Source organism: Saccopteryx bilineata, chromosome 4 (assembly GCF_036850765.1).
Source record: "Saccopteryx bilineata isolate mSacBil1 chromosome 4, mSacBil1_pri_phased_curated, whole genome shotgun sequence".
In the NCBI taxonomy this organism is placed as follows: domain Eukaryota; kingdom Metazoa; phylum Chordata; class Mammalia; order Chiroptera; family Emballonuridae; genus Saccopteryx; species Saccopteryx bilineata.
This window is the reverse complement of record NC_089493.1, coordinates 67,590,780-67,712,675: the sequence shown is the minus strand read 5'-3', so window position 1 is coordinate 67,712,675 and position 121,896 is coordinate 67,590,780. Positions and strand designations below refer to the sequence as shown.

The 121,896-nt window shown below is 43.0% G+C and overlaps 1 protein-coding gene, 1 non-coding gene and 1 pseudogene across 2 annotated transcripts; all 3 read right to left on the bottom strand.

Annotated features, from left to right (window-relative positions):
• Positions 1-444: 444 nt before the first annotated feature.
• Positions 445-49,014, bottom strand: ONECUT1 (one cut homeobox 1). The gene is made up of 2 exons (XM_066276270.1): positions 47,621-49,014; positions 445-7,971 (listed from the first exon to the last, which is right to left on the bottom strand). The coding sequence occupies exons 1-2, from the start codon at positions 48,723-48,725 to the stop codon at positions 7,679-7,681; spliced, it is 1,398 nt and encodes a 465-aa protein (XP_066132367.1). The 5' UTR covers positions 48,726-49,014; the 3' UTR covers positions 445-7,678.
• On the bottom strand, positions 25,480-25,555 carry TRNAD-GUC (transfer RNA aspartic acid (anticodon GUC)). The gene has a single exon. It is a non-coding gene; the product is annotated as a tRNA-Asp (tRNA).
• LOC136336877 (U4 spliceosomal RNA) lies at positions 31,492-31,573 on the bottom strand (annotated as a pseudogene).
• Positions 49,015-121,896: the final 72,882 nt, after the last annotated feature.

Here is a 121,896-nt window from a genome sequence, read left to right as displayed (position 1 = left end):
TTAATATAAATGGCTAACATCTACAAACAGAACTTCCCACTTCCATTCAGAAACATCCTCCTGTTCCATTAGAGAACACCTTTTTTTCCCCCGAGTTCACTCTTTAAGAGTGGCCCTGGCTTTCATTCTTAAGCACATGGTTCTCTTAGCTCCACCTTTCCTCCAGAGGAAATCCATGAGCTACTGGCTGAGGTTTACAAAGAGAATGAAAACAAAAGAAGGCAAGAATTGTCTACATTTAAAGTGCTGGAAAATCCAACATTTTATTTACTACATTTTGGTGACTACATAAATGCTGAAACATTTTAACACTGAAAAGCATGATGGCATCATCACTTGCTTTTTTTTTCTTTTTTTTCTTTTTTTTTGCTTAGCAAACACAGCAGATGATATTGCACGGCATAAAGTGAAAACAGTAGCGAAGCTTAAAAAATAGAAAAAAGAAACCTTAATGTGGTACAGGAAATACTCATAAACAAACCAGAGTAATGCCTAATGCATTACACTTTTTGTTGCTACACACAAAAATACAGAAGAAGCGTTGGACAGAGAGAGACACAAAATATTAGCAAACAACCATAACTGCATACAATATCATTTCGTCTGAAATGTAGATGCAACGTAGAAACTACCACTGCTTTCTAACTGACAAAGAAAATGACAGCAACATTTGTCTTTTATCAAAAATCTTCTAAGCCCCTCATGGTTAGGTTTTTTAATTCATTAATTATTTAATTATGTATTTACCTTTTCTTCCTCCCCCCTCCCCCCCCCACTACTAAGGAAGAACTCCCTCTGCTCTTGGAAGATTTTCTACTCTACTGATCTTTTTTTTTTTTTCTTTTTTTTTTCTTTAGTTTTTACCTGATGATTGTCTTAGGCACCCTCCTTACATAATAAATCATCAAACTAACTTGAACAGGGAAACTGAGTCACGCTCAAACAATAGCTAAGGTCAAGGTATATTAAAAATAACAGAAGTGGAAGGGGACAGTCTAGGTGAGTGACAGGTGGGCTGACTTCAGAAGGGACAAGAAACACAGGGCGATATGAAGACGACTACCAAAACAAGTGGAAGACAATGTTTTAATGTTTATTTTGTTAAAAATACTTGTCACTTGGTTCGGACGGCATATCTAAAACGAGGCCACAATGATTATGCAATTAATGCAGAACATACCACAAAAAAAATCAAGACTATCACAGAGACAGGAAATGTGACCTTGTGAATACAACTGTGCTCAGCATTTCACTGCTGAAGGTCAAAGTCTTCTCCCTCCACCATTTTCCTGGGCTTTCTGTAACTCACTGCACAGTGTTTGCATTAACAACAAATAATTAGTCAATGCTTACCAACAGAGCACTGAACAATCCTGCAACTCAGTGCAGATTTATTGCCCAATTAAAACAAGTATAAAAATGCTTCTAAGAAAATGTAACATTTGACCCAAAGTCTAAGCCCTCCTTTCCCTTCCCCACCCAAACACTCCTGCAAAATAAAATAATGTAAGTTTCTTGTAGTGAGAGGAAAACTATTTACATTTATGGATTTGTGCCATGTAGTTGAAGCAACTTATTTCAGCAACATAAAGCAAAGTAGCGGGCACTGGATCTTCTGAGGATGCCACCAATCGACTGAGAATTATGTGTGTGCTGATCTAAATTAAAGCAGAGCTAAGAATCTGAGCAGCCTTGATGGAGGGGGTGGGAGGCAGGGACCATCTCTAGTGTGTGGAAAGCGAAACTAGTGGCAAGATGAAGTGAGAAGAAACAAATGCAAACAGGCTTGGGGTACATTCACCAGGGGACTCTCACATTTGAGGATAATTCTTCTAATTTTGGTGGGTAGGAGAATGAGAGGAATGGGGGGAATGGAAATTGTGAAGAGCAGATTCCAAGAAACAGATGTGGGGTTGGAAGATGTAACTGTGAAACATTTTCCTTAAACTTAACTGGTAATTGGGGCCAAGCAGTGATGTTTTCCTTTTCCCATGGGTTGGCCAGATGGGCAGGGGCCCAGTCAGCTGCCTTATGGCCTTGACTTTCTCTGTGAGGATATGAAGCCATTATATTCTCCTTTCAGCACTGCCAAAGGAACTGTGTCTTCATGTCCTGCTCCCTGCCTTGAAGCAATTCAGAAACTTGGTGAAACATAAGAGGATTTCCAAATTCAAGTTAGCTTGTCTCTTTGAGTTTTTATACTCTTTACTTCTTATACCCGTGCGAATGGCTTAAAAACAAAACAAAACAAAAAAACTAGCCAAGTATCTTTACAAATTTCGGTGCTTTGGAACATTAAACGAGTCTTAAATTCTTTGGAATTTCAGGTCTAACCTGCAAAATAATCTTTTCTTTAAAAAAATCAATAAGTTAAAGGAAGAACACAAATAAAGCCTTTCTTCTTTCTAAGTGACCAAAAAAAACCCAAAAAACCCAACAACAACAAACTACCTTGAAACACTCATTTTGGCATGTACAAGTTTTCTGAGGGGGAACCTGGCAGTGTTCACAACACACATGGAAGTGCCTGCTAAGAAAAAGCTAAAGATACACACCCTGCAGTTAAGAGAAGCTCTTGCCTTCAGCTCATCTTAGCATCAAGAACTAAAAGATTGTAACATAAAGCTTTGGCCATTTGGATTCTACTATATACATTTTAGGAACTACACAGTCATAAATTAAAGCCGTGATTAAATAAGCTCATATAAAACATAATTAAATTAAAAAAAATCACAGCACATTATAGAGAAAATAGGAACCAGTTTCACAAAAAAGAGATTTTATATATATATATATATGTATATATGTATACTTTTTACCCTGTGGAAACAAATTTACTACGAAACACAAAAACTTCATAAGTAACCATCAGAAGGAGAAGCATTTCTTATTCCACTCTTGCATTTGTACACAACTCTTAACCGAAGTGGGGAACATTTCCGGAAATTAAGTCTTCCTTGAGCAACAGAGCAGTTCTGTCAAGAAAATAAACCCCAAACCGAAGAGGGGAGGGGCGGACATCCCAAACATACAAACTACAAAATAAATAAGAATTATAAAGTTTCTTTTAAAAGTAACCTTAACAATTATCAAACTAGTAAGTTCTGCCTTATCACATAGACTCTCTATACAACATAACCCTAAAACTTTATTACTATGAGGTATTTGGAGGAATTGGTAAAAGTGATGCACGGCCTGCCTGGGGAAGGGACTCGGTGAAGTGGGGGGACCTCAAAGGGGAACAAGGAGAAGGAGCTTTGGTTTATCAGCAAGAAATTGGGAGGAAAAAAGTCATCCTTTGGTATCAAAGAAAGTTTCATTGCATGGTTGCACGGAAAAAGCACCACGGTGAATAATTATTCCTTTTTTTTTTTTATTTTTTCATTAGTGGCCTTTCTAAGAGGCTGAGGTATTCAAAGAGTATAAGGTGAGAGAGGTCAACAGCGGTTTAACACTTTGGTTCAAGCAAGGCACTCATCCTAGGAGTTTACAAAGTTTGCAACATGTTTGCCTAGAGATTTACAAGTAGAACTAGCAGTAATAAGAGTAGTATTTCCTAATGTTGTTGTTGTCGTCGTATCATTATTATTAAGAATGAAGACAAGTTTACACACTGAGTGAAGAGTGAGGAGGGCGGAGGAGGTGGGAGAAGGGACGGGGTGGAGTTCCCTCTGCAGACTGAGGCCGTGCATGAAAATATCTTTGGTATTCTTTGGTATCATATCAATGTGATTAAAATCACCAATGGAAATTGAGTGAGGTAGCGTCTTTGGTTCACACTATAAATAGTAGATCTTTACATTTTTTTTTTTTTTTACATGTGAAAGTAGCTATTTCTTACCTTCTGCTTCTTTGTCCTTCCTATTTAGGAAATAGTTACCAAATGCACTGTAAAGCTAACCACACCACAAGAATAATCCAGAGGCCCATTGCATCTCAAAACGGCCTCCGGTGTTTTGAATGCACCCTAAACAACTAGATAGGAAAGGGAGAAGTGCTTTCTCTTTGTTTGCTAGATGCATAGTTTTCATCCTTTATGTACAAAGAAGGGAGGACCTTTTTTTTTTTTTTTTTTTTTTATTTAGGGAAAATGCCTTTATAGCTCCTGTGAAAATGTCCTAGGACTCTTTGGTATAGCAAAGTTTGCATTCAACCTGCAAAGATGGGTCATTCACCTGTGGTAGGCAATGGGACAGGCATGAGTTTAAACGTAGCATGGTGCTTTTGCTTTTTTTTTTTCCTGGAAAATTAACAATGCTTTTTGGGGGGATGGGGGGTAGAGTGAGTGACATGTTCAGTTAGGACTTCTGAATTTCCCCGCACATTTTCTTTGATTTTTGGGGTCTCTTCCAGCTGCATCCAGGGATGGGAACACTCAGTTCCTGACATCCAGAATTCTTTCACCTGAACATTTACTGGAGCCTGGGCTTCTGGGCTGTCCAGACTGTCCACTCTTTCCCTCGGCTCCCTTTCAGGGAAGCTTCTGCTTGTGAGAGGACATAAATGATTTATTGCCAAAAACCAGTCTAACTTCCATTCTACCAAAACAAAAACAGAAAAAACACAAACCAAAACATGTTATTTGAAGTGCGGTTTTGGAATAAACAAATAAATAAAAGAGTGAGCTATCTTTTTAGGTGAATTTTGTTCAAAGACTGAGAAAAGATGGGTGGAAAGTGGCATGTGGCCTGCTCGGTTGTGGTAGGTTTAGAACCTGAGCCATAAATGAATGCTATATGAAACAGGAACAGAAGCATTTTCTCTCTATGTGACAAGTCAGAAGCAAAACAGAATCAGTCATACATGATGGAATAAGTGTATTGCTTGTGAGAAGCTGAGTTTGTCTGTTATGATTTCTAAGAAGCAGAGGTTGTGAAGATGCTTAAACAGTCAAGTAAAAAAATTGTTTTTCAGGCTCGGATTTGTGCATCTGTTTATGAGAAAATATATCTCTAGGCCCTGAAATTGCATGTGGGTGCACATTCAATGCTGGTATAAAAATTATCTTTGGTGTTAGCAAATAGAATCACTGGTTATTTTTCAAAAAACCATTGTGGTGAGAATATTAAAAATGTAGCAATATTCTTTGAGACTATGTCTACACAGTACCAAAATAATTGGTTGAAGACTTAAACTGTAGTTAGATTAATTTGACAGGGTAATGTAGTAAAAACAAAGCAAAAAACATGGTTGCCTAATTCAACTTTTGTTTTCCTTGGGGTATTGAATTTGGTAAGATTGGTTGTAGACACAGCTTGAATTTCCCTGCATTTAAAATTCTCATGTTTTTAAATAAATAAGGCTTTCCTCACTCCTAAATTACAAACACATTATATAGCTGTACTCATGGACACCTCTATTTCTGAAGAGAGAGAAAAAGGTAATCAGTTTTTTTCCTTTTAGTTTATGTCATTGACAACATTAAATTTCAAGCAAATCTTGGAGGGTGGCCATTTAAACGGTCTCTTTTAATAGCTGAATTGTAATTGTGCCATTTTTAGAAGGAAAAATTTAAGCTGGAATTTGGGGTGAGATAAAGAAAATAGTGTGTCAAGGCGAATGTGCTGTCTCATTACAGGGGGACTCTGTGTTGGCTTCCTTTCCTCATTCTACAGCAGACGGGAAGGAGACACAGATGGCTGAGTGGTTTTGTTTCATCTTTCCAGGTGCCTGCCTTTTCTAGATCGAGACAAGATGTTGAGATTTTATTCTGAGGAGTTAGGTCTTATTTTAATACAGTTTAATTTTTTTTTTTTTAGCATTAATGAATCTCAATAAACAACTTATTGTTGAGATAACATTTAACTTTATATTTCTAGTTAGATGTGCTAATTAACTAAGAATACCCAGTTCTTTACCTAATAGTACAAAAGACATTCCTTTATATAAGTGACACCTCAATGGAATTTAGAGAGAATTTGGGGGGAAAGCAAGTGATTCACTTGGGTACTGTTAGTACAACTGTATTATTATTATTATTATTATTATTATTATTTGCCTTGATCTCTATAGCCCTGGTTTACTGACTTGGGAAAATAGAAATTTAAATTTTTACTTTTGGAGATTCAGGTCTAGTTTTTCTCTGTCCCTGTTAGAGTGGTATCTATGTTATAAAACTTCCAGTTTAAAGTAGTAGCAAGAAAGAATGTAGTACACTTCGGAGGCTATGCTTAATGAAATAAATAGCTTAAGACCCACAGAACCCAAAGTCTTATCTGCCACTAGGATTTGGGTGTTGTCTATGTTCCACCATTTCTTGGTTGTACCTGCTATTTCTATTGATGTCCAAGTCATAAAATGGGATTAGCAACACAATCAGTTTGATTATTAGACTAATTACAAATATTGGATAGTTTATTTTAATTCTACTGTTGGTCTGCTCTCTTTGTGTCTTTGTAAAGTATTTTAAAAAGGTATTTGGTGTCAAACGCATAGAGCAAATTTGTCAAATTAACCTACGTATGGAGTCCTTTTTTTCATGATCTTTTTACTAAAAAGCATTACTTTGAACAAATTTTCTAATTTAGTTACCCGTTCTGTTAAAGTTAGTTTTCTAGTTTACAAGTGGGATCCTACTTTGTAAGAATCCCAGGTTTTTTCAGCTATAAACCGATTCTGGAATCATGTTTATATGTTCACTTCAGTGACGTTTATGGATCCCGAAAGGCAGGGTGCCGTCTGGATGTGTATGTACACTGTGTTGGCCTCTCTGTTGTGGTATTAATTGCTTCCCTGAAGCTACATTCTTTCTTGACAGTTCTGAAAATGAATATTTCAAATGTTTCAAGAGTCATAAATAATAGTCATGATTCTACGTGGCATGTGTGTTACAGCTAGATCAGTTCATACGTATAACTTTACATAGTATCTTGTGTAAAAATAGCTTTGGTTATTAAAATCATTGCAATAAAATACCTGCACTATAATATTGTGTTCTTTGGTACCTAGGTGATTTTTTTTTTTAATGAATGGACTCTTGTTTCATTTCTTAAAAAATAGCTGAACATTTCTTAACAAACAAAGAGAATGCACTAGTTTAGGTGTCATTCAAATTTTCTTTGCTGGGTTTGAATCTGCATTTAGGTTGTGGGCCTGGCAGGTTCAAACAATAGGCTAGACGAGCGAAATCACACTCTTAATCCAATGAACTCAGACAACCCCACACTGTTGGTTGCACTCCTACAGTACAATCCTTCCTGAAGACCAGCCCTGCCTAAGTCCCTAACCATTGGTGGTGTGTGTGTGTGTGTGTGTGTGTGTGTGTCCATGCACGCACCCACACAGTACTGAGACACCATACACCTTCATGGCGCGGTGGAACAGATAAGAAAGTCTGATCTTAAAAGATGTCCACTCAATGGCTCAAAATCACTTATGCTCCAAACCACAGAGCAGCCAAGCACAGCGAGAATGATCCTGGATTGAAGGTGTGAGGTCCAGTGGTGTTTTCCCGCTTGTAAGTTTTCTTGCCAAGTTGTTGTCCCGTTGAAGTGTGTGTCTCCGAACAAAGTCAGAATGCAGGTGAGCTAAGTCTTTGGTTTCTTTGGACTATAAATAACACTTTTTTTTTTCTTCAAATATTTCTAAGTATAAACCTGCTATCCTGAGGTCCTGGTCTTTTAAAAATTATTTTTTATTTAAAGCTTTTCCACCGAGGTTTTAGTTCGTGGTTATTCCTTCATGCTTTGGTACAAGTGCTTGATGAAGAAGATGAGTTGCCTGAAGTGGAGCTGCCTTCGTCCTGCCATTTGTCCAGGCTCCTCCTCCTCGCATTCATGAAGAAGTTGCTGACGGTGCTCAGCTCCAGCCCCAGCTGCTGGGAAATGGTGATTTGTAATTCTTTGGATGGACGCTTATTTTCCTTGAATATTGCATGTAGAGTTCGACGCTGGACATCTGTGAAGACCAGCCTGGGCTTTTTGGGTGTGTTGCCTCTATCCTTCCCATGTTCTTGCTCTTTCCTTTTGCACGCTGCAAGGAAACACAGAGGCTGTTAGAACAAGTTGCCCGGGAGGACACAGAGGGGCAAGGCAGAGCCAATAAAGCGTGTTAGCCATTCCTCTTGTCCGCTTTCTGTCTGCTGACCTCTGACTATGGCACCATGGCAGGCTAGGAGGGAAGTGTGACAAGATGATGGGGGATCAGGAAGAGGGGGAGTTCAGTGAGTCCTGACTTTGAGGCTCCGACAGTACCTCCATTTTGTCTGTGGTAAATCAATTAGCTCCATCTGGCCCTACAAGTCCTCGTCTGCAGAATATAGGGTTTGGGCTAAACAAACTTATTCTTAGAATTTTTAAAATCACCATCTGCAAATGGATGTAGGAATACCTACCTGGCTGGGTTGTGGTAACGGCATAGGAAATAGTACATATAAAAGTTCATGTTAAAAAAAAAAAAGTTCACGTTAACTGACATGCTTTACACACGCAAAGTCTGGTCAGCTGGAAGTGGTGGCCACTCTCAAAGGGTTATACGGTCGAGAATGCTAGAAGCCTAATTGAGAGTCTGAAAATAAAAAGAAATTGCACTGGGTTCCCTTCTGACCTTTGTTTTCTGGTGTATGTAAGAAAACTGTAGGCAGTGATCTCTCACGCCCATCCAACAGCCTTCCACTGATTCGCTGGTGGAACCAGGACTTGTGGAGAGGTGATGGCTGCTTCCTCACCATGGGGACCAAACCTGTCATGTTATGAATATTCACCTTTGGGGTCTCTCTGAGCCTCCATTTTGCTCTTCATGAAAGACAAGCTCTAGGAGTTCCCTTCTGCCCTCACCCCATCTCCCACTGAGGAGCTCCCTTCCCTGCTCATGTTTCTGGGTCCCCATATCGTGAGGCTGCCTCTTGGCTGTGAGAGCTGTTTTGGAACACCATCCCAATGTGGCCCTCGGCTCCTGGGGTTTGGTGCTGGATCAGGGTCTTTCCTCATCTCAGATATCACACTCCTCTTTCTAGCCTCACACGGCTCCCTGGCTTCCACCTGCCAAAGGGGCTTTATGGGATATATTGCTAACAACACCCTTGCCCTGCTCCCCATTTCCACCATCACTCATTCCCTATAGCCATCCCCGAAAAACAGTACAATCCAAGTGAAAACAGTGCTCTGGTTATGCTGCAGCCATTTTCAGACCAGGCTCCTGTGCCCAGACTCTAATCCGGTTGCTGCCTCTCATCCTCCCGCCAAGACCATTCTGGAGCAGCCACTGTGCTCTGTGCATCTCTCTGGTTGTACTCTGACATGAGCTCCAACCACAGGGAGAGGCAGGTAGAGCATCTTCCTGGTGGAAATAGGGACTGTTACCGGTTCATATCCCCTCAGACCTCCAGCGGGCTGCTTGGCCTGTTGCTATCTCTTCCTCCAGCTCCTGGCTCTCCAGAGTCTGGGTTCTCAATTCCATAGACAATGGTTCACTAGCTCCCGCAAGATGCAGCCTCTGTGCTCTCCCCAGGGAGCCCTGCTCCTCTGCCCGCCCCTACTCTTCATTCCTGAGTGGTCCAGATCCTGGATTTCTGAGTCCCCCTAAGGCCTTACGTGTCCATTAGCACAAATTAGCTCAGCAATCAGATCAGCTGAAAAGCTAATGGGTGAAGGCTGAAGAAGCCTCTAGTCTTTGGAGTCCAATCTAGGGGTATCCAATTTTTTAAATAAACTATATGCTACTTAGTAAAAAATGATTTGAGTATATACTCCCTAATACTATTTATAAATTATACTCATGTGTTAACTGTACTACACTATTATGAACATTATAAAGCATACACAAAATATAGAACATTTTTAAAGCGGTAAAATAAAAATAAAGACATAGAAATTCTCTTCTACAGATGAATCAGCCTGCCCAGGCCTTAGAGTGCATTCACCCCCTGAAGGAACCACTGATCCAGTCACAGAAAACACAGGGTAGGAATTTCAGAATGAACATGAGGGGAGACCTCAGTCACAAAAGACAGATGTTTGGGCAAGTCAGGTACATGGTACCTTTCATAACACATCCCGTAGGTTGCTAGCTACAACATGATGGGGCAGCCTCAACATAATGGGAAGTATTTATTAATCTGCACCATATTAAGCACTATATACCAAACCAGCTGAATTTTCCCAAATAGAGTTCCTTCCTCCAGGGATCTACAGCTCTCACTGGACAACTAGATTAAGTCCCTGAAAATGATAGCTGACTAGACCAAAAACTCTAGTTAGAGTCAGCCCATGTAGACGTAGCTTTATACAATCTGATGCACAAGGCTGATTCATTCATTCACACTCAAAAATGAATATAACACAGATTTTGCTCTTAAGGAGGTCAGCCTTGTGGTCACGTAAAAAAATAACTGCAAGAAAAAGAGGATGCCTGACCAGGCGGTGGCGCAGTGGATAGAGCATTGGACTGGGATGCGGAGGACCCAGGTTCGAGACCCCGAGGTCGCCAGCTTGAGCGCGGGCTCATCTGGTTTGAGCAAAGCTCACCAGCTTGGACCCAAGGTCGCTGGCTCGAGCAAGGGGTTACTTGGTCTGCTGAAGGCCCGTGGTCAAGGCACATATGAGAAAGCAATCAATAAACAACTAAGGTGTCACAATGAAAAACTGATGATTGATGCTTCTCATCTCTCTCCGTTCCTGTCTGTCTATCCCTATCTATCCCTCTCTCTGACTCTCTCTCTGTCCCTGTAAAAAAAAGAAAAAGAAAAAGAGGACACAGCATATTACCTCTGTTTGAGGATATTAAGGAAGGCATTGCAGAGGAGGGCGTGCTTATACTGGGCCCTACAGGGTGAATAGGAGTTGGCTAGTGAAAGAAGTGGGACAAATTCTTACTCAGCAGGGGGAGCAGCATTTGTGAAGGATTGATAAGTATTAGTAGATTGGTATTAGTGGGGCAAGAGTGCACCCAGGAGGAGAGTTGTGGGAGACAAGTTTTCCCAGGTAGACAGAGATCAGAACTGAATTATCTTTAGACAAGGAGGAGTTATTGAAAGGTTATGAGTACAGGTGTAGTGTGATTAAATTTGGGTTTAGACAAACCCTTCTGGTGGTGTTATGGGGGGTGTATTAGAAAGCAGCAATATTAGAGATAAGGATGCTCTGGTAATCCACCCCGACCCCCCACAGGACTAAGGCACTCATTCTTCCACCTGGCTGGTGGCTCTCTGCTGAGGTCCATTCTGGGAATTGCCCTTGGCCAAAGGTTATGCCACCCTGGGGTGTGGTGGGGGACTGCCCATATCCAGCTTGTGTGTGTGTGGGTGAAGATGGGTTGGTATGGATGGTGGAGGTTGAAAACAGTGAGAATGTGTTGGTTTAAGATCCCCCAACCACAGCCCTTGCATCAAGTTGGGACAGCTCTGGAGGGTCATCCAGTTACAGAACACCCCGTAGGACAGATTGAGGCTATTCTTACAACTACATTGAAGTTCAACATCTCCCTCTGCTTGGTTTTACCTCCTCCACCCCACCCTGCACAGTGGTTATTCCCCATAGCTTTCTCTTATACCCTTTCTGAATGCAAGTTGCAGAAACCCAGAGTCTTTTCCCCAGAAAACCTAACTTAAGAGGAAACCATTAGAAAACCAATGTAGTGAGGACCACAAATTAGACAATGTCAGTTAAGGATGGACTATAGGGAGCAAATTCAAGAGCTTCTTGGAAGGCAGAAAGAATCAAGAGGAGTTACTGACAGCTTCGCTGGGAGGATGGTGTTCAGAACATCTCCCAGGTTTTTGTTTGGACAGTAGTAATGGGGCGATTAGAAAATACAGATAAAGAAATGAATTTTATGAGGGCAGTAATCACTTCTATGTGAGACAAACTGCATTTGAAGTAGTTGTTGGATGTTCTGTTAAAGATCCCCAATAGTGGCCTGACCTGTGGTGGTGCAGTGGATAAAGCGTCAACCTGGAAATGCTGAGGTCACCGGTTCGAAACCCTGGGTTTGCCTGGTCAAGGCACATATGGGAGTTGATGCTTCCTGCTCCTCCCCCTGTTCTCTCTCTCTCTCTCTCCCTCTCTCTCTCTCCACTCTCTCTCTAATAAAAATGAAAAAAAAAAAGATCCCCAATAGTTAGTTGACCGGCAAACAGCAGGATATATGGGGTCTACCCCTCAGGGGAGAGATCTGGGCTAGAAATAGAAACTGGGAAGTCGTTAGGACTCTAGATGGTAAATTACACAGAACACATGTTGTTGGAAAAGTACATAACTGAGCGTTGGGTGAAGACTCAACATATTTATCATTCAAAAGGTAGAGTGGCCTGACCTGTGGTGGCACAGTGGGTAAAGCGTCGACCTGGAAATACTGAGGTTGCCGGTTCAAAACCCTGGGCTTGCCTGGTCAAGGCACATATGGGAGTTGATGCTTCCAGCTCCTCCCCCCTTCTCCCTCTCTGTCTCTCTCTCTCCCTCTCTCTCTCCTCTCTAAAAATGAATAAATTAAAAAAAAAAAAGGTAGAGTGAAGGGAAATCACAAAGATAACCATTTGCCACCTAATCAGAACGTATGTTTGAATGACTTCCGTCTTGTCCTCAGCCTCTGGCAGGACTGAATGGGCTAAAGCTACTGTTGAGCCAGCATTTCTCAAATGGCACCAGAGGAATAAACACATCTTAGACAGGGGTTTCTTGAAAAGATGGTTTGTAGGTCAAGTACATTTATAAAATCCTACTACTGTATATATAGCCTCCTTCACAAAATTCATAATATGTGTTTGCACATGTAATTCTGTTTCGCAAATTTTCTCAACCCCAGAATCCTTTTTGTTGTGACTATCTATGTCTCATACAATTCTGGTGTTGGGGAAACGCAGTTTGGAAGTTCAGAGCCCCAGCTCTCAAGCACTGCACACAATGTCAGAACTTGGGAAGTAAGATTCCCCTAGAGGAGAGAGCAGGGCTGACTTGTTCTGTATTCCAGGGCCTCCTGGCATAATGCCTGACTCTGAGGGGAGTTCAGTACCCATCTGGACACTGCAGGGAGTGTCTGTGACTAAATGCGTGTGGTATATCTAGAAAGAACTCTATGCAGAAGCTGGAGTTGCTGAATAAGAAAGCAGAGATAGCTTGACCTGTGGTGGCGCAGTGGATAAAGCGTCGACCTGGAAATGCTGAGGTCGCCGGTTCAAGGCCCTGGGCTTGCTCGGTCAAGGCACATATGGGAGTTGATGCTTCCAGCTCCTCCCCCCTTCTCTCTCTCTGTCTCTCTCTCCTCTCTCTCCTTCTCTCTCTCCTCTCTAAAAATGAATAAATAAATTTAAAAAAATTAAAAAAAAAGAAAAAAAAGAAAGCAGAGATATTGGTAGAATAGCGAGTGGACTAAAGTCTGTTGAGAGTCCTTGGGTGACCTCAACAAGGAGGCTAGGAGGAGCTACCCTTAGAAATAAAATCATACTTTCAGAAGCTTGTACAGAACTATAGTCATTAGGACCGTTAAGAGAATATGAATGAAAGCAATGATTTGGAATCTCCATGGAATTCATTTCAGGGCACAGATCACCTGTTAGGTGGGAAGCCACCAACTGGGGTCATGAGAGTCCACAGTGTGCAAGGCAGAGAAAGAGAGAGAGAGAGTAAGGAAGTGCAAATGAAGCATGACAAGATGTACTGCTGCTTAGGGAACAGCAATGTGTGTATTTTAGGTGAAAGTTTAGGTGTTTTATTTTTGGGACAGAGAAAGAGAGAGACAGAGAGAGGGACAGATAGGGATAGACAGACAGGAAGGGAGAGAGATAAGAAGCATCAGTTCTTTGTTGTGGCACCTTAGTTGTTCATTGATTGCTTTCTCACATGTGCCTTGACCGGGGGGCTACAGCAGAGTGAGTGTCCCCTTGCTCAAGCCAGCGACCTTTGGGCTCAAGCTTGTGACCTTGGGGTTTCGAACCTGGGTCCTCTGTGCTCCGGTCTGATGCTCTATCCATTGCACCACCACCTGGTCAGGTTGAAAGTTATACTTTTTGTGTAAGAATACAGTTTCCATGAAAAATAGACAAGTATTTATCATAGAAGTGGATTTATGGGAAGAGGATTTCTCTTATTTGTTAAAAGTGATATTGGAGATGACCCCTCATGAGTCACCTTCTTTTTTTTTTTTGTATTTTTCTGAAGCTGGAAACGGGGAGAGACAGTCAGACAGACTCCCGCATGCGCCCGACCGGGATCCACCCAGCACGCCCACCAGGGGCGATGCTCTGCCCACCAGGGGGCGATGCTCTGCTCCTCCGGGGCGTCGCTCTGCCGCAACCAGAGCCACTCTAGCGCCTGGGGCAGAGGCCAAGGAGCCATCCCCAGCGCCCGGGCCATCTTTGCTCCAATGGAGCCTTGGCTGCGGGAGGGGAAGAGAGAGACAGAGAGGAAGGAGGGGGGGGTGGAGAAGCAAATGGGTGCTTCTCTTGTGTGCCCTGGCCGGGAATCGAACCCGGGTCCCCCGCACGCCAGGCCGACGCTCTACCACTGAGCCAACCGGCCAGGGCCGAGTCACCTTCTTGAAGGTGGGCAAGGAAATATATTTTCAAGTTGCAGTGGAAAAGTGTAACGTGGGTTTTCTCAGACAGGTGACCGTGACCTTTATAGGTGACATCACCCACGGAGAGTCCTATGTGGGAGGCAGAAGTAGGCATGGAAGGTGGTAAAAGGCAGAGCATGGCTTTGGGCACTACAGAACAAAAAATTATAGAGAAGTTTTTTAAAAGGCAGCACATAAGGATGTGGGACAAGGACAGAAGCTTTCATTTTCAGGCATACTTGGGCCTGTGCTTTATCCATAGTTGGCAAGACAGAGCCAAGGATATATTTTTTTTCCAGAGACAGAGAGAGAGTCAGAGACAGGGATAGAAAGGGACAGACAGACAGGAATGGAGAGATGAGAACATCAATCATTAGTTTTTCGTTGTGCATTGAGACACCTTAGTTGTTCATTGATTACTTTCTCATATGTGCCTTAACCGCAGGCCTTCAGGAGACCGAGTAACCCCCTGCTCGAGCCAGCGACCTTGGGTCCAAGCTGGTGGGCTTTGCTCAAGCCAGATGAGCCTGCGCTCAAGCTGGCGACCTCAGGGTCTCGAACCTGGGTCCTCGCTCTATCCACTGTGCCACCATCTGGTCAGGCAAGCCAAGGATATTTTAAGATATATTAATTCTGCAGGATGTTGAAAGATATTTTATGAACAATGAGTTTAGGAGGTTAGTTCATTTAGGAAAGGCTGAGTTAACTGATGATTAAACAAGCTTCTTTCACGCAGGACTTCCCAGAGCCTTCAATATGCTAACAGGCACTGATACTTTCTAGTGTATGGAGTCTCCCAAACTTATTTGATTAAGAAACTATTTAGAGAATTTCTCTCAAGAATGGCATTACTTAGAACAGTGTTTCTCAACACGCGGTTGGCAGACCCATGATCATCTGTGAACTGTTAGCGACCTGAAGCAAGACCAGTACAGAGAACTGAGAATGAGCAATTAGAAATGTTTGTGGCAGTTTGATGTTACTGCAACATTCAAGTATGTGATTTGTTGTTCTAGTAATACATTTTTTATGGTAGTATCAAGAGTATTGGTCCAGGACAGATGGACGTGAGAAACAAACAACTAGCCAACTAGCCCTTCACTACATAGAGCTTAAGAAGCCTTTATAAAACATAGAGTAAAACAAAATCCAAGAATCAGCTATCAGCCAAGTGTTCGTGTAACCAACTTACTGTGTATCCATTTTCCTGATTTAATGACATGAAAGACTTTACAACATCTATACTGCTGATTGAGGTGTAGAAAAGTCTGCCAAGAACTTGTCTGGCAATATGTGGGCACAGACATATTGGCCTGGAAGACATTTATAAAGCTAGATAGATTTACAACACAGATTCTCAGGGGAACCTGGACTGAGAGGACACAGACTCAAGTTCCTGTTCTTTTTTTTTTTCTACAGAGACAGAGAGAGAGTCAGAGAGAGGGATAGACAGGGACAGACAGACAGGAACGCAGAGAGATGAGAAGCATCAATCATTAGTTTTTTGTTGTGCATTGCAACACCTTAGTTGTTCATTGATTGCTTTCTCATATGTGCCTTGACCGCGGGCCTTCAGCAGACCAAGTAACCCCTTGCTCGAGCCAGCGACCTTGGGCTTAAGCTGGTGAGCTTTTGCTTAAGCCAGATGAGCCCGCACTCAAGCTGGCGACCTCAGGGTCTCGAACCTGGGTCCTCTGCATCCCAGTCTGACGCTCTATCCACTGCGCCACCTCCAGTCAGGCAAGTCCCCGTTCTTTAAGCATGCATACATGTGTGATATTGGACTCATACTTCATCTTCTTTGAGCCTTAATCAGCTGCAAAACAGAGGACAACAGCCTTTTTTCCTCACAGGATTGTAACAAGCATTAAATAAGATAATATATGTTGAAGTAATCATTAAAACCCTTAAGGAGTATTCTAGTTGTTTGCAAATTAGTTTTCTGATGCTTTCTTCCTTCTTTAGTCAAGGTGCAAGTATAAATATGGAATTGACACAGCAGTTGGAATCTGCTTTGTCTCTAGCTTGTGGTATGAACTTGGACACATCACTAATTTCTTTCTCTGCTTCCTTTATTTTATTTATTTTATTTTTTTGTATTTTTCTGAAGCTGGAACAGGGAGAGACAGTCAGACAGACTCCCGCATGCGCCCGACCGGGATCCACCCGGCACGCCCACCAGGGGCGATGCTCTGCCCACCAGGGGGCGATGCTCTGCCCCTCCAGGGCATTGCTCTGCCAAGACCAGAGCCACTCTAGCGCCTGGGGCAGAGGCCAAGGAGCCATCCCCAGCTCCCGGGCCATCTTTGCTCCAATGGAGCCTCTGCTGAGGGAGGGTAAGAGAGAGACAGAGAGGAAGGAGAGGGGGTGGAGAAGCAAATGGGCGCTTCTCCTATGTGCCCTGGCCGGGAATCGAACCCGGGTCCCCCGCACGCCAGGTCAACGCTTTACCGCTGAGCTAACCGGCCAGGGCCTCTCTGCTTCCTTTAAATGAGCAGGCTATGTTCCAAGGCCCCTGTGGGTGCGAAAGCCCTGTGAGCCAATGAACTCATGGCTGCAGAATCTCTTGGTTTCCAAAGTCTCTTTAAAAACTTCCAAGAGAAAAAACAAACAAACAAATAAACAAAAACTTCCAAGAGAACTGCATCTGTCTTTCAGAATATATACTCACAATGTGTACTATGCCATTGCATCCTGTGAGTTTTAATGGATATGGCCGAGGGCAGCTGTTGCCTGAGCAGTGAACTCCTGGACATCTTCATCCTTATGGCTTCTCAAAAAAGAGCAGGTATTGGCTCTGCAGGAACATCAGCCAGTCCTGCTAATAATGCAGATGCACGTGCATCTGAATGAAGGTGATAAAACAAACTCATGTTCCTCACAGGTACTTTCACTTTCTGAATTTATGAGCTTTATAGAAGAAAACAGATACAACCCCCACTCCCACAGACCCTGCACACAGTTCAGCATTTGCCTTCCTAGGACTCTGAGCTATTCAATAATAGTTAATTTGCATGTTTATTGAGTTTCTACATTTTTATTAAAACTGTAGGACAATTTATTTAACTTACTTCCTGACAGACGTTCTTAGTCTGTTTGTCCCAGAGTTGGCTGCTCCACATAGGGTAGAATCATGGATTAGAGGTAGGCTGACTTCTTAGGGGCAGTGCAGCTGTGTGCGTTGCAGTGTGTACTCATTAAAAGTGCACTGAAGGGTTCGACCAGGGGAGGCACAGTGGATAGAGTGTTGAGCTGCGACCCTGAGGACCCAGGTTCGAAATTCCTAGGTCTCCAGTTTGAGCCCAGGCTCATCCAGCTTGAGCTCAGGGTCACCGGCTTGAGTGTGGGATTATCAACATTTGAAGCCCAAAGTCGCTGGCCTGAGCAAGTGGTCAATGGCCTGGCTCCTGTCAAGTATGAAAAGCAATCAATGAACAACTAAAGTGACTCAACTATGAATTGATGCTTCTCATCTCTCTCCCTTCCTCTCTATTTCTCTCTCTCTCTTTCTTGGAAAAGAAAAGTACACTAGAGTCCAGGTATAGTCAGAGTGTTCTCCATATTCCTGGTCTATGAATTGTCAGAAATTTTGGGTTCTGATGCGGGCTCGGTCATTAATTAGCTGAATGATTAGATTAAATCCCTTAACCAAACTAAGTCCAGGTTCTTTAATTATATAATGAAGGGACTGGGCTAAATAACTTACAGTCCTTCTGGGTACAGCTCTATAACTAGATGTGTGTCAATGCTTTCCACTCTAGGGGAAGCAGCTGGCAGGACAGACCCCATCCAGGACTGTTGGTTTCTGCATTGTAAACAGGCACCTGGAGAAGTGTGAGGGTTGAACTATTAATTCTAGAATTGGCTGGCTCACCCTTCCAGCCCATGGCCCCAATATCATGTCCAATGATGCTGGCTTTCTCCTGGCAGGCCGAGATGGGGTGGGATTGAGGAGAGAAGGCCTTGGAGGCAGAGCACCTTCAGATCGGGTAGGAAGGAGAAGAGGATCTCTTTGTTTAGTAAACAGTATTGACAGAAAATGGACTTCATACGTTGAATTATTCTTAGACAATTTGTAAAGGTCCTTTATTTTTCATTTTATTTATTTATTTATTTATTTATTTTAACAGAGACAGAGAGAGAGTCAGGATAGATAGGGACAGACAGACAGAAACGAAGAGAGACGAGAAGAATCAATCATTAGTTTTTCCTTGCGACACCTTAGTTGTTCATTGATTGCTTTCTCATATGTGCTTTGACCATGGGGCTACAGCAGACTGAGTAACCCCTTGCTCAAGCCAGCGACCTTGGGCTCAAGCTGGTGAGCTTTTGCTCAAACCAGATGAGCCTGCGCTCAAGCTGGTGACCTTTGGTCTCGAACCTGGGTCCTCTGCATCCCAGTCCGATGCTCTGTCCACTGTGCCACTGCCTGGTCAGGCTGTAAAGGTCCTTTAGAAAACTCAAGCTTATGTTAGTTACACGAAGGAGTAATAAGAAAAGTAGGTTTTTTTTTGGGGTGGACCCACACACAGATAAGTGACAATCAGTGGTTGGCACACTTCCAAGAAGCTGTGGTATATCTGACAGAGTAAGATGGAAATGGAGCCAAATGAATGGAATGTCCATTGAGCCCCCAAAAACCCTCTCTTGACAGCTGAAACTGCTTTTCAAAGTATACTCTACGGGACAATATATATGAAGGAGCAAGCATGCAAATAAGACAGATTTCAGTAAGACAGAGAGGGGTCGGGAGAAATGGAAAGGGAGAACTATGGAAGTGAACGTGGCAGGTCTGCCCCTGAGTCCACTTTACAGGCCACTGTGAGAGCAACGAGCCAGCGGGTGGGCCATGGCAGCTTCAGGATCACAGCCCGGACTCCAGAGCCATAGTGCTATCTGAGCTGCCTGGAGTTAATTTGTTGTACTGTGCCTAATATTTTTTTAAATTTTATTTATTTTTATTTTTTTAAAGACTTTATTTATTTATTTTAGAGAGGAGAGAAGGAGGAGGAGGAGAGAGAGAGAGTGAGAGAGGGAGAGAGAGAGAAGAGGGGAGGAACAGGAAGCATCAACTCCCATATGTGCCTTGACCAGGTAATCCCAGGGTTTTGAACCAGTGACCTCAGCATTCCAGGTCGATGCTTTATCCACTGCGCCACCACAGGTCAGGCAGTGCCTAATTTTTAAAGTAGTGGCTCCTAATATACTGCTCACAAAAATTAGAGGATATTTCAAAATGAATATGAAGAGATAAAGAAAAGAAGCATTGATTTTTTTTATTAAACAAGAACATCAGAAAAGCAAACAAGTCAAAGAAAGTTGTTTAATTATGCAAATGAGATGCAAAACCAACTTTTATTTCATTGATGAAAATGCACTATACAAAAGACTGTAAGTACTGGAGTATCTGTATGTTCCCTGACCCCCTAATTTTTGTGAGCATTAGTATTTGGAACAAGGTAGTTATTAAGTGGCAAATTTAGAGGGCACAGCACAATGTATAATTTGGACAGCTACTCCAGGGAGTTCTAATGGATACGGCCAAGGGCAGCCACTGCTTGGGGGAGTCAACTCCTGCAGGGAATGTGATGGCAGCAGAGGAAGATGAAGCCAACACAGTCTGAGGGAAACAGACAGATTTGTTGTGTCTGTGAGTTTGTGGGGCAGCCAGAGCATCTACAGAAACTCTTCTGGGCATGCATGCAAAAGGCCTAACAAAAACCCCAAAGAGCAGACATTTCCAGCCAGGAATGAACACAGTTAACCTCCTCCCACCAACCCCTGGCCGAATCTTGCTTTACAGTGCTTAAAACACCGCTGATAAAACTTCTCCTGTGAACCCCACAAACTCAGGGGAGTAGAAAGGTTATTTCTTTTTCTGTAAGTGAAGAGACAGTATCAGAGAGGGCAGGTGACCTGCCTATGGGCACACGGCTGGTTAGTGGGGGACCTCCGAGTCCACTGTGCCCGGGAGGCAGGCATCAGCATGCTGGACACATCACAAAATCTTTGCCCAGGATGGGGAACGGGAAGGAGCAGCTGGCAAAGGGGAGCCCAGGGAACCCGCAGCCATGGCGCGCGGAGTGGGAGCAGTTGGCCAGCAGGGTAGCAGGCTGCGTGTCAGCCAGACCTGCCTCTCTGTGGCCGAAAGAACTGCAGTTGGCCCAGCCAGGAAAGTGGGCTGCACAGAGGTTGAGGTGGAAGGCGTTCTAGCAGCATAGGGGACAGCACACTCATGCTGGTCTGGAGAGGGACAGGGGTAAATCCAGTTTCAGTAGGACAGCAGAGGAACACGAGACAGCTGTCTCCAAATGAATGCTTGCTTTGAGAGGAAGCTGAAGGAAACTGCCCCTTAAAAAAGAAAAGATGGGGAGCTGTGGGTTAGCCAGGACGTGTCTGCTCCATCAGATCCAGGTTGGAAAAGTCACCCAAACCTCTCACCACTCCACTTATTTGCTCTTTTAACAGAGCTGTCTGGTACAGAGACCTACCTTCCCAAGCATCTGCTGCCTAAAGTCAGCATATAAAATAATTCCATCAACCTCTCTTCCCTAGGTAAAGCTCTGTAGCTGGAGCCCAGGAGTGGGAACTACATTGGACATTGTGATCAAAGGAGGGCAGAGGCTGCCTGGGCCCGGAGTGCTGGAACAGGATCACCTGAAACTGACGGTGGCTTCCCCTGGGCCAAGTCCACACGTGCTGTGTGTGACCTCACAGAGCCGCACAGCAACGATGGGAGGTCCGAACCATTATTATCCCTATTTTACAAATGGGCAGTTTTAGGCTTAGAGATTGAAGGACTGGTCCAAGGTTATCTTGACAGTAAATGGTAGAGTTGGGATTAGAGCCAGTGTGGGGCCCAGCAACAGTACTGGAGACCAGGTGTGGCCTGGGTTTTCCTCATGGAACAGGGGTGTGTGGGGGAATCAGAGAATCATACACTTAACTTCACCCATGGGTTCTGCAACTTTGAGTGAATGAAAGGACTTACAATGAAACCAATTTTATCATAGTCTATTTGATATAAATAGGAGTTCAGTTCTAGGCAACTCATCAACATTATAACAAAACTATGTTATTGGAGGGCCTGCTGTACTGGCTTTCACTCTACGTAAATCCGCAAACAGCCATTTTAATGTGATTCTAGGCTATCTTAGTTCTTCTCCCACAAACTTCGTCTTCTTTCTTTTGTCCTGTGTTTCCTCCGGCACATACTGAATCTGAGACAGAAAGGTGGGCTGGGATTCCTCAATGAATGCGTGCATTTTCATACTCCTCTGAGACTTGCCTGTCGGCCTGCTGGCCCTCCATGCGCACGTGCATACACTTCCCTCAGCAGCACGGGACCAAGCTTTTTGATACTCACAGGAAGGGACACCCACCACCTGGCCCTTCCTTCCAGGAAGCTCTTTCCCTGCACTGTAGCTTCAAAGGAACCAGTGGGAAGAGAAGCTGCTGTCTTGCACCTGCTTGTCTGTTCAGTAACAAAAGATCATATAATTCTTTCCTGAAAGGTGGCTCAGAAATTCTGAACTTAAATTCCTAAATTTCTGCTGATGCCTGATCATTAGATTTTTTTTTTTAATTTTTATTTATTTATTTCAGAGACAGAGCGAGAGTCAGAGAGAGGGATAGACAGGGACAGAAAGAGATGAGAAGCATCAATCATCAGTTTTTCGTTGCAACACCTTAGTTGTTCATTGATTGCTTTCTTATATGTGCCTTGACAGTGGGCCTTCAGCAGACTGAGTAACCCCTTGCTCGAGCCAGCAACCTTGGGGTTAAGCTGGTGAGCTTTTTGCTCACACCAGATGAGCCCGCGCTCAAGCTGGCGGCCTCAGGGTCTCGAACCTGGGTCCTTCTGCATCCCAATCAGACGCTCTATCCACTGTGCCACCGCCCGGTCAGGCTGATCATTGGATTTTTTTTAATTTATTTTTATTTATTTATTTATTTTTTTGGTGAGAGGAGGGTAGACAGTGAGGCAGACTCCTGCACGTGCCCCGACTGGGATCCACTTGGCAACCCGGTCTTGGGCCGATGCTCTTGTACCGAGTTATTTTTTTAGCACTTGAGGCTGATGAGCTCTAACGGAGCTGTCCTCGGTGCCTGGGGCTATGGTAAACCAATCGAGCCACTGGCTGCAGGAGGGGAAGAGGGAAAGAAGGGGGAGAGAAGCAAAGGTTTCTTCTTCTGTGTGCCCTGGCTGGAAATTGAACCTAGGACATCCATATGCCAGGCCGACGCTCTATTCACTGAGCCAATGGCCAGGGCTGGATCATTTGAATTTTATTATATCAGTATCCCTCACCTTGAAGAGTCCCTCAACAGTTTGGACCCCAATAATTGGAAATATGTGCTATTGATGCCCTACTTATGATGTTGATTCTACAAGGCAGAATGAATGGCACGGCTGATGTATTACAGTAGATACTTATGCATTTTATCTCATACAAACCTAATGTGAATTGTAAGTCTTAGTTTCATGATCCCATTCCTTTAATTAATAGCTGTAAATAATACCTTATAATATTCACAGCAATTGAAAGTTATGAAATAAAATGCCTTCAAAAATAACCTAAAATTTTGACTTTGCACTAAGTCATCAGACATTGCACTAATAATTTCAAATTAGTTGTTTGCATTTCTGGAATGTTGTCTGTAGAATGCAATTGTAAGTGCTACTCTCCCAGTGACATGTATTAGACAATTAGTTTTACAAGGGTCTCAAGAGAAAAGCTCTTTGTGGGTGGTGGTCTACTATGATTTCAAGGATCTTGACATTGACCTCAACCATGTTTCCTATCTCATTTCCCACTACTGCCCCCACCACCACCCACAGTGAGCCACACTGCCCAGAAGTCAGTCATTAATACGTAAGAACTTTCACCCCCACTCCTTTGTTCAAGCAAGTTGTTCCCTTCACCAAGATGTCCTTCCTTCCATTTATTTTCCATATAAAATTTCCCTTTGTAATCAAGACCCAGCTCAAGCATTTCATTTTCTGCTAAGCCTTCTCTATCTCCTCTTCCGTCCAGGGAGAACTGCTATCTCCTGTGCTCATAGAGTCCCCTGGATAATTATCTACTTACCCATCTCTCTCACTAGATCATGGGATCCTTAGGAGTAGATCATGGCTTATTTCTTTGGCATCCTTGTTACATAAATAAACTGGATGTGGCCCCATGGAAAATGAAGACACCCAAGACACAAGTCTTTATCTTTTGAAAATGTATACATAGATACACTTCCATGAGATTGCCTTAATCATTTATTAGATAATTATTTTGAAGCTCTTTAATGGCACTGTGGGAGATATTTCATTTATTTTCTTTTTTAAAAAATTAAATTTATTGGAGTGACATTTGTTAGTAAAATTACATAGGGTTTTTTTGTGGTTTTTTTTTTTTTTTTGACAGTGACAGAGAGAGGAACAGACAGATTTGAAGGCAGAGAGATGAGGAGCATCAATTCTTTGTTGTGGCACCTTAGTTTCTCAGTGATTGCTTTCTCATATGTGCCTTGACTGGGGGGCTACAGCAAACCGAGTGACCCCTTGCTCAAGCCAGCAACCTTGGGTTCAAGCTGGTGGGCCTTGCTCAAACCAGATGAGCCTGTGCTCAAACTGGCGACCTTGGGGTTTCGAACCTGGGTCCTCAGCGTCCCAGTCTGATGCTCTGTCTACTGCGCTACCACCTGGTCAGGCTAAAATTACATAGGTTTTAATGGGATTGTGGTGGTGAGGATAGTCCTGAAATGTCATTGACAAGTGAGTGAAAGGGGGTTGAGCCCTGGTAAAGGAAGCTGATATTGCCATCACTCCTGTGATGGATTTAGAAGGTGTTCCGGCCAGGGAGGGAGGGGGCTGGTGAAACAGAGCTGGAAGAGCAGAAGGCTTGGAAGGGCTGAGTTTGGGTAGGGCTATATAAATGAGCCCCTCCCAGGTGAGGTGCCCAGGTGGGGGGTCACTGGGTACTAAAAAGCAAAGGGATGCTATTTGTGTCTGTTCTTGCTAACTCTAGGTGGTGACTCGAGTCGATAAAGACAGAGTTGATAAAGATGCAATTTATGAATAATGTCAGTAAATACCTACACAGAGTCTGTGTGGTGGAAACCATACAATTAATGAGATGATCCTAGTCTTGTAGAAACTGAAATTCAAGGGGTGAAGGATATAAATTAAAAAATGTCTTATATGCCTGACCAGGTAGTGGTGTGGTGGCCCAGTGGATAGAGTGTTGGACTGGGACATGGAGGACCCAGGTTTGAAACCCCAAGGTTGCCGGCTTGAGTGAGGGCTCATCTGTCTTGATCATGGGCTCAACAGCTTGAGCGCTGGGTGGCTAGCTTAAGCATAGAATAATAGACATGACCCCATGGTTGCTGGCTTGAGCCCAAGGTTGCTGGCTGGAGCAAAGGGTCACTAGTTCTGCTGTAGTCCCTCCCCCAAAAGCACATATAAGAAAGCAATCAATGAACAACTAAGGTGCCACAATGAAGAATTGAGGCTTCTCATTTTTCTCCCTTCCTGTATCCCTATCTATCCCTCTCTCTGACTCTCTCTGTGTCTCTGTAAAAAAAAAAAGCGCCTTTTAAATAAGGTGAAATGACATCCCATTTTGTTCCTTTTTCTTCTAGTAACTGCTGTGTCACTGGAATTTTTTTTTTTTTTTTTTTGTATTTTTCTGAAGCTAGAAACTGGGAGAGACAGTCAGACAGACTCCCGCATGCGCCCGGCCGGGATCCACCTGGCACTCCCACCAGGGGGCGACGCTCTGCCCACAAGGGGGCGATGCTCTGCCCCTCTGGGGCATTGCTCTGCCGCGACCAGAGCCACTCTAGCGCCTGGGGCAGAGGCCAAGGAGCCATCCCCAGCGCCCGGGCCATCTTTGCTCCAATGGAGCCTCGGCTGCGGGAGGGGAAGAGAGAGACAGAGAGGAAGGAGAAGGGGAGAGGTGGCACACAGGAGAGCAAATGGGCGCTTTTCCTGTGTGCCCTGGCCAGGAATCGAACCCAGGACTTCCACACGACAGGCCGATGCTCTACCACTGAGCCAACCGGCCAGGGCCATCACTGGAATTTTTGAGTTGGTGTCCTGGATCCATGGGTGAGGGTGTCATTGCTTCCACCTGGGCTTCATGGCTGGCTTGAATTCTGCATTGGGAGAGGCTGGAAGGACGGACACTTAAAGTTCTCAGCTATAAAGTACTTGGCTATAAAGTGAAATCACCTGAGATTTGTGAAAGCTTCCCAAGTGATTGTAACACATATCCAAGACTGGGAACCACTATTCTCAATCAGTCCTTCTCTGACTGGAATCATGTGGACATCTTGTTACAATGAAGATTCTGATCCAGCAGGGCCGGGCAGCTGAGATGCTAAATGTCTAACGAGCTGCCAGGTAATGCCCAGCTGCTGGTCCAGGACCACACTCTGAGTAACCAGGGTACAGAGTGTTCCAAACACACAGAATCTCCTCCTATCACTACTGATTTTGATCCTCTGAGAGTGGGATTCACAAACAGATATTTTTTTTTCTGACAGAGAAAAAGAAAAGAGAAAGTCAGAGAGAGGGACAGATAAGGACAGACAGGCAGGAAGGGAGAGAGATGGGAAGCATCAATTCTTTGCTACGGCACCTTAGTTGTTCATTGATTGCATTCTCATATGTACTTTGGGGGCTACAGCAGAGTGAGTGACCCTTCGCTGAAGCTAGCAACCTTGGGTTCAAGCCAGCAATCATGGGGTCGTGTCTATGATCCCACACTCAAGCCAGTGACCCCATGCTTAAGGTGGTGAGCCTGCGCTCAAGCCAGCAACCTTGGGGTTTCGAACCTGGGTCCTCCGCATCCCAGTCCGACGCTCTATTCACTGTGCCACTGCCTGGTCAGGCCAAACAGACATTTTTTTTTTTTTTTTTTTTTTTTTACAGAGGCAGAGATAGACAGGGACAGACAGACAGGAACAGAGAGAGATGAGAAGCATCAATCATCAGTTTCTCGTTGCGCATTGCGACTTCTTAGTTGTTCATTGATTGCTTTCTCACATGTGCCTTGACCGTGGGCCTTCAGCAGACCGAGTAACCCCTTGCTGGAGCCAGCGACCTTGGGTCCAAGCTGGCGAGCTCTTTGCTCAAGCCAGATGAGCCCGCGCACGACCTCGGAGTCTCGAACCTGGGTACTTCCGCATCCCAGTCCGACGCTCTATCCACTGCGCCACCGCCTGGTCAGGCCCAAACAGACATTTTAATCAAGCTTCTCACCCAGCTAATTTGGATGAGTGATAAAGTTGGAGAATCACTTGCTCCTAGGTTAATACTTCAAAATTTACCAAGAGAAAAAGAATCATGCCCCGCATTTGTCAAAAATACAGATAGATTCAATCAGAATCTTAGGAGTGGCAAGGGAATCTGTACAAGAGAACCAGGTAGACCCACTGATTTAAGGCCTAGGAAAGGCTGCCTGGTGGGATCTTTTGGTGGAATTTGGGAAGGTCCAGGTACCTCTCCCCCTTCTTTCCACAATGAAATGGTCACTGTAAAATGCATCTCTTGTGATTGTCACAGACAGTCTGCAGAGGGAAAGTGGGCATGTGGGTGGCAGGCAGGGGTAGGCCTGGAGGTGGAAGTGTCCATAGTGCCCAATGTTGAAGCAGGGGATTTTGTTCTGTGATTCTGAGGAGAGAGGAAGTTGGGCGAGAACAGAGGGAAAGAATCAGATGAATGGCGGTAAACTTTTCAACACTAACAGAGCTTCCCCCATCCTGAGTTCACCTCGTTTGTCTACAGGGAGGTGCGGGAGCTGCGAAAAGGAACAGCACCCCCTGACATCAGTAAGGCCATTTCCAGACCCCTCCCCTCCCCTTTCCTCCTCGCTGGCACCAGGAGGAGAAACAAAAAAGAGAGGATTTGTTTACCTTTAAATCAACACCTTCCTACCCCTGCTGTGACAATAGGACCCCTGTTAGTCTGCACTGGACCTGTATTGTGGCTGCTACATTTCAAATATGTTAAAAGTATTATTTTATGACATTTAATAACACAGGGCACATGGGCACACACATATGCCCATATCATAAACCCATGCTGCTTATTTCAGACTGGGCTTCTCCAGCATCAGCATACATTAGAATCACTTCAAGGGCGTTTCAAACACAGAGTCCCAGGTTCTCTCCAGAGTTTCTGAATCAGTAGGACTTCTAACAAGGTCCCTAGTGATGCCTGGAGGTATTTGTATGGGAAGAACTGCAGATGAATCTTACCTCAAAATATTTTAGCAGGTTTGTTTATTTTATGGGTATGGGTGAAGCCATTTTGAAAGTATTTTAGATGTATTATTGGACTGAGTAAAAGAGTAATTTCATGTTGAGAGAGAGAGAGAGAGAGAGAGGTTATTGGGTACCAGGTGCTCACTATAGAGGAAGAGATACAAAAATACAGAATGGGGAAGGCAAGAAAAATCCTATGGGGATGTATCACAATGGAATGTGGAGATACTGGTGTGAACTTATGTTTTAAAACAATATGTACATAAGCATATTTATGTGCACATGTGCATTATGGATGTATGAATGTGTGTATGTACATTAGTATGTGTGTAAATATATATGCTTATTTTTCCTGGATTTGTCTGGAAGGGCCAAAAACAAAGTCATACTACTAGCCGTGAGCACAGCTAGTAATCCTAGTCTTTTTGTGTGTGTGTGTGACAGAGACAGAGAAAGGCAGAGAGAGGGACAGACAGGAATGGATAGACAGAAAGGGAGAGAGATGAGAAGCATCAATTCTTTATTGCAGCATCTTGGTTGTTCATTGATTGCTTTCTCATATGTGCCTTGAGGGGGGCGGGGGACTATAGTAGAGCGAGTGACCCCTTGTTAAAGCCAGCAACCTTGGGCTCAAGTCAGCGACTTTGGGTTCAAGCCAGTGACCATTGGGCTCAAGTCAGTGACTTTGGGGTTTTGAACCTGGGTCCTCTGCTTCCCAGTCTGACATTACATTCACTGCCCCACCACCTGGTCAGATGCCCTGGTCTTCCTGGGCATCTGTTCCTTACTCAAATAAGCCAGGCTCCACAAAGAAGGGGCAGATTCTAGGGCTGAGGCAACAGATGAGCTTGAAATATCTTGTTACTATTCAAGAAAGTAAAAAAAAAAAAAAAAAAGAAAGAAAGAAAGAAAGAAAGAAAGAAAGAAAGAAAGAAAGAAAGAAAAAACACAGGAGCTGGATTAAAGGGATTCTCACTGGCCAAATATAGGACAACTTGAGCACTGAAATAGTGAAGTATAATAATGAATTTTAAACCATTGGAAAAGGAATGCATGAGTCTACACCAATAATGGATAAGTAAACAAGAGGGAAGGGGACTCTTGCTCACAGTAGAAAGAGGAGAGCTGACTGTTAAATATGGCAGGAGTGCTGGAGATGGAAAATCATTTTAAACCATTATGATAAAGATTAGATCAGGCAAGAATCAATAGATACTAAATCTACGGGGAATTTTGAGGAGGAGGAGAAGGAAGATATTTGCATGGTTTTAAAGTATATCCTTGCAGATTGTTTATTATTAGTAAGGGAGAAAAAAAGTCCTAGTGATTATACAATGGAGAAATTAAACAGCACCATGACTGGATGATCAAAATGAACTTCCCAGTTTAGCGAGGGCCAGACAGACTGCATGGGCCTCCAAATGAGACCCCCTGAGAAGGACATACCTCACCATGCAGCTTTCTTGGCAAGAAAGCATCACCTCAATCTAAGCATAAGGAAATGTCAGATAAACACAAAATGAGAAGTATGTTTCTTAACAAATGGGAACTGTATTCTGTAAACAAGTCAATGTCATAAAATGGAAATGGAAATGTTTCAGATTAAAGAAAAAGTAGATAAATGACATCCTAATATTTGGCTGAATGGAGAACAATGTGATGAACAGCTTTACTGGGTCTACTGACACAAGTGAACTTTGACTATATAAAGAATATCCCTACTCTTGGGAATACACTCAAATACTTAGGTATACAAGGCCAAGATGTATGTAATTTACCCCCCGCTGCTGCATAAAAGAATTCTGTATGAGAAAGAGAGAGAGAGAGAGAGAGAGAGAGAGAGAGAATGTGAACAAGCAAATGATAAAGCAAGTAAGGCAAAATGTTAATAATTGGTCATGTTAACAATTGTATAAAGAGTATATTAATGTTCTTTTACTACTTTATTTTTAAAATTTATTTATTAATTTTAGAGAGAAAGGAAAAGAGAGAGACAGAAACATCAATCTGTACCTGTATGTGCCCTGACCAGGGATTGAACTCACAACCATTGGGCATTGGGATGAAACTCTAACACAGCTTTTGGGGCAGAACTATACCATTTTATTTTAGTTTAGTATCATTAAAAACTCTGAAATAATTTCCAGATAAAAATTATTTAAAATCATAATTTTGAATAATATTTAATGACTGACATCAAGATATGTTCAAGAACCCTGGCCGGTTGGGTCAGTGGTAGAGCATTGGCCTGGCGTGTGGAAGTCCCGGGTTCAATTCCTGGCCAGGGCACACAGGAGAAGTGCCCCCCTGCTTCTCCACCCCCCCTCTCCTTTTTCACTATCTCTCTCTTCCCCTCCTGCAGCCAAGGTTCCACTGGAGCAAAGTTGGCCCGGGCGCTGAGGATGGCTCCATGGCCTCTGCCTCAGGAGCTAGAATGGCTCCAGTTGCAATGGAGCAATGACCCAGATGGGCAGAGCATCACCCCCTAGTGGGCATGCCAGGTGGATCCTGGTTGGGCGCATGTGGGAGTCTGTCTGTTTGCTGCACCCTTCTCACTTCAGAGAGAGAGAAAAAAAAAAAAGATATGTTCGATTGTAAATTCTCTATGAGCTCAATTTTGTGAAAATATATTTTATTTATGTACTTTTAAAAAGCTGGAAGGAAACAAACCAACATATAAAGAGGTGTGATCTTTCAGTTATGAAATTATAGATGATTTGATTTTGTTGTATTATTTATAATGTTTCCTATCTTTCAAAGTTCTACATTGAGAATGTATTACTCCCATAATTAGAAAAAAATTATTTTTGAAAGAGAAAGACAATATTTTGTAGTTTTATGCATAATGTTGTTGACTGCTGTCATTCATTAGTAAGAGCAAAACCAAAACCAAACAAAAAACCGTGAAATCACTGAAATGTCCAGTGATGAGGAATTTGTTGGAGAGGTAGTATAAATTCTGATACTTCTAAAATATTATGAAGTCATAAAAATTTGTGTTTACCCAGTGAATTATGGGCCAACCTAAGGGTCCAAAAAATAAGAAATTGATTAAAATACAGCATATCTATAAAACAGAAAATTTGTACTTTTCTGACATGGAATGAGTGCTCCAGCAGCAAAGGGACGGCTTTTACCTTCTTCTCAGCTGCCCTGCAAACTGGGAAGCTCTGTCCCTACACAGCTGTCGAATGAATGGATGCTACTTGGGAGGTCTTTGGGAGGGGGCAGAATGGTGCAATTACCAGGAATTTTTATTGTCTCCATTAATCTTTTATGTATTTTCAAATATTCTACCATAAATTTAATAACGTGGGATTTTTAATTTAAAATGTTACAAAATAGTATGTATATATCAGCTCATCCAAGAAAGATTGGAATGATATTCACAACAAAAGGAGGTGGGTTATCTCTTTGTGAGGGTGTTATGAGTGATTGTCTTCTTTTTTTTTTCTTGATTAGTATATTATACTTTTACAAGAATAAGTTCTTTTTTAAAAAAGCATTGGAGTTAAGTAAAATTTAAAAATAAGATACAAGCTGTTGGACATAGTAAAAAAAATTTAGTAGGGTTATGTCATGACAAAAGAAGGATCCAACTTATATATACATAATACAATAACTTATTAGAAAAAAAGCCTTCACTCTTGTGTTGAAGGCTGTAAAGTGATATAGTTAGTAGTTGTGTTTGAGTGTTGCATTACTTTAAAATAGGAAGGCTGGGTGGTAGATAGAATATAGTTTTGTGTTTTTTTTTAATTAGCAATAACCGCGCCTCGGATAAATCTCATTGGCTACGATACTGCCACTGTGCAAAGCTAGAATATAGTTTTATAAGCTTAAGTTTTGGATCATTCCGTATATTGAGTTGTTTTTCATAAAAGAGCTGGATTAAAGGGACAGCTATTGAAGTACTTGAGGCATTTTGAACATTCCCAGAAGGGTGGTCACCCTGTGCTGATCCTTTAATGTCATCGCTCAGATAAATTGCACAGGGCAGCACACTGTCGGGCATGTAAATGTAAATGTAGGAGGCAATTGTCAGTCAGAAGAGCAGAATTTTGCAAGAGGAAGCAAGAGACATTCACTATATTCCCTAGAGAGTTATTGTTCGGGACATGGAGGGGACCCTTGATTATTTTAAACTATGGACACACACACACACACACACACACACGCACGCACACGCACACGCACGCGCGTCCACGCTCACAAACTTGAAAAGCCATAAGCCAGCACTGAAGAATACACAAGAAAATGGTAACAGGGATTGTTTCAAGGGAAGAAGGACCAGGTGACTAGAGAATAGGTTTGATGCCCTCGTTTCTCCTCAAATTGCATAAATCTTTTGCCTTAGAGGAAAACTTTGTTTTCTTTGGAGGAAAACTTTGTTTTCTCTGTATACCCTTTTAATGCCATTTAAAAAATTAAAAAAAAATAATGTGCCCACTGTATGTACTCAAACATAAATATTTATTAATTAAAAACAATTTTAAAAAAATTTGGGACTCATGAGCAACCATGAAAACAACTAGAATAAAGCAAAATTTTCTTTCATATCAGAATATGCTTATGGTTAATTCTCATCTCAAAAGTTATTTGAAAGTGACTAAAACCAAGACTTGCCAACACTCGTCTGTCCCTCCACAGGTCTGTGCTTCTATCTCCTCTCCTATTGTCTTCGCTTATCAACAGGAGGCTCCTGAGCAAAAGTTACAGAGATTTACTTGTCTCTCTACTAGCTCTCGGACTGCACTAACCATTACCCTGGCTCTTGTGTGCCCAATCGCAGGCCGTTGGCTAGAATCAGAGGGCCCATCACTGTCCACCAACACTGGGAAGCGAAAACCAGACCTGAAGCACTGAACCCACAATCTTTACCTCATTAGCATCACAGTAACATCACGTTGCCCCTGTTAAGTGACATGTTCCGGTGAGGCATAGATAATTTACCTGATTTTATATATCAAATCTGTGCAGTGGTGACAGATTGAGAGGGTGAACTGTTCTGAAATGTTATAACTTTCCATTTCCATTTCCATTTCCACAGCTGTGATACAGGTAAAGGGGTGCCTAACCACCCAGCTTCACTTTTGTTTTCACTCTCCACAATGTTTCTTGGATTCTATTTCAGAGTTGTCTCTCAAATTTTGCCCACCCATTTTCTCCACCTCTGCTGGCAGTAACATATAGTCAGATCCTCATAACCTGTTGTCCGATCCCCCCCCCCCCCCCCAGCTAGTCCTCTGCTCTTGCCTCTTCTATCACCTCCCACTCAAGCTTGCTTTCAAAAGCACAAATCCCACATCTCCACGGGACAGACAACTTCCTTTAGCTCCTACTGTCATCGGCCTCAATCCCTGGACCACACAGACACACTGGGTTCTTCACAGTCTCTTTTCAGTCCTCTTTCCACTTCCTTTCCTGCTCCCACAGAACTTTGTTCCTCCCGGGATTGTAGCACTTTATCAGAGACATTGTAAGGATTTATTTACCTGCACATAGTCTCCTTGTGATCTCCTCCAGGACCTGACACATCATTCCTCTTTAAAGCTCCAGCACTTAGCCCACAGCTGGACACACAGCAGGCACTCAGTCATTGTTTTAGTGAGTGAAGGAAAACAGGCCTTTTGGATAATGTGATAGGACCCTCCATGGTGCGTCTCTGACTTGAATGTGCACATGCATCTCTTGGGGAGCTTGTCAAAATGCAGATTCAGTGGGTCTGGGGTGAAATCTGAGAGTCTGCATTTCTCTGCAAGTTCCCAGAAAAGGCCCATGCTGTTGGCCTAGGAACCACACTTTAAGGAGAAAGGGCCGAAAGAACAGTAATAATTCTTTAGATGGAGAAGAGTATAAAAACAATTATTCCTACAGAAGTTTTGATCTCAAAAAAGAGACAAAGAAGTGATATAATGATATATAACATTATATGTTATGCAACAACAATATTATACAGGGGTTGGCAAAAGTAGGCTTACAGTAGTTCATACAGAAAATAATACAATTAATTAATAATACAAGAATAAACTGTACAGTTGTGAGTATGCAAAACAGTTTATTCTTGTACTACTAATTATTGTATTATTTTTCATGCAAACAACTTTATTTTAATTTTATTTATTTATTTTTTTCTGAGGTTGGAAACGGAGAGGCAGTCAGACAGACTCCCGCATGCGCTCGACCGGGATCCACCCGGCATGCCCACCAGGGGGTGATGCTCTGCCCATCTGGGCCGTTGCTTTGCCGCAATCAGAGCCATTCTGGCGCCTGAGGAAGAAGCCGCAGAGCCATCCTCAGCGCCCGGGCAAACTTTGCTCCAATGGAGCCTCGGCTGCAGGAGGGGAAGAGAGAGACAGAGAGGAAGGAGAGGGGGAGGGGTGGAGAAGCAGATGGGCGCCTCTCCTGTGTGCCCTGGCCAGTAATTGAACCCGGAATTCCTGCACGCCAGGCTGACGATCTACCACTGAGCCAACCGGCAAGGGCCATGCAAACAACTTTAAGCCTACTTTTGCCCCATCCTGTATTTAAGCTATGGAACTATAGGTTATTTTAGAAAAAGGGTAAAATAAATGATAAAAGGACAAAAATAAAAGTCACTTGCTCTTAAATTCTCAATGTCAATATTCTAATTCTCAACTTGGAGTTATATTAGAATCACGAGGGAGGCTTTTTACCCGACATATATTCTTCCTGACTTCTCTTCCACCAACCTGATTTGCTTCCCTAGGGAGATACGAAGCCCGCTGCCCACCTCTTCTCACCACTGAAAGCCACAGCCTTGGAGGAGGAGGCTTCTGCTACCGTTGGGAAGGTAATGTGCCACTTATCTGTGCTAGGGAAGAAATGGGCCTCCAGACCTGTGATAAGTCAGACCCAAGAAGGCTTCTGCAAAGGGATTCCAGCCAGGGCTGCCACACATGCTGTTGTTCCCTCTCCTGGGAGCCTCTTCCTCCACTTCTGACCCAGGTCTTACTCATCTTCCAGAGCTTCAAAAATGTCACTTCATCACACCCTGAACCTTTCCTTGGCACAGATAAACAAATAACCAGGAAGAAGGATATGAGTAGTTACTTCTTTTTCTTCCCCACTCGATTGAGTTCCTAGGGCCCAGCCTGCTGTGCACGCACGCCATCCCAGGACCAAGCACAGCACTGCTAGAGCAGCTGCTCAGACCAGTAAAGAATGTCCCCCCGCTTTCCATATCTAATGCCATTTTCTCTTTCACTTTTGTCCAGACTTGACCGCATATAATTCCTAAGATGGTTGACAGCATAGGCTAGGAACTGCGTGACAATACAAACATTGTGGGGTTTGTCTGGTACAAATTGTATGCATTGGGGAACCAGACAAAAACAATCTTTCTCCTCCCCAATGTTTTTTTTTTTTTTAATTTTATTCATTTTTAGAGAGGAGAGAGAGACAGGGAGAGAGAGGAGAGAGAGACAGAGAGAGAGAAGGGGGGAGGAGCTGGAAGCATCAAGTCCCATATGTGCCTTGACCAGGCAAGCCCAGGGTTTCGAACCAGCGACCTCAGCATTTCCAGGTTGACACTTTATCCACTGCGCCACCACAGGTCAGGCTCCTTCCCAATGTTAAAATGAAATAACACTTACTGCCTACAAAACGATATGTATTTAAGATAGAAAGCATAGTAACAAAATAACTATCTGTTAAGGGAGCACCCAGCAAAAGAACCAGAACATCAGCAGCCCGCTGAATCCACAAAGGTGTTCTCTCCTCTGATCAGCTGGCTTTCCCCTACCGGATGTAACCTCTCTCCTGGATCTGTATTCATTATTCATTTGTTTTTCAAAAAAATACTTACATATTTGCCAACAATAAGTTACTTAGCATTGCTTGCTTTTGAGTTTGTAAGAATGGTATTGGTCTGGTATGATTTTCTACACACACAGCATTGTTCCTAAGACTCAATGATGCTATTGTGAATAGCTGTGGCCCATGCATTTTCATCACAGTATACTGCTGCTTTATATGAATACATCACGATTTATTTATGCCTTCCTTGTCAGTGGACATTTGGGCTTTTTAAAAATTTATTTTTTTTATTCATTTTAGAGAGGAGAGAGAAGAGGGCGAGGAGCAGGAAGCATCAACTCCCATATGTGCCTTGACCAGGCAAGCCCAGGGTTTTGAATCAGTGACCTCAGTATTCCAGATTGACGCTTTATCCACTGTGCCACCACAGGCTAGGCCATTTGGGCTGTTTGCTACAAACAGTTTTGTATAGCTCTCCAGGGACATCTGTAAAACTTTTTTTTTAGCCTGACCAGGTGGTGGCACAGTGGATAAAGAGTCAGACTGGGATGTGGAGGACCCAGGTTTGAGACCCCGAGGTCACCAGCTTGAGCACGGGCTCATCTGGTTTGAGCAAGGCTCACCAGCTTAAGCCCAAGGTCACTGGCTCGAGCAAGGGGTCACTCAGTTTGCTGTAGCTCCCTGGTCAAGGCACATATGAAAGATCAGTCAATGAACAACTAAGGAACCGCAACAAAGAATTGATGTTTCTCATCTTCCTCCCTTCCTGTCTGTCTGTCCCTATCTGTCCCTCTCTCTGACTCTCTCTCTGTCTCTGCCACACACACACACACACACACACAAAAAATCCCAAAACCAACTTTTTTTTTTTTTTAATTTTTCTGAAGCTGGAAACAGGGAGAGACAGTCAGACAGACTCCCGCATGCGCCCGACCGGGATCCACCCGGCACGCCCACCAGGGGCGAAGCTCTGACCACCAGGGGGCGATGCTCTGCCCATCCTGGGTGTCGCCATGTTGCGACCAGAGCCACTCTAGCACCTGAGGCAGAGGCCACAGAGCCATCCCCAGCGCCCGGGCCATCCTTGCTCCAATGGAGCCTTGGCTGCGGGAGGGGAAGAGAGAGACAGAGAGGAAAGCGCGGCGGAGGGGTGGAGAAGCAAATGGGCGCTTCTCCTGTGTGCCCTGGCCGGGAATTGAACCCAGGTCCCCCGCACGCCAGGCCGACGCTCTACTGCTGAGACAACCAGCCAGGGCCAAAACCAACTTTTTTTAAGATTACCTATTTATTTTAGAGAGAGAGAAAGGGTGAGAGAGAGAGCAGGACAGACATATCAATCTGTTCCTGTATGTGCCCTGCTGGGGAATCAAACCCACAACCTTTGCATGTTGGTGGGATGATGCTCTAACCAACCGAACTATCCCACTAGAGCTGAATGTCTTTAAATTTATATTGAGTATATATTAAAGAGTTAGAGTTGCCAAATAGTTGCTCGTTCAGGTTTATAAGATAATACCAAATTATCGTTTGAAGCAACAGTGCTGATTTACATTCCCACCAGCAGTGTTTGACTTACTGAGGATCCATAGCCTTGCCCACAGCGTGTAGTATTAGGATACAGGAATCGCAGCCTCCAACTGCAGCATATTTGTGCTGGAAGGCAGCACTCCTGATGGAACAGACTGTTTCCTCCTGACCATCTGACAGGAAAGCCTGGCTTTGGGACCCTGTCTGAGAGAAGGGCCCTGGGCTGTACTCCTTATTGAATCCTGACTTTAGGACAGAGCACTAAATTGAGGTAACAGACTTTGCTGTGGATACACAGTCATCATAGAAGGCAGTCGATTATAGAATGTGGGACCAAGACGCAGCCTAAGGCCAAATTCTACATTTAAGGAGTCTGAGGCCCAGAAGGGGTCAATGATTTGACAAATTCTCAGAGTTAATTAGCGCAAGAATCTGCCTCGGGGGCTCTTGATTCTTACTCCAGGGTTTTAAATTTTTTGTTTGTTTTAGTAATTCAAGGTGGCATAATATGATCTATTAAATTAATAATGATTCTGTAGCCTGACTAGGCGGTGGCGCAGAGTGTTGGACTGGGATGCAGAGGAACCACGTTTGAAACCCCGAGGTCACTAGCTTGAGTGCAGGGTCATCTGGCTTGAGCACGGGCTTACCAGCTTGAGTGTGGGATCATAGACATGACCCCATAGTTGTTCGCTTAAGCCTAAAGGTCGCTGGTGTGAAGCCCAAGGTCGCTGGTTTGAGTCCAAGGTTGCTGGCTTGACCAAGGGGTCACTCACTCTGCTGTATTGTCCCCCTATCAAAGCACATAGGAGAAAGCAGTCAACAAACAACTAAGATGCCGCAACGAAGAAATGATGCTTCTCATCTTTCTCCCTTCCTATTTGTCTGTCCCTATCTATCCCTTTCTCTGTCAAAAAAAAAAAAAAAAAAAAAAAAGATTCTGTAAATATTTAAATAAATGCCTATTTATTTATTTATTTATTTATGACAGAGACAGTGAGTGAGACAGAGAGACCCAGGTCTGGATGCCAATTTATTTTTAAAAGGTGATTGTTTGACTTAAGTGACTGATAAATTTGATAACTAGCTTCTTTGCTTATGAAGTAAACAGAGTAATATTGAATTTCAATGAGATTAGTAGGGGAAAGATACAATCTCCACAATTATGGTTTTCAACATGCAAATTTAACAGTATTAAAAGACATTCATCTCCTGGGGAAAACAATCCCCAATTTTCTGTGTGACCATTTTTGTCCTAGGATCATTTCCCCACCCCCACTCCCAGGCAAATGCTAGGCACTACCTTAAGAAGCCATTTTGTAAGTAAAGGCAAACTTCTAATTCATTAAGTTTCAAGTCATTTTACTTTTATGAGCAGCTATTGCAAGAGACTAAGAACTATGTGCACATATCGGTAACCTGATGGCTTATAATCTCACATGGCTTTACATGTGAATGTAGAAAAACAATGAAAAGAGACCTATGTGCCCCTGAGGCACTGACCGCTCTTCAGGAGTCTGCCTAATAATTAAACAGGGGATGATCCTATGTGGAGGAATCTGCCTCTATGCATCAAAGGCAGTACAAGTGGAACTAGGGAGGAGGAGGAGGACTGCTTAATAGCAAGGGTGTTTGTGTGAAGGAATGAAGGAATGTGGCCCTAAAGCCTGCAGAGTAGCTGCCACCCCACCCCCAGACACACCTCCTCTGACCATCTCTATCCAAGAATTGATTTACCATTTAAAAATATCTTTTGGCCCTGGCCGGTTGGCTCAGTGATGGAGCGTCGACCTGGCGTGCAGAAGTCCCAGGTTCGATTCCTGGCCAGGGCACACAGGAGAAGCGCCCATCTGCTTCTCCACCCCTCCCCCTCTCCTTCCTCTCTGTCTCTCTCTTCCCCTCCCGCAGCCAAGGCTTCATTGGAGCAAAGATGGCCCGGGCGCTGGGGATGGCTTCTTGGCCTCTGCCCCAGGCGATAGAGTGGCTCTGGTCGCGACAGAGCGATGCCCCGGAGGGGCAGAGCATCGCCCCCTGGTGGGCAGAGCGTCACCCCCTGGTGGGCATGCCGGGTGGATCCCGGTCGGGCGCATGCAGGAGTCTGTCTGTCTCTCCCGGTTTCTAGCTTCAGAAAAATACAAAAAAAAAAAAAAAAAAAAAAAGAAAAAAAAGAAAAAAAGAAATAAAAATATCTTTTGCTTTAACAATGTCTGTACACTGGTACTACAAGATTTCTGTGGTCCTATCCCTCTTTTAACTTCAGGATAAAATTCAGGAGCTGTTTACTGCTGTGGGTGGGAAAGAACACCAAGTAACTTTGCTGGGAATGTTGAGCAAACGGTACTGAGGTGCTCCTGGTTCAGGTTTTCCTCCTAGCAGTCATTTTAATCAGCACTTCCCCTGTTTAATGAGCTTGTAGTGCCATTACATAATCACCCAGTTCACTGGATTAATGATGAAAAGAGGAACTGATTTTTCCAGTTGCATTATTTGAAGTAAATGTTAACTTTCTTTCTGAGTCCTTAGTTAACCACATTAGTGTGACAAATATGTCTTTGTCTGGCATAAGTAATTAGAATTTAATCACTTTAACTACATCTTAATTACTCCAAATGAATTGAAAGGACATTTAATAGCAAAGATTAAATTGCCTTAATGAACGATTTTTGTGACTCCATCAATACTTGAATCACGTTAGCTACTCCTCTTACGCACTTCACCTGCAGTGAGCACGGGGCCACTAGGTGGCGCACTTCGCTCGTTTATTTATTTAATTTTCCCCATTGATCTGATTTAGAAGACAACAGGAAAGAAAGCAAAAAGCACATAGTTTATTGTGTTCCTTTGATAATTTCTCTTTGGGACCATGAAATCATCACCAGATTCGAAAACGAAAGCAGTGATTTCAGAAACTGTCGATTCTGAGTACCTTTTGGCATATGCAAAGGAAGATGAGAAACACATGGTTAACTGGAAACATACAGTGTTTGATGGAAATTGTAAGTTGCCCCCTGGATGATTGCCAACATATATACAACGTTTTAGTCAATTTGTTATTTTTTTAGTGCAGAGCCCTAAAATATAAATTAATAGGCAAGCTTTGAAATAGCGAGGCAAGTGCTGATATGAAGCCAAGAAATGTAATTGCTGTGCAAGTGCAGATCAGAAGAGGAACGCCTGAAAGTAGGGGAGGTTTAGGCCTTTGGGCCCTCCTCTAGGCATGGGTCCCCATAGAGCAGTCCTACCCACAGAACACATCTAATGAGATGGGTCTTGCCCATCAGTAATTGTTTAAGTGAACAAATGGATAGGGAGACTAGGGTTCCACATCTAGTTCTGTTACTGCCTTACATTTCCTCCGGCCACTTCTTCAAAAGACAGCAATAAAGTCTCTTGTATAAGTCTTGGGTAAAAAGGAAGTAAGTTTCCATAAATAACTCTTTTTGAGAGTCCCAGAGAGAAGACACACACTCTCTAATTTCAAGACCTTTGTTATGTAGAGACTGTCTAGATTTGGTGTTTGTGACAGAGAATAAGTTACTTTCACATTTGGGGTCCACTGATCTGGCAGGCTTGTACTAGTAATAGAGGCACAGGGAGGGGGTAAAATATTTTGGGCTGTGAACTGGGAAAGCTGAATATCAGTGATTTCCAGCTGTGACATCACAGGTACATTATTTAACCTCATGGTGCAGAGAAACAGGGGACATATACTAATTACCACATAAATTAGTGGGTCCCAAACTTGGCTGCACATTAAAATCACCTCAAGTTCTTAAAAATCCCAATGCCCAGGTCATGCCCTATACCAATTATAGCAGGATATCTAGAGTTGTTGCCAGGAATCATTTTTTAAAAAAAATAAGATCCCTAAGTGATTTCAACATGTAGCACAATTTGGGAGTCACTGGCATGGACAATGAATATTAAATGAGAACGTCTGTGTGCCTAGCATGTACCTGATTAATAGAAAGTGAAAAGCAGACATAAGCTCCTTCCTTATCAATTGCCATAAAAACCGAAGGGTTATACTTCAGGATCTGGTTCTGTTCAGCTGTTGTCTTATTAAATTGTCTCACATAAATAAGAAAAAAATTTCTGGAAGCTAATTTGTTCCAACTTTATGATAATATAAAGGAATGTAATGTGATGACTTTATAGCAAGACCCTGTGATAAAACATAAATCCATGTTTGTATCAAAATAATCAGATTGTCTTGTGATTGGTCTAGTCATCTAACCCAATCCTGTCATTTCAGAAGGAAATAAAGCTTCATTATTAACATGTGTTAAAATAAAAATCTGTACAAATCTATTGATAGAAGACAAAAATTTATGATTAGGCACTAAATTCACTCACATTACAAATAATTTTTTTTCTGAACTCTCTGAGGCTGACATCAGTGGAAACAGTATAGCTTTATCCTTCCAAATCTGCTTATCTATCTTATTTGAATAGATACATAAGGCTGATGAATACTTGTTGAATGCTTTTATCTGAAATTATAAGAAATCTACCCTCTAACTACCATGACTTCAATAAGACCCCCCTTCTGTTGTTACCCTAGGGGACCATTCAATTTATCAAGAGTGTGAAAATTCTGCTTTTTTTTTTTTTTTTTTAAACAGGGACTGAGGTGAAACTAGTAATTTCTCATCCAACCCAATATAGCTCCTTGGATAATTTAAACATTAAGTTGGTGTTTATTCCAATATGTGGAGTTTACAAAGAGCACTGAGAACTGTTACTTGAAGGGCAAGGCTTCTAATTATGGATTCTGGGAAGTAAGAGACCAGAAACCTCCTTGTTAATTATCCATCTTCATCAGATTTCAGGATTTTCTTTCTTACAAGGAAATCAACAATAAATTTTACCGATATACTCTGTAAGAAGTGTTTCTTTTGAGAATCTTGGGTAGCAGCATCTGTTTGATTAGCTGAATTTGCCACAAATGTGTAAATGATGACATCAAAACAGCCCATGTAACAACCTCCTTAAAGACCTCGTAGATTAGAGATGACTATAGATTTTCCCCAGCATGGATCAAAGGGATTGAATTGAACGTTTTAGCTTAATGATCCAACCCCTGTCACACCCATAGGGACTCGAATTCCGATTTTATAAGCAGGTGTATACATGCGCTCAGATGCATACAGAAAGCTGCCAGAGAGGGATGAAAAGATCAACCACCTAATCGACGAGAATAGGTTTGATGTCTTCGATTACTTGACTGTGGCGGTGTGTATTCCTGGCGGCCTCTTAAGATTTCTCACAAACTTCTGAATATTAGCGGTTAGTTTTCGTTTTCTCACTACAACTCTTCAGAGACATCACAGCCAGATTCTAGGGGCGAAGAGAAACTGGACCAGGCAGCCTGCCCGCGTGGGCCCTGTCCAGGGTCCTGACGCTACACCAGGGCTCCAAGGCGGTGGGCCACCGAACGCCCTTTCACCCACACCACAGGGAGGAAACAAAGACCTCCAAGCTCAATGCATCAGGGCAGCTTTCTAACTCCCGTCACTTAGCTGGAATGGGCAACAAAAAAATAAAGGGAGCGCTAATTCGCCCTGCCGTTCCTACACCCTTCAGCCCCAACCTCCTACTTCTACTCTGACCCTGCTTTTCACAAATAAAAACACGCCAGCAAAAATATAAATTCAGATAAGAAATCTAAACACGTGGCTTGTTTGGATAAGTCAGAGTTGAGGTGTACTTTGGGGGGGATGGCAATTTTGTCACGTCACTGCGGTAATACTAAGGCATTGTTGGGAACCAAGTTAGATCCACTAGGTACGGTTTTCTTCCTCCTCCACACTCTTTCTAAAATTAGTTATCATTTTGAAATCCCTAGAACAATTCCGAAGCAGGTTGAACCAACGCAGCTTGCTGGGCGCCAGGCCCGCAGGGGGCGCGCGCAGCTATCGCAGCAAAGCGGGTCCCTCTGCCAGGGAGAAGATGAGCCCAAACGCAGGGCCGAAGTCCAGCTCCCCGCCGCCCATTAACGGTGCTAACGGCTCGAAGCTTGAAGATAAAGTCGTGTCTTGGACTTTTAGTCACTCAGCTGCTACAACACAACCTGCTACTGGATAGCACAGCCCGTCCCAATTGTCAGGCAAAACAGCGAGGTCTCGGGTGACCACAGCAACCTTGGGCCGGGTTGCTCGCTCCGGCCCACTCCGATCACCCTCCTGGCGCTTCCAAAGTGCTGGGGCCTGCACCGCTGGCGGGACAGCCAGTTGCCCTTTGAACAGGCAGTGGTGTTTATCTCCAGAGACCGGCCTCGATGTGCTGACTCCAGAGTCACCACACAATAACCGTTAGCCCTCCTCGAGCCCAGAAGCAGGTTTCCCCAACCCCAAACGACGTGCACACTTCTTCCTAACCCCGCGCGCCCCTGTTTCTCCTCATGGAGGCGGTGCTCCCTAGTGGGGATGGCAAGAGGACACTTTTGTCTCATACTCTGGAGGGGTCAGTCATGGGCTGCAAGAAAGGCCCAAGCAGAACCTCCTGGTAATTGTCCCCAAAGGCTAGGCCTTTTGGTTTCCTGCCGAGCTGGTGTGAGTGGGGTACCTAGCCAACTCCCTGGGCGCACGGCCACCATTTGGCCTGGTGGTAGGGGTATCTTTGATCACTAGGTCTCCGCCTTGACAACTGGCCGGTTCCCCAGCTATGCTGGGAGGAGGCACTTTTCGCGGGACTCGAGGCTGCAGCGGCGGTGGGCCGCGCCCTGCCTGCCCTTTGTTCGAGCTCAGCAGGCAGGGAGCAGCTGCACTGCGAGCACAGCTCGAGGCCCACCGCGCCGCCGAGACACGGGACGCGGGGGCGCGAGGGAACCAATCCGCTTGGCACCCTCTCTTCCTACTCTACCCGCCCAGGCACTCCTCCAGTTCCGCCGCCCCACACGCCCAGTCCTGGCTTTCCTCCCGGCCCGGGAGGCTTCGAGGACTGGGGAAGAGGGGTTCCCAGAGCCGGCCTCGCACTCCTGCTCGGCTCCCGTGGCCCAGGGAAGGGACTGGGCAGTTGAAATGTCACCCGCCGGGATAAATATTAACAAAAAGCAAATTAACTTGCGTGGGGGCCTGTTATCAATCAACCAGGCCACAAGGCCACTTATGGCAAACACAGTCCAGGTTGGCCGGGGCGAGACTTTCTCATGGCCACCTCATGGCCTGATTCCCCCCTGCCACCCCCACCCCACCCCCTCCTCTACCCGCCCCCGCCCCTCCCTGGCTCAGGCCCTTCTCTCAGTCGCGCTGGAGCAAATCCCGGACGGGAAGGGGACGCAGTCCGGGTGCGGAGACACGGCGGGTTCCATACCGCTGTTGGGAGGTTTCCTGGCCTCCGGGTACTACAGGGTCCGAGTGGCCCAGCACGCACCCGCGCCCAAACTCCGGGACGGCGGGCTTCGCTCCCCAGGTCCTCGGCGCTGCGCCAGCTGGTGGGTGAGCGCCAGAGCCTCTTCCTGGGCTGGCAGTTCCGCTAGTGTGGTCTACGCCTTCTGGAATCTTTAATTGGAAACTAATCTCCTCGCGTCTTAATAGGCGCCCACGTCAGGGGCGGGGCACCCACCCACCCGCGCGGCCCAGCCCGCCCGCCCCACCTGGGACGCGAGGCCGCGCGCGAGTCTGGCTGTGCTGCACTTAATGGGGCAGCAGCAAGTACTGCATTGAGGAAACATATTGATTTTTAAAAGGTAGTTAATTTAGTGAGAATTTCCTCCTGTCTCCCATCTTCCACCAGCAGATGTAATTTCGAAACGAGAAGGCGCCCCCTCCTCCCCCAAACGTGCTGTCACGTGTGGAGGGCTTGACTCTCGGCAGTGAGTTCGCGGAACCTGGGCTATAGGAAGGGGCGTGGAGAAGCTGCTTTCCCGCTACCGCTGGGCCGGACCACGGCGGGCCCGGCCTCACGTGGGGCAGGGACTAAGTTGACTACTTTTCGAATGCAGCAGCGAGCAAAGCAGCAAGGAGCGTCTTGGTTTCTGGAAGGCGGCGGCCGGGAGGAGGTGGCAGTATTTCAGATACAGCCACCATGTCCTGCAATTCGTTTTAAGTCTCCTGCGACGCCCAGGAGGAATCACCGAGAGGGCCGATTTATTTATTTATTTTTCTAAATGACAATGTTAACACAATGGCTCGTTGTTCTTCGGTGACTTGAAAACAGGTCACGGCTTTTGCAGCGTAATGGTATTGTCCCGAGTTCGCTCCGCACGTGCCCTCATCCCTGCCCTCCCCACCCCTCTAATTAAACTAACGAAAGACAAATAAAAGAGAGGACGCTCCATCCGGGTCTTAGGATACGGAGTCCGGAGTCCCTCTGAGATTAGGTCCTGGTCATTAGGGGCCAGACGTGTGTCCTACAGTCTCCGATTCTCCCCCCGCCCCCTTAGAAAGGCCGCAGGCCCGGCCGAGGATAGAGTGCGGGGCTGTTAGGTGCCAGGCAGGCGCCCATTCAATAGCCTCCCGGTCCCGCGAGCCTCCGCCAGCACCCGCCCGCGCCTCCCTGGTGCGGGTCCGGGTCGCAGCGCTCCAGCTGCCCCCCAACAGCACCGTGTCTCCCGGGCATGGAGGTCAGAAGGCGTCCACGCAGGACTCGGGGTCGTCTCTGAGCGGAACCTGTCAGTCTGTCCTTCCAGGGGACAACAGAAGGCACTGACGGAGGAAGGATCATTAAAGTCCTGAGCAAGTGCTCTCACCGGGTGGCGGGAAGGGGACCAGCTTCCTCCCATCGCCACCTGCCCCACCCCCTGCACCCCGCGTGCCCGTGACCGCACCGCCCAGGTAGAAGGTCCTGAGAGGGGCTCGAGTCCGGCGTGGGCGTGTGGAAAGGCGTCGATCACTCTGGGAGCAGAGGCGGAGCAGGCAGGGGGAGGGGTAGCCGTTCCTCCCCCCGCTCCCGCCGAACTGCAGCGACCCCAGGGTCCCGGGCGGCCTGTGGGGGCGACACAGTGGCTGCGCACAAGGCTACGGGGTGGAATCGCCGAAGCCCAGAGGGCACTTGGTTAACTTCTCCCTTCCTACCCCCTACCCGCGGCTTCTCTGCGTGGGGTCTGCGTGGAGAGGACGAGCGGGGCCGAGCTGAAACACTCTGGGAGGAGCTGAGGCTCAGCCAGCGCGGCGCTCGGCGGGGAGGCCGCGAGCACTCAGCCCCGAGGGTTCCTTCGGGTCTGTCCGGGCTCGAGGCGCAGGCTCGCGGGCACGCCGGCACCGGCCTCCCTCGAGCTCCCCATTGGCCCGCCCCAGGTGGGGGAGGAGGGGCTGGTCTTTCGCTTTGATTTTAGTCAGTGAGACCGCTCAGTGCCCCAGCTCGGAGAGGATTGACTGTCTCTCGTTCTCCAGGGACGAATTAATGGAGAACGATCAGTTAATTAACAAACCCGCTTACCGGGTTTTACCTTTCTCTTCGCCGGGACTCAGGCCCGGGCGCCGGGCTGAGATGGGTGGGTGGGTGGTGGGAGGAGTGGATCCGCGGGTCAATCGGCTCAGTGCGGGTCTCAACAAATCAAGTGTGCCCCCGGTTACCCCCGGCTCTGCCTCCCCTGTATCCTCCGCCCTCGGAGGTCGGGGAAGCCGTACGAAACCCCCCGTGCCGTTCAGGCTGGGTTCAGCTGTCCCCTCGGCCAGTCGGCGGGCCAGACCTTTGTCCGCACCTGGACGACAGAGGCTGACGGGGATAAACGCGGAGCCTGCACAGCGCCGCCGAGACCTCGCTGCCAGACTCCGAAACGCCCGGGCTAAGGGCCCGGGAGACCTCTGCTCGAAGACTTGGGGCTATTTCCACATTCCCACCCTCCCCTGTATTTGGGATTCAGACAAAAAATCATGCAGAGGCATAAAATGAAATTGCAAAGTCCTGAGCAAGTCGGCAGCGAAGGCTGTGCCTGGACTCAGATGTGAGCCCCGTAGTTGCTCGGTCGCCCGCACCCGGACCTCCGCGCAGTCTGTCTCCTTTCCACAGCCGGTGGCAAGCGCAACGTGCGAGCTAACCATTACACAGCGTCCGCGCGGACCCACCGCCCCCGGGCCTCAGAACCTTTTGCAGGAACTCTGACTGCGCTCCCCAACCCTGTCCTGCCCCGCGCCAGGAGTTAGTGAGGGAGCGGGTCACCACCGCGAGTTCAGCCCAACACTGGCCAGCAGCTCGGCCCAGCGCCCGAGTGTGTGCCGGGAGCGTAGTTCCACCCTGGCAGTATCTCCCTCTGCCTAAACCCAAGTACCCAACCGAGAAGCGACTCAGACGGTGTCCGGGCAGGAATGGGACTGTTTCTCCGCAGTGCGAGCTTTCCGCGCGGTCTCCCAGCACAAATGCGTTCCCACGGCCACAGGAGTCGCACCACTCAGCTCCCGGAGCCTTCCACAGCCCAACACCAAGTCCTGGGGGAGGCAGTCTGCTGCCCGGAGCCACGTGCTGGCTCTTCCAAGCCCAAGGACCCCCTTCTCGGGGTTGGGGGGGGAAGGGTGACGGGGTAAAGCGGCATCAGTTCTCTTTACTTCCCTCCCTCCTTCGGTCCCTAGGCTTTCTCATCCCTTCTATCCCCGCGCGCCCAACTCCTTGGTCCGCTCACCTGCTAAGCGGAGCGCAGACATGCGCTGAAACTCTGGCTCCTGCAGCCACTTCCACATCCTCCGGAAGGTCTCCCGGCCGGACTTGAGTTTGCTCCAAGGTTTGGGGTTGCGCAGCAGGTCCGAGAGGGTTCCTTGAGAGCGGCAGAGCACCCTCTGCGCGAAGATGGCCTGTGGGATGCTGTAGCGCTTGAGCTCGGTGGTGATGCGCTGCGCCACCTCTTTGGTATTGATCTCTTCCATCTGCCCTGAATTACTTCCATTGCTGACCTGCGCACCGGTCACGGAAGGGTTGGGCTCCCGGGCTGTGCCCAGGAGCTGCCCGTGGCCCTGGGCGTTCAGGTGGGCGTGCGGGTGGTGCGGAGGAAGGCCGTTGATGGGCACTATGCCGGCTGAGGTGGGCGTGAGGTGCTGCTCCCCGTGGCGGCCGAGCATGGCTGGGTGGTGAGCTTCGAAGCCGTTGGGGGTGAGCATCTTGTCTGTGGGCATGGCGGCCCCCGGGTGGGCATAATGGGGGAGCCCTTGCTGGGAATTGTGGATACCGCCCAGACCGGAACCGGAGAGGGGAGAAAGGCTCTGGCCCATGCCAGCCACGTCCTTGTGGTACGGGGTGTAGAGGTTATTCATAGAGGCCAGCCCGCGCTCATCCCGCATGAGTGTGAAGCTGCCACTCACGTTGCCTGCCAGGCGCTGGTGGTGGTGCGGGTGGTGGTGGTGATGGTGGTGGTGGTGATGGTGGGGAAACTTGTCCGAGACGGTGGAGATGGGCGGCAGCGGCTGCAGAGGGGTTAAGGTGGTGTAGGTGGTGGGCATGCTCATACCTGGGGGAGTCTCGCAGGCCATGGTCATCGTGGGGTGCAGGGGGCCGGTCAGGCTGTGCTCGGGGCCCCGGTGGTGGTGGTGGTAATCACTGCCGCCGCCGCCGCCGTCCAGCAGGGAAGCCATGCCCATGGAGCGTGGGTGCGCAGGGGGCAGGTGGCTGCCGCGGTGCGCCACCGAGCTTCGAGCGTGGGGGCTGCCGCCCAGCAGGTCTGCAGGGGCAGGCACCGGCTCATGGCTCACCCCGTGCAGCTCTCCGATCGCCTCCATGGTCAGCTGCGCATTCATTGTGATCCGGGCGAGCGGGCGGCGGACACAACATCGATGAGGCCGGACAGAGGCTGCGAAGGGCGCACGGAGTCCAGTCTTCACCTCGGCTGCCGGCGACTGTTGCCTTCCTTCCTTCTTCTCACTGTTTGGTTCTTGTCTCCCTCTGTGTGTCTCGCCTTCCCTCTTGCCCCCACCTTCCCCTCTGCGTCCTCGGCTTTTTAAAAAATATTAATTTCCAAAAAGGATCCGCACCGTTGGGTGAGCGCAGTGTCCCCAGCCCCCTCGTCCCCGGCCCCCTCTCGCCCCTCTCCTTCTTAGGATCGTGAGGTTCCCGGCTCCCCTGACGCAGCCCGCGCGCCTTCTGCGGCTGCTGCCTGCCCGCGCCGCTGGCTGGCTCGAGCCATGGCTCGGTTACTGTTGCAGACTCTGTGGCCGCGGTTCCGCCGCCGCCGCCGCCGCCGCCGCCACCGCCGCCGCCCGCACTCACGCCCGCCGGGCGCAGCGCGCAGGCGCGCAGCTCGGCCCCGCCCACCCGGCTGGCGCGCGCGGCCGGTGACGTCCCCGTACAAATGCAGGAGGGGGTCCCGCGCCTCGCCAGCGGCGCCGCGAGGCTGGGTTGGCGGCGGGCGCGTAGGAAGGCCTAGCGCACAGAGCGCCTTGGGGCAGCCCCAGGAGACTGGCGCCCCTCTCGGCTCCCTGGCTCGGGTGGACTCTCCGCCCGGTCCCGGGCTGCACTTGCCAGGCTTCGTTTTGGGTCGTGCGCTCCGCTCGAAGAGCCGTCGCCCCCTCTCCGGTTGCTGCCTCCCGGCGCAGGTGGCCCGGGATGCTGAGACGGTGACATCTCTTTCCACCCTGGCCCACTAAGCTTTATTTCCCGGAGGGCTTCTGGGAGTGCTCCTTCTCCTCATCCTCAGGGAACAAATATCTTAAAGGCCTTGGTCAGCTTGGTGACTTGACCCAGGAATCTCGGACCTCCCTGAAGTCCTCTGCCCACCCCTCCCACCTTTTCCAGCCCGGGCCATACCTCGCTGTCTCCTGCCGGCTGGGTCCTTCTCTTGCACGGCGGACACTTCAGGCGGCCCGTCTGCTTCACCAATGACTGTGTGTGTGTTGGGGGCGGGGAGTGCCCTGATGGGTTCCCATGTTAACTTCTGGGTGCTGGTGGGGCCCCCGAGGCTCGCGCCGGTCCTGTGGTTTCTCCGTGACCCTCCAGGTAAAACACCCAAAAGCCACTGCTTTCGTGAAAGACTGACACCCGCAGGGTGGACGGGGCTGGCCGGTCTCCGCTTGGCCTGTAGGGATGCCCTCTTCCCGGCGTCCCCGCGAGAAGCCTCCAGATTTGAAAATCAATTCAGCTTCGGGTGTAATTGTCTGCTTCTCATAATTACGCTCCAATCCGGAGTTGAACCTGGTCCTTGGGCCTGGTGGGGACGCGTGGGCAGGCCCCCAGTGTGGGATGTACACCAGCCACCACATGCCTGTGGCTTTCTTTCATTTACAAAAGAAAGAAAGAAAGAAAAAAAAACTATAACAAAAGGCAGAGCCGTGTCCGCTTAGGTGCTTTCTTCTCTCAGAGAAAGGACAGATGTGCCCATTGTCAGACCCTTGGCAGTTGGGACCCGGTTAGCGCCAAGCCTCAGCCTCGGGCAAACGGTGGTCACAATGGGGGATTGCCTCTCAGAGCCTGGATATCTAGGCCCGGATGTGGAACAAAGCGTGTGTGGCCTGTACTGGTCCAAACTCAAACTGTACATTCTTTTGCTGCAACACCTGGTTGGAGCCCACCAGTGGTGTCTCTGCTGAAAATGCTTCAGACCCTAGGAGAGACCAGGGCTGGGATGGTGGCAGCAGTGGTGACTGGGTCCCCCTAAGCAAAAGCTTAGGCAGGCCAACCCTTTGGGGAAACTTCCCACCAGCTAAGGCATAAGCAGGCCCAACTCTTTGCCCAGGTTTCTGCTATCATCAGGGCAACATTATGATCTAGGTAGGTCAGGACTGGTGGGTATAGTCAAGATGACTTCCTTGAAAGTGGTCATGTCCTGGGATTGGTTAATCTGGCTGGTTTTATCACCAGAGACATTCGAATCTTGTCCAAGCAATGCCTTTGGAGGCCCTGGAAATGGGAATCCATCTTAATGGACTTAGCAACTACTTGCACAGCAAATATTTAAGAATTTAAGTCTCCTAGAGAGGAAAAGATCTTTGGGGAAAATACACTTACAAAAAGGAACTGAGAAAGCAAAATCATTCTATTTAAACTTTTACCTACATTTATTTATTCACACACACAAGCATAAAGTGTATTTTCTGCCTAGAGGATCATAATATGTTGGTGGAAAATGGCATTCTTGTTTCCTTGTTTCTGTTCCTTTTTGTTACAGCACAGAGCATATATGGCTCTCATGTAAGATCAAACAATGGGTTAAAGTAGCAGACAACCTTTGAGCTAAACTGTTATCCTCCACACCCTTATATTGTAATAGGTCAGAAATGATTGATTTGCTTTTATGAAAAATCTCTTCCCAAAAGGAAGTTTGTTAAAAGAAAGAAGTAAATACCACCAAGTGCACAAATTGTTCATGGTTTTCTCTTTGTGTAACTAATTAGGAGCTTGATCCTGAGAATCCTCCTTCATGTGAGGCTTCTGGCTGAGCTCCTAGAGGCTACCTGAAGAGGGCTGGGATAAGGTGAGCTCAACTCCCTTACTCTCCTTATGAAAATGGGGACTGGTTCAGTGTTGGTCCCTAAAGGAGAAGTCAAAGAAAAGATCTGGACATGTATTATACTTGTTGGGCTAATGTGTGTGCCAGACTTGCTTTGCAAATTTCCCTAATCTTTCTTATCTATTCATACTATTATATGTAAGCCTTGTTTTCCTGTAGTTAACTGAATTGCAGTGATTTCTCAGAAACATTTTATTCTTACTTGACCTCTTGAAAAATTTTCCTATACCAAGGAAAGGGAAGGATTCTCTTAGACCTAGTTAAAGTAAATATGTGTGTGTGTGTGTGTGTGTGTGTGTGTGTGTGTGAGACACCAGACAAATTGCCAACTCCTGGAGGGCTGGGATAGCTTTTTGTCATTTTGTCCCTCTCCTCTCTTCCCCCTACCAGTTCCCAGAATAATACCTGGCACTCATCATGTGCACTATGGGGGAATGAAACAAAATCCAAGGAGGAGTTCCACAAAACTAGTTGGTTGGTCAAGTGTGTTACAGGATGCCGCACAATTCTTTATAACAGCCAAAGAGTTTGAGGGGAGGGCTTATAGTCAGTCGGTTAGATTTTGAGTAGCTGCAGGAAACTTAAAAAAAGTATCCATCGCCCTCACAAAATTACATACATGTATATATTTAAGCAAAAGGGAAATAAGATTATTGACTGGATGCTTGTTGCTGGTAATATTGTCAGTGTGGAAATGAGGATTTCAGATTGCTTATCTGGTTAATAGTGGTGATGGTTATTGGGTAGGTGAGAGCTTGCCAGGTGACCTCACTAAGCTTAGAAAAGAGAATGAGACTGTCTGACCAGGTGGTGGCGCAGTGGATAGAGCATCGGACTGGGATGCGGAAGGACCCAGGTTCGAGACCCCGAGGTTGCCAGCTTGAGCGCAGGCTCATCTGGCATGAGCAAAGAGCTCACCAGCTTGGACCCAAGGTCGCTGGCTCCAGCAGGGGGTTACTTGGCCTGCTGAAGGCCCACGGTCAAGGCACATGTGAGAAAGCAATCAATGAACAACTAAGAAGTCGCACCGCGCAAAGAGAAACTGTTGATTGATGCTTCTCATCTCTCTCCGTTCCTGTCTGTCTGTCCCTGTCTATCTCTGCCTCTGTAAAAAAAAAAAAAAAGAGAATGAGACTAAGTCTATTCCTCTATATGCTGGCCACACAGTTTTCAGAGAACCTTCCTTCTGTTTCAAAGTTAATGATTTAGCTTCCTTTGTGAGTAATGCAGAGGTAATATATGGCCCAGTTGCAGTTTACAGGGTCATTTCAAAGAAATGTTTCTAGCCCAACTGAGACAACAAATGTTTACTTCTCATTTGTTGACCACACAAACAGCAAGCGTGGGTGTCAGGGCAGATCCCCTCAGCAAACGTGGGTGTCAGGGCAGATCCCCTCAGCAAGCGTGGGTGTCAGGGCAGATCCCCTCAGCAAGCGTGGGTGTCAGGGCAGATCCCCTCAGCCTTCCAGTAGGAGGCTTACTCTTGGGCCACAGCCTCAAAACGTGACTCCCCAGTGTTTCTGATGCCTGTAGCAAGTCTAGAATTAATTTTCTGGTGAGGAACCATTTCTTTGGTGTCTGACAACAGTATACTGGTCACAACTTGGTAACTGTGGGATGAAGGATTTGGTGGTGCTTCCTGTCAGGCTCTCTTGTCTTCCTCCCTCCCCTGGAGAAATTTAATTCAGAAAATTGCTGTTGGCTTAGAATATAACACTGAGAAATTCAGAAAGGGGTGGTCTGGTGATTCACTATTGAAAACCATTTAAAAAAATTAATCAATGACTTCACTCTCTGGAGGCCAAGGAAAAGATAACTAATTATTCTAGCCCTTTTTGTCAATCTTTGATCTTCTATTTAGCATATAGTTTTTAATGCATCTGTTCAGCTATATTTTCCTTCTTAACCTAAATTACGATTTTTGCCCATGATAATCTGTGTATATATATTTATAGTACTCTGTACTTTTGCACTCTCTTTTGTTCCGTCATCTGCCCACCCCTCCAAACCCAAAGAGAAGATGCTATGGTGAAGGACTCTCCACAGTTGGTGTCAACTCCAGCTGATTCCGGATTCTAGGAGATGTGAGGGGGGCCAGGACCACAGTGCCCGGATGTCAGACCCCTCCGTGAGCATCTCCAGTTACTTCCTCTTTTGGGCCATCCGATAAACTAGATGTGGCTCTCTTGGGTTTAAATCTGTTCCTGAGGTTCTCAGTTTCAACCTCAGTTTCAAGGAGAGCTTTTCAAGGCCTCAGGCAGAATGCACTGACTGGAGGGAGAATGGGTGTCTTAATATTGTGGGGCTGCGGAGAGGTCCTAGGCTTCCTAGTGACGCTCTGGCTGTGGAACCTAGCTCTGGATTCCTCGGCTAGTTTGATTCCGGGGGAGTTGGCCTTCTCATCAAAATTTCGGTGGATTTTCTTTCTTGGTCTTATTTTTATATCGTTGAAGTATATTACAAAAGAAACATGTCCAGACTGTAGAGAGCCAGTGTAAAGAAGGGGGAGAAGGTTGATGAATTTTCCAGATTTGGGGCGGTGGTTAAGAATCCTCTTCCGGTGACTAGAATTTGGATTAGGGGCGCTCGAGGGTAGAGTGCCAGGGCTGGGGTCTGGGAGGACAGGGCAAGGGACAAGGCGCTCTTCCTCCAGTGCAGTTCTGACGGGCTCGAGGTTGGGAAAACTCAGAGCATAGAGGCGCGCGAAGGCCAAAGTCAGCTCAAGAAGGTCTCCAGGTGCATGCGTCATCCTCCCACCCTGGAGGACAGGAGGGGCGGGTACGGCCCAGACCGAAGCCTCAGGCCGGCGGCGGGTGGCCCAGTTACCCCCTCCCAGGCTGATTGCGGGCTTTATGGCCCCGGCGCGCCCCACTTGGCTAGCTCCTCCGTAACCTCTCTGGATAACGCCGCCGACCTGGGCCGAGAGCAGCTGCACTTGGGAAGGAAAACTCTTTAAACAAATCATTTTGGTGGCTAATCAATTAGTGTTGGCGCAGTCAAGTACCATAGATTAAACGGAATAATCGTTACCGCCCTTATCGTTATTTGACGCACAGACACCTAAAAGATTTAAAAATGAAACGGCGGTGTTCTGGGCTCCACACCCCTTCCCTGAGACTCCCCCCAGTCCTGCTCAGCTCCGCCGGCCTTTTGTTTCCCGCAGGCCGAGCCCCCTCTGTCTTTCCTTTCTTCTTCACACTTTGCACACTTTTCCTTCTTTTTTGCCCATCCTGCCTTGTCTCGACCTCCTCATCTCTTCTCCCCCATGGCTGGCAGCCTCCGGGTGTGGGACACTTCTGGCTCAGGGCGAGCGCGCCTGCCTTTTGGCCCCAGTGCCAACCATGCGCAGCATTATGGAGTCGTCGAGAGCCCAGAAGCCTTTTCCCCAGATCACCTCCCTCTAACCTGGGTGCTCACCCTCTCGCACTCTCCTGAACCGTCTCAGACCTGAGGGGCGTGCCCTTTAGCTTCGGTGGAGCTAGGAATGACTTTTCCCTGCACAGTGGTGCGGCGTGCCTCTCGGGGTCTTGCCCCATAAACGCTGTGACCCAGGGCGCAGAACTGGGGTTGAGAAAAGAAGCTGAGAGTGCGGCCTTGGCCTCCAACGGTCGCGCCCACGGGAGGTGGCATCTCTGGGGACCGATGTTTCGGGGATGCGTGTTGCCTCCGAGACACACTTCTCTGGGTGGGGCCAGCGCCCAAGGTCCACGGGTGGGGTTTGGGAAGGTCCCCAGACCCTCGTGAATAGATGCTTCTGTGTCTCCCTTACCACCTTGTGCCTTTTAAAAAGGTGTGGTTGCACGTGTGTGTGTGTGTGTGTGTGTGTGTGTGTGTGCTTGCTTGCTTGTATTTGTGTAGAGGCAGGGCTGCGCGCCTTGCCGGGCCTCAGACCACCAGTACTGCGATGTGGGAGCCTCAGGAGGGTTGTAGGGGTCCGGCTGACACCTGGGTAGTGGGTTGGTGAAATACAAGCGATAATTCTAAAAGGAGGACGAAAGAGGCTCTGGCAGGGCAGCTCAGTCGGTTAGAGCATCGTCCTGATACGCCAAGGTTGTAGGTTTGATCCCGGCTCCAGGCACATACAAAAATCAACCAGCGAATGCATAGATAAGTGGAACAACAAATCGATCTCTCTCTCTTTTCCTTCCCCTCTCTTTAAAATCAATCAATAAATTAAAAAATTAATTTTTTTTCAAAACTTGAAAAGGCGGGGAGAGAGTGAGCTGGAGGTGAAGCCCTCTCCTGCCCCACACCGCTGGCCCCTGGGGGCCCGGGCTGACCCAACCGGAGCCTAGCTGGCCTCACGGGCCCTGGAACTGCCTCACAGCCCCAAGTTCTCAGGCGTTCGCGTGAGAAACCTCCCTCTCAACAATAGATGATTATAATGTACTTGACTAATGCCTGTATTTTCCTGCTTAACATAAATTAATCCAAAGTAACAAAAAAATCAATATTGCTAACAATATTGCAAACAAATCCTAGTCTCTCATACAAAAACCTCATCAGATTTTTAGTCACTTCTACCCGTTTGAATTTTGTTAATTCTCCTAGCTCACTGGTAGCTCCTGGCTCGCCTGGAATTCAGTTCTGGCATTCAGTGGCTTTTTTTCTAAAAATCCTGATTTATTTCTTTATTTTAGCCATTGAGAGAAATCTGGGACTCTCCGAACCCAGCCTCCTTTCTCCCCAAGGCTCTGTGAGGACTCCAAGGGTTTACTTCAAACTCTCCCTCTCTCCACTAGCAAATGCCCAAGGTCACTGCTTAGTGACTGTGACTTTGGATTTTGTCTTCCCTGTTACACCCCCCCCCCCCATACGACAGCCCCTGGCCCCTCCCGGAGCTGGAGACGGCGCACTTGCCCTCCTGGCCAGTACTCCTCGCCCTGGCTACCTGAAGCTGATTGCAGCCTGCAGTTCTTGTTGGGAATTTGTTATTAAATTTTTTTTCAAAATTGGTGTTTTCCACCTGGAAAGAACAAACCAGAGGGACTGGCTAATGAAGGAACTTAGGTTTGCAAAAACACTGTAAATAATTTAGTATTGTATTTCAAGGGAAAAAAATAGCTTTCTTAAATCATCCCCGCAATATAAATTGTAGACTTACAGTATGGTCCTGGTAAGTCTAAATTTTTAAAGGAGCAATATTCAAAGAGACATAGATGTCTGTATTAATTATTTATTCGCTGGTGCCTTCCTTCGTTTCTAACTTATTATTAATTAGGCGCCTCTAGTCTTTCGCAGAGCGCTCCACCGAGCCGGTTGCAGCTTTAAATATGAATTAAAAGCAAATCCCAGCTACTGTAATGCGAAAATTATTCCGTGTCTTGCATGGCAGAGATGAATAGCTTCGTGGATCAATACCGTGAAACTCGGCTCCGAAGGACAGGGTTATTGATAGCTTATATTAATGATGTTAATGATGGAAAAAGGAAAACAGCGGCCCACCCGACTCAGAAACTTTTTGCCGCTGAAACCCTGCAATAAAAACGGGAAGGGGCCAGGACTCGGGCTTAAGTGTAATACGAAAATTATTTATGAAACCGGATAAATGACTTCAGAGCCTTGATGCATTTGAACCTAACGCTCTCAGCTCCTGGCGGCCCCGGCTCCAGCTGGGGAGACCGCGAAAACCCCAAGCCTTTGGGAGCTGGGGGGCGGGGAGGGGCGCTCCCCCCTCCTCGGCAGAGCCGGTTTGCTGCCGCCCGACCCGGTTGGTCCCCTGCTGGAGGGCCTTCCGCAGCGACGGCTGCAGGGCCTTTGGAAGTTAGTGGGATGCAGCGGGCTCAAGGTTAGTCCTTGCTGTACTGGCGGGGGCAGTAAGCACGTCAGCCCGACCTGGCAGCATGGACTTTGGCCCGATTTCTTCACTGGTTTTCTTGGCACCCGCTCCCGGAGAGGAGTAAAATTCTCCCGGCTTCAGGTGGGCACAGGTCTTGCTCTTCACTGACGCTTCCTGCCCACCTGGCCCAGCCTCTCGGGATCCCCAAAATGCAAAAAATGCAAACGGGTAGCTTGTCTTTGGAGGTGAAGGAGCTTTGCACAAAGAGAAATTGCTCTAAACAGGGACGAAAAACTGGGAAAGATGCCCACTTTTCCCCTCCGTGCCTAAGCAGGATCTTGATCCGGGTTTGACTGGGCCTTGACAGCCAGCGCCAGGCAAAGGCCTGATCCGAGACTCGTTTCCTGCGCCTGCATGCTAGTTTGCCTGCATGCTGGTTTGCCTGCATGCTGGTTTGCCTGCATGCTAGTTTGCCTGCATGCTGGTTTGCGGCGTCCCGGCCAGTTCCACCTAGGCGCCGCCCCTCCTGATAGTCCCAAATACTAGTCCGCTCTCCTCTTTTCACTTGCTAAGGGCCACCGAGTGGCGGGGAGGGGGTGGCGTGGGGTGGGGAGCAAAGGGTTAAATACTGACCCTGGAGGACAGCGTGGGTCTGCGCCCCAGGGGGTTCTCAGGCCCGGGGCTCCACGGCCCTCTGTCGGCCAAGGAGCAGGCCGGCCCCTTTCCCAGCCAGGGCCCTGGGCTCCTGGAGGCCAAGAGTTGGAGAAAGGTGATGCTACGGTATTGGGTGGGTCCCTGCCTGACATTGAGGTCAGGCGACCCGAGTCTCATCTTTTGGATTGGAATGGGAAGTTGGTGGGCTTTTAATTTATGCTTGGCACTGGAATTTTTCCGTGTTTCAGGAGGGTGGAGAAGCCGACTGGAGCTGCAGTAAAGGCCCAGGTAGTCTCCCAGGGCAATCACAGTTTTCCTCCGAAGGTTGGGTATTTTTGAATATTTTCTTTATTAAAATTTGTTTTTCCTCCTTTTTCTTTAACTCCTTCATCATTATTTTTACTTCTTTTCCCTTTCTTTTCTTTTTCCTCTTTCTTTCCGTTTGTTCTTTCCACCTTCCTCATGTTCTCTTTCCTGTCTTTCCCCTTCCCTCTGCACTTTCCCCTTCTCATTCTCTTCCTCCTTCTCTTCCATCTATAGGTAGGTGGAGGCCTGGCCCACCTCTCTGCTCCTTGAGACTATCGCATGAAAAATGCCAACTCCATTTGGCATTGGCATCAAATAACTTGTCTTTCAGGAAGAAAAGAGGCAAGTGAGCACCAGAATGCAGAAAGAGCACTTGGGTCTCCGGGCCCTTTCATTGTCACTGGAGTCCCGGACACGATTCTGCGGGGCCTTTGCAGCAGCGGGTGTCTGGGTGGCTCAGGGTCGAGCCCCTCTCTGGAGCTTGGGGCTTGCAAAACCAGGACAGTGTGTTCCTCTTGCTAACGCTCCCCACGGAGCTATCTGAGCCCCTCACATAACCAAGATTTTTGAGCTGTTTTATTTTTATTAATTAAAAAAAAATTAAGTGACTCTCCAAGGCCATAGTTTCACAAGGCGCCAGGTGAGAGAGTCTTACATCTCTTCTCGAGCAGCAGAGGTGGCCCAGTTGAAACCATTATGTAGATAATTAGACAAAACCCAAATTTCCTGCCACCCAGCAAGAGCGCCCTGTCAGCTATCAGACTTCAAAGTCTACAATCAAATAGACTCCACGTTTCAGAAAAGCACTGCTGCCGACCCAGTCTTATAGCGACACAATGAACCAGCAAAGGCCCTTCCTTGGAAAGGAAACACGACAGACACTGTACAAAATCACTTGATTCTGGAAAAAAAAATCAATATCGAAATTAGGTTTATTGTCTGCTTATATGATTAAAAATGACAAAGTGTTACCTTTTATTTTCATAAGAAGACAGAAGGCTGAACAAAATAATTTACTATCGAGTTCTGCTCGTTTCATTTGCCTGGCAAAACCTGGAGGAGGCCAAAAGGACTGTTGGAGAGCGCAGTGGCTCAGTCAGGTCCCCCCTTGCCAGCCTCTGCCCTACGCAGGTGTGAGCTCGCCGTCCACCCTCGGAGGGGATGTGTGCTGCTGTGTGTTCCATCCACCCTCGGAGGGGATGGGATGTGTGCTGCTGTGTGTCCCATCCACCCTCGGAGGGGATGTGTGCTGCTGTGTGTTCCATCCACCCTCGGAGGGGATGGGATGTGTGCTGCTGTGTGTCCCATCCACCCTCGGAGGGGATGTGTGCTGCTGGGTGTCCCATCCACCCTCGGAGGGGATGTGTGCTGCTGTGTGTCCCATCCACCCTCGGAGGGGATGTGTGCTGCTGTGTGTTCCATCCACCCTCGGAGGGGATGTGTGCTGCTGTGTGTTCCATCCACCCTCGAAGGAGATGTGTGCTGCTGGGTGTTCCATCCACCCTCGGAGGGGATGTGTGCTGCTGTGTGTTCCATCCACCCTCGGAGGGGATGTGTGCTGCTGAGTGTTCCATCCACCATCGGAGGAGATGTGTGCTGCTGTGTGTTCCAGAATACGTTCCCTAGTCTCCAGTCTGCAGCCAGGCCAGGCCAGCTAGGTGGTTCTTAGTTCTGCCACGTTCCAAAGAAATGCTGGGCAATCGGTTCCTAGTCCCTTCTTTAACTTAAACCCAGGTCACAGGTCTTGTTCCCCCAAATAATTCTCTGGATGACGCTGCTTTAGTGATGGCAGGACTGCGGCAGTGCCTGAAGATCCCTATCCATCCACCCTGGGTCTTCGATCCTACGAAACACTGCCTCTGTTCATGTGCGTGTCGGGTTGCTTGACCGGGGGCTAAGGGGTTCCGGGTGGTTCCACTGGGATCAAGGGGTTCCGAAACCTCTGTGGGCTGGATCCTCCAATTGTGACCGGCGGTGAGCCGCCATTCGGGGGATAAGGCTTCACTGGGGCAGGCGCTGGTTACACCAACGCCGGGGAGAGTTATTTATCTATGTTAAAAACAAAAAGGAAAACCAAAAAACATCCACCGTGTGAATCTCATCTTAAACTCTCCTCCCCTATCCCATTACCCCTTAAAGCCGAGTTAGAATCTATTCTCATCTCTCCAGTGCTGCTCTTCCGTGAGAACCCGGTGTGCGCAGAACACGCTCCTACTGTTCACCGCCTTGTTCTACAATAGAGTGGCTCCCAAACGCTCAAGGGTTCATGGAGCGTGGCCCACCAGAGAGTGCGAATAGCTTCACGCACACGCTTAAAAAGCGCCGTTAGGAAAGTGACTAGCAAGCCGGATCCCTCGCAGCCCCTGCATGCACCTTCCCATTTGAAACTGTAGCAGTTTCGCCGGTGCAATCGCTGAGCACTCATTTGTTCAAGTCATTAACGGGTCCTCCTTTTTTTCTGGACCGGAGGGGGGCTTATCTTCTGGTGGTTGCAAAAATGAATGCAACCAAACTATCCCCTCCACGGAGTCCCTGGGGCATGGCTCCTCCGAAGTAGTCCTGGCCTTCTCTTGGGGACGAGGACTCAAAGTGAAGTAGACATGGATACTTTATTACTTGAAAATCTGATAGGCCGTGACGCCAGCCTCATCGGCTCTGCCTCCCAGTGTCGGGCTCACAGTGCACCGATGAGTTGGTGCAACTTACCCTCCACGCCGGAGGGAGGCGGCGAGGGCGCGTGGTTCCTGCCAGGCGCCTGAGGGCGCCGCCAGGAGAGGAGGAAGGCAGCCAGTGGGTTGGGGCGTGGGTTGGCCCCACTTCTGGGGAAAGGGGCAGCTCGGGCTCCTTTTTGCTTTAAGGCAGATTCAGCCACTAGCTTCCCAGGGAACAAACCTAGCCTCTCCTTCCCTCTCTTGTCTGTCTCCCCAGCCTCTTTTCCATAGCCTTTTGCCCTAAGCAGCCAGCCCGAGGGTCAAAGGTTAGGCCTTCACTAGGCCCAGGCCTCCTCCCAGCACAGCTGCTGGTGTGAGCCCGGGTGTGGGTCGGAGTGGGTGTCGCCCAGCCTCCGGGTTTGGCTAGGCACCCATTACCAACTAAGGAGAGGACAAGTGCGTATCTCAGAGCTCCCTCCTCCTCTACATAGCCCTTTCTGATGACAAAGGGTCTGGGGGGGGCAGATTAATTTAGGAAATGATGTTGAGATTATAAAATCATTGGTGGTTGAGGTTTTTTTTTTGGGGGGGGCATTGTTTAGTGATTTCTCTAAGTATCCATATTGATGTGGTTATCATTTCTGTTGCCCCCAAACCCTGGCAGAACTGGGAAGAAGCTGCCACAAGGGATCCAGAAGAGACAAACCAAGCCCAGCCCTCCAAGTAGGCAGGTCTCTTCCAAAGGGGCCAACCGACCTTTTGCATAAGTGGGGGCAAAGCCAGCGGAGTAAAAAGCAGATTTCTATGCATGTTCACGTGGCTCAGTGTAATGAGCACATCTCCATCAATTCCTGGAGGCAGAGGGCTCAATTTATTTTGGTTTTAGCTAAGAACATCCTCAGCCTCAGCTCTGATTGACTACAGAGCAGCTGAGTAGTAGTTAGACTTCTCTTTCCAATGAACGCTATGGTCAATAGAATTCTCAGTATCAAATGAGCAATAATTTGCTGTGGCTACATGCTGGATAATGAAAGATGTTAGCGGGATCAATAAAAAATGAAAACACTTTTACTTACATCTTGAGTTACTGTTTTAAGAGTGAGAGGGATGTAACAAACCCAAAGCTAGGTTCAGAGCCTCCCCCCATTTCCCCCTTTGACCCACAAAGCTCTGTCACCGTTAGACAGAAGCTTCTTGCTGCCAAGGCCTCTACCTTCCTCCTTGCTCAAAGGCAAGTAGGTTATTTACATCAAAATTAACCCCTTAGAAACCATTGATAATTCAACCATTAGGGTTTTTAAATCTCTCCTTTCCCACAGCCAGAAATTAAATTGTTTTTTAAATCTGAACTAAAGATCACCATACTGGTTATAGTCTACCAAAAAAAGTAGAAAAGCATCCTAAAGCTGAATTGTCCTTTGAAATGCCTCTAGATGTGCACTTGACCAAGACACTCCGGAGGGCCTGTGCTTTTCGGTTGTGCATCCACAGGCAAAGGAATAGATTAAATCCTTTATGATCTGTTATATTTGGCCATTACACTAGAAAATTCAGACTTTAAACTTGCGCTTTCCAGATTAGTTAATTCTCTCATCTTCTTTAATAATAATTTCGTCTTTTCCATTTGGCTTCAACTTGCACTGGGCGTATTTGTACCTTCCAGTCTGTTTTTCTCAGCATTCAATCCCAAATATTCTCCTACAGATCCAGTTCCTAAGAAACCTATTGTGACAAGACCCGGGAAGCATTCTATATATATATTTCAAGTTACCAAGACAAAAAAAAAATGAGAAAATATCCCGAGTGCTCTGCATAAAACAGGCGCAGTAAAATAGCTTACGGCTAGACAGCTTCCAGCACCCGAACCAGATAAAGCAAAGGACATTGGGAAACGTGTTTGGCTGGTACTGTAGGTTTAAGAAGCCTACATTTTCTCACACTAAAAAAAAAAAAAAAAAAAAAAAAAGACAAGAATTTAGCCGCTACTTTATGTCATCTGACCAGAGGATGTGGTTCTGCCACCAAGATAACGGTCAGTGCTGTAGGGACAGTGGACTGCGATTTGGAGAGACAGCCCAGCAACCTGGGTGATTTAGAAAGCGGGAGTCAGTCTAGGAAAATGTAGGCAAGTTCCAATTTGGGGATTTCCCCGGGCGAGTGAATCTGGCTGGCTGCATTGATACAACCCGCATGAACACAGGTGTGGGTTTGTGGCCGCATGCTGCTTAGTGGGAGAACCGCGTACAAATCACAGACGCACCCCGGTATCCACTGCTGCGCTGGGCGCACCCAAATATTTACACCCTGTTCCAGAGGCTGCCTCCCCGCCCTCATTTGCTACTTTAAACTGAGCAGGACGACTTGTTAAGTGACCGTGGCTGGGAGGGCAGATTGGGAGGGTGGCGCCCCCGCTTGGCTCTCGGGCTGTGTCGCGGTTGGTGCCCTCCGCCTACAGATCCCACGCTGTTTGCGTGGCCACCAGATCAGCAGCGGCCCAGCGCGGCGGAGCCAGTGGCGCCCCTGCCCTGGCTAACCACCCCTGCACCTCCCCCTCCGCCCCGCCTGCGCCTGGGAGACTGGCTTACCCCAGTGGGCGAGTCGCAGAGCATTAGTGGATTTCATGGCAAGTTGCTTCCGTGACAAGCAGTCAGGTTCCCGTTTGAGGATTTGCTCCCTAGGAGGGAGGGAAAGGAGAGTCAATCTGCATAATTTCAACTGAGAAAGAAACCATAAACGGGGACTCTGATTTCCAGCCCCTGACTACTCCCCTTACCCTGACCTGTAGCCGTCCCACCTCCCCACGCACAGGCACAGTAAGAAAAAGTAATCCGCACACGTCGCAGGTGATACCTTTTATTGCGCTCATTTTAAGGACAGGGACTGGATGGGCCCTCTCCGTGAAGCCTTTCTCAGCAGCCCGGCCCGGTGCAGATGGGTCAGCCAGGCCGCTCCCGGGCCCGCGGATTCCGGCCAGGTCGCGAGGTGAGGGGCGCCGGGAAAACAGATCTCGGGCCCTGTGCCAAGAGGCCCCCTTCGGCGCCCAGGGTCTAAGTCAGACGCGCAAACCCAAATTCCCTCCAGCGCCTTCGGCTCCATCTTTAAGTCCAAGCAAAGATCAATTCTCGTTCTCACTCGCTCACACACGTTTGCAGCCATAAATAAACAGCTCCCAGCTAAATCAGGAACGAGAGAAGGAAAAGAGAAGAAAGGATAAAAGAGAAGGACGAAGCACGGCGCCCTGGTCTTGCTTCGCCCAGGCGCGGATGGCTCTTTTTGGTCAGGCCAGCCTTGCATTTGGGGTTGCAACTTGCATTTGAATAGCTGCCTGGGCTTGTTATGGACCCGGGAAAGCTCTGAAAGGGAATCACTATGCAAATTGTCCCAGTTACAATCGAAAGGTTCGATCTCTAGGAGCTGCCTGACGGAAGTTGATGTCAGCTATCTGTGCATTAGGGTTGCATTACGCCTTCGCCGCCCTCCTCACCACCCCCCGCTCGCGCCTGCCGGGGAGGCTTTTCTCTTTTCTTTCGTTTATGTGTATATTTCCCCTCAGTAATTAAAAAATGGGGGCAAAAAACCCTGACGGTGGCGGTGGCAGCGTAGCTGACTCGGGCCTAGGAGCCCGCGGGCGGTGGGGAGGAGGTACGGCCCTGGGGGGGGAACGGGGGTGTGGAACATTTTTTGCGGCAAGTGTGGATGGTGCGTCTAAAATCAAACATTTAGAAATGGTTTTTTAGAGCTTTGCAGGACTAGGCGGCGGCGAAGGGCGGGGGCAGCGATGTGTGCCTGCTCCCGCCTGCTGGATCCTACAATGTCGGCGGCGGATCGATACCCGCTCACTGTAATCCCAGTAATTGTAGGGCTCGAAGCTTTCATTTTAAAGAATAGGACGCCAGTGCGCGGGCGGGCGGGCGGCTGTGGTAGCGAAGCCCGGCCGCGGTGCCTCCGGGCGCCGTTTGGGGCGCCTCTCTTTTACCGCAGAGCCCTGAACCTCCCCGCAGTGGGGTGGCTTTGCGGTTCCAGCGCGCGCGCACGAGCTGGGGTGGAGCTGGGGGCCCGCGGGCACCGCGAGGCTCGGGAGGCTCCCGGCCGGGAACCGCGCTGCAGCCTCAGCGCTCTCGGGGGCTTGGGGCGGCCGCGTGCTGCCGGCGGGCCAGGCCCGGGGTCGGCAGCTTGGGCTTGGACGCCAGCCTGTTGGCTTTAGGCCGCTTAGGCTTTGGACTTCGAGGGTCGGGGCCGAGGATGCTGCAGCCTGGGCCTTCGGGCTAAGAAGGCGAGACGTTTTGTCCCTCTTCGGCCGCCTTCCAGCGCCGAGGCCGCGCTAGGCGGGCGGCGTCCAGGGGGCCCCGTGCCCGAGACCCGTGTCGGCAGCTGCACGTGGGAGGCGGGCAGAGGCTCCAGGATCCCTCGGCTGTCAACCGGCTCCTGCGGCAGCGTGGGGCTGCGTGTTTGCGGAGGCCGCCGACCTCGCCGCGCCTGCGGGCCGGGCCTGCCCCAAAGGCCGCCTGCCGCCCGCCCTTCGCTGGCCGAGCAGGGGCAGGGCCGCTGGGGCCCGAGGCCGGGGGCCGGGGCGCACCCCCGCGCGGCGCGCAGCCCGCAGCCCGCAGCTTCTGGCGCCCCTGAACATCACCATCTGTCATTCAATTAAGGTTTCAGGGCAGCTGATGGGGGAGCCCAGGTCAGCGACCCCAGGACAAAACGGCCTGCTGCCTCGGATAGGAGAAGTTCAAATGTTAAATGCGGAACATTGTGCCCTCGCCCAGCCCCGGCCCCCATCCGGCCGCAGGTCCGGCCGACGGACAGCAGCGGGGTGAAGGGCAGCGGTCATTAGCACTTAGATTTCAGCTCTGGGCCGGGCTCCTTCTGTTGGGTCATTTTGACCAGAGAACCTTTAACCTTTTCATGCCAGTTATCCCTCTAGAGAAGGCCAGCTTGTCCGGAGGACGGAAGACAGACAGGGAGATCAGATGTACCCATATGAAGAGAGGTCAGACTGGATTTCTGGTCACTTCTCCCATTGGAGAAAACTTAACAAGACAGAAGGGAAAAAAACAGTTCATTACAGTCCAAACAAACTAAAAGGTCTTTAAAAAGTTTTATTATATATATTTTTAATTTTTAGTTTTGGGGAAGAGGCACATTACTAAATGTGATTGTATAACTAATGGGTCAATGTGGGGAGAGTGGGTCTGTAAAAAATTCCAGAGTTTCCTCCCATAATTTTGTTTATCTAAATGTGTAAAAGTGGCAATGAGCATCCAGCTGTAGACAGCCCCATTTAAACTGTTGGTAATGAAAAGTCTCCACTGCAGCCAGTTTTTTCCTCATCGCCAGTTGAAAATAGGTTGGACAGTTGGTCTTTCCCTTCTGGAATTTTCTTATAATAAAATGAGGTAAAAAATAATTTTATCTAATGGAATTCATAAAATATATTCGTTGAGCATCCACAGGCTGTGGACATTTAGGTGTTAATATTCTTGGCTTCCCTACATTAGACAGAGGGAGAAGTAGCCACATACTTAGCCATTTTCAGTAGAAGATCCAACTATTCCTCTCAATTATTAACCATGAAGCTTGAAAACAGCTCTATTAGCAAGATATCATTTGAAGGCTTGGAAAACTAGGTCCTTCAGCCGGCTAGTTAGTAATAGAAGAAAGACCCAGGGCTTCTGCCATCCAGCCCCAGTTTCAACATTAAACCTTGTCCCTATTTTTTGGAAGTAACTATCAAATCAATTAATTGGACATTCAGCATTGAAGCACCTTAGCAAAATTTTCATTGGATAACAATGCATCGTGCATGGCTCTCCAGTATATTGACTGTGGTAAATGGTCTTTAAAGTAAGGTGCTGCAACAAGTATCTTTAAATAAAATCAAAATAAAAAGTTTACCACAATCGTAATAAATAGTTCAGTCATCTTCCTATTGACTTATGTAGCATCTTTCTTCAGGGGCATTTGGAGTTATTTTTTTCCCCCTTACAAAGAGACCAGAACAAATTGATGAATTGAGCTTTCACTATGCTAATTTAGACATTATAAATATTTAATTAACATCCCTAATAGCCAGTCATAGAGGGCCCCTTCTCTACTTTACACTGTTCTTAATCTAAAGTAAATGCTTTTTCCATTAATAGCCTGATGCCATATTAGCAGCTTCCTCAGTAAAAGGGCCCCATTTAGTCAAAAAGGAGGGGGGCATTAAGTAGTCTGCATTAGATAAGGGTTTATTCCTGTCTGTAAAGGATCCTGAGAATGGCATGAGGTCCCTACAAATTCCACCTTTCCCAGTTCTTACTTAAGTGAGGCTATCCTAAGAATAGGGGGTAACTTCTCAGTTTTATTTTTCTAGACAAGTTAATCTTTTGGGCTTATACTAGAATAAAATATGTTTATTTTAGTGAGGATTACTTTAAAAAAGTGATTCATAGATAATAGGTAACAAAATTCCAACTATGGAATACACTTGTCTTTTCAGTAGAGTGGTTCAGAGAATTCTGAACCAGGACTCAAAGGGCCCCAGTTCAAACTCTGTAGCACTCACTAGCAGTGGGATCCTTGGGTAAGGGATTTAATGCCTTTTGAGCCTCAGTTTTCTCTTTTAATGTGAAGATCATTAATGTCTATGCTACAGAGTTACTTTAAAGATTAAATGGGAGAATATATGTGAAATTGCTTGGTATATGCTCAGTTAATACCAGGGTAGGTCTAAAATGACTGCCAAATATTCACTAACCCTTCTTTTCCCTTACAGTCATTTTTGTCTTCTTTAAAATTTTCTTGTTATAATATAACATATTTGCAAATGTTATTTGTCTATCAATTCTTGGAAGTGAGGTGAAATGAGAAAGTTTAGACCCTGATCAAGAGGCAATGTTGAGAATAGATACTGGAATTTAGATTTTAAAAAGCTCTGAGTCCTGAACTCTGGTCACTGAAATGCCCTTACACAACAGACGTTGTGTGGTTTAGAAAGATTCCAGAAGTAGCATTATATTTCCCAGGAATCAGGCCAGAACTGAGAGTTCAAAAAATTAGAAACTCTCCACACTGATCTAACTCCAGGACTAGAATTTGCAGATTCTAAACATTAGCGTAAACAGCTGAAGAAAGGAAAAGACGCTTCAGACAGTTAAAGTTTAAAACATTGGAAAGACACGCCATCTTATTCTGAGAATATTTTCAGATAATTTGAGGAAAAAACTGAAATGACTTCTTGGATATTGCTGGTTATGGAGACAGTAGAAACCCTGAATTGTCATTCTTATTTACAAGCACAAAATAAATACTACTTAATGTAATATAGGCATGGATATTGGCATGACAGATGTTTATTTAGATATAGAAAATATACTAGTAAAATCGCATAATTTTGATTTTGGAAACAAACCAATTTTTTTTTTCTTTTTGGTTAGCAGTGGAAAGACCCAGATAACTCGATGGGAAAGGGGCAAAGAATTGGCTGGGATGATTTCCTAAGTAGCAGGGGCAGTAGGAGGCATGGGCAGATGACAGCAGAGTTTGGCATTGGATAAATCAGTCTTCCTTGCTCTGCTCTTCCTGGATTATTCTCTCTCTCTAGTCTGTGATAATCCACACAATTGAAAGGGAAACATTTTTGCACCCCTTGCCCTCAATATTTTTAAAATTGAATTTTATTGGGATGACTGGTTAACAAAATTATACAGGTTTTAGGTGGCCAATTCTACAACATATCATCTGTACACTGCATGCCCTCAACATTTTGTTTTGACACCCATGGGTAATATTTTGGACAAATGGCTCCTAGGGATATGTCCCAGAGTGTTAACCTCCTGAGGATACCAGTTTGTTTTATGGGAATGCATGATGTGGGCTTAGGGAACTCTTATTTTCTACTCTTGGTCCTCCTGAGTGAAGGCAATGGGAGTTAGGCCATGAGGAGTTGCCCCTAAGCTCTTAGAAACATGGTGAAAAGTAATTTGCAGTATGAAAAACTTCACGTTTGCTTAGCCGTGTACTGCCCACTGTGTGTCAGGCACCTTGCTGGGCCCTGGGGTTGAGAGGAAATAAAAAGTGGTCCCTGTTCCTAATTGGCAGGAGGTGACATATTTGGATGCTATTTCAGAGATCTGAAGAAAGCTGTGAGTGTAGAGAGTGTGGGTAGCTGCCCTGGGGTAGGAAGTTTATCATAGAAGGCTTTACTCAAGGAGGCAACCCCTCAGAATCAGGCTAGATGGAGTTGGACAGGTAAAGATGAGGATGGGGGAAGAGCATAGAGGCAAAGAGAATGAATAATATGTGCAAAGCTATTACAGTCTGAATGCTCAAGGCAGCAGGTGTAAGGGTATATAGACCGAGAAGAAAGTCAGCTGGGGCCTTTGAAGGGTCTTGTGGCAAAGTTGGATTTGGATTTTATCATTTACTAAACAGGGAACTGATAGAAGTTTTTAAGCAGGCACATAAAATGATCAGATATATTGCTTAGAAAAATAACTGGTGGTAGAATGAGCAGATTGGAAACAGGAAGGCCAATATAAAAATGGGAAAAACCTGACCAGTGGTGGCACAGTAGGTAGAGCATTGACCTGGGACGCTGAGGACTCAGGTTCCAAACCTCGAGGTTGCTGGCTTGAGAAGGGGCTCATCTGGCTTGAACATAGGATCACCAGCTTCAGTGTGGGGTCCCCGGCTTGAGTGTGGGATCATTGACATGATTCCATGGCTGCTGGCTTGAGCCCAAAGGTTACTAGCTTGAAGTCCAACATTGTTGGCTTGAAGCCGAAGGTTGGTAGCTTGAGCAAGGGGTCACTGGCTCAGCTGGAGCCCTCCCCCCTTTCCCATCAAGGCACATATGAGAAGCAATCAATGAACAAGTAAAAGTGATGCAACTATGAGTTGATGCTTCTCATCTCTCTCCTTCCTATCTGTCTGTCTCTTGCTAAAAAGAAGAGAGAGAAAAACCAGTAAAGCAAAATAAAACTGATATTCATACTTTTGGTATATGTAAAGCCCTAATTTATTAAATGATTTTCCAAATCTTCATTTTTAAAATTTATTCACAGAGATTGTCTTTGAATGTGTTCTTTTTTTCCCTTGAACTTAATTTGCATGTTTTGGGTGGACAACCATTGTTCCTGGGCTTGCGTTCAGTGGTAGTGTGAGTTGATCATATTCAAACAAAACATAAAGCAACTAAAAAAGCCTTGAAGAATGAAGTGGAGCTTCAGTCTCTTCCTGAAAGTGTCTTTTTTAGTGAGAGACAGAGGGACAGACAGGGATAGACAGACAGGAAGGGAGAGAGATGAGAAGCATCAACCTGTAGTTGCGGCACTTTAGTTGTTCATTGATTGCTTTCTCATACGTGCCTTGACCCGGGGACTCCAGCTAAGCCTGTGACCCCTTGCTCAAGTCAGTGACCTTAAGCTCAAGCCAGCAACCTTGGGCTTCAGGCCAGCGACCTTTGGGCTCAAGCCAGTGACTATTGGGTCATGTCTATGATCCCATGCTCAAGCTGGCAACCTTGCACTCAAGCTGGTGAGCTCGTGCTCAAGCTGACAATGTTGGGGTTTTGAACCTGAGTCTTCAGCATCCCAGAACAATATTCTATCCACTGTGCCACCACCTGGTCAGAAAAGATTTGTATTTTCTTTTTTTTTTTTTTTGTATTTTTCTGAAGCTGGAAACGGGGAAGCAGTCAGACAGATTCCCGCATGCGCCCGCCCCACCGGGATCCACCCGGCACGCCCACCAGATGCTCTGCCCATCTGGGGCGACGCTCTTTCGTGACCAGAGCCACTGTAGCACCTGGGGCAGATGCCAAGGAGCCATCCCCAGCGCCCGGGCCATCTTTTGCTCCAATGGAGCCTCGGCTGTGGGAGGGGAAGAGAGATACAGAGAGGAAGGAGGGGGGGAGGGGTGGAGAAGCAGATGGGCACCTCTCCTGTGTGCCCTGGCCGGGAATCGAACCCGGGACTTCCGCACGCCAGGCCGACGCTCTACCACTGAGCCAGCCGGCCAGGGCCAAGATTTGTATTTTCTTATATAGCAATCCACATAGTAAACTTTCTAAAGTTTACCTTTAGATATCTCTTAATCTCCTCCTCGGGATCTCCCCTTTTTTCCTTAGTAATGAAATTCCTATATTGTTGATGTAGCAATATGCCCAGATATGCAATTGAATCTCCTAATCTCTTTTACAGGAAAGGGTAGTTGTCCAAAAGAGGTAAGCAGGTGTGTTGCAGTGAGACTTTTAGAAAAGTACTTTAAAAGAGGCTAAATCAGCTGGGATGTGCAATCTTTTGTCCCTGCCTGTTTATTTTTCATGATGCCTAGATCATAGACTTGATGGCTGGAGCTGCGGTGATCATCTTGTAGCTCTGAGGGAATTTTGAGGATAAAAGCTATGGTATGTCTTAAAGATGGTGCAGCAGAAAGACAGGTCCTGGTTCTTGATGATGATGGAGCCATGATATCGGCACTTAACTGTGTACCTCTGGATTTTTAAAAAATGAGAGCAAAACAGGCCTTTATTATATTTCAATTAAGGCTATTTCAGATGCCTTACTAGAAGCTGGATGTATTTCTACGTGATACAACCTCCCCAGACTTTGAAAGGAGATTCTAAAATCTGGCAATCCTGGCAGGGGTGTTACTGATATTATTAATCAGTACAAAAAATATCATATCAATTTCTCATTTTCTTCACTTTGACAGTTTTAACTTGTCACGACATATTGGTTATTTCCCCTTTTTGTCTTATTGCGTGCAGATGCATTGATTTCTTGTTACTTACCCTAATGCTAGTTTTTATTCTATGCCACCCCATTCATATATCTTCTTATTTATCTCTGACTCTCATATGAAATGACTGGATTTTCTTTTTTATTTCTTTTTTTAAAATTTATTTATAAATTTAATGCAGTGACATTGATAAATCAAGGTACATATGTTGAGAGAAACCATCTCTAGATTATTTTGACATTTGATTGTGCTGTATACCCCTCCCCCAAAGTTAAATTGTCTTCTGTCACCTTCTATCTGGTTTTCTTTGTGCCCCTCCCCTCCCCCAACCCCTCTCTCCTTCTTCACCCCATCCCCCCTCCCCCCACCCCCCACCCCCCACCCCTGTTGCCATCACATTCTTGTTCATGTCTCTGAGTCTCATTTTTATGTCCCTTCTATGTATGGATTCATATAGTTCTTAGTTTTTTTTCTGATTTACTTATTTCACTCCATATAATGTTATTGTAAATAATCCAATGTCATCATTTCTTATGGCTGAGTAGTATTCCATAGTATATATGTACCAAAGCTTTTTAATCCACTCGTCCTCTGACGGACACTTGGGCTGTTTCCAGATCTTCACTATTGTGAACAATGCTGCCACAAACATGGGGGTGAATTTCTCCTTTTGGAGCCGTTCTATGGTGTCCTTGGGGTATATTCCTAAAAATGGGATAGCTAGGTCAAAAGGCAGTTCGATTTTCAGTTTTCTGAGGAATCTCCATACTGTTTTCCACAGTGGCTGCACCAGTCTGCATTCCCACCAGCAGTGCAGGAGGGTTCCCTTTTCTCCACATCCTCGCCAGCACTTATTCTGTGTTGTTTTGTTGATGAGCACCATTCTGACTGGTGTGAGGTGATATCTCATTGTGGTTTTAATTTGCATTTCTCTAATGATTAGTGATGTTGAGCATTTTTTCATATGCCTATTGGCCATCTGTATGTCCTCTTTGGAGAAGTGTCTATTCATCTCTTTTGCCCATTTTTGGATTGGATTGTTTGTCTTCCTGGTGTTGAGATTTACAAGTTCTTTATAAATTTTGGTTATTAACCCCTTATCAGATGTATTGTCAAATATGTTCTCCCATTGTGTAGTTTGTCTTTTTATTCTGTTCTTGTTGTCTTTAGCTGTGCAAAAGCTATTTAGTTTGATATAGTTCCATTTGTTTATCCTGTCTTTTATTTTACTTCCCCATGGAGATAAATCAGCAAATATATTGCTCCGAGAGATGTCCGAGAGCTTACTGCCTATGTTTTCTTCTAAGATGCTTATGGTTTCATGGCCTACATTTAAGTCTTTTATCCATTTTGAGAGTGGTGTAAGCTGGTGATCTAGTTTCATTTTTTTGCAGGTAGCTGTCCAATTTTCCCAACACCATTTGTTAAAGAGGCTGTCTTTACTCCATTGTATTTCCTTATCTCCTTTGTCAAATATCAGTTGTCTATAGAACTGTGGGTTTATTTCTGGGTTCTCTGTTCTGTTCCATTGATCTATATGCCTGTTCTTATGCCAGTACCAGGCTGTTTTGAGTACAATGGCCTTGTAGTATAACTTGATATCAGGAAGTGTGATACCTCCCACTTTATTCTTCTTTTTTAAGATTGCTGAGGCTATTCGTGTTCTCTTTTGGTTCCATATAAATTTTTGGAATATGTGGTCTATATCTTTGAAGTATGTCATTGGTATTTTAATTGGTATTGCATTGAATTTATAGATTGCTTTGGGTAATATAGACATTTTAATGATTATTCTTCCTAACCATGAGCACGGTATATGCTTCCACTTGTTTGTATCTTCCTTGATTTCTTTTATCAATGCTTTGTAATTTTCCGAGTACAAGTGTTTAGTCTCCTTGGTTAAGTTTATTCCTAGGTACTTTATTTTTTTATTGTAATTGTGAAGGGGATTGTTTCCTTAATTTCTCTTTCTGAATGACCATTGTTGGTGTATAAAAATGCCTCTGATTTCTGAGTATTGATTTTATATCCTGCCACTTTGCTGAATTCATTTATCAGGTCCAGTAGCTTTTTGACTGAGACTTTAGGGTTTTCTATATATAATATGATATCATCTGCAAATAATGATAGTTTTACTTCTTCTTTTCCAACTTGAATGTCTTTTATTTCTTCTTCTTGTCTGATTGCTGTGGCCAGGACTTCCAGGACCATGTTAAATAAGAGTGGTGAAAGGGGGCACCCCTGCCTTGTTCCTGATCTTAAGAGGATTGCTTTTAATTTTTGCCCATTGAGTATGATGTTGGCTGTGGGTTTCTCATAGATGGCTTTTATCATGTTGAGGTATGTTCCTTGTATTCCCACTTTGCTGAGAGTTTTGATCATGAATGGGTGCTGGATTTTATCAAATGCTTTTTCTGCATCTATTGAAATTATCGTATGGTTTTTCTCCTTCTTTTTGTTTATGTGATGAATCACATTGATTGATTTACGAATATTGTACCAGCCTTGCCTCCCCAGAATAAATCCCACTTGATCATGGTGTATGATTTCTTCCATATATTGTTGGATCCGGTTTGCTAATATTTTGTTGAGGATTTTAGCATCTATATTCATCAGAGATATTGGCCTATAATTTTCTTTCTTTGTGTTGTCTTTGTCTGGTTTTGGAATCAGAATTATGCTCGCCTCATAAGAGGAGCTTGGAAGTCTTCCTCTTGAATTTTTTGAAATAGCTTGAGAAGGATAGGAGTTAGTTCTTCTTTGAATATTTGGTAGAATTTCGTTGTGAAGCCATCGGGCCCCGGGACTTTTCTTTGTTGGGAGTTTTTTGATAACTGTTTTGATCTCATTTGTTGTAATCGGTCTGTTTAGGTTTTCTGATTCTTCCAGATTGATTTTTGGAAGATTGTATGTTTCAAGGAATTTGTCCATTTCATCTAGGTTGTCTAGTTTTTTGGCATACAGTTCTTCATAGTATTTTCTTACAATATTTTGTATTTCTGTTGTTTCAGTTGTTATTTCTCCTCTCTCATTTCTAATTTTATTTATTTGAGTCCTCTCTCTCTTTTTCTTGGTGAGTCTAGTTAAAGGTTCATCAATCTTGTTTACCTTTTCAAAGAACCAGCTCCTAGTTTCATTGATCCTCTGTATTGTTTCTTTAGCCTCTATGTCATTTATTTCTGCTCTGATCTTTATTATTTCCTTCCTTCTACTACATTTGGGTTTTACTTGCTGTTCTTTTTCTAATTCTTTTAGATGCAGGGTTAAGTTGTTTATTTGAGCTTTTTCTAGCTTCTGAAAGTGTGCCTGTAGTGCTATGAACTTCCCTCTCAGCACTGCCTTCGCTGTGTCCCATAAATTTTGAGTTGTTGTATGCTCATTGTCATTCGTTCCTAGTTTTTTTTATTTCTTCTTTGATCTCATTCTTAATCCATTCATTATTTAACAACCTGCTATTTAGTTTCCATGTGTTTGAGAATTTTTGAGCTTTTCTGTTGTGATTCATTTCTAGTTTCATGCCGTTGTGATCAGAGAAAGTGCTTGATATGATTTCAGTCCTCTTAGATTTGTTGAGAGCGCTTTTGTGCCCTAACATGTGGTCTATCCTAGAGAATGTACCATGAGCACTTGAAAAGAATGTATATTCTGCTGCTTTAGGGTGAAAGGTTCTGAAGATATCCATTTAATCGAGTTGATCTAGTATTTCCAATAAGTCTGCTGTTTCTTTGTTAATTTTCTTTCTTGAGGATCTATCTAGTGATGTTAGTGGGGTATTGAAATCCCCTACTATTGTAGTATTGCTACTGATCTTGCCCTTTAAATCCATCAAAGTCTGCTTTATATATTTGGGTGCTCCTATATTAGGTGCATAGATATTTATAATAGTTATATCTTCCTGTTGGATTACTCCCTTTATCATTATGTAGTGGCCTTCTTTATCTCTTACTATATCTTTTGTTTTAAAGTCCAATTTTTCTGATATAAGTATTGCTACCCCAGCTTTTTTTTCATTTCCGTTTGCATGAAATGGTTTTTTCTATCCTTTTACCTTCAATCTATGTGTGTCTTTTGTTCTAAGGTGTGTCTCTTGTAGACAACATATGTATGGGTCCTGTTTTCTTATCCATGCAGCTACCCTATGTCTTTTGATTGGATCATTTAATCCATTTACATTTAAGGTTATTATTGATATGTAGTTGTTTATTGCCATTTTCTTCTTTAAAGGTGTATTCCTTTTTTTTTTTTTTTTGCACTTTTCTGAAGCTGGAAACAGGGAGAGACAGACAGACTCCCGCATGCACCCGACCGGGATCCACCTGGCACGCCCACCATGGGGCGACGCTCTGCCCATCAGGGGGCGATGCTCTGCCCATCCTGGGCATCGCCATGTTGCGACCAGAGCCACTCTAGCGCCTGAGGCAGAGGCCACAGAGCCATCCCCAGTGCCCGGGCCATCTTTGCTCCAATGGAGCCTTGGCTGCGGGAGGGGAAGAGAGAGACAGAGAGGAAGGTGCGGCGGAGGGGTGGAGAAGCAAATGGGCGCTTCTCCTGTGTGCCCTGGCCGGGAATCGAACCCGGGTCCTCCGCACGCTAGGCCGACGTTCTACCGCTGAGCCAACCGGCCAGGGCAGGTGTATTCCTTTTTTGCTATATTCTTTTCCCACTTTGATCTGTTTACAACAGGCCCCTTAACATTTCCTGCAGCATTGGTTTGGTTGTAATGAATTCCTTGAGTTGTTTTTTGTCTGGGAAGCTTTTTTATTTCTCCTTCGATTTTAAACGATAGCCTTGCTGGATAAAGTAGTCTTGGTTGTAGGTTCTTGTTCTGCATTACTTTGAATATTTCTTGCCATTCCCTTCTGGCCTCAAGTGTTTCTGTTGAGAAGTCAGATGTCATCCTTATGGGGGCTCCTTTGTAGGTGATAACTTTTTTTTCTCTTGCAGCTTTTTTTTTTCTCTTGCAGCTTTTAATATTTTCTCTTTATCGCTTAGCTTTGGTATTTTAATTATGATGTGTCTTGGTGTAGGTTTCTTTGGGTTTCTCTTTAATGGAGTCCTCTGTGCTTCTTGGACTTGTGAGAGTTTCTCTTGCATTAATTTAGGGAAGTTTTCAGCTATGATATGATTGAACAAAGTCTCTATCCCTTGTTCTTTTTCTTCTTCTTCAGGAACCCCTATGATGTGGATGTTATTTCTCTTCATGTTGTCACAGAGCTCTCGAAGAGTTTCCTCTGACTTTTTGAGTCTCTTTTCTCTTTTCTTCTCTGCTTTCATGCCTTCATTCCAGTTGTCCTCTAACTCGCTGATTTGATCCTCTGCTCTATCTATCCTGTTTTTAATTCCTTCCATTGTGGTCTTTATTTCTGATATTGTATTTGTCATCTCCGACTGATTCTTTTTTATACTTGCTATTTCTTTATTTAGGTGTTCATAATGACCATCCATTGTTGTTATAAGATCCCTAAGCATTCTTACAATCATTATTTTGAACTCCGCATCTGGAAGTTTGATTATTTCCATATCACTCAGTTCATCTCCTGAAGGTTTCATTTGGATTGCACTTTTTTGTCTTCTCATTTTCGGTGTTTTGTTTGTAGAGTTGGTTGAATCTAGGCTTGGTGTTGTCTGCCTCCAGTTTTCAGTTTTGTTATTTCTAGGTCTTCTTGGGTTGGTATCAGCTATTATTTGTAATCCACTTTCAGATTTGGGCAGCTTTGAAGTCTTGATTTGTTTGTTTTCTTAACAGGTGATAGTCTTGTTTACTGATCTCAGCAGGGGGCTTCCTTGAAACATATCCAGGAATGCTGTGGGTGTAACCTGGGACTCTGAAGGTCTCTTCCACCAACTAATCTCACTGGGGGCAGGGTTTTTCCTCAGCTTCAGTAGGGGGAGGTGTATCTCAGATCTCCATGGAGACCTGAGTTACTGCCCCTCCTCCCCACTTCTTGTTTTCAGCTGTGTCTTGTTGTGCTGATTGGAGCTGGATAGATGTCTGGAGATCTCTGATCCAGAGGCACTTCAGCTCTGTTTTGTGAAAGGTTCAGTCCCTCCCCCAGCTATGGCCGCCTCCAGCACGGATGAGTCAGCTTTTTTAGTTCGTTTCCTGCATTCCTTAGCCCCTCACAGTCTGTCCCTCTCCCTGTCCTTTCCACTTGGGAGATAAGCTGGTCTTTTCAACACACCTTGCTCCCTGGTTCCAGGCAAGTGGCTGTGAGGAGTAGTTTCTGCTCTTTTCTCTGTGTGAGATCCCCTCTGGGCTCTCAGCCTCACCCCCCCTCTGTTCCTGTAAGCAGAGGAGATTCAGGTGCTCTCTACGAGGATTGTTGTGGCTTCTTCTTTGCTCCTTGGTTTTTGAGAGCTGTTCTTGCAGTTCAGAGTTGGTTTTTCATGCTGATTTTTCCTAAATTGATTTGTATTCCAGTTTGATGATGAAAGCTGGGCGTCTGTGCATCCGCCTACTCTGCTGTTATCTTTTTCCACTCTTTTTTTATTGATTTAAATTTATTGTGTTTACATAGATTCAAGTGTCTCACTGAATACACCCCCCAACTGCTGTGTTCCCCTCACCCCAATGCCCATCTCCCTTCCCTCCAGGATTTGCTTTTCTGCTCTTTATAATACTGTGTTATGCATATATAATTTCACCAATCTCTATCTCTTCTCTGATTCCATACTCTCATCCCCCTTCCCTATGACTGCTTTCCCTCTGGTTCCTTTGATCCCACCTCTGCCTCTATTCTGTTCCTCAGTTCACATTGTTCATTGGATTCCTCAAATAAGTGAGGTCATGTTATATTTTTCTTTCTCTGCCTGGCTTATTTCACTTAACATAATAGTTTCTAGGTCTATCCATGTTGTCACAAAAGGTAAGATATGTATTCCACTGTGTATATGTACCACAGCTTCCCAATCCATTCATCCACTGACGGACACTTGGGCTGTTTCCAGATCTTGGCTATTGTAAACAATGCTGCCAAAAACATGGGGGTGCATTTCTTCTTTTGAATCAGTGATTTGATGTTCTTAGGATATATTCCTAAAAGTGGAATGGCTGGGTCAAAAGGCAGTTCCATTTTTAATTTTTTTTTAATATTTTATTTATTCATTTTAGAGAGGAGAGAGAGAGAGAGAGAGAAGGGAGGGAGGAGCAGAAAGCATCAACTCCCATATGTACCTTGACCAGGGAAGCCCGGGACTTCGAACCAGCGACCTCAGTGTTCCAGGTCGACGCTTTTACCCACGGCGCCACCGCAGGTCAGGTAATTTTTAATTTTTTGAAGAATCTCCATAATATTTGCCATAGTGGCTGCACCAGTCTGCATTCCCATCAGCAATGTAGGAGGGTTCTCTTTTCTCCACATCCTCACCAGCACTTATTCTGTGTTGTTTTGTTAATGAGCACCATTCTGACTGGTGTGAGGTGATATCTCATTGTGGTTTTAATTTGCATTTTTCTGATGATTAGTGATGTTGAGCATTATTTCATATGCCTATTGGCCATCTGTATGTCCTCTTTGGAGAAGTGTCTATTCATTTCTTTTGCCCATTTTTTTTTTAAATTTTATTGATTGATTTTACAGAGAGAGGAGGGGAGAGAACAAGAAGCATCAAGTCTTAGTTGCTTCACTTTAGTTGTTCATCAATTGCTTGTTGTATGTGCCTTGACTGGGCAAGCTCAGGTATTGAACCGGCGACCTCAGCATTCCAAGTCAATGCTTCATCCACCATGCCACCACAGGTCAGGCTCTTTTGCCCATTTTTTGATTGGATTGTTTACCTTCCTGAGGTTGAGTTTTACAACTTCTTTATAAATTTTGGTTATTAACCCCTTATCAGAGGTATTGTCGAATATGTTCTCCTATTGTGTAGTTTGCCTTTTTATTTTGTTCATATTGTCTTTAGCTGTGCAAAAGCTTTTTAGTTTGATATAGTCCCATTTGTTCATCCTGTTCTTTATTTCCCTTGCCTGTGTCGATAAATCTGCAAATATATTGCTGCGAGTGATGTCAGAGAGCTTACTGCCTATGTTTTCCTCTAGGATGCTTATGGTTTCACGATTTACATTTAAGTCTTTTATCTATTTTGAGTCTATTTTTGTGAATGGTGTAAGTTGGTGGTCTAGTTTTATTTTTTTGCAGGTAGCTGTCCAATTTTCCCAACACCATTTGTTAAAGAGACTGTCTTACTCCATTGTATACTGTTACCACCCTTGTCAAATATCAATTATCCATAAGGTGTGGGTTTATTTATGGGTTCTCTGTTCTGTTCCATTGATCTATATGCCTGTTCTTATGCCAGTACCAGACTGTTTTGAGTACAATGACCTTGTAGTATAACTTGACATCAGGAAGTGTGATATCACCCACTTTATTCTTCTTTTTCAAGATTGCTGAGGCTATTCATATTCTTTTTTGATTTCATATAAATTTTTGAAATATTTGTTCTATATATATATTTTTAAATTTATTCATTAGAGAGAGAGAGAGAGAGAGGGAAGGGGGAGGAGCAGGAAGCATCAACTCCCATATGTGCCTTGACCAGGCAAGCCCAGGGTTTTGAACCGGCAACCTCAGCGTTTCCAGGTTGACGCTTTATCCACTGCGCCACCACAGGTCAGGCTGTTCTATATTTTTGAAGTATGTCATTGGCATTTTACATCACTATTGGAGTCTTATTAAATATGTGCATTAGTAGGTTATATTATTAATTGAGTTTTCTTTAGAATAATAATAAAGGAGACATAATAATAAAGGAGGTGTTGATTGATTGGCTCAAGCAATGCTCTGCCAGACACATACTACACAAAATGTCTGCTTACCCAGGCTGACATGGGCTAGCCTTTGAGGCAGGTCTATATCCAGGTGGGGCTTAAGGTGATAGAGACTATTATGGATATACTGAAAAAAAAATTAAAAGAAACATTTGTTAGTGAAAGGCTGTTCTAAATGACCTGTCCACAAGACATTCAATTAAGGGCTTCTCTTGTGCTTGAGTTTGATTTATCAAATCTGTCTCCTTTGAAACTTATAGTATTTCTTTTCTGTTGTGATATACACTCTTCCATTCAGATGTATTGATGCAAATAGCAATATCACAAAATCTGTAGAAATTTGTGTTTATATGCTTTTTATGGTATTGTTTTTATTTCAGCAGCATAGCATTTGGCTTTAAACTACTGACTTTTATTGTTATTACTGAGCATGGTGCCCAAGTTACACATTATAATGGCCAGTGTCTTATAGCTTACTTGATCTGAAGTTTCTAAAACAAAAAACTGAAACATGAAAATGCTGAATCTATTTCTTGAAATACATTTTTACCCACTTTCTATTTTAGAAACTTAAAACTCATAGTCACTGCAAATGTTGTGTCTGGAAACAGAATAAAAACAATAAATCCTATAAAGGAGAGAGAAAGAAATAGGCATTGAAATAAGAATAAAAATAGAAATAATACTTTAAGTCAAAAACAAAACTAACTATGATGCTTCTTAAATTTGTGTTATAAAATCCATCATTTTCAAAAGGAACAAAAGAAAAATTTCAGCAATTTCTGTGGATTTTAAAGCAGAAATTTTATAAACACTAGGTTCTTCTTAGGAAAACTGGGGTGAAGCGGAGGCTGTTCAGGTTTTAATCTTTCTTAAACCAGAGTAACTCCATTGTATAAAATATTCTGGGTATATCAATAGATGACTGGATAAAGAAGATGTGGCACATATACACTATGGAATACTACTCAGCCATAAGAAATGATGACATCGGAACATTTACAGCAAAATGGTGGGATCTTGATAACATGATACGAAGCGAAATAAGTAAATCAGAAAAAAACAGGAACTGTATTATTCCATACGTAGGTGGGACATAATAGTGAAACTAAGAGACATTGATAAGAGTGTGGTGGTTACGGGAGGGAGGGGGGAATGGGAGAGGGATAGGGGGTGGGGAGGGGCACAAAGAAAACAAGATAGAAGGTGACAGAGGACAATCTGACTTTGGGTGGTGGGTATGCAACATAATTGAACGACAAGATAACCTGGACTTGTTATCTTTGAATATATGTATCCTGATTTATTGATGTCACCCCATTAAAAAAATAAAATTATTAAAAAAAAAATTGGAAGGTTATTTTCATAAAATAAAGAATTCTAAATTGAAAAAAAAATATTCTGGGTATAAATTAGTTTGAGTAAAGAATTTATCTACAAAAGCAATGGGGAAGTATTGTTTAATACTTTTTTTGTTTACCTGAATTAGTGATAAGTAATTTGCATTTTCAGTACTTCTGGGTAATTGAGTTCTCTTGTTCTTAGAAGAATATGATTACTAACATATAAGCAAATACAATGAAAAATTATCTTTTAAAATAAATTTAGGGCCCCAGCCAGTTGGCTCAGTGGTAGAGTGTTGGCCTGGCGTGTGGAAGTCCCAGGTTCGATTCCTGGCCAGGGCACACAGGAGAGGCGCCCATCTGCTTCTCCACCCCTCCCCCTCTCCTTCCTCTCTGTCTCTCTCTTCCCCTCCCGCAGCCGAGGCTCCATTGGAGCAAAAAGATGGCCCGGGCACTGGGGATGGCTCCTTGGCCTCTGCCCACGACAGAGCGATGCCCCAGATGGGCAGAGCATTGCCCCCTGGTGGGCATGCCGGGTGGATCCCGGTCGGGCGCATGTGGGAGTCTGTCTGACTGCCTCCCTGTTTCCAGCTTCAGAAAAATGCAAAAAATAAATAAATAAATAAAATAAAAATAAATTTAGGCTGGTTGGCTCAGTGGTAGAACATTGGCCTGGTGTGTGGAAGTCCTGGGTTCGATTCCCAGTCAGGGCACACAGGAGAAGTGACCATCTGCTTCTCCACACCTCTCTCTCCCCTTTTCTCTCTCTCTTTTTTGTCCTTTCCTGCAGCCATGGCTTAAATGAACAAGTTGGCCCCACGTACTGAGGATGGCTCCATGGCTTCACCTCAGGCACTAAAATAGCTCAGTTGCTGAGCAACAGAGCATCAGCTCCAGATTGAGGTTGCCGGGTGGATCCTGGTCAAGGCACATGCTGGGGTCTGCCTCTTTGCTTCCCTGCCTCTCACTTGATAAAATAAAATAAAACAAATTTTAGTATTTAAATAAAAATAAAGCTTGACCCATATTGATATAAGTACTACACTTTTTCTTCTGAGTTTTTAGTTTTGGTTTGAAAGGTCAGATTTTTAACTACATTTTTTTTCTTTTCCAAGTGAGAGGAGGGGAGATAGAGTGAAAGACTTCTGCATGTGCCCCGACCAGGATCCACGTGTCAAACTCCATCTGGGGCCATGCTCCCAACTGAGCTATTTTTAGCATCTGAGGTAGAGGCTGCATAGCTGTCCTTAGTTCCTGGGATGATGTGCTCGAACCAATGAACCAATCGAGCATGGCTGCAGGAGAAGAGAAAGAGAGAGAGAGAGAGAAGGGGAGGGAGAGGGGTGGAGAAGCAGATGGTCGCTTTTCCTGTGTGCCCTGACTGGGAATTGAACTTGGGACATCCACACACCTGGCAGATGCTCTACCACTGAGCCAAATGGCCAAGGCTGTTAACCACATTTTTAATTCTCAATTTATTAAACATATATCTATGAACAGAACCTTGAAAAATATATGTTAATATATTTTTAAATTTTTTTAAATTAATTTTAATGGGTGACATTGATCAATCAGGGTACATAGGGTCAGAGAAAACATCTCCAGGTTATTTTGACATTTGATTATGTTGCATACCCATCACCCAAAGTCAAATTGTCTTCTGTCACCTTCTAACTGGTTTTCTTTGTGCCCCTCCCCTCCCCCTCATCCCCCACCCCGTAACCACCACACTCTTGTCCATGTCCCTGTGTCTCATTTTTATGTCCCACCTATGTATGGAATTATATAGTTTTTAGTTTTTTTTCTGATATACTTATTTCACTCAGTATAATGTTATCAAGGTCCATCCATGTTGTTGTAAATGATCCAATGTCATCATTTCTTATGGCTGAGTAGTATTCTTTTTTTTTTTTTATAAATTTATTTATTTATTTTTACAGAGACAGAGAGTGAGTCAGAGAGAGGGATAGACAGGGACAGACAGACAGGAACAGAGAGAGATGAGAAGCATCAATCATTAGTTTTTCATTGCACGTTGCAACACCTTAGTTGTTCATTGATTGCTTTCTCATATGTGCCTTGACCACGGGCCTTCAGCAGACCGAGTAACCCCTTGCTGGAGCCAGTGACCTTGGGTTCAAGCTGGTGACCTTGGGGTCTCGAACCTGGGTCTTCCGCATCCCAGTCCAATGCTCTATCCACTGCGCCACCGCCTGGTCAGGCAGTATTCTATAGTATATATGTACCACATCTTCTTTATCCAGTCATCTATTGAAGGGCTTTTTGGTTGTTTCCATGTCTTGGTCACTGTGAACAATGCTGCAATGAACATGGGGCTGCATGTGTCTTTACATATCAGTGTTTCTGAGTTTTGGGGGTACATACCTAGTAGAGGAATTGCTGGGTCATATGGTAGTTCTATTTTTAATTTTTTGAGGAACCACCATACTTTCTTTTTTTTTTTTTTTTTTTTTTTTTTAATTTTATTTTTTTAATGGGGTGACATCAATAAATCAGGATACATATATTCAAAGATAACAAGTCCAGGTTATCTTGTCGTTCAATTATGTTGCATACCCACCACCCAAAGTCAGATTGTCCTCTGTCACCTTCTATCTTGTTTCCTTTGTGCCCCTCCCACCCCCTATCCCTCTCCCATTCCCCCCTCCCCCCCGTAACCACCACACTCTTATCAATGTCTCTTAGTTTCACTATTATGTCCCACCTACGTATGGAATAATACAGTTCCTGTTTTTTTCTGATTTACTTATTTCGCTTCGTATCATGTTATCAAGATCCCACCATTTTGCTGTAAATGTTCCGATGTCATCATTTCTTATGGCTGAGTAGTATTCCATAGTGTATATGTGCCACATCTTCTTTATCCAGTCATCTATTGATGGGCTTTTTGGTTGTTTCCATGTCCTGGCCACTGTGAACAATGCTGCAATAAACATGGGGCTGCATGTGTCTTTACGTATCAATGTTTCTGAGTTTTGGGGATATATACCCAGTAGAGGGATTGCTGGGTCATAAGGTAGTTCTATTTTCAGTTTTTTGAGGAACCACCATACTTTCTTCCATAATGGTTGTACTACTTTACATTCCCACCAACAGTGTATGAGGGTTCCTTTTTCTCCACAGCCTCTCCAACATTTGCTATTACCTGACTTGCTAATAACAGCTAATCGAACAGGTGTGAGGTGGTATCTCATTGCCGTTTTGATTTGCATTTCTCTAATAGCTAAAGAAGATGAGCATCTTTTCATATATCTGTTGGCCATTTGTATTTCTTCCTGGGAGAAGTGTCTATTCATATCCTCTTCCCATTTTTTTATTGGATTGTTTGTTTGTTTGTTGTTGAGTTTTATGAGTTCTTTGTATATTTTGGATATTAGGCCCTTATCTGAGCTGTTGTTTGAAAATATCATTTCCCATTTAGTTGGCTTTCTGTTTATTTTGTTATCAGTTTCCCTTGCTGAGCAAAAACTTCTTAGTCTGATGTAGTCCCATTCATTAATTTTTGCCTTCACTTCTCTTGCCATTGGAGTCAAATTCATAAAATGCTCTTTAAAACCCAGGTCCATGAGTTGAGTACCTATGTCTTCTTCTATGTACTTAATTGTTTCAGGTCTTATGTTTAGATCTTTGATCCATTTTGAGTTAATTTTTGTACAGGGGGAGAGACTGTAGTCCAGTTTCATTCTTTTGCATGTGGCTTTCCAGTTTTCCCAGCACCATTTATTGAAGAGGCTTTCTTTTCTCCATTGTGTGTTGTTGGCCCCTTTATCAAAAATTATTTGACTATATATATGTGGTTTTATTTCTGGACTTTCTATTCTGTTCCATTGGTCTGAGTGTCTATTTTTCTGCCAATACCATGCTGTTTTGATTGTCGTGGCCCTATAATAGAGTTTGAAGTCAGGTATTGTTATGCCCCCAGCTTCATTCTTTTTCTTTAGGATTGCTTTGGCTATTCGGGGTTTTTTATAGTTCCATATAAATCTGATGATTTTTTGCTCTATTTCTTTAAAAAATGTCATTGGAATTTTGATGGGAATTGCATTAAATTTGTATATTGCTTTGGGTAATATAGCCATCTTGATTATATTTATTCTTCCTAGCCAAGAACAAGGTATATTCTTCCATCTCATTATATCTTTTTCGATTTCCCTTAACAATGGTTTATAGTTTTCATTATATAAGTCCTTTACATTCTTTGTTATGTTTATTCCTAAGTATTTTATTTTTTTTGTTGCAATCGTGAAGGGGATTATTCTTTTGAGTTCCTTCTCAGTTGTTTCATTGTTGGCATATAGAAAGGCTATTGACTTCTGTATGTTAATTTTGTATCCTGCGACCTTACTGTATTGGCTTATTGTTTCTAGTAGTCTTTTTGTGGATTCTTTGGGGTTTTCGATGTATAGGATCATATCATCTGCAAAAAGTGATACCTTTACTCCTTCTTTTCCGATATGGATGCCTTTTATTTCTTTGTCTTGTCTGATTGCTCTGGCGAGAACGTCTAGTACCACATTAAATAAGAGTGGAGAGAGTGGACAACCCTGTCTTGTTCCTGATTTAAGGGGGAAAGCCTTCAGTTTAGTGCCATTTAATATGATGTTAGCTGATGGTTTATCATATATGGCCTTTATCATGTTGAGATATTTTCCTTCTATACCCATTTTGTTGAGAGTCTTTTTTTTTTTTTTTTTTTTTGAGACAATGAAAACATTTTATTCATTTTTTTTTTTAATAAATTTTTATTAATGGTAATGGGATGACATTAATAAATCAGGGTACATATATTCAAAGAAAACATGTCTAGGTTATTTTGTCATCAAATTATGTTGCAAACCCCTCGCCCAAAGTCAGATTGTCCTCCGTCACCCTCTATCTAGTTCTCTGTGCCCCTCCCCCTCCCCCTAACTCTCCCTCCCTCCCTCCCATGTCCTCCCTCCCCCCCCCACCCTTGGTAACCACCACACTCTTGTCCATGTCTCTTAGTCTCAATTTTATGTTCCACCAATGTATGGAATCATATAGTTCTTGTTTTTTTCTGCTTTGCTTATTTCACTCCTTATAATGTTATCAAGATCCCACCATTTTGCTGTAAATGATCTGATGTCATCATTTCTTATGGCTGAGTAGTATTCCATAGTGTATATGTGCCACATCTTCTTTATCCAGTCTTCTATTGAAGAGCTTTTTGGTTGTTTCCATGTCTTGGCCACTGTGAACAGTGCTGCAATGAACATGGGGCTACATGTGTCTTCACGTATCAATGTTTCTGAGGTTTTGGGGTATATACCCAGTAGAGGGATTGCTGGGTCATAAGGTAGTTCTATTTGCAGTTTTTTGAGGAACCACCATACTTTCCTCCATAATGGTTGTACTACTTTACAGTCCCACCAACAGTGAATGAGGGTTCCTTTTTCTCCACAGCCTCTCCAACATTTGCTATTACCCGTCTTGTTGATAATAGCTAATCTAACAGGGGTGAGGTGGTATCTCATTGTAGTTTTGATTTGCATTTCTCTAATAACTAATGAAGCTGAGCATCTTTTCATATATCTGTTGGCCATTTGTATCTCTTCCTGGGAGAAGTGTCTGTTCATGTCCTCTTCCCATTTTTTTATTGGATTACTTGTTTGTTTGTTGTTGAGTTTTATGAGTTCTTTGTAAATTTTGGATATTAGGCCCTTATCTGAGCTGTCGTTTGAAAATATCAGTTCCCATATAGTTGGTTGTCTGTTTATTTTGATATCAGTTTCTCTTGCTGAGCAAAAACTTTTAATTCTGATGTAGTCCCATTCATTTATCTTTGCCTTCACTTCTCTTGCCATTGGAGTCAAGTTCATAAAATGTTCTTTAAAACCCAGGTCCATGATTTTAGTACCTATGTCTTCTTCTATGTACTTTATTGTTTCAGGTCTTATATTTAGGTCTTTGATCCATTTTGAATTAATTTTAGTACACGGGGACAGGCTGTAGTCGAGTTTCATTCTTTTGCATGTGGCTTTCCAGTTTTCCCAACACCATTTGTTGAAGAGGCTTTCTTTTCTCCATTGTGTGTTGTTGGCCCCTTTATCAAAGATTATTTGACCATATATATGTGATTTTATTTCTGGGCTTTTTATTCTGTTCCATTGGTCTGAGTGTCTATTTTTCTGCCAATACCATGCTGTTTTAATTATCGTGGCCCTATAATATAGTTTAAAGTCAGGTATTGTAATGCCCCCAGCTTCATTCTTTTTCCTTAGGATTGTTTTGGCTATTCGGGGTTTTTTATAGTTCCATATAAATCTGATGATTTTTTGTTCCATTTCTTTAAAAAATCTCATAGGGATTTTGATGGGAATTGCATTAAATTTGTATATTGCTTTGGGTAATATGGCCATTTTGATTATATTTATTCTTCCTATCCAAGAACAAGGAATATTTTTCCATCTCATTGTATCTTTTTCGATTTCCCTTAACAATGCTTTGTAATTTTCATTATATAGGTCCTTTACGTTCTTTGTTATGTTTATTCCTAGGTATTTTATTTTTTTTGTTGCAATCGTGAAGGGGATTATTTTTTTGAGTTCGTTTTCTAATATTTCATTGTTGGCATATAGAAAGGCTATGGACTTTTGTATGTTAATTTTGTATCCTGCGACCTTACTGTATTGGTTTATTGTTTCTAATAATCTTTTTGTGGAGTCCTTCGGGTTTTCGATGTATAGGATCATATCATCAGCAAAAAGTGATAGCTTTACTTCTTCTTTTCCGATATGGATGCCTTTTATTTCTTTGTCTTGTCTGATTGCTCTGGCCAGAACTTCTAGCACCACGTTGAATAAGAGTGGAGAGAGTGGACAACCCTGTCTTGTTCCTGATTTAAGGTAGAAAGTCCTCAGTTTTATGCCGTTTAATAGGATGTTGGCTGATGGTTTATCATATATGGCCTTTATCATGTTGAGATATTTTCCTTCTATACCCATTTTGTTGAGAGTCTTAAACATAAAATTGTGTTGTATTTTATCAAAAGCCTTTTCTGCATCTATTGATAAGATCATGTGGTTTTTGTTCTTTGTTTTGTTGATATGGTGTATTACGTTAACCGTTTTGCGTATGTTGAACCATCCTTGAGATTCTGGGATGAATCCCACTTGATCATGATGTATTATTTTTTTAATATGTTGTTGTATTCGGTTTGCCAGTATTTTGTTTAGTATTTTAGCATCTGTATTCATTAGAGATATTGGTCTGTAGTTTTCTTTCTTTGTGCCATCCTTGCCAGGTTTTGGTATGAGGGTTATGTTGGCCTCATAAAATGTGTTTGGAAGTATTGCTTCTTCTTCAATTTTTTGGAAGACTTTGAGTAGAATAGGAACCAAGTCTTCTTTGAATGTTTGATAGAATTCACTAGTATAACCGTCTGGGCCTGGACTTTTATTTTTGGGGAGATTTTTAATAGTTTTTTCTATTTCCTCCTTGCTGATTGGTCTGTTTAGGCTTTCTGCTTCTTCTTGACTCAGTCTAGGAAGGTTGTATTTTTCTAGGAATTTATCCATTTCTTCTAGGTTGTTGAATTTAGTGGCATAAAGTTTTTCATAGTATTCTACCATAATTCTTTGTATATCTACGGTGTCCGTGGTGATTTCTCCTCTTTCATTTTGTATTTTGTTTATATGAGTTCTTTCTCTTTTTTCCTTGGTAAGTCTTGCCAAGGGTTTGTCAATTTTGTTGATCTTTTCAAAGAACCAGCTCCTTGTTCTATTAATTTTTTCTATAGTTTTTCTGTTCTCTAATTCATTTATTTCTGCTCTGATTTTTATTATCTCCTTTCTTCGGCTGGTTTTGGGTTGTCTTTGTTCTTCTTTTTCTAGTTCCTTAAGGTGGGAAGTTAAGTGGTTCACTTGGGCTCTCTCTTGTTTGTTCATATATGCCTGAAGCGATATGAACTTCCCTCTTATCACTGCTTTTGCTGCATCCCATAGATTCTGATATGTCGTATTGTCATTTTCATTAGTCTGTATATATCTTTTGATCTCTGCACTTATTTCTTCTTTGACCCATTCATTTTTTAAAAGTATGTTGTTTAGTTTCCACATTTTTGTGGGATTTTTTTCCTCTTTTTTGCAGTTGAATTCTAGTTTCAAGGCTTTATGATCAGAAAATATGCTTGGTACAACTTCAATTTTTCTGAATTTGCTGATGTTGTTTTTGTGGCCCAACATATGGTCAATTCTTGAGAATGATCCATGTACACTGGAGAAAAATGTATACTCAGTCACTTTGGGATGAAATGTCCTGTAGATGTCTATCATATCCAGGTGCTCTAGTGTTTTGTTTAAGGCCACTATGTCTTTGTTGATTCTCTGTTTGGATGACCGATCTAGAGCCGTCAGCGGTGTATTGAGGTCTCCAAGTATGATTGTATTTTTGTCAGTTTTTGTTTTAAGATCAATAAGTAGCTGTCTTATATATTTTGGTGCTCCTTGGTTTGGTGCATATATATTAAGAATTGTTATGTCTTCTTGATTCAGTGTCCCCTTAGCCATTATGAAATGGCCATTTTTGTCTCTAAGTACTTTTCCTGTCTTGTAGTCAGCATTATCCAATATGAGTATTGCTACACCTGCTTTTTTTTGGATGTTATTTGCTTGGAGTATTGTTTTCCAGCCTTTCACTTTGAATTTGTTTTTATCCTTGTTACTTAGATGAGTTTCCTGTAGGCAGCATACAGTTGGATTTTCTTTTTTAATCCATTCTGCTACTCTGTGCCTTTTTATTGGTGAGTTTAATCCATTTACATTTAGTGTAATTATTGATACTTGTGAGTTCCCTATTGCCATTTTATATCTTGCTTTCTGTTAGTTTTGTGTCTTGTTTGATCCTTCTCTTTCGTTTTTCTATCTTTTGTTTTTATTTGGTTGTATTCCATACATCTTTCCTCTGTTGCTATCTTTTTTATCTCATGTGCTTCTGTGGTGGTTTTTTCAATGGTGGTTACCTTTGAGTAATGAAAAGGGTCCCTACCCTGTTCATTGTAGCGAACTATTTTGTGAGTACTTTTGCACTCCATCGTCCTTTGCTACTGTTAATCTCCGTCTTCTCCCCCTCTTTCTTTTTGTTGTTGTCACAGTTTAAATTTGGTTTTATTGTGTTCTTCTTGGAGCTTTTACTTGTGGCTCTGTTTTTTTTTGTTCTTTGTATCTGATTGGAGAACCCCCTTTAGTAATTCCTGGAGTGGGGGTTTTCTGATGATAAATTCCCTCATCTTTTCTGTATCTGTGAATGTTTTTATTTCTCCTTCGTATTAGAAGGATAGCTTTGATGGGTATAGTATTCGTGGCTGAAAGTTCCTCTCTTTCAGGACTTTAAATATTGGGGTCCACTCTCTTCTAGCTTGTAGAGTTTCTGCTGAGAAATCTGATGATAATCTAATGGGCCTTCCTTTATATGTTGTATTCTTCTTTTCCCTGGCTGCCTTGAGAATTTTTTCTTTGCTGTTGGTTTGTGTCAATTTCATTATGATATGCCTTGGAGTAGGTTTGTTGGGGTTAAGAAAACTTGGAGTTCTGTTTGCTTCTTGAACTTGAGGCTTTAGTTCTTTCCACAGGCTTGGGAAGTTCTCATCAATTATTTGTTTAAGTATGTTCTCCATTCCATTTTCTCTCTCTTCTCCCTCTGATATACCTATTATTCTTATGTTATTCTTTTGATGGAGTCAGATAATTCTTGTAGGGCTATCTCATTTTTTTTAATTTTTGAGTCTCTTTCTTCTTCTCTCTGTTGTGCCTCAAGTTGCTTGTCTTCTATTTCACTAATCCTCTCTTCTATCTGACCTGTTCTATTAGCTAAGCTTGTTACTTCGTTTTTCAGCTCGTGAATTGAGTTTTTCATCTCTGTTTGATTTGTTTTTATAGTTTCAATTTCCTTGGACATATATTCTTTGTGTTCATGGAGTTGTTTTCTGAGCTCCCTATATTGCCTTTCTGTGTTTTCTTGTATATCTCGGAGGATTTTTAGGATTTCTTTCTTGAATTCTCTGTCATTTAGCTCCAAGGTTTCCAATATATTAAATTTTTTCTCCATAGATTTTTCCTCATCTAGCTGTGTTACCTCTCTTTCTTTTGTATCCATGATATTCGATTTTCTCTTCCTTAATGGCATCTGAGGGTGGTTTTGTTGATAGTATTAATGAGATTTAATAAAGAATAAAAAGTTAAAAAAAATAAAAAAATAACAAATCGAAAAGAGTTGTTTTTTTTAAAAAAAATTAATAATGAAATAAAGAAAAATAAAATAAAATAAAAATTTTTTAAAAAAGGAAATTATTCCCCCCCTCTTTTTTTCCTCTCCTCTCCTCTCCCCTCTTTCTTGAGAAAATCTTGTGGTGGACTGTGAGTTATAACAAACAATGCCTGTGATGGAGGGCCTGAATTGGGGAAAAGTAATAAAGGGGCAAAAAAGAGAGAAAGAAAAAAAAAAAAAAAAAAAAAAAAAAGGAAAAAAAAAAAAAAAAAAAAGAAAAAAAAAAGAGCGTATGGACCCACAAGAAGCAAATAAGGAAAAAATTTGGGTCAAGAATAAAATGATTTGCTTTTAGGTGTTGGTTTTCTAAGAGTTATGATGAGAGGAATAAGAGGAAAATGGAAAAATGGGGGGACAAATTAAAAACTTACTATTGTATTTAGTGGAACAAGAACTAGATAATATGGAGAGCCAGGGATGGGAGCACTGCTAGTGAGTTAAAAAGATGAAGTAAAAACCCCCCAAAATGCCACAAACATAGGTTTGAGTCCCAGATAAGATAATTTGTTTGTTATTGAGGTTTGAATGAGAGGAGATGTAAAGGAGAAAGGAAGAAACTAATATAGAGGGAGAAAAGAAAGAGAGAGAGAGAAAAAAAGAGGGAACCACTAAAAGAAGAAAAAAGAAAGGAGAGAGAGAGAGAGAGAGTTAAGGGTTTTGGAGTGCAACCCTCATAGAGAGAAAGGAAGAGAAGAGAAATGATAATGGGAGATGTAACACTTATGGGTAGTGTAGTTCAGGGAGAGGAGAGAGTAAGACCGGTAGAGAGTTAATCGGCCAAATTGGAGGAGGAAAAAAAAGTCTCAAGAATGAAGATAATAGAAACAAACGAACAAATATAATAAAATGGGATAGGTTATAAAGTCTGCAGATTATTCTTGATTTTGAGAGGTTATCTTCTTGCTTTTTCTTTTCTCTCCCTCTTCCTGGTCGGTGACTCTGTACCCCGGGTTCTGCCCCTTTGGCACGCTCAGGTAGAGGTTTGCAGTTGATAAGTCTCTATGGCAATGTCATGTATTGTGCTTTATTCTCGTTGGGAGTCGAGGCTCATTAGCATTTATAGGCTCCGACAGTGAGAGAGTCCGTGTTCCTGGAGCCTTTCTCCTAGTCTTTCCTTCCTCAATTAGTAGCCTGATAGTCCAGGTATGGGGTTGCTGCTGCCTCTGCCTGGATAGTAAGAGGCTCAAATTGCTGGCAACTCCCCACTCTATTTCCACTCAGCACAGGGCTCTGGGTAAGGCTCAGTCAGTCAGAGCTGCTAGCATAATCAGGCGGGCTTTCCGCCCACTCGAAGACCTCTGGCTCTGCCACTCTATCCGGTAACACAAGCGGGCGCCCACTTCCGGGGCGCTTGGAGGAAACTCTCACTCACTGTCTGCAACCAGGATATCCGGCCAGCAGTCTCACGCTCTGAGTGAAACCCCCAACCGCAGGGAAAAGTTGCAGCGTTGGAATTGAGTCTCGCTCCGTCCCCGTGTGCGGCTTTTGCAAGGCGCTGGGGCGGCCCGAGATTCCGCTTTGGCCCACACAAAGGCCCCTGACTCTGCCCCTCTGTGCGATAACACGGGCGCGCACTGCCGAGGCACTCGGAGGAATCGCTCACTCCTTATCTGCGCGCGCAAACCAGGATATGAGGCCGGCCGCGTTTCGCTCTGAGTGAAACAGCCTCCAGCACGGAAAATCTCCACCGTTGGGATTAGTTCTCACTCCCTCCCGTGCGTGGCTTTCCCAGGGCGCTGGGGCTGCCCAGAGACTCTGCCCTCAGCCCACAGAAAGGCCTCTGGCCCTGCCTCTCCGTGGGGCAACATGGGTACCCACTTCCGCGGCTTAGGAAGAAATCTCTCTTCCACTAACTGCGCACCGACCAGGAGGCCGGGTAAAATGGCCGCTCCGCTTGTCTTTCTTTGTTTGGGTTTGGCGCGAGTGTTAGCTTGTATTGCCCGGGTTGCCACAGGATCAGATTTTCCTCGGCTTGGATCTCTGAGCCACAGCCTGGTTCGGCCGTTTTTGCTGCGGCAGCCTGGATCTATTCACCCCCTTTGCCCGCCTCAGTTTCTATATTCACAGTTACCAGAAAAAGCCGCCCTGTTTAGGTTAGTGAGGAAGGCGGAGCATTTCTTACTCCCTATTTCCTTCGGGGTTTGGTTATATATTTAGCCAATTTTTCACTTAATCATACCTTTGGGTGTATTGCGAAGAATCTGGAAGCTCCAAGTATAGGTTTTTCTGTTTCTGGTTGAAGATCTTGTTGAGTTTTGGGGGAGATTTATCGGTATCGCTTCCTACTCCGCCATTACTCTGACGTCATCCGAGATTCTCACCAGTGTATTCTTGATGTCAGATATTGTATTTTTATTTCTGATTGTTCCTTTCTTATGGCTTCTGTGTCCTTTTTCATGCTGTTTAGAATTCTTATAACTGTTACTTTGAAGTCTATATCTGATAAATTGCTTACCTACATCTTTTTCTCTGGAGATTTCTCCTGTTCTTTCATTTTGGGTCTGTTTCTTGGTTTCTGACTTTTGGCTGCCTCTTTGTATTTGTTTCTATGTATTAGATAAATATGCTATGATTCCAAGTCTTTGTGGAGCAGCCTTATGTAGTATGGGTCCTGTGGGACCCTGTAGTGTTGTTTCCTTGATCACCTGAGCTGGATGCTTCAGGAATGTCCCTTGTGGGGGTTATGTGGGCCCTTCTGTTGTAATTTGGTCTTTTTTTCTATTGGCCTGATTGTGCATGGAATCATTCCTCAGGCTGCTGGCTAAGGATTAACCCCCACCATGCATGTGAGCTATTGTGCAGGTGTTGTCCTCACAAAGCAGAATTTACCTAAGCAGGCTTTGGTGCCTGCTGATATCAACCTTTGGATATAATGCTTGTGAAGTTTATTGTATCCTGCTCTGATATTGTCTGAATCTGGCCACTGGGTGTTTGTTCTGTGCCTCTTGTGAAGTACTCTAGTGCTGGCCGATGTCAGATGCTGCCTGTGCCTGGTGCTTTACAACACATGATCAATAGTTTGTAGCTGCCTCTTTTGGGCTTGGGCACAAGCAGGAAGGACCAAAGTGCACACCAAGTCTGGTTTAATCAGAACTTGGTTAGGGGCAGGTCAGCAAAAGTCCCAAGGTACCTCTAGATCTGCCTATAGCTTCCTCTACCTGCTAGCTTTCTATTAGTCTCAGTCACTGAAAGAGCCTCTGGCAAAGTAAGGAAGAGGGAGATAGTAGTCTGTTATGAGGAAGAGGTGCTGGTCAGACTGAAGTCTGTCTCAGATTTTGCCCCACCTCATCAAAGTGAAGTCATAGGTGTTGAGAGGGTGGGGCCTCCAGAGCCAGGAGAGTGGTACTACTGGAAGCTAGGAGGGTGGTTCTATTGATCTCCTGTGAGGGTGAGGCATCAGTCAAGTTCACAGGAAAGTGGCGGGGGGAGGGGGGAAGGATAGCCCCTGCCCCAAAGCCAGACCACTAAGTCACTGAAACCTCTTGAGTCTGTCCAGACCTCTATACGCTGGCCAAGGCAGCTGACCCCTCAGTAAGGTCTTAAGCGCAGCAGCATGGGGAGAGAGGGAGTCCCGAGTATAGGGAAATTGCTTTCCCCCAGGCTGATACCACTCAGAATGGAGTGCTCTGTCCAAGAAAGATGGCATCTGTGGTATTGAAGAATGGCTCAGCATAGGAATCCTGGTGGCTGTACTTCCATGTTCCTCCCCAGAGTCACAAACTACAGACTTTCTTCACATGACTCTAGTTCATTCCACCATCCCTTTGCCAGAACCCAGAGTGAGTGGCTGCCACTCACTGAAATTTTGTGCATTGGCCCTTTCAGAGGGTGCCAGTGTCTTTAGCTGTCTATCCTTGGTTGATAGAAAAGAGTTTCACAGCTGAATGTTCTGTGGGCACCTCTTCCAGGCTCTGGGGTTCTGGGCTAGGGAGGTCTGCTCGGGGTTTAGGTACCGCACTTCTCGGGGAGTCCCCTTGCATATGAGGTATTACTCTGGAACCTCAGCTGCTACTCATAGGAGTAGGGCTTGGCCTTTTTGAATCTTTACTATGCCTCCAAGTCTCTCAATGTAGCTTCTTCTGTGAATCCTTGTGTATAAGACTTCTCATTGCTTAGTCTTCAGTGGGTTATTCAGGATGATTAATCTTTAATTTAGTTGTAATTCTAGTCTGGTCCTGTGAGAAGGTGAGTTTAGCTTTTACTTACTTCACTGTCATCTTGTTTAATATACTAACTACATTTTTGATATTAGAAAAATTAATGATAATCACCTATTAATATGGGTGGTTTATGTATTTGAAGAACTTATATGCAACTCAACACCAAGAAGACAAACAATCCAGTTAAATAATGGGAATGGGAACTGAATAGAACTTGTATATCTCCAAAGAGGGCATACAGATGGCCAATAGACATAAAAAAATGCTCAATGTCACTAATCATCAGAGAGATGAAATTAAGCCTACAATGAGATATCATCACACTTGTCAGAATGTCTATCTTCAACAAATCAACAAACAAGTATTGGTGAGGATGTGGACAAGAGGGAAACCTTGTGCACTGTTGTTGGAAATATAGACAGACTTGTACAGCTACTGTGAAAACCAATGTGAAGTTTCCTCACAATGGAACTGCCTTTTGACCCAGTGATCCTACTTCTGAGGATATATCCAAAGAAATTTGAAACATGAATTCGAAAGAATATCTTCACCCTTATGTTCATTGCAGTGTTATTTATAATCGCCAAGATCTGGAAACAGCCCAAGTGCTTATCAGTAGACAAGTGGATAAAAAGCTGCAGTATATTGACATAATGGAATGCTCTACTCAGCAATAGTTATTTATTTTGTGTGGTAATATAGATGGTATGTCATTTTCCTTCTGCTGACTCCACCAAAGTTGAAATAGATTTGCATGGGATCCAGCCCCAAGGTCACTGGCTGGAGCCCAAAGGTCACTGGCTTGAAGCCCAAGGTCACTGGCTTGAGCCCAAGGTCAGTGGCTTGAGCAAGGGGTCACTCACTCTTCTGTAGTCCCCTGGTCAAGGCACATATGAGAAAGCAATCAATGAACAACTAAGGAGCTGCAATGAAGAATTGATGCTTCTCATCTCATCTCTCTCCCTTCCTGTCTGTCTGTCCCTATCTGTTCTTCTCTTTGTCTCTCTTTCTGTCTCTGTCACACACACACACACACAAATATTTTGGTTGATTCGAGCATCGGTCCCAAACAGGGTTACTGGGTGGCTCCTGGTCGAGGTGCATGTGGGAGTCTGCCACACTATCTCTCCTCCTCTTACCTAAAAACAAAACAAAACAAAACAAAAAAGAAAAAAAAAAGATACTCAACATCATTACTTATTAAAGTAATGTAAATTCAAACCACAATGAGATACTACTTCACCCACCAGGATTGCTATACTAAAAAAGATAGACAATAAGTATAGGAAAGAATGTGGAAAAATTCAGACCTTCATACATTTCTGGTAGAAATGTAAATAATGTTGCTGGTTTGGAATACAGTTTAGCATTTCCTGAAAAAGTGAAAGATGTACTTACCATATGACTCAACCATTCCAGTTCTAGGTATATCCATGAGAAATGACTATATATAACCATGCAAAAATCTCTACATGAATGTTTGCGGTAGCATTATTCATAATAGCAAAAAACTTATCAATGGATAAATAAAATATTCATAATTGGTTTATTATTCAGCAATAAAAAGGAATGAAGTACAGATACATGTTACAACATGAATGAATTTTGAAAATATTAAGTGAGAGAAGTCAGATATAAAAGGCCACATAGTACATGATTCCATTTATATGAAATACCCAGAATAAACAAATCCATAGAGCCAGAATATAGATTAGTGGTTGCCATGGGCTGGGGGTAGAGGGAAATAGGAAGTCACTGCTAAATGGGTATGGAGTTTCTTTTTGTGGTGATGAACATATTCTGGAATTAGATAGTGGTGATGGTTGCATAAGTTCTGAACATATTCAAAATCACTGACTTGAACACTTTGTAAATATAAATTTTATGGTATATAAATTATAGTTCCACAAAAATTTAAAAAAGAATGCATGATATGTGATATATTTTGCAGATAGTTAAGTATGCCAAATATAGAAATAAAAAAATAGTAGTTGGGCATATTTTGTTTGGGTCTATTTTTGAACTCTTTGTTCTGTTTCTTTGCTCTATGCGCCTATTCCTCAGCTAATACCATATTTGTGTGTGTGTGTGTGTGTGTGTGTGTGTGTGTATGTGTGTGTGTGTGACAGAGACAGAGAGAGACAGAGGGACAGACAGAAAGAGAGACAAGAAGCATCAACTTTTCACTGTGGCGCCTTAGTTGTTCATCGATTGCTCTCTCATATGTGCCTTGACCGGAGGACTACAGCAGACTGAGTGACCCCTTGCTCAAGCCAGCGACCTTGGGCTCAAGCTGGTGAGCCTTCCTCAAACCAGATGAACCCGTGCTCAAGCTGGTGACCTTGGAGTTTCGAACCTGGGTCTTCCAGGTCCCAGTTTGATGCTCCATCCACTGCGCCACCATCTGGTCAGGGCCATATTGTTTTGGCTATTATGCTATATGGTGAGTCTTCATATTGGTTAGAATAGCTCTTCCCAGATTGTTCTTCTTTGTCAGGACTGTTTTAATTATTTTAGAATAAGCTTTTCTTTATTAAAAGACCTTGCTGGAATTTTGATAGAAATTGCATTAAACCTGTATATCAATTTGGGGAGGATTGACTACTTTGTTGAGTTTTCCAATTCATGAATCTGGCTTTTCTTTTTTTCCAGCTTTATTGAGGTATAATTGACAAAATTATAAGATACAAAGTATACATTGTAATAATTTGATATATATATGATATATATGATATATATATATATTTTTTTTTACAGAGACAGAGAGTCAGAGTGAGGGATAGACAGGACAGACAGACAGGAACGGAGAGATGAGAAGCATCAATCATTAGTTTTTCGTTGCGCATTGTGACATCTTAGTTGTTCATTGATTGCTTTCTCATATGTGCCTTGACCATGGGCCTTCAGCAGACCAAGCAACCCCTTGCTTGAGCCAGCAACCTTGGGTCCAAGCTGGTGAATTTTTGCTCAAACCAGATGAGCCCACGCTCAAGCTGGCGACCTCGGGGTCTCGAACCTGGGTCCTTCACATCCCAGTCTGACGCTTTATCCACTGTGCCACCACCTGGTCAGGCTGATATATATATTAAAAGGATTCCTCCCTTTTAGTTAATTGAAACACCCATCACCCTCCCCACATTTATTAATATATATATATAATTATATTTAGTGAGGACATTTAAATTCTACTTTTAATAAATTTCAATTACAGACAGTCCCTGGGTTCTGTAGGTTTGTTCTTAAGTTGAATTTGTATGTAAGTAGGAACAGGTACATTTACCTATTAAATGCAACTTAAACAGATGTTTGTCTTAACATAGTATTCATTTTTACCTTTCTGTGCATATAAATACTAAAACATTTTCTAGTACAACCTTAAACAATCTTGGATGATACAGAAGATGATGGACTTGTCAGAGAGAATGGGACAGGTGTTAGAGCGTCAGGGTTTGAGTCTGCAGCTGGAGTCGGTTTTCTAAAGTAAGCCTCAAGGGAGGTTTGTAAAGAGTATTTTTTTCCTCATCATATGGCCCTGTAGCACCTCAGGCCTTCAGTAACTGTACGGTAAACTTTGGTGAACCTCTTTGTATCAGGAACTTGCTTCTATAACTTTTCCATTCCTGCTTCAATTAGAAGAACAGTATCAGCTAACTCTTTTGTAGAAATCTTTTTCAGTTCTAGTGTTTCTAGGTCCCTATTTTCTTCCATAAATGCTACCATCTGCTGCTCTAGTTCCATAAAGTCTTCATTGATTAGTTCTTTGAGTATCTCTATGACATCATTTTCACTGATGTCCAACTGTAGTTGATTACCAATAGCCCTTATGGCACTTCATTCATAAGTATGAGTTGTACATAAGTTGGATGTTTGTAACTTGAGGACTTACTGTATACAATAGAGTGTTATCAACTACAGTCACCATTTTATACATTAGATCCTAAAACCTTATTCATCTTACTGCTGTAAGTTTATATACTTTTGCCAAGTTCTTCTTATTCTCCCCACCCCTAGCCCTGGGCAACCACTTTTCTACTCTCTGTTTCTATGAGTTTGACTTTATTTTTTCAAGATTCCTCATATATATGATATCATAGAGTATTTGTGTCATTTCATTTGGATTATTTCACTTATCATAATGCCTTCAAGATCCATCCAAGTTGCTATAGACAGCAGAACTTTTTTCCTCATGACTGAATAATATTTCATTGTATATACAGGATGGTGCAAAAGTAGGTTTACAGTTGTTAGTATGGAAATAATACAATAATTAATAAATACCACAAGAATAAACTCTTTCACATACTCAGCACTGTAAGCCTACTTTTGCCCCACCCTGCATATATTATGTATATATGCCACATCTTTATCCATTCATCAACTAATGAACACTTAGGTTATTTCAATATCTTGGCTATTGTGAATAATGCTGCAATAAACATGGGAGTATAGATATATCTCTTCAAAATCCTGTTTTCATTTCCTTGAAGTATATACATACCCAGAGGTGGGACTGTTGGTAGTTTTATTTCTATTTTTATTTATTTACTTGTTTCAGTGAGAGAGACAGAGAAAGAGACACACAGAGAAACAGATAGGGACAGACAGAAAGTGAGAGATGAGAAGCATCAATTCCTTATTGCAGCACCTTAATTGTTCATTGATTACTTTCCCATATGTGCCTTGACTGGGGGACTCCAGCAGAGTGAGTGACCCCTTGGTCAAGCCAGTGACTTTTGGGCTCAAGCCAGTGACCATAGGGTCATGTCTATGATCCCATGCTTAAGCCAGAGACCCTGCACTCAAGCTGGATGAGCCCAGGCTCAAGCTGGTGACCTTGAGGTTTCAAATCTGAGTTCTCTGCATCCCAGGCTGATGCTCGGTCCACTGTGCCACTGCCTGGTCAGGCTTTTAAAAATTTTTTGAAGAACAACCATACTATTTTTCCTACTAGCTGCACCAATTTATATTCCCACTGACAGCGCACAAGGATCTTCACATCCCTGTCAACACTTGCTATCTCTTGTTTTCTGGTGATAGTCATTCTAAGAGGGTTGATATAATATGTCATTATGGTTTTGATTTGCATTTCCTTGATGATTAGTGATTTTGAGCAGCCTCTCATGTACTTGTGGCCATTTTTTATCTTTGGAAAAATGTCTGTTTGGATCTTCTGCCCATTTAAAAAATTAATTGTTAATTTTTGTTGCTATTGAGTTATGAGAATTTTTAATGTATTTTTGATATTAACCCCTTACAAGATATATGATTGCAAATATTTTCTCTGAAGTTTGCCTTTTCATTTTTTTATGATTTCCAAACATAGTATTTATTTCCATTTATTTAGATTTTTTTTCTATTTCTGTTATCAGCATTTTGTAATTGTCAGTATACAGATCTTGGATCCTATATATGTTTAAGTTTATACCTATTTTATTTTCTGATAAATGCCATAGTGTTTTAAATTTTGATTTTCACATATTCATTGTGAGTAAATAGATTCACAATTGATTTTTATGTGTTGATTTTTAATCCTATGACTTGCTGAACTCACTTGTAAGTTTTCAGAGGTTTTTATTTTTTAAAAAATGTATATTTCCTGGGATTGTCTACCTAGACAATCATGCCAGATGCAAATAGGGACAGATTTATTTCTCTATTTATAATATGTATTTTTAATTTTTCTTACCTTATTGTACTTCCAGTCCTATGTTGAAAAAAAGTGATGAGAGTAGACATTCTTGCCTTGTTTTGGTCTTAGAGAAAAAGGATTAAATACTTCATCATTAAGTATATTAGCTGTAGGTTTCTTGTGGATGCTCTTTATAAAGTTGAAGTTGTGTTCGGTGTTGTAGAATATTTAATTTGAGATATTGCCACTTTTCATTGAAAAGAGGTTGCTTCAGTTTAGCTCAATAGTGCTACAGCAGGGTTGTGTAAACAGCAGGGCTGTGAAGTGGTCCTGGGGCCAGGCCCTTGGCAGTTTTCCTCTGGTCTGCTCCATGAGCTCTGCTCCAATGTCTGTTCCATTGCTTGTTCCTCTTTGCTCTGGGAAGACACCTTCAGACATCTTTAGTGGAACACCTCTTTGATTGGAAAAGGAAGTGTCCTTCCTGAGCCAGAGGAAAACTGGCTTTTATGGTCAGAAGTCCCTGCCCTTGGTCCCTGACTGGTCTGTCCTCATGCAAATGAGGGCTCAAAATCCTCACAGTTTGATTGGCCCAAAAAGCACTGTGCTGATTAATGAGAATACAGGCACTCTGATTGGTTAGAGCTGCTTAGCTCTGATTGGATGGGAAAAATCTCAATTCTATTGGTTGAAATAAGATTCCAGGAAATCTTTGTAATCTAGCTCAGATGACAGAAACACAGTATAGGCAGGCAGTTTAGTACAAAGGCAGGCAATTCAGCACAGGCTTCTCCCTGAAGTGCAGGTTATGTGAAAAGTCCCTGTGCAGACATGGCTTCTAGGCTCTGCTTTTATATTTGAGTTCAGTTAGGCACCAGGAGTCCTTCTTAGTAGGTCTCTCTCTCTCTTTTTCAGGGTTTACAATATGTTGCCCTATGTTCTTATCAATATATACTTATTTAAACTTAATGGTTTTTATCAGCCTGATATGAAAAAACAGTATTTTATAATTAGTCCTAATTACATTTTTATGTAATCAAATTTATCTGTCTTTCATTATGCCATTTGGAATTTATAGCATTTGCAAAAAGCTTTCATTATTCCAACTTTATAATTTTTTACATGTTATCAGATCCTCTTAAGATTTAATTTTTTAATTTTTAATTAGAAAATTAAATTTAATAGGGTGACATAGATCAATAAGAGTACATAGGTTTCAGGTAAACATTTCTATAGCATTTGAACAGTTGATTATGTTGTATACCCACCACCTAAAGTCAAATCATTTTCTGTCACCTTATATTTGTTCCTCTTTACACCATCTCTCTGCCTCCCCCACATCATTTCCACCCACCTCTAAACCCACTGCACTTTTATCTATGTCTGTAAACATCAGTTTTATAACCCACCTATGTGTGAAATCATACAGTTCTTAGCTTTTTCTGATTTACTTATTTCACTCGGTATAATGTTCTCAAGGTCCATCCATGTTGTCATAAATGACATGTCATTTCTTATGGCGGAGTAGTATTCCATTATATATATGTACCACAGCTTTTTTATCCAATCCTCTATCAAGGACACTTTGCTTGTTTCCATGTCTTGGCCACTGTGATTAATGGTGTGATGAACATGGGGGTGCATGTCTCTTTACGTACCAATGTTTTTGAGCTTTTGGAGTAGACACCCAGTAGAGGGATTGCTGGATGATATGGTAGTTCTAGTATTAATATTTTGAGGAACCACTATAATTTCTTCCATAATGGTTGTACTAATTTGCATTCCCACCAGCAGTAAATGAGGGTTACTTTTTCTCCACAACCTCTCCAACACTTGTTATTACCTGTCTTGTTGATAAGAGCCAGTCTAAAAGGTGTGGGGTGTATTTCATTGTAGTTTTGATTTGCACTTCTAGAATTTCTAGTGAAGATGAACATCTTTTCATATATCTGTTGGCCATTTGTATGTCCTCTTGGGAAAAGTGTCTATTCAGGTCCTCTCCCCATTATTTGATTGGATTGTTTGCTTGCTTGTTGCTGAGCTTTGTGATCTCTTTTTATACTTTAGATATTAACGCCTTATCAGAGTTGTTTGCAAATATTATCTCCCATGTAGTTGGCTGCCTATTTGATTTGTTGTCAGTTTCTTTTGCTGTGTAGAAGTTTTTTAGTTTGATATAATTCCATTCATTTATTTTTGCCTTTATTTCCCTTGTCTTTGGGGTCAAATTAAAAAATTATTCTCTATGGACAAGGTCCATGAGCTTAGTACCTATATTTTCTTCTATGTAATTTGTAGTTTCAGCTCTACTATTTAGGTATTTAATACATTTTGAATTAATTTTTTGTGCAGGAGAACAAACTGTGGTCAAGTTTCATTGTTTTGCATATGGCTTTCCAATTTTTCAAGCACCATTTATTATTTATTTATTTATTTTTTGTGGCAGAGACAGAGAGAGTCAGAGAGAAGGACAGATAGGGACAGACAGACAGGAAGAGAAAGAGATGAGAAACATCAATTCTTTGTTGCAGCTTCTTAGTTGTTCATTGATTGATTTCTCATATGCGCCTTGACTGGGGGACTAGAGTGGACTGAGTGATCCCTTGCTTGAGCCAGTGACCTTGGACTCAAGCTGGTGAGCCTTGCTCAAACCAGATGAGTCTGCACTCAAGCTGGTGACCTTGGGGTCTTGAACCTGGGTCCTCCACATCCCAGTCCGATACTCTATCCACTGTGCCACTGCCTGGTCAGGCTCAAGCACCATTTATTGAAGAGGCTTTCTTTTTCTCAATTGTGTGTTTTTGGCTCCTCTGTCAAAGATTATTTGTCTTTATATATGTGGTTTTATTTCTGAGCTCTCGATCCTGTTCCATTGGTCTGTGGTCTATTCTTCAGCCAATATTATACTGTTTATCATGGCTCTGTAGATTAAATTTTTATTAGATCTCTGTCAATACTTCATCAATTGGTCTTTCTAAACACAGTTAAAATGTTTTTGATAAAATGCACTTTAATTTGATATGTTCATTTTTTTCAGTTAGTTTAAAAACAATTGGAGTCTTTTAATTTCCATCATGAAGAAATTACCCTTATAATAAAAATATCTAAGGTAAAAGTAGATAATCATTTACAAAAATATACTGCAAGTTTTGTTAGAGCTGCCACCAATTATGGTGAGACATAGATTTTTAGTCAAAAGACCTGGGTTCAAGTACTGGAGTTGTGTGGCTGTAGAAAAGTAGATTAACTTCCCTGGACCTGATTTTTTCCTTTGTAAAATCAAGGATTTTCACCTACCAATCACTAAGTTTCTATTTTCTTTTGCACATCTTTGAATCTATATAGATATTGTTAAATTCTTATGCAGAGATGACGTCAGAGTAATGGCGGAGTAGGAAGCGATACCGATAAATCTCCCCCAAAACTCAACAAGATCTTCAACCAGAAACAGAAAAACCTATACTTGGAGCTTCCAGATTCTTCGCAATACACCCAAAGGTCAGATTTCTCAGCAGAAACTCTACAAGCTAGAAGAGAGTGGACCCCAATATTTAAAGTCCTGAAAGAGAGGAACTTTCAGCCACGAATACTATACCCATCAAAGCTATCCTTCAAATACGAAGGAGAAATAAAAACATTCACAGATACAGAAAAGATGAGGGAATTTATCATCAGAAAACCCCCACTCCAGGAATTACTAAAGGGGGTTCTCCAATCAGATACAAAGAACAAAAAAAAACAGAGCCACAAGTAAAAGCTCCAAGAAGAACACAATAAAACCAAATTTAAACTGTGACAACAACAAAAAGAAAGAGGGGGAGAAGACGGAGATTAACAGTAGCAAAGGACGATGGAGTGCAAAAGTGCTCACAAAATAGTTCGCTACAATGAACAGGGTAGGGACCCTTTTCATTACTCAAAGGTAACCACCATTGAAAAAACCACCACAGAAGCACATGAGATAAAAAAGATAGCAACAGAGGAAAGATGTATGGAATACAACCAAATAAAAACAAAAGATAGAAAAACGAAAGAGAAGGATCAAACAAAACACAAAACTAACAGAAAGCAAGATATAAAATGGCAATAGGGAACTCACAAGTATCAATAATTACACTAAATGTAAATGGATTAAACTCACCAATAAAAAGGCACAGAGTAGCAGAATGGATTAAAAAAGAAAATCCAACTGTATGCTGCCTACAGGAAACTCATCTAAGTAACAAGGATAAAAACAAATTCAAAGTGAAAGGCTGGAAAACAATACTCCAAGCAAATAACATCCAAAAAAAAGCAGGTGTAGCAATACTCATATCGGATAATGCTGACTACAAGACAGGAAAAGTACTTAGAGACAAAAATGGCCATTTCATAATGGCTAAGGGGACACTGAATCAAGAAGACATAACAATTCTTAATATATATGCACCAAACCAAGGAGCACCAAAATATATAAGACAGCTACTTATTGATCTTAAAACAAAAACTGACAAAAATACAATCATACTTGGAGACTTACCAAGGAAAAAAGAGAAAGAACTCATATAAACAAAATCCAAAATGAAAGAGGAGAAATCACCACGGACACCGTAGATATACAAAGAATTATTGTAGAATACTATGAAAAACTTTATGCCACTAAATTCAACAACCTAGAAGAAATGGATAAATTTCTAGAACAATACAACTTTCCTAGACTGAGTCAAGAAGAAGCAGAAAGCCTAAACAGACCTATCAGTAGAGAAGAAATAGAAAAAACCTCCCCAAAAATAAAAGTCCAGGCCCTGACGGCTATACCAGCGAATTTTATCAAACATTCAAAGAAGACTTGGTTCCTATTCTACTCAAAGTCGTCCAAAAAATTGAAGAAGAAGCAATACTTCCAAACACATTTTATGAGGCCAACATAACCCTCATACCAAAACCAGGCAAGGATGGCACAAAAAAAGAAAACTACAGACCAATATCTCTAATGAATACAGATGCTAAAATACTAAACAAAATACTAGCAAATCGAATACAACAACATATTAAAAAAATAATACATCATGATCAAGTGGGATTCATCCCAGAATCTCAAGGATGGTTCAACATACGTAAAACGGTTAATGTAATACACCATATCAACAAAACAAAGAACAAAAACCACATGATCTTATCAATAGATGCAGAAAAGGCTTTCGATAAAATACAACACAATTTTATGTTTAAGACTCTCAACAAAATGGGTATAGAAGGAAAATATCTCAACATGATAAAGGCCATATATGATAAACCATCAGCTAACATCATATTAAATGGCACTAAACTGAAGGCTTTCCCCCTTAAATCAGGAACAAGACAGGGTTGTCCACTCTCTCCACTCTTATTTAATGTGGTACTAGAGGTTCTAGCCAGAGCAATCAGACAAGACAAAGAAATAAAAGGCATCCATATCGGAAAAGAAGAAGTAAAGGTATCACTTTTTGCAGATGATATGATCCTATACATCGAAAACCCCAAAGAATCCACAAAAAGACTACTAGAAACAATAAGCCAATACAGTAAGGTCGCAGGATACAAAATTAACATACAGAAGTCAATAGCCTTTCTATATGCCAACAATGAAACAACTGAGAAGGAACTCAAAAGAATAATCCCCTTCACGATTGCAACAAAAAAAATAAAATACTTAGGAATAAACATAACAAAGAATGTAAAGGACTTATATAATGAAAACTATAAACCATTGTTAAGGGAAATCGAAAAAGATATAATGAGATGGAAGAATATACCTTGTTCTTGGCTAGGAAGAATAAATATAATCAAGATGGCTATATTACCCAAAGCAATATACAAATTTAATGCAATTCCCATCAAAATTCCAATGACATTTTTTAAAGAAATAGAGCAAAAAATCATCAGATTTATATGGAACTATAAAAAACCCCGAATAGCCAAAGCAATCCTAAAGAAAAAGAATGAAGCTGGGGGCATAACAATACCTGACTTCAAACTCTATTATAGGGCCACGACAATCAAAACAGCATGGTATTGGCAGAAAAATAGGCACTCAGACCAATGGAACAGAATAGAAAGTCCAGAAATAAAACCACATATATATAGTCAAATAATTTTTGATAAAGGGGCCAACAACACACAATGGAGAAAAGAAAGCCTCTTCAATAAATGGTGCTGGGAAAACTGGAAAGCCACATGCAAAAGAATGAAACTGGACTACAGTCTCTCCCCCTGTACAAAAATTAACTCAAAATGGATCAAAGATCTAAACATAAGACCTGAAACAATTAAGTACATAGAAGAAGACATAGGTACTCAACTCATGGACCTGGGTTTTAAAGAGCATTTTATGAATTTGACTCCAATGGCAAGAGAAGTGAAGGCAAAAATTAATGAATGGGACTACATCAGACTAAGAAGTTTTTGCTCAGCAAGGGAAACTGATAACAAAATAAACAGAAAGCCAACTAAATGGGAAATGATATTTTCAAACAACAGCTCAGATAAGGGCCTAATATCCAAAATATACAAAGAACTCATAAAACTCAACAACAAACAAACAAACAATCCAATAAAAAAATGGGAAGAGGATATGAATAGACACTTCTCCCAGGAAGAAATACAAATGGCCAACAGATATATGAAAAGATGCTCATCTTCTTTAGCTATTAGAGAAATGCAAATCAAAACTGCAATGAGATACCACCTCACACCTGTTCGATTAGCTGTTATTAGCAAGTCAGGTAATAGCAAATGTTGGAGAGGCTGTGGAGAAAAAGGAACCCTCATACACTGTTGGTGGGAATGTAAAGTAGTACAACCATTATGGAAGAAAGTATGGTGGTTCCTCAAAAAACTGAAAATAGAACTACCTTATGACCCAGCAATCCCTCTACTGGGTATATATCCCCAAAACTCAGAAACATTGATACGTAAAGACACATGCAGCCCCATGTTTATTGCAGCATTGTTCACAGTGGCCAGGACATGGAAACAACCAAAAAGCCCATCAATAGATGACTGGATAAAGAAGATGTGGCACATATACACTATGGAATACTACTCAGCCATAAGAAATGATGACATCGGAACATTTACAGCAAAATGGTGGGATCTTGATAACATGATACGAAGCGAAATAAGTAAATCAGAAAAAAACAGGAACTGTATTATTCCATACGTAGGTGGGACATAATAGTGAAACTAAGAGACATTGATAAGAGTGTGGTGGTTACGGGGGGGAGGGGGGAATGGGAGAGGGATAGGGGGTGGGAGGGGCACAAAGAAAACAAAATAGAAGGTGACAGAGGACAATCTGACTTTGGGTGGTGGGTATGCAACATAATTGAACGACAAGATAACCTGGACTTGTTATCTTTGAATATATGTATCCTGATTTATTGATGTCACCCCATTAAAAAAATAAAATTATAAAAAAAAAAAAAATAAATTCTTATGCTTACAATTATAAATGGTGCAGAAAATTTGAGCACATTTGCTTTTCTCTTATGCACTATTTAATTTGCTGATGTATAAAAGTGTACAGCAGTGGTAGTCAACCTGGTCCCCGCTCACTAGTGGGCGTTCCAGCTTTCATGGTGGGCAGTAGCAGAGCAACCAAAGTATAAATAAAAAGATAGATTTAACTATAGTAAGTTTTTTTTTTTTTTTAATAAATTTTTATTAATGGTAATGGGATGACATTAATAAATCAGGGTACATATATTCAAAGAAAACATGTCTAGGTTATTTTGTCATCAAATTATGTTGCAAACCCCTCGCCCAAAGTCAGATTGTCCTCCGTCACCCTCTATCTAGTTCTCTGTGCCCCTCCCCCTCCCCCTAACTCTCTCCCTCCCTCCCTCCCATGTCCTCCCTCCCCCCCCACCCTTGGTAACCACCACACTCTTGTCCATGTCTCTTAGTCTTATTTTTATGTTCCACCAATGTATGGAATCATGTAGTTCTTGTTTTTTTCTGATTTGCTTATTTCACTCCTTATAATGTTATCAAGATCCCACCATTTTGCTGTAAATGATCTGATGTCATCATTTCTTATGTCTGAGTAGTATTCCATAGTGTATATGTGCCACATCTTCTTTATCCAGTCTTCTATTGAAGGGCTTTTTGGTTGTTTCCATGTCTTGGCCACTGTGAACAGTGCTGCAATGAACATGGGGCTACATGTGTCTTCACGTATCAATGTTTCTGAGGTTTTGGGGTATATACCCAGTAGAGGGATTGCTGGGTCATAAGGTAGTTCTATTTGCAGTTTTTTGAGGAACCACCATACTTTCCTCCATAATGGTTGTACTACTTTACAGTCCCACCAACAGTGAATGAGGGTTCCTTTTTCTCCACAGCCTCTCCAACATTTGCTATTACCCGTCTTGTTGATAATAGCTAATCTAACAGGAGTGAGGTGGTATCTCATTGTAGTTTTGATTTGCATTTCTCTAATAACTAATGAAGCTGAGCATCTTTTCATATATCTGTTGGCCATTTGTATCTCTTCCTGGGAGAAGTGTCTGTTCATGTCCTCTTCCCATTTTTTTATTGGATTGTTTGTTTGTTTGTTGTTGAGTTTTATGAGTTCTTTGTAAATTTTGGATATTAGGCCCTTATCTGAGCTGTCGTTTGAAAATATCAGTTCCCATATAGTTGGCTGTCTGTTTATTTTGATATCAGTTTCTCTTGCTGAGCAAAAACTTTTAATTCTGATGTAGTCCCATTCATTTATCTTTGCCTTCACTTCTCTTGCCATTGGAGTCAAGTTCATAAAATGTTCTTTAAAACCCAGGTCCATGATTTTAGTACCTATGTCTTCTTCTATGTACTTTATTGTTTCAGGTCTTATATTTAGGTCTTTGATCCATTTTGAATTAATTTTAGTACACGGGGACAGGCTGTAGTCGAGTTTCATTCTTTTGCATGTGGCTTTCCAGTTTTCCCAACACCATTTGTTGAAGAGGCTTTCTTTTCTCCATTGTGTGTTGTTGGCCCCTTTATCAAAGATTATTTGACCATATATATGTGATTTTATTTCTGGGCTTTCTATTCTGTTCCATTGGTCTGAGTGTCTATTTTTTTGCCAATACCATGCTGTTTTGATTATTGTGGCCCTATAATATAGTTTAAAGTCAGGTATTGTAATGCCCCCAGCTTCATTCTTTTTCCTTAGGATTGTTTTGGCTATTCGGGGTTTGTTATAGTTCCATATAAATCTGATGATTTTTTGTTCCATTTCTTTAAAAAATCTCATAGGGATTTTGATGGGAATTGCATTAAATTTGTATATTGCTTTGGGTAATATGGCCATTTTGATTATATTTATTCTTCCTATCCAAGAACAAGGAATATTTTTCCATCTCATTGTATCTTTTTCGATTTCCCTTAACAATGCTTTGTAATTTTCATTATATAGGTCCTTTACATTCTTTGTTATGTTTATTCCTAGGTATTTTATTTTTTTTGTTGCAATCGTGAAGGGGATTATTTTTTTGAGTTTGTTTTCTAATATTTCATTGTTGGCATATAGAAAGGCTATGGACTTTTGTATGTTAATTTTGTATCCTGCGACCTTACTGTATTGGTTTATTGTTTCTAATAATCTTTTTGTGGAGTCCTTCGGGTTTTCGATGTATAGGATCATATCATCAGCAAAAAGTGATAGCTTTACTTCTTCTTTTCCGATATGGATGCCTTTTATTTCTTTGTCTTGTCTGATTGCTCTGGCCAGAACTTCTAGCACCACGTTGAATAAGAGTGGAGAGAGTGGACAACCCTGTCTTGTTCCTGATTTAAGGTAGAAAGTCCTCAGTTTTATGCCGTTTAATAGGATGTTGGCTGATGGTTTATCATATATGGCCTTTATCATGTTGAGATATTTTCCTTCTATACCCATTTTGTTGAGAGTCTTAAACATAAAATTGTGTTGTATTTTATCAAAAGCCTTTTCTGCATCTATTGATAAGATCATGTGGTTTTTGTTCTTTGTTTTGTTGATATGGTGTATTACGTTAACCGTTTTGCGTATGTTGAACCATCCTTGAGATTCTGGGATGAATCCCACTTGATCATGATGTATTATTTTTTTAATATGTTGTTGTATTCGGTTTGCCAGTATTTTGTTTAGTATTTTAGCATCTGTATTCATTAGAGATATTGGTCTGTAGTTTTCTTTCTTTGTGCCATCCTTGCCAGGTTTTGGTATGAGGGTTATGTTGGCCTCATAAAATGTGTTTGGAAGTATTACTTCTTCTTCAATTTTTTGGAAGACTTTGAGTAGAATAGGAACCAAGTCTTCTTTGAATGTTTGATAGAATTCACTAGTATAACCGTCTGGGCCTGGACTTTTATTTTTGGGGAGATTTTTAATAGTTTTTTCTATTTCCTCCCTGCTGATTGGTCTGTTTAGGCTTTCTGCTTCTTCATGACTCAGTCTAGGAAGGTTGTATTGTTCTAGGAATTTATCCATTTCTTCTAGGTTGTTGTATTTGGTGGCATATAATTTTTCATAGTATTCTACAATAATTCTTTGTATTTCTATGATGTCTGTGGTGATCTCTCCTCTTTCATTTTGGATTTTATTTATTTGAGTCCTGTGTCTTTTTTCCTTGGTGAGTCTTGCCAAGGGTTTGTCAATTTTGTTGATCTTTTCAAAGAACCAGCTCCTTGTTTTATTGATTTTTTCTATAGTTTTTCTGTTCTCTATTTCATTTATTTCTGCTCTGATTTTTATTATCTCCTTTCTTCGGCTGGTTTTGGGTTGTCTTTGTTCTTCTTTTTCTAGTTCCTTAAGGTGTGAAGTTAAGTGGTTTACTTCGGCTCTCTCTTGTTTGTTCATATAGGCCTGAAGTGATATGAACTTTCCTCTTATTACTCCTTTTGCTGCATCCCAGAGATTCTGATATGTCGTATTTTCATTTTCATTTGTCTGTATATATCTTTTGATTTCTGCGCTTATTTCTTCTTTGACCCATTCATTTTTTAGAAGTATGTTGTTTAGTTTCCACATTTTTGTGGGTTTTTCCCCCTCTTTTTTGCAGTTGAATTCTAGTTTCAAGGCTTTATGATCAGAAAATATGCTTGGTACAATTTCAATTTTTCTAAATTTGCTGATATTGTCTTTGTGGCCCAACATATGGTCAATTCTTGAGAATGTTCCATGTACACTAGAGAAAAATGTATAGTCTGTCGCTTTGGGATGAAGTGTCCTGTAGATGTCTATCATATCCAGGTGTTCTAGTATTTCGTTTAAGGCCACTATATCTTTATTGATTCTCTGTTTGGATGACCGATCTAGAGCCGTCAGCGGTGTATTGAGGTCTCCAAGTATGATTGTATTTTTGTCAGTTTTTGTTTTAAGGTCAATAAGTAGCTGTCTTATATATTTTGGTGCTCCTTGGTTTGGTACATATATATTAAGGATTGTTATGTCTTCTTGATTCAACTTCCCCTTAATCATTATGAAATGACCATTTTTGTCTCTGAGTACTTTTTCTGTCTTGTAGTCAGCATTATTAGATATGAGTATTGCTACGCCTGCTTTTTTTTGGGTGTTGTTTGCTTGGAGTATTGTTTTCCAGCCTTTCACTTTGAATTTGTTTTTATCCTTGTTGCTTAGATGTGTTTCTTGTAGGCAGCATATAGTTGGATTTTCTTTATTAATCCATTCTGCTACTCTGTGTCTTTTTATTGGTAAGTTTAATCCATTTACATTTAATGTAATTATTGACACTTGTGGGTTCCCTACTGCCATTTTATAAATTGCTTTCTGTTAGTTTTGTATCTAGTTTGATTCTTCTCTTTTGTTTTTCTATCATTTGTTTTTGTTTGTTTGTGTTCCATACTTCTTTCCTCTGTTGCTACCTTTTTTAAGTCAAGTGTTTTTGTGGTGGTTTTTTTAAGGGTGGTTACCATTAAGTAATGAAAAGGGTACCTACCATATTCATTGTAGTACCCTATCTTATAAGTATTTCTGCATTTCATCATCCTTTGCTACTGTTAATCTCCATCCTCTCCCCCCTTTTTTTCCTTTGTTGTCACAGTTTAAGTTTGGTTTTATTGTGTTCTTGGTGGAGCTGTTACTTGTGGTGTTGTTTTCTTTTGTTCTTTGAATCTGGTTGGAAAACCCCCCTTAGTATTTCCTGGAGTGGGGGCTTTCTGTTGATAAATTCTCTCATCTTTTCTGTATTTGTGAATGTTTTTATATCTCCTTCATACTTGAAGGATAGCTTTGATGGGTATAGTATTCTTGGCTGAAAGTTCCTCTCTTTCAGGGCTTTAAATATTGGGGTCCACTCTCTTCTAGCTTGTAGAGTTTCTGCTGAGAAATCTGATGATAATCTAATAGGCCTTCCTTTATATGTTGTACTCTTCTTTTCCCTGGCTGCCTTGAGAATTTTTTCTTTGTCATTGGTTTGTGTCATCTTTATTATGATGTGCCTTGGAGTGGGTTTGTTGGGGTTAAGAAAACTTGGTGTTCTGTTTGCTTCTCGAATTTGAGGCTTTAGTTCCTTCCACAGGCTTGGGAAGTTCTCGTCTATTATTTGTTTGAGTATATTCTCCATTCCATTTTCTTTCTCTTCTCCCTCTGATATACCTATTATTCTTATGTTATTCTTTCTGATGGAGTCAGACAATTCCTGTAGGGCTTTCTCATTTTTTATTATTTTTGAGTCTCTTTCTTCTTCTCTCTGTTGTGCCTCAAGTTGTTTGTCTTCTATTTCACTAATCCTATCTTCAATCTGGGCTGTTCTGTTAGCTAAGCTTGTTACCTCGTTTTTCAGCTCGTGAATTGAGTTTTTCATTTCTGTTTGATTTGTTTTTATAGTTTCAATTTCCTTGGTAATATATTCTTTGTGTTCATTGAGTTGTTTTCTGATCTCCCTATATTGCCTTTCTGTGTTTTCTTGTATCTCTCTGAGTATTTTTAAGATTTCTATTTTAAATTCTCTGTCATTTAGCTCCAAGGCTTCCAATATGTTAAGTCTTTTCTCCATAGATTTTTCCACATCTATTTGTGTTACCTCTCTTTCTTTTGTATCCATAATATTCGATTTCCTCTTTCTTATCGGCATCTGAGGGTGGTCTTATTGATAGCACGCAGGCGCACTCCCTCGCGGCTTGAATGAGCGTCGCTGCTGCGGTAGCTTCCTCCACACCCTCCTCTCAGATTCAAGTGATAACAGTCCTTTTGCTTTCAGTTTGTGTGGAACTCCGGAATGCTCCGAGGATAAATTTTTTCTGTTTCTAGTTGATAAATTTGTTGTGATTTAGGGGAGAGCTGTCGGACGCGCTTCTCACGGCGCCATTTCCGTGACGTCACTCCGGCATACAGTTCTTAATAGTATTTTTTACAATCTGTTGAATTTCCGCTGTGTCAGTTGTTACTTCTCCGTTCTCATTTTAAATTTTATTTATTTGAGCCTTCTCTTTTTTTTATCTTGGTGAGTCTGATTGAAGGCTCATCAATCTTGTTTACCTTTTCAAACAACCAGCTCTTGGTTTCATTGTTCTTCTGTATTTTTTTTGTCTCTATTTTACTTATTTCATCTCTGATCTTTATTATTTTCTTCCTTCTGCTACCTCTGCGCTTTACTTGCTGTTTTTTTTTCCTAGTTCTTTTAGGTGCAAGGTTAAGTTTTTAATTTGCACTTTTACTTGCTTTCTAAGGCAGTGGCCATTTGGTACCACAGAGAAAGTGGTACCAAAGTCCGCAGAGAAAGTCCGCAGAGAAAGAATAAATAACTTACATTATTTCTGTTTTATTTATATTTAAGCCTGAACAATGTTTTATTTTTTAAAAATTACCAGATTCCCTCTGTTACATCCATCTAAGACTCACTCTTGATGCTTGTCTTGGTTACGTGATACATTTATCCATCCCACCCTAAAGGCCGGTCCATGAAAATATTTTCTGACATTAAACCAGTCCATGGCCCCAAAAAGGGTTGGGGACCACTGTTCTAAGGTATTCCTGTAATGCTATAAATTTTCCTCTCAGGACAGCTTTTGCTGTGTCCCATAAATTTTGAGTTGTTGTATGTTTATTTTCATTTATTTCAAGGAAGTTTTTGATTTCTTCCTGATCTCATTGTTAACCCATTCATATATGCTATTTCATTTCCAAGTGTTTGAAGGTTTTTCAGTTTTTCTATTATAGTTGATTTTTAGTTTCCTGCCATTGTGTTCAGAGAAGATGCTTGATATGATTTCAATCTTCTTAAATTTACTGAGACTCATTTTGTGTCCTAACATGTGATTTATCCTAGAGAATGTACCATGAGCACTTGAAAAGAATGTATATTCTGCTGCTTTGGGGTGAAAGGTTCTGAAGGTATCTATTAAATCCAGATGATCTAGTGTGTCATTTAAGGTCACTGTGTTTTTGTTACTTTTCTGTCTGGAGGTTCTATCCATTGATGTTAGTGGGGTATTAAAATCCACTACTATTATATTATTGCTGTTGATCTCTCTCTTTTTGTCCATCATAATACGTTTCATATATTTAGTTGCTCCTATATTAGGTGCTTATATATTTATAATAATTATATCTTCCTGTTGTAATGCTCCTTTTATCATTATGTAGTGACTTTCTTTATCTCTTACTATAGCCTTTGTTTTAATTTTAATTTTGTCAGATATTAGTATCGATACCCCAGCTTTTTTTCCTTTTCGTTTGCATGAAATAATTTTCCATCCTTTTACTCTCAATCTATGTGTATCTTTTGTTCTGAGATGCATCTCTTGTAGACAGCATGTTGGGTCCTGTTTTCTTATCCATGCAGGTACCCTATGTCTTTTGATTGGAGCATTTAGTCCATTTACATTTAAGGTTATTATTGATATGGAGATGTTTATTGCTATTTTATTCTTTAAATCTATAATCCTCTTTTTCTCAATTTCTATTTTTTTTTTTGCTCTTTTTATAGCAAGCCCCTTAATATTTTCTGCAGTATTCATTTGGTTGTAATGAATTCCTTGAGATTTTTTTTGTTTGGGAAGCTTTTTATTTCTCCTTCAATTTTAAATGATAATCTTGCTGGATAAAGAAGTCTTGGTTGTAGACCCCTGATGACGAACCTTTTTACAAAAACCACCCACTTTTGCAGTGCTGGTTGACCAGCACTGCAAAAGTGGGCAGTTCTTATAAAAAGGTTTTGCCATCACGGCTGTAGGCTATTGTTTTGCTTTACTTTGAATATTTCTTGCCCTTCCCTTCTGGCCCCAAGTGTTTCTGTTGAAAAGTTGAATGTCCTCCTTTTCGGGGCTTCTCTATAAATAAGTGACTTCTTTTCTCAACTTTTAGTATTTTTTTTTCTTTTTCTCTTAACATTGGTATTTTAATTATGATGTGTCTTGATGTAGGCCTTATTGGATTCCTCTTTACTGGGACTCTCTGTGTTTCTTGAGCTTATGTTACTTTTTCCTTCATCAATTTAGGAAATTTTTCAGCTATGACTTCTTCAAAGTTTCTCTATCTCTTGTTCTTCTTCTTCTCCTTCAGGAACACTTATGATGTGGATGGTATTTCTTTTTATATTGTCACAGAGTTCTTTTATTGTTTCCTCAGACTTTTTGAGCCTCTTTTCTTTTTGGTGCTCTGTTTCTGTGTTTTCATTTATCTTGTCCTCTAAGTTGGTGATTCTATCTTCTGCTTCATCCAGCATGCTGTTTATTCCTTCTAGTGTAGTCTTCATCTCTGATATTGTAATTGTCATTTCTGATTGATTCCTTTTTATCATTTTAATGTCTTTTTTGATGCTTGTAATTTCTTTATTTAGGTGGTCATTATGTCCATCTATTGTAGCTCTCAGATCTTTATGAATCCTAACAATCATTATTTTAAACTCTGCATCTGGTAATTTGGTTACTTTCATCTCATTCAGTTCTTTTTCTGGGGATTTCTCTTGTTTATTCATTTGGATTATATTTTTCTGTCTTCCCATTTTTCTATGTGAGATTTGCAGGCTTGTTATGGTAGGGCAACTGAGGTTGGTACATGGAATGTGGCCCCTTCTCCAGGGCTTAATCTCTTAGCCTATGTTGGTTGCTCAGATTTTAATTCTCCCCAACAAGTTGAGCCACATAAAAGTCTTAATTTTCCTGCTATTTGTTTGCTGAACCCAACAAGGAACTTCTGTAATTAAGACTAGGGTAGTGTGCATATCTTGCTCTTTGGCCCAAGTTGAAACTCTATCCAGACCTTTCTTTTTCTTTTCTTTCCTGTATGGTAAGTCTGCAGGAATGCAGTGGGTGTGACCTCTGAGAACCAGAAAATGTGGTCTGCCTAGGTACTCTCCGGGGGTGGGATGTGTTCTCCATATTAGATTGGGGAGGTATAGCTTAGATCTCCCTGGAAACCTGAGTCACTGCCCCTCCCCTTTACTTCCTTCTTTCTGAATGGCCTTTTATACTGATTGGAGCCGAAGAGCTTTCTGGAGGTGAGTTAATTGGCCTTACACTAGGCTTGTGATGGATGGAGGGAGTGGCCCTCCCCCTGCCTATGGCCACCTCTGTATTGGAGAATGACTCAGCAAAGCTGTTCTCTCCATCACCATTTGTGTCCCTGTTCCTCCATTCTCCCCGTTCTCCTCACCCAAAACCAGTCCTCTCAGCTCTCCTCATCTCCAGGGCCCCAGGTAAGTGGCTGTGAGTGAGATTTTCTGCATTGGCCCTTTAAGGCAGCTGCAACTTTTCAAGCCATTTCCCACAGACAGAAATCCCACTTTTCTCCCCACTCAATGCTGTCAGTCTGTCTCCTGCAGTTTCTGGGTCTTTAGGCTGGGACTCCAGTCCTGGGGCTGAATACCCCCACCTTTCAGGGTCTTTCTCCCCACAATGAGAATCCCTCTGGACTCTCAGCTGCACCTAACTCCTGGGAGAGGGGGAGCCCCCAATGCACTTCTGCACTTCCTACCAGTCTCAATGTAGTGTCTTCTGTGCTCCTTGGTTTTCAAGTTCTGTTCTTTTATTCCAAAGTTGGTTTTTCATGACAATTGTTCTTAAATTAATTTTGTAATTTAGTTTGGTCTTGGGAGGTGGCAGTTTGTCTGCCTACTCTGCTGCCATCTTGGAATCTCCCTGTTATATATATATATATATTTTTTTTTTTCTGTATTTTTCTGAAGCCGGAAATGGGGAGAGACAGTCAGACAGACTCCTGCATGTACCCGACCGGGATCCACCCGGCATGCCCACCAGGGGGCGACGCTCTGCCCCTCCGGGGCGTCGCTTTGTCGCAACCAGAGCCACTCTAGCGCCTGGGGCAGAGGCCAAGGAGCCATCCCCAGTGCCCAGGCCATCTCCGCTCCAGTGGAGCCTCGGCTGCGGGAAGGGAAGAGAGAGACAGAGAGGAAGGAGAGGGGGAGGGGTGGAGAAGCAGATAGGCGCTTCTCCTGTGTGCCCTGGCCGGGAATCAAACTCGGGACTTCTGCACGCCAGGCCGACGCTCTACCACTGAACCAACCGGCCAGGGCCTATATATTGTTTTTAAAAAACTTAACAATTCAATACAAAGTTAGTAAAGCCCATAGTTTACATTTTAACTAAGAAAAATAATTTTATTTTTATTCTCTTGGGTTCCTGGACTTGAGTAGAAATTACTTATTGGTAATACCTGTGTTCCTATGGCTTGGTACTTAAACTGATTAGCTAATCTCCCAAAACATGTGTTCACAGTGGTCTAGAGAATTTTTGGGCTTCAATCATCTGATAAAATGTCTTTTATGTTAACCAACAATAAAAATGCAAACAAGTAATACTTGCTTTATTTGATCACATTGTTTACAACAGGGAAATAATTTGGCAGAGGATATTATATATAATTCATGGATGTGAGCACATTAGTGGGTACAATGACATCAGATGAGAAAATTTTTACCTCTGGCAATAAAGGGCCACAACTCAGTTTCTCTACTTCCACTGAGAATCACAGTGTATTTATTTCTCATGTAATCCTTACAGAATAAGCATATATGTGACTCATTCTTCGACTCTGACAAATGAACCTAGTTCAGTAACCAAAAACTACTTTGGAATAGCTCAAATTCTTTGTATTTCTCTAATACATAAAAGAGATTCACATAGATAGTCCATTGAAACATTTCTTAAAATCTCTTCTTTCCCACCCATTTCTTTCACAATCCTCAGCTGCTATATAACATTTTTTTTACATATCACTTCAAATCTCCCCCTAAGTTCAGTTTGATACTGCTCTTCTCTTCCACCTTACTTCTTAAATCTTTACTATGTAGGTCAATTTTTCCTCTTTTGGAATATGGAGGGAGAGAAATTGGACTGGAAAAAATATATATATATTTTTTGCAGGATGGGGTTAGAGAAACAGCTGTAAACAACTCTATAGTAACAATTTTTGTTGCATTATATTAAAAATGTAGCCCTAACTGAATGCCCAGTAAATATCTGTTAAATAGGTGAATAAACTCTGACAATTTTCATATCCCAGAAACTGCCTTGCTATTTTACATATTAGAATTAAACAGCTCTATCCTATGTAAACTTGGATAGAAATTGATATTAAATTAACTTAACCATAATCACCTTGACTGGCATCTTAGAGAGTTTTCTTGTAGGTGCAGAGTATGCAGAATTTCACTAACCATGCCATTTTGCTTCGAGGGAGAGAATATGAAAATGGCCTAAAAGTGGCTGAGTTGAACTTATATTGCTTTTTTTAAAAGGAACCGGAAACTCCTTTCCTTCACTGCCTGCAAATGAAATACTTAGATATAAATGTAATAAAATATAGATAATACCTAAAGGAGAAAGACTATTGTGATTAAAAAAAAGAAACCTACCTTAAATAAATGGAGAGATATTCCAAGTTCATGGATAGAAAGATCCAATATTGTCAAGATGGCAGTTCTTCCTATCTTGATCTATAGGTTCAATGCAATTTCAAATCAAAATTCCAGCAAGTTGTTTTGTGGGTAATGGCAAACTGATTCTGAAGTTCATATGAAGAGGCAAAAGACTTGGAATAGTGAACATAATATTGAAGGGGAACAACAAAGTTGGAGGATTTACACTACTTGACTTCAAGACATACTATAAAGACAGTGTGGTATTGGTGAAAAAATAACAAATAGATCAATGAAACAGAATAGAGAGTCCAGAAATAGACTCCATAGGTAAAGGCAATGATGTTTGAAAAAGAAGCAAAAACAATACAGTGGAGCAAAGATGGTCTTTTCAACAAGTAGTACCAGAAAAACTGGAAGTCCACATGCAGAAAAATGAATCCAGACACAGACCTTATACTCTTCATAAAATTAACTCAAGATAGATCATAGACTAAATGTAAAGCACAAAACTATGAAACCCTAGAAGATAACATAAGAGAAAATCTAGATGACCTTACATATGGTGATGCTTTTTTAGATACAACAAACTTTATTAAAATTAAAAACTTCTCTGTAAAGGGAACAGTCAACAAAATGAGAAGACAAGACAGAGTGGGAAAAAATATTTGCAAAAGGCAGATCTGATAAAGAACTGTTTTCCAAAAAAATATAAAGAACACTTGAAACTCAACAATAAGAAAAACAACCGAATTAAAATAAGTGTTAAAAGCCTTAAGACACCTCACCAAAGAAGATATACAGATGGAAAATAAGCATGTAAAAATACATTCCACATCATGTCATCAGGGAAATGCAAAATAAAGCAACAATGAAATAACATTACATACTTATTAAGAATGATGAAAATTTAATACACTGACAAAACCAAATGCTGATGAAGATGTAGGGTAGAAGGAACTCTCATTCATTGCTAGTGAGAATGCAAAATGGTATAGTCATTTTGGAAGATAGTGTGGCAGTATCTTAAAAAATCAATTATACTCTTGCCATATGATCCAGCAATTTTTTCCCTTGGTATTTACCCAAAGCAGTTGAAAACTTACATACACACAAAAATCTGCACACAGATGTTTATAACAGCTTTATTCATAATGGCCAAAACTTGGATGCAACCAAGATGGGTTTCAGTAGGTGAATGGATAAATAAAATGTGGTATATCCGGACAATAAACTATTCATCACTAAAAAGAAATGAGCTATCAAACCATGAAAAGACATGGAGGAGACTTAAATTTTTTAAATTTTAATTTATTAATTTTA

Excerpts from the sequence above, each read along its gene's own strand:
- ONECUT1 (XM_066276270.1), bottom strand. The coding sequence starts at position 48,725 with ATGAATGCGCAGCTGACCATGGAGGCGATCGGAGAGCTGCACGGGGTG. Across the intron at positions 7,972-47,620 it reads GTCTGCGCTCCGCTTAGCAG|CGTGCAAAAGGAAAGAGCAA; the intron begins GTGAGCGGACCA and ends GTTTCCTTGCAG.